Here is a 103,063-nt window from a genome sequence, read left to right on the forward strand (position 1 = left end):
CCACTAAAAACATATTCCTTAATTTGATTGATTTTCATTACCATAAAAAAAAAAAATTATAGATAAGTTTGGGATTTGTTTTATTGCAATTAAGTTTATCAATCCAAATTCAAAGAATGATATGTTATGGATATTTCACAAATTTGAGGTAGGTCTGGATTTAAAAAAAAAGAAGGATACATTACACGTCACCCCTTGGTTTTTGAAAATACTCATTCGTCCCCCTCTACAATAACGGTGTTAGTCTGTTGTTAGTTATTGGTGTGAAAGGATTATTTTACCCTTCTACTAAAACATGAGAATTAAATTTACAATACTACCCTTCAAAATCTATGTTTGGGTGTCAAGGGTAGTTTAGGGTTTTAAATTTATTTAACTGGCTGATATCATCACTTAACAACATAAAACTAACGGTAGGGACTAATTTGTTATATTGGGGTCTAATACAGGGGGTGATTTGAGTATTTCCAAAAATCAGGGGGTGATTTGAGTTTCGTTTGAAAACCAGGGGTGACGTGTAATTTACCCAAAAAAAATTTAATCAATCAGCCCTCGGTAATTTTGCCTTCTCTGGTTGGTTGCCTAATTGACTGATTATTGATATCTAGGGAAGGGTAAATATTTCCTTTTGGGCCTAGCAAGGACATGCTGACCCTACGATCCTAAATATCTGCCATGTGGCAAGTTATTTGCTGTTCAAATGTTGTAAATGTGTTATCAATAACACCATTTACCAATCTATTAAGATTCAAACTAAATGCATTTTTTTGTGTCCACTGTCCACATATAAGACATAATGTGTTGTGCTTCTTGCCTTCATTTACAATCCATTATTGGAGACTCCAAGCACCCCCTACCACCCCCAAAACAATCATATTATACACTCATATGAGATAATGAACCTAAAAAAGGGGGTGAATTAAGTATAATGAAAAATTAAATTATTTTGATTTGAAAGGGATAGTCACACAAATAATAGAGAGAGAGAGAGAGAGAGAGAGAGAGAGAGAGAAATATGATATACAATGATTTAAAGTATTTCGACTTTTGGCCTACTGATAGGGACATCAGTCCCATTCCTAAATACTTTCGAAGAGTTTACCAACGAAGACTGCGCAGACATCTTTAGCTTGGATCAGGCTCACTTTAGTTGGATGTAGATTTCTTTTGTAATGGATTGTGGTGCTGATCTGGAGGAGTACTTTTGCTAGCCTAAGTTATTTTAATCTTTTATTGTAATTTGGGTCATATGTAATTTTGGTTCAGTTTTTGGTTCAATTTATGATTTTTTTATAATGTTGGTCCATGCCCAAGCCCACTTGGACCAGTTCTTTAAGTTCTTTGAGTTAAAAACTATTGGGCTTTTGTAATTTTGATCTAGGCCCAGGCCCACTTGGACCGGCCCTTTAAGTTGTTTGAGTAAAAAACTAGTGGACTTCTTGGAATTTGTGCTCCATTAGTTTTAGGAAACAGTTCAGTTGTTGGGTGTGTTTCCCTATGTGTTGGTCTTCCCAAGGGTGGTCAATAATTTTCTATTGTTTTGTTTCTTTATTTAAGCTATGTACAGGCCATTCAGCCAGGTTATGTTGAATGAAAATGAAAACTTTTTGGACTCTTGAGAGCTCCTCTTCTTTCTTGCGTTAAGCAACCTCTCCCCCCTTCATCTCTCTCTCAAGTGGATTAGCATCTTCTTCTTCTCTTCTTCTTTGTTCCGGCAGCACAACATGTAAGTGATTTCTAGTCTTCCCAAGGGCAGCACTTCTTCTTCCCCTCTTCTCCAGTCAGGCCTGGTCAGTTTTTTCTTTTTTTTTCTATTTATCACATCACCTACCCTACCCTATTCCCCTACCCGAATGCATGCTCATCACCACCCTTCCCCTTCCTGTCGTATTTACTAATCAAGAATCTAGAACCCTTTTATTTTCTGACCTGATATACACTTATATTGTTGTTAGCTTTGGTACATTTTTTTCATACTTCCTTATGTTTTATTCTCTATTGGAATGCATGCCTAGGACTAGTACAACATGAATTCTTTTTAGAGTATTGAAAGGTCTCTGCACATGATTTGAAAATTTATGTATTTTTTCCCTTCCCCATTTTACCTATCAAATGTTTGTGAAAATGATGCTATGATATTGTTCATTATTGCATAGACTTTTCAATGTTTTATTCATGTATATGAGTTTGTATATGCTACTGCTACCCATTTCTGTTACCTGCTGTCCTATGAGTTTTAACCCATTAATTTTCCTAAGTAGCAACTCATGCAGGGGCCCTAGTTTCTAGATATCCCCCTGCATCAACTTGGTATCAGAGCTTGTGTTTAAGCTACCTTAGGTTGTTGTTATATGTGGGAAATCTGTCCCACACATTGCTATAGTGTTGTCCTTAGATTCCAGCCTCTATTTGGACAAGCTTGAGTGCAACCATTCATTTCCTAAGTTGTTGACAACCCCAATCTAAGTGGTAGATCCCCTTGTATGTCCACCCGGAGTGGTAGAACATACCAAAAGATGACAGGCTCCAATAGCTCTACCATTACATATGGACAATTAGAAAGGATCTTCAAACAGAATGAAGAAACCTTAAGAGCTATCCAAGAAATTTTAGATCGACTTAATGTCATGGAAACATCCATGCAACAAGACCACACTGTTCAAGGTAACGAGCCTAGACAAGAGTTTCCCCATCAAGAACTTGAAGAGCATGATCGTAATACCGATGATCATGATAGATATGGGGATAACTTCTTAGGCAATGGGCGTGATCGGGGTAGAGGAAGAGGTTGAGGACCTTAGAGACATCATTTTCAAAGGAATCACCATCCAAATAAGGATGACGAATACTATGAGCCCCAAGAACAAAGATTTGATATTAGGAGAATGGTCAAGGTTGAAGCTCCTTCTCATGATGGACAAATTGATGCCAAAATCTTATTGGACTGGATTAGAAAAATGAATAGGTATTTTGATTTTTATCAAATGTCCGAAGAATGTCCGCTTCCGGTTTGCCAAAATCAAGCTCACAAGGGCAGCGCAAGACTTCTGGATAGAACTTGACTACCAAGAGTAGAACCAAAGAATTGAACCAGTGTCAACATGGGTCGAAATGCAAGAAAGACTCAAAAGGGAGTTCTTGCCTATGACTTATATACTTAAACTTCTACATGAGATGAACACCCATAGACAAGGAAAGTTGTATGTAACTTAGTACATAAGCAAATTCAATAAGCTGAAAATTAGGAGCCGTACTCGAGAGGATGTTGAACAGACCCTTTCCAAATTCCTTGCTGGACTCAATTTCGACATCCGAACTCGCATGGCAACCTACATGGTTCGAGAAGTTTATCAAGCTTTCAGAATTGCTCTAGAACTTGAGTCATTCATGAGGACTTTTCCTCAAAAGAAGAGTTTCCAAAGTGGGGAATCGAGTATCAAGAAGCCTTTTTAGGGCTCCGCGAATTTACCTAAGCCAACTGTCAATCCCCCTCGTCATCTTGAGAGCAACAAAGATAAGGGCATTTTGGGTACAATACCCAAAAAGAATGGTCTACAACAATGTTACAAGTGTCAGGGGTTTGACCATTTTGTCAAAGAGTGCCCCAACAAGAATCTTTATGTTGGGAACCAGGATCTTGAAGAGGAAGATCAGGATGAAGATCAAGATGATGAATTTGAGGATCACAATCCAAATGAGACCATCTCTGATGAAGAACTCGAGGAGGTCAATGTCTCCCGATTGGGTGTTGTTCGATGCATGGTTTCATAACCCAAGAACGACAATGATTGGCGGCAAACCAATATCTTCATTACTTACACCTGTCATCAAGGTAAGAATTATCGTGTCGCTATTGACAGTGGAAGTTGCATAAATGTGGTTGTTCAAAGTGTTGTGACCAGAATGGGACTCAAACCCGAGGCCCATCCAAAGCCATACAAAGTTACTTGGGTAGATCAGTCTACTATTCCTGTCACTCTTAGGTGTTCAGTCCCTTTGCATTTTACGGGATATGAGGAGAGAGTTTGGTGCGATGTCCTAGAGATGGACGTCACTCATATCATTCTAAGAAGACCCTGGTTGTATGATCGAGATGTCAGAAACTATGGGAGGTCTAACACCTATGTCTTCGAATTTAAAGGGAAAAAGATTAGACTGAAATCTAGTGCACCCAAGGAAGTGAAAGTCCCTAAACACAAGGGTAGTACCTCCAAACAAACTCCAAAGAAAACACTCAACATTCTAAATCAGTGACAGTTTGAGAGTGAGTGTAAAAAACTGGTGGTTATCTACGCTCTAGTTGCCAAGCCAACTAAAACTGAATCATCAAGCAAATTTATTGAGGCTCCTAGAGAGATGCAGCCCTTGTTAAAAGAATTTGAACAACTTTTCTCTGAGGAGCTACTAGATGAGTTACCACCAATGCGTGACATCCAACACGCAATCGATTTAGTTCCTGGCTCATCTTTGCCAAACTTACCCCATTATCGTATGAATCCCAAAGAACACATCGAGCTCAAACAATAAGTGGATGAGCTACTTCAAAAGGGATTCATCAGGGAAAGTCTGCCCGTGTGCAGTACCTGCCTTACTCACGCCTAAAAAAGATAGTATTTGGCGAATATGCATCGACAGTAGAGCCATCAATAAAATTACTGTCAAGTATAGGTTTCATATACCTAGACTTGATGACATGTTGGCTATAATGGCGGGGTCGTCCATCTTTTCAAAAATTGACCTCAAGAGTGGGTACCACCAAATTTGGGTTAGACCCGGGGATGAGTGAAAAACAACCTTCAAGACAAAGTATGGACTTTTTGAATGGTTAGTTATGCCCTTTGGCTTATCCAATGCACCGAGCAAGCACTTTCATGAGGATTATGAATCAAGTGCTTCAACTATTCATTAGCAAGTTCTTAGTGGTTTACTTTGATGACATTCTCATCTATAGTAACTCAACGTCTTCCCACTTGGATCAATTGCATCAAGTTTTTGAGATGCTACTGAAGACTAAACTTTATGTCAATCTCAAGAAATGCACCTCCATAAGTGATCAGGTTATCTTCTTGGGATTTGTTGTGTCAGCTCAAGGAGTAGTTGCTGATCCTGAGAAAGTTAGAGCGATTGTTGAATGACCCGAACCTACCAATATTCACGAGGTGCAAAGCTTTCACGGCCTAGTCACCTTCTACAGAAGGTTCATTTATCGTTTTAGTTCCATCATGTCTCCTGTTACAAATTGCATGAAAAGGAAGGAGTTCTAATGGACTAAAAACATTGCCAAGGCCTTTGTGGAGATAAAGAAATTGATTACGGAAGCTCCAGTCTTACGTCTCCTAGATTTCTCCAAAGTTTTTGAAGTCAATTGTGACGCATCTGGTGTCAGAATAGGTGGTGTCTTAGGACAAGGACTGTCACACCCCCATCCCAGACAAGGGATAAAATACATTATAAGGGGTGACTAGGACAACGCTTGTCATCCTATTAAGCTGCCAGGATCACTGACACAGTGTCCCAACGCACAGTCATAACTAATATTAAAACAATATAATATCGAGTGCGGAAAGGAAAATATTACATTCCAAATGATCGGTAGTTTTGCGGAAGCGTATAAAATCAATAATTACAAGATGATCAAAGCCTAGATGATAAATACGTAGTTAATCCATTTTTCATTACCATCTAATAATGATTAACAAGGGTATAATGTAAATGTTTTTACATGGGCCTACGCCTAAAAAAAAAAAAAAAAAGGGAACAAGTCCCTAGAGTTCTCACGGCCCGTAGGCGCAATTGTCACAAGGACACCGTTGCCATGTTCCTCTAACACGACTTCGGCTCCTCTACTGCATCATAATCTAAAAATTGTGTACACGAGGGGTTAGCTCTCCACCGAGCCGAGTGAGGGGATGGGGATGCACAAACACACAATTCACATAGTCCAATGATGCATGCATATGTTAAGTAAATTTTCCACCTAACATCACAACTAAGTCAATGGCATATGCTACGTGACAACCTCGGGAGACACTGTGGGTCACTTAACTTATCGCCACAATGAAACCTCAATTGTCACCGGACCTACGCCGATCGAAGCCTCCAAGACCACTCGGTGCGGACCCACGATAACCAATACTACCATGACGGCCTCTCCCACCTCCACGAGAATCCGGTGTGCGATTACCCAACACCTAAACCCCTGTTGGTAAGGGTCGTAGCATAAGGGTGTAAAATCCTAGCCACGACTACATGCAAGTCCTATCGCCCGAGAGGTAATCCGGCGCATCAACTTTTCATCCGGTTTAGTGCCCGGATACAAGACGGCACGCGCATACGATTCAACATGACATTCAACATAATTTCTTCATAAATATATATATTATCCAGGGGAGCCACTAGCACCCACCGACAAGAGACCCATCAAAGTAAAGCATCTCCAATTAACATCATAACATTCATATATAAAAGTATGCAATATGCGCAAGCATGCTTAATAATTTATAATGATGACATAATATACAATGCAATAATAATATCAAGCCCAAACAACCAAACCCACTCACTATTTGTGTTATGTCCCGATGTTATGAGTTGTCGCGCAATCAAGTAACACGTCACAAGATGAAAACTTTAAACCTAAATAAAGAGTGCAAACAGGATTAATTAAGTAAAGGGACGGATCCCCAAAAGGTCTCCCATTAATCATTTAAGTATAAGGTTTGAAGTGAAGTGGTTGCGTGTGTGGTTTCATGCCCAAATTTGCAACCACATGTAAATCCTAGGAAACCCGGGGCCCGTGACAGTTTTAGTCAAGGTCGAATGCGAGATGTGGTTTAAAACGAATCCAGTGTAAATCCTAGGAAACCAGGGGCCCGGATGCGTTTTAGTCAAGGTCGGATGCGGATGTGGTTTTTAAAATCGAATCAGAGTGTAAATCCGAGCTTCACAGGGGCCTTTTCGGGAGGTAATTTCGGGGTGGTTTCTTGCAGTCCGAAACCACATGTAAATCCTAGCTAACCAGGGGCTTAGGATAGTTTTAGTCAAGGTCGGATGCAGATGTGGTTTGTAAAATGAATCCGAGTGTAAAACCACATACCGCAGAATCGAAAATTAAAGGGTTTCTCACTAGGGATTCATTTTCCAAGGGGTTTAAAGGTAGGGAGGCTTCAAGAAAGCTTCCTCCTAGGTCCATTAGGATTCTAAGACCTCATTAGGTCCATGTAATCCCATGGATTTAAGAGAAAACAAAGAGAACCTAAATTAGGACATAATATGGTAGAAACCTTAAATTTCTTAAATGGAAAGAGATTACTTAGGCTTAGGGCTTGTAATGGAGTGAAATAACTCCACCATAGTCTAGGTTTAGAGGTTCCATCGATTCCTTAGGTTCCAAGAGAACCCTAGGTCGAATTTCTCCCATTTTCCAAACCCCAAAACCCAAAATAGAAGAAAAGAGATGGGATTGAATGGCTTACCCACCCCAAGGTAGAAGGCTCCATGTTGAGGCTCCAAGAAGTGATCTTCAAACCTCCAACCAAGATTCTCCACCCTTCTTCCTCCTTTTCTCCTTCCTTCTTTCTTCTTTCCTTCTTTCTTCTTTCTTCTCTTCTCCTTTCTTTCTCTCCTCTTTCTCTCTTCCACGATTTAGGCTAGATGGGAGAAGAAATGAAAATGAATCCTTCTCCCCCCCCTTTGTCTTATTTATAGAAAATGGGCTTGGGTCCTTTAAGTTAAATGGGTCAAATAGTTAAATGGGTGGATCCAAGATAAATGGGTCATTAGGCCAAATGGGTAGTTTAAGTTAAATGGGTCAAGAGGGCTTAATGGGTTGACCCATGGTCTTATTTAGGGTACAGGAATGGGTTAACCCATCTTTGGGTCAAATAGAGTTAAATGGGCCTGCCCACAACCTTAATTAGGGAAAAGCCCATTCTTAGATGGATTCATAAGAGATGGGTATAAGTCCCCAATGTACTTCCTAAAGGTCGTGGGACCCGAACTTAAATTATTCCCTTCTCTCATGAAATAGCTCGAGCGGTTCAAGCCCGGACCCGCACTTCGAGGTTACCAAGGGAAGAATAATTAATAAGACTTGAGGCTAGAACTTACTTTTCCATTGCCATGGTGAGTCAATGGTAAGCCCGTATCATGATCAATAATTTGTAATCGGGTTTGACCACCGTGAGAAAACTCACCAAGACGCGGGCGTGATAACCACACGCCACGGGAAGAAATAATAATTAATTATGATCCGGGGTGCGGGTATAACAAGGACACCCGGTTGCTTATTTCAGTGAAAAGCTATATGAGACCAAGCAACGTTATTCCACATATGAAAAAGAATTATATGCGGTTGTGCAATCTCTGCGATATTGATGACATTACTTATTACTGCAAGAGTTCGTATTGTTTTCAGATCATCAGGCCTTGAAATACTTAAGTGCCCAGAAAAAGCTCAATCAGAGGCACGCTAAGTGGATTGAATTTCTTCAAGAGTACACCTTTGTACTCAAACATTGACCTGGTGTTGAAAACACTACAACAGATGTTTTGAGCCTAGTCAATCTTTTGCTCAAGCACATGAGTGTTAGGCATAGGACTAATGTATTGCTCCAAACAATGAGCATTGAGGTAGTAGGATTTGAACGAGTCAAGGATCAATATCCAACTTGCCCTGATTTTAGTGAGGCTTTCACTTCTGTAGGTAAAGATCCTCCTATTAATCATTCAGATTTTCTATTAAAGGATGGGTTCCTGTTTAAAGGAAATAAGCTATGCATTCCCAGGACCTCACTTCGAGACTACTTGATTTGGGAATTGCATGCTGGAGGAGTTGTCAGCCATTTTGGTCGAGACAAGACCATTAACCTTATTGAAGATCGTTTCTTTTGGCTCGGCCTGAAAAAGGATGTCTCTCGAATTGTGGGTCAGTGTCACACATGTCAATCTGCTAAGCAACAAAAGAAGAACACAGGCTTATACACTCCCCTTCTTGTGCCACATATCCCATGGCAAGACCTTAGCATGGATTTCGTACTTGGTCTTCCCAAGACTTCAAGGGGCTATATGACTCTATCTTTGTAGTCGTGGATCGATTTTAAAAATGGCACATTTCATCCCATGTTTAAAAACCTCTGATGCATCCATTATGGCCAAACTCTTTTTCAACAAAGTCGTCAAATATCATAGTCTGCCTTTAACCATAGTGTCTGATAGGGATGTCAAATTTACAAGCCACTTTTGCCGAACCTTATGACGAATGATGGGTAGTAAGCTCCGTTTCTCCACTGCATTCCATCCCCAGACTGATGGTCAAATAGAAGTCATGAATAGGAGTCTCAAAAATCTGTTGCGTTGTTTGATTGTAGAGTATCTTACTAGTTGGAATAGAGTCCTCACCCAAGCAGAGTTTGCATTCAATAGTTCTAAAAACCGGACCACTGGTATGTCTCCTTTCAATGTCTGTCTAGGTTACCAACCCAGAGCACCCGTTGACGTTGTCCCAATCATGTTTTAGCTCTAGAACCTCCCCATCAGCCGAGTCTTTTGCACATCATATACATGATTTGCATGCAGGTATAAGGCAGCAGATAGCTTTGAGTAATGACCAATATAAGTCTAGAGCCGATGTGCATCGATGACCGCAGATATTTGAGGAAGGTAATATGGTGATGGTGAGAATCAAATCACAACGATTCACCAAAGGAAAAGCGACCAAATTACATGCTCGTAATGCCGGACCATTCAAAATTCTCAAAAGGGTGAGTGCAAATGCTTATGTCCTGGAATTACCTTCTGATATGGGAATCAGTAACATCTTCAATGTTGAAGATCTTGCCCCTTACCACAGCACCCCTACTGATGCTCCTTTCTACCCCGATGACTTTGAGGACTTTCCATTTATTGTTGATGACACTTTAGTCCCTACCCCTCCACTTCCACCCACCCTTTGCCTCCTGTGCCCGAAACTGTTAAAGGAACAGAAGAAGTTGAGGATATCCTTGATGAAAGGATTGTTTCTTCGCGTGACGGAGGAACCCGAGAGTTCTTAGTTAAGTGGCGTAATCACCCAAAGATTGATTGCACTTGGATTCCTATCGAGGAGTTTCGACAGCTAAAACCCGACATGCTTGAGTGCTACTTGAGTTTTTATTCACCGGATGTGAACTCTTCAAAGCTCGGGAGAGTTGATGGGGACATCAGTCCCATTCCAAAAGACTTTCGAAGAGTTTACCAATGAAGATTGCGCAGATATCTTCAGCTTGGATCAGGCTCACTTTGGTTGGATGGAGATTTCTTTTGTAATGGATTGTGGTGCTGATCTGGAGGAGTGCTTTTGCTGGCCTAAGTTATTTTAATCTTTTATTGTAATTTGGGTCATCTGTAATTTTGGTTCAATTTGGTTCAGTTTTTGGTTCAATTTGTGGTTCTTTTGTAATGTTGGTCCGGGCCCAAGCCCACTTGGACCAGTTCTTTAAGTTCTTTGAGTCAAAGACTATTGGGCTTTTTGTAATTTTGGTCCAGGCCCAGGCCCACTTGGACCAACCCTTTAAGTTGTTTGAGTCAAAGACTAGTTGACTTCTTGGAACTTGTGCTCCATTAGTTTTAGGAATCAACTCAGTTGTTGGGTGTGTTTCCCTATGTGTTGGTCTTCCCAAGGGGAGGTCAATAATTTTCTATTGTTTTGTTTCTCTATTTAAGTTGTGTACAGGCCATTCGGCCAAGTTATGTTGAATGAAAATGAAAATTTTTTGGACTCTTGAAAGCTCCTATTCTTTCTCGCGTGAAGCAGCCTCTCCCCCCCCCCCCCTTCATCTCTCTCTCTCAAGTGGATTAGCATCTTCTTCTTCTCTCCTCTGTTCCGGCAGCACAACAGGTAAGTGATTTATGTTCTTCCCCCCCCCCCCTTCTTCTTCCCCTCTTCTCCAGCCAAGCATGCTCAGTTTTTTCTTCTTTTTTTCTGTTTATCACATCACCTACCTACCCTATTCCCCTACCCGAATGCATGCTCATCACCACCCTTCCCCTTCCTGTCGTATTTACTAATAAAAAATCGGAAACTCTTTTATTTTCTGACCTGATATGCACTAATACTGCTGTTAGCTTTGGTGCATCTTCTTCATACTTCCTTATGTCTTATTCTCTATTAGAATGCATGCCTAGGACTAATACAGCATGAATTCTTTTAGAGTATTGAAAGGTCTCTACACTTGATTTGGTAATTTATGTATTGTTTTCCCTTCCCCATTTTGCCTATCAAATGTTTGTGAAAATGATGCTATGAGTTCTATTCTGTATTGTTCATTATTGCATAGACTTTTCAATGTTTTATTCATGCATATGAGTCTGTATATGCTGCTGCTACCTGTTTCTGTTACCTGTTGTTCTATGAGTTTTAACCCATTAGTTGTCCTAAGTAGCAACCCATGTAGGAGCCCTAGTTTCTATGTATCCCCCTGCATCACCTACATTCACTATTAAAAAAAAAAAAAAAAAAAAAAAACTAATCTTGTTCTTAGACTTTTCACTATCTAACCATCACTTTTCGATAATAATCTAACCTTTCACAAATGATTTTTCAAAAAAGATTTTTTTTTTTTAACCAGACTCAAAACCGAACCCTATGTTTACAAAAATCTATAGGGTAATCACCTAGCTGCAATAAGCGGGCGACCAGCACCATGTTGTTAGAAGGCCACTTATTTATGAGACACTAGGTAACTTGTAACAGTTAGAATCTCCTCAGGATCCAAAGCTTATCTCAACAAGTCGATGAAAAAGAAGTTGTAACCGTACTCTTTTTTTTCTCTTTATTATAACAATCTTTTTGTTTCATTTCAATGAAGATAAAATCCTGTTATTTCACATGTGTATTAGACAAGCATATACTTAAAGACAATCTTAGTCATTTATTTGTAGAAGGAAATAAGATAAATGTAGTACTCCAAAAGTGCCAGTTTTGGACTCATGAGCAGCTTTACTTAATTAGTTATATAATATGATCTGATGACACTGAAAACCCCAAAAAAGGAGAAGGTGAATGAGATTTTGGAGGTTCAGCCCATGGCATACTTCTGGGTCCAGCTGCGAGCCGTGAACTCATACTTGACTTTGTCAGACTTGCACATATGAGCAATCTCAGGAACCAGTGGGTCATCTGGGTTTGGGTCAGTGAGCAGAGAACATATGGAAAGCAAAACCTGCATGAGACCAAAACCCATCATCAGATGCCAAAGATCTGTCACCCCCCCCCAAAAAAAAAAAAAAAATTTGCAGAATCTCTCACTACATATGCAGTGAGAGAGCCTGAGCAGAGCACTCACTACCTTGGATATGGTGAGTGCAGGACTCCATTGTTCCTTGAGTATGTCCAAACAGATGTTTCCATTGCTGTTTATATTTGGATGGAAGACTTTGGTCCTAAACGCAACCTACCAAAGGTAGTTAGTTAATCAGTATTTTTATAAAGCTTCAAGAAACATATATAAGGTGAATTGAGAATGGAATGGATCAATCAGGTGCTCTGATTCTTACCTTAGGAGGCTTGAAAGGATAGTCAGGTGGGAAATGGATGGTCACAAGGAAAACACCTCCAGAGTAAGGACTGTCGTTTGGTCCAATGATGGTTGCCTGCCAATGGAACATATCATCCGCCACTGGACCTGAAAATTCAAACATTTATTAAGGAAAGAAGCAAAGAAAAAACCCAGAAGCAAATCCTAAAGAGTTCCAGCTTATCAATGGAACCCAGAAAGAATGTGTACTTGAGCACAATTAATCAAACACCTGCACTGCATGAAGTTGGTGGGTCTCTCTGCAAGTCCTTGAGCTCCTTAATAATTCTCTTGGATGCCATTCCAGCAATCTTTGGAGTCCAGAGTTCTTTCACTCAAAATCAAAGAAACCTGAGGAGGAAGAGGAGGATAGAAAGGAAGGGCGAAACCACATAAAAGATATACCCTTGAGAGAAGGGTCGATGGGGTTGAGTAATATAATGGATGATCTATGCATTGGAGGAAGAAGAGGAGAGGTGGGGATAAGGGAGTAATTGGCCCAGTGATGATTCTTTGTGGGCCTGAAGGAATGTGGACACACAGCATAAATTGATTCCCAGAGTGGAAAAGCAGCAGGTAAAGAATCACAAAAATAATGAAAGAGAAAAATATGGTTCTTTCAACACTTTTCAACGGAGGATGACAAACAACAAAACCCCTTTGCCATTCGTGTATGAGAGAGAGAGAGAGAGAGAGAGAGACCATATCTCTGTTTCATATTCTATTTTGGGTCCTTCTAAGATGTATAACTTGTTCACTATTTTCCACTTGGTTATACATAGGTTAGTCCACGTGATAGAAGATCCCACACACATTTCAATTGCGAAGTTTTAGACCAAAATAAACAAGGAATGTTGCTCAAACTCTGATTCAAATGAAAATAAATATAAAATACAAAATGACATCTTTTGTAATTCTAGTTATTCTCTATATTCATTTTTAAACTGAAATTGTTCCAATGAGATATTTTTTTGATCTTCTATCACATGGACTAACTCATGTACTATTATGTGATAAATAGTAAAACATTATACTTCACTAGGCATCGTGATGAAAAAGAAAATCCTTTCATTTTTATCACAAAAAGAGTGACCTCATTGAAAATAATAACCTCACTAGTTTTAGAGGATAGATCAAGTTCTCATACGAAAACCACTATCATACGTCTTTAGACGGCGCACAAATGAAATCCACCACGTCTCATTTTCTTATCTTACACCAATCACCGTTTTTTCCAATAAGAGACTCACATAATCACATGGGTGATCAGGAAGGAATGAGAATATTAGTATATATCAATATAGGTACGATGTTTGACAGCATGAAAAAATATCCCTACACCAAAGGTTGGTGTGGAAATTTTTTCCCTATTATTTTATGAAAAAAATTTTTCTGAACTGCTTGATGTAACAGACACCATGCTCCAGACCACGAAAACGGAATAAGACAGAAATTATTCAAAAGTTGGAAAGTCTCAACTGTCAAAATGGGAATCCAAAAACAAATATAAAACCTATGGTGCTGCCTAAAAAAGGCTAGAAAAATATATTCGTGCTTAGCACAAACAATTCCTACCCACAACATCCTTCCACGGGCCTCCGGCGAGAATCCGAGCAAGTGAGCAATATCATATGCAGGCAGGACCACATATTACTACTGCTACTACTACAAATAATACTGCTTCCACAATTTAAAAAAAAAAAGGCATAATAGAGTTTGTAACGAACGCATCAGAGATGACCTTAGAGTTTTACCAATTGGGAGAAGAACAGTATCATCTGCAGGACCACATACTACAAATACACATTGACATACTCATTATTAAAAAAAAAAAATTTGCAAATTGACAATAATTTCCTTTATCAAATGTTCTCAAATGTTCTCTTCTCTTGATGTTGTCATTCCTTGACGTGCTTATGATCTTCTTCTGATCTAATATCACAGGAACTTAACCTCCAGGGGTTAGCGCAGTTGGCTTGGAGGGGGCATAAGACTGCTTTAGGAAGCGAGGTCTCGTGATCAAACCTTTGCCGCTGCATAATTTCTTGGTACCACCCGCCTGAAGCTCACTAGGGCTCAGAAACTCCTGATTCGTGTGTTGAGCAAGGGTCATGTACTACGCAGGGAGGATTTAATCGGCCTAAAGTCGGATACCTATTTTGTCTCCAAAATATATATATCACAGGAACTGTATTATTCGTATCATAGACCTTCATCACCCATTCAACGACTTTGTGCATGATCCTGCACGGTGTGTGGGGGGAATTTGCCCAAAGGACATGCACAAGAGCTAATGGGAACACATGCGAAGGCATCAACACGACAAGTATTTTCACCTTTCACAGGGGCGGGGCTGTCATTTCACTCAGATCTGTGTTTGGCTATGGGTACTACAGCGCCCCCCACCCCCCCCCCCCCCCCCCCCCCGAAAACAATAAACAGTTATCCATTTGATAATATATTTTGAGAGAGGGAGAGACACCGCCTGTGTAATAAACTAGTAGGCAGCATCAATGGAGTATCATACAAGATAGACACAAAGGGTGCTAGTTTAAGACATACCGGCACTGTGCCCACCCTTTCACTTTAAAACACATTTTAATATAATTCATTTGATTTCACTTCTCTTCCATTTCTTTTTCTTGCAACAGATGGGGCCACACTATCTTTTTTTCATTCCTTTTAGGGTTTTATCAATCAATGATCAATGTGTTAACAGTATCAAGATCTCAAGAATCTCCAAGCTCCCTCCCCCCATTCCTCAGTAATTTGCATTTTGGGTGAGAGGTACACATTTAGTATTAACTATTGCTGCATCCAAATTAATGTCATCTATAAAGTAGGTTTTTTAACACACTAAAGCATACACACTGGTATTGACAAACATAGCCAACCTTTGGAAGCATATTCTTAAATAGGGATACAAAATATGAATATAATCATGTCCATGCAAAGAAACAGTGGTTCTTTTCAGAAGGGGTCTTCCTCCCATCTGGTTAATATATGAGAGACGAATCCTAAAATCTGGGAGAACAAAAAAAAAAGAGAAGAGCTACGCATGTTACTATGTAATGCTGAGTCATCCATCGGTTGCAGACCACAAAAGACCGAGAAAGCTAGATATAAACCACCTGATTCTGAATCAGAAATCTCTCCCTACAACTGTCAGTTGAAGACTATATATAATACACCAAAGGCCTGCAACTTCCTCGGGAGGCGGGGAAAGAGGAAAGGAACAACAGCATGGGAGAAAAGACTGCAGATCAAGAGGACTGGCTGGTAGGGGTTATCTTTTCTTTCACACCTAGTAGTCTTTCTTTGATTACAAAATGGAGCAGCTCTTCTGTGCCTTTCTCTTCTTTTTCTTCTGCTTGGGAGGCTGAAGTACCACCTTTATGGCCGCATCAAATACTGCCTTAACATTCTGCATTCATGAACAAGGTCTCACAAACGCATTAGTACACTAATAAAGTCGTTCCACAACTCTTCCAAGCCATAGCAAAACAAGAATCCATAACACCTGCTGGGTCTTTGAACTGCATTCTATGTAGGCAGGAGCACCAATTATCTTCTTCAGCTCTTCTCCCTGAAACATAAACAGAGAGCAAGAAGAGATTATCAATGTCGAACCTGTGAGGAAAGACAAGTTGAGAGACAAAATATGGAGCTGTGGAAGTCTCTCTACCTGAAGCGTAGTAATAGGCACTGCACCAGGATGGTCTACAAAAAACTGCTTATCATCCCGAAGATCTGAAAAACAGAAAAGGTGGGAGTCAAAAACACAAACAGTTTCTTTGGAAAGATTTAAAAATTACACCACAATATTACTCAAACAAGCAGAGCTATCACAACACAGTCGAAATCTGAAGACGTGAAACAGTAATAATTTTCTTCCAACGCCTATAAACATATGAAGCATGAGTTGGTAACGACAAACATGCATTGGCAATAATGGAGATTAAATATATACACGAGTACACAACACTATGTAGAAAGAGGATCACATAATGACCTCAGCAACGCGAGTATTAGCACTACCAATGTAATATTCTATGAATCATTAGCATCAATAGTATTTTTGTTTCCCTTTCCAAGACCCTTTTCCAATGAAATTCCACTGTTCACCTCACATAAAAAGTGAAACTCCCTCCACAATACCCTCCCCCCCCCCCCCCCAAGCCAAAAACACAAGATTGTGCAACACAATGTTTCAACCTATCAAATATAAAGCTGCGAAGTTGTTTTACAATGTTTCAACTTATCAAATATAAAGCTGCGAAGTTGATTTATTCTGGAAGAACAATTTACAACCATAGTTGTCATGGCGTCGCCATGGCGCCGCCATGGCGTCCGGCGTTGGGAGAGGGGGCATATCGAGCTACGCCATGGTGGATGTCAATATATCGCTCGATATGGCTTCCATGGCGACGCCATGGCGTCGCCATGGACGCCATACCACGATATGTTGGCATATCGGTCGATATTTGTACATATAAAAGTTAGATTAAAATTTTTTTTTTAAACCATTTAATAGCTTAGATGCTTTGCTCCAAATCACATACACTAAAGAAAGACTATTGCTATCAAGCTTCAGAAACAGGTTAGCCTATCATTTGATTTTTACTATTGCTTTCAATTATTTGATAGGTTAATCTATATTTTCAATTTTTCATACTTTCATATACACTAATGGATATTAGTTACACTTTCATGAATTAAACCATAGTGGCATAGTATATTAGTAGTAGTGTAGTACACTTTCATGTTGATTTTTGATGTTATAGGACATATATTATAGCATACTAAATGACATTAAAAATACAGAAAATAAAAAATTAAACATGGTCGACATGCTCGCATGGCGGCGACATGTCGATATATCGGCGTGACACCCTTCCACCGACTTGGATCGCCTGGACGCCGTGACAACTATGTTTACAACAGCCCAATAACTAAAATATCCTCTCTTTTTTTGAGAGAGGGGGGGGGGAGGGGGGATGTGGGTTGGTTGGTTTACTAGTGACTAAAAGGTTTATGGTGTCATAAATCCCACACCTTTATTCTCCTTGTGTACACTTGATATCAAAGAGAAAATAGTTCAATATCATAAGAACTTTCTCAACAAGTGAAAAACATTTCCTATAGAATAAAAGAAAAAGCAGCACCAACATTAAACCAATGTCTTAAAAAGCATGTATCTGTTTCATATCTGCACAAGTACTCAAGAGGTAGGCCAACCAATCTAAACATTATAATGTGAACTGATAAAAACTCTTGCACGGTTTAGAATTCAGAAAAAATTAAGCAGGTTTACTGTTTCCAGCAACTAAGAGACAGTCCTAATGAAAGACACCATGATGACTTCACGGAAACCGAAAAAAAATAGCTTTCCACTTTCAATGATGTTAATCCAGTATTATTGTATTAAATGCTTCAAAAGCCTGAAAAGAAAAATGAGTAGACTAAGAACTGGAGTGAACACAGACAGGCCAAGAAATATAGCCTCGGAAATGGTGCAAATATAGTTTAAATGGACATTCACTTTGAAGCATTTTATTTGGGTAACATGCAGTGAAATCAATAAAGGCACAACCGCATTGTTTAAAATCATTTATAATATTCACACTGAAAATCCTTTGTTTCGCATAATGTTGGCATGTTCACCAAAACCATGGCCAACATAAAGTATTAGCTCTGACTTCCCCTAGAAGCATCATGCTGCAGTGGTACCCAGTTGTGAGTAGCCACATTCGACCACACTACAAATGAATGGAGCTGCAAAGGAATTTTAACCCAAGAGAGTAGAACTAACTCTGCATCAGAGTGACCAATTAACTGAGATTCCAGAAACTAAGTGGAGATGTTAAAAACCTAAGAAATTTGATGATTACAAACTTGGCAGCGAAAGACAAAACATTAATAAAAATGGGAAAGAAATGACAATCGATGAGAGGCTTCGAAAAGGAGGCCCTTCAAAAGGAAGGGCAACCAAAACAGGTAAATAAAAGCATCAAGAGGCCAAAAATGGGTTGGGATACCGAAAAAGAAAGAAGCACTAGACATCTAGCAAGTATAGCCCCATTTAGGATGGTATGGCATAACAGGACTTGCTGAGACGATTAAAACCGATTAATTCCACAAGGCTTAGTTTTAACATATAGAAATCTAGCAGATTTAACCCAATCTAAAACTAGAACTTTGCATAACTAAGGTATGAACAAACAAATTTATCATAGGATGCTTGCTTACATGCTTTATGCAGAATACAATTACACTGAAATCAATTAGGAATGGAAAAGAACTTTTTTACAGTGAGTGACAGTTACCAGAGATTGAAACACAATTTCCCCAAAGATCAAATCTTGTATCCCTATACATCTCAACTAAATGAAAAAGGGGTCTGTTTTCCCTAATATGCCAATACAGCATTACCAAACCATACGTTGCCGAAAGCATGACTAAGAATTGGAAAGCCGACCAACAAAAAAAACTAACTTCAAGGGCAGATGTTTTGCAGTAATAAAACAAAAATAGATGAACCAGATTTACTTCTGAACAACCATAAATTAAATACCTCAAAATGGTAATATAAATATAGAAGATTCTTCTACTTACTAAAAACAAGGACAATCCATTTCGTGAAATTTGACTGTTGTCGGAATCATTCTATATTCATGTAACAAGCCGGTGTCAACAATAACACTTGATCCATTATAGATTTCTTCGTTTCGTTTTACCAAATATGTACAATTAATAGAATCTTTCAAGCACACCAACGATCCATTGTCATCCCTTTTTTGTAATAATCTCTAATGTAAACTGAATGTTCCATATTCATCCTTTTTTGAGAAAAAAGGAGAACAAACAAGCGGAGAACAAAGATACAAACATGGACTATTATAATATTGTAACTCAAAATTTTTAGAAGTGGTACATAATTTGGTGAAGAAATGGAGCTATATCTGAACCAAAATACTTGCAGCACTAGTAATTTTGATCTCATTAAAGGGAAAATCTGTTTGTAACCATAGTGGTAACAATTGATTGTTGTAATTATTTTTTCCTTTCCTCTTTTGCCCTTAATGGAGAGAATGCGGACTTACCTCTACGTGAAGGACCGAAGGATTGCCTAAAGTCCATTTCCATTTTGTCTTCTTCAACTCCGGCGACGGCGAAACTTGGACGGCGGCATGTACTTACTTTCTGAAATAGGTCTTCTAGTTAATACCTATATCCCAAAACTAGGGACCTATCCCTCTTAAGTAGTCTATGTGATAACCCTCCCATCAAGGTGATTATCAGTTAAACACTTTCTCAATCCCCACTACCTAATGCTGACGTGGCACGTAGACCACATCATCTTACATTCTCCCACTTGGCCTATGTTGCCACAATGCCACATGTCAAGTAAACAATATAAGCTGAACTGAATGTATGGCCACAAAGAACACTTCCTTCCATGTATCACGATAGATTGTCCTTCTCAAATTGAAATACAAGCATGCTATCAGGTTGTCTCTCATGCTCTTGGTTAAGGTAGTTTATCAGAAATTATGTGGTGTACCCTCAGTAGATATGCATATTTAAGTATTATGTGATAATACTACATCACTGAGTATAAAGGAAATTATTCGAGATTGTCGAGTAGCGATTGATCATATTTTAAATTGTTGCAATATGATGCGTATGATACTTAAGATCACATTTAAGAGATTGCGCAATCTATGGTTTGTGATACTTGAGATCATACTTAAGACATTGCAGTGTATAGTTTAAGATTCTGAATGAGGCCTCCTGCCATTTAGTTTTTGATGTCGTTACTCTTGTGTATATGGTGATATCACATTAAGCTCTGTAATGACTGATGCCCATAAGGTTGTAGGGCAATTTTGCTTGGACCTTGAATTAATCATTGTTTGATTCAATAAAGTTCCACTCACCACATTAGGGTTCGATTTGAGAAGGACAATCCATTGTGATACATGGAAGTTTTCCTTGTATTGACATGCACCGCCATGATTTGTGAATTGAAGTTTTCATTTAGAATGTTTTGATACTCCCACTTAAAATATATATGGCCATACATTCAGTTGAACTTATATTGTTTACTTGGCACGTGGCAACATAGGCCAAGTGGGAGAATGTAAGCTGATGTTGCCTTAGTGCCACGTTAGCATTAGGTAGTGGAGATTGGGAAAATGTCTAACTGATAACCACCTTGATGAGTTGATGGGAGGGGTTAACACGTAAACTACTTAAGAGGGATAGGTCCTCAGTTTTGGGTTATGGGTATTAACTCATCCATCAAAGTAGCCATTACGATATCCCAAAAACTAGAAGACCTATTTTTAGAAAATAAACACACGCCGCTGTCCAAGTTTCAGCATCGTCAGAGTCTCTCCCATTTTAATTGGAGATTATTTTGTAATTTTCTTTTCGTCCTCTTCCTCTTCAGTGTCAGCTCCCCTTTCCCCTCTCCTGTCCCCACGATTGCTAGGTCAATGGTTCGACTTTGGTTCCACCACAACATTCTTTTCTCTGGACGGACAATGTTACTTAGCCCCAAAACCACCAAACCCATATCGAAGACCCCTCTGAGCACGCTTTCAATTTCCAATCTCTCTGCTTCAATTCCTTTAGAGGACAAAATCTCATCAGCCTCATCTCCAATTCCTCCTCAAATAATTTTAGACGCGTCTGATCAGGAAATGTCGTCAGACTGGGTTGAATAGCGCTCCAATGGAAGGGCAGGCGGGGCAAGACATGAGCAGGAAACTCAAATGGCTTACTTCAATAATTTGTTTCTTTTACAGTAATGTTTTAGTTATCCCATTCATGTCAATAACTGGTGCTTTATCATGCGACGAAGGATGACTCCAACGATGCTGAAGAGTTGAATCCCACAAGGTTGAACCTTTCAAAAACTGAAATCCAATCCCAATCATCTTCTTTGGTGAAAAAAATCCCAAAGCATCTCAGATTTTTAAGGTGGTGCTGGTGGCGAGGGAAAGAGTTTAAGAAAGATGAAGAGCTGCAAGGGCCCATGGGAGCTGGAATATGAAGAGCTAAAAGAGATCTGCGATCTGGGCTTCACTCTGCAAAATCTTCCCCACCATTCTCTCTCTCTCATGTTACGAACAGACACCCTCCTCATGAAAAGCTAATCAGCATAAATATCTTAATAACGAAATGCTTATCCCAAAAATAAATCACAATCAAGAAATTCCTTAAATAGGGTAACACAAAATTGACCTCTGACCAGCTTTTCTAGTCTAAATAGGGAAATAATATTAGACTACATCCATTTATCTTTACTCCCCATTACATTTCTACAGTGAATAACATGGAACTTAGCTCTCCTAGACATTTTCCATAACACACCCTTGATGTTACACCTTGCACCCACAATGGCAAAGATGCAAGTATTTGTTATCATAAAATGACACAAGAAATAATGAAGTAAACTGAGATTATCCAAAATAATAAGACATGCAGGTACTTAGTTGGATAGGCACATGGTTCAAAATATGGATTGCTCAATATTCTTTGCTTTATTCACCCATTTTTATAGAACTTTCATGGATTTTAAAAAGCTCAACCACTACATGTCTATTGTCAACAAAAAAGATTTCAGTCATCAATGCCCAAAAATGATATGTAAAAATTGATAACCACCACCACCAGAAATAGCAAAACAATGAAAGGAATTGAACCAGATTGGAGGAATGTCTAACCAAGCTTTGTTCCAACAAGAATTATGGGAACCCCAGGTGCATAATGCCTCAGTTCAGGAATCCACTGAAAGGAGAGACCATAAACAATAATAAATTACCACGAGGCCATTGGTCTATATGTCAACAAAAAACATTAGTTGGTTTTTTAGGAGGCAACCATTTTTCTGCACGGAGAAAGAATCAATTCCTCACCTTCTTGGCAACATTTTCATAGCTAGCCTTGCTAATGAGAGAGAAAGCCAACAGGAATACATCAGCACCACGATAGCTTAAAGGTCTTAATCTATTGTAATCCTCCTGGCCTGTTCCACACATTAAAAAGGTAAGGCCCAACACTGAAAAGCGAAAACATCAAAACAGAACGGGGAAGAGAGAGTATTGACTTACCAGCAGTATCCCACAACCCTAGGTTGACAGTGTTCCCATCCACAACCACATTTGCACTGAAATTGTCAAAGACAGTTGGCACGTAATCCTGTTTTCCATTACAATACAAAAGAAAATAAGATTTCCCCACCATAACCATTCCACGTTATTTGATAGATTCTTAACCGAACATTTCAGAGAGGAGAGATCAAGACCTTATAACACAACGGTAATCCAAATCAAACACTAGAATTCAAGATTCGAAATTTGAAACATATATTCCAAATCGATTACTGAAAAGAGGAAATTTGAAGAAAAAGGAGGAAAGTTAAGAAACTAAAATTTAGATGGAGAAGAAATTGAAGCATGAAAATTCCTTCTCTACTTCAAAAAGGCAGAATGTATAACTCCGAAAAGGATACTGCGCCGAGGCATAAACAAATTCGAAAGATGTGATTTTTCTCTTTTTCAATACAAAACGACTTTTTTTCTTTTTCTTCACAAACAATTTTCGAAATCAAGCGATAAAAGATACTGGAACATGTATAAACGACAGCACCAATATAATGCTTCCCCCATTGCGCGACAATATTCCCAAAATTGCGAGGGAGAAATAAAACACAACCCTTAAAAATTGAGCATCTTTCTTCCGACGAGATGCATGAAATAGCTCGAAGAGAGAATGGAAAGGCCAAATTTCCTCAGAAACAGGGAAGAAAACAAATTCTATAAAAACTAAACTCAGAAATTGGAACTCACCGTGGGGAATGTGTTGCTGGTGTAGGAAATGAGCATACAAGTTTTACCAACGGCACCATCCCCGACCGTGACACACTTAATAAAACGAGACGCGCTCATTTCCGCCGGCGAAGCCTCAGATCTTCTCCCGACGACAACACAGCTACTCGAACGACGCTCAAATCTTCTTTCTCTCCTCTTTCACTCTCCTTTCAACTACACATCTGTCCATAAAGAGAACCCAACAGAAAACCCATTTCTCAAAAAGCCCCTATCAAATTTCCAAACCCTAATGCATAAAAAACGAACAACAAAAAAGGAAAACCAACAACAATCTCTTTCTATAATCAGATTAAAACCTAACCCTAACCCTAGAATGACAGCGTGTAGTCTCCAGTCGCAGAGAAAGAGATTAGCAGAGAGACAGACGCAGAGAATGTGGGTTGGACAGAAGACCCAATCACACACGCAGTGGCCATTGAGAGAGAGAGACAGAGGTACCTAGGAGCCGGGAATCAATGCTGTGGAAGCGTTCGCTGACCGAACCCACCTTCGCCAGCTATCAATCGGCTCTCTCTTACCCAAACCAAACTCCCCCCTCTCTCTCTCCCCCCTCTCTCTCTCTCTCTCTCCTCCTTCACCCACTTCTACCACTACAGGTCAGACAAGATTTGATCATAGCCAGATTAAAATACGGCAAAGTTAATATATATAGTGAAGTATCCAGAACCTTTATATTCATCGTTGCATGTCTGCCACGTGACAAGTGGAACTCATATCTACCTTGCGATTAGGATCAATCTTGAGGTCATAATGACCGTTCGATCATCCTCTTTGCTTTCGATCAACGAATGCCATCTATAGTGGGCCCTTGAGGAGAGTGGTTCTTGGAGGTGTGCGGTAGTGCGTATCACGCATTCACGCTTTCCACATTTATTCCTACCAATTGTTTTGAGAGAGAATAAAATTAGAAAGAGGGATGTGTTTGAAAACTGGAAATATTAATTAAAGAAACCAGAAATATATGGAAACACAGAAGAGGGATTTTGCTGTGCTGTAATTATACAAATATCCCTATGACGGCGGATTCTTCGTGGAGCCCCATGCGGAAGCCAACCCATAGTTTACAAACTTGGAATTTTTTACCAAAAAAATCAACTTCAAAAAAAAAAAACTTGGAATTGAAAACAAAGATCTCTTTCTATCGATTCTGAAATTTTGTTTGATTAAGAATTGCGGTTTTAATTAGGTTCAACTGTTCAAGGTTGGATTGCCAGAGTCAAAAGCACTCGATTGTGAATCTGAATTTCAAATTGATTTGTAATCTTATATTTTAAACTCTTTTTTTTAATTCCAAGCATCCTTCTAACCATTAGATTAGGATAACTCATTTAAGATCCTTAATTTAATTAAGAAAATTAAAAAAAAGATTAATTCAATTAAATCATTAATCAATTTATAAATGAAAAAAACTTTTACAAAGGTTCACAAATAAAACTGATTTAATTATGAGAAGAAGAGAGAGAGAGAGAGAAAGGCAGTAGTAGATAAGGTAATAAAACTGATTTAATTAGGGTCTTGTTATCATTCAAACAACTTCCACGGTCTTTACTGTTTAATAAATAAGATAGATAGTTAGTTATCTCTCTCTTTTTTGCTTAATTCAAGCTAGATAAAATTTGTGTTTCAATTGCTTCAATTACAATAACGTGATTAGCACTTGTGTATATATATATATATATATATTGAAGTGTTTACCGTGGTCAGCGGATCTCTTGACAAGAGAAAGTATATGAAACTCTTAACTCTAGAATGTACATGGAACTCTAACGCTACATGTGATAATGGGATTACGCATAAAAAAACAACTCTATGAATCCAAGTTAATCCAAAATACTATCACGGTTAGCTGAGAACGTTAGAGTCCTTATGATCCTTATCAAGGCTAAATCCTTAGTACACGTGCTTGGCTAACTTGAATCTTCTTTTTAACATCAATTCTTTAATGTTTTTGTATCAAAGGATTTGGCTCTCAATAACCCAGAATAAAGTCATTGAATTAAGACAGTTCTTTTGTTATCCCTTTCCACCGTTGATTAAGCAAAAGAGAGAGAGATAATTATCTATCTTATTTTAAAAAAAAACCATAAATAATCTCTATTCAGTGAAATGAAGTTCAAAAAAAAAATTAATAGAGAAACACTCCAATTATCATTACCAATGATTCTGTAATCATCAACGGACCGATGGGGATTGTTCACTTGGTAAAGTTGGCTAATAAAAAATTGGCCAAATGTTCTCTGTGTCAGAGCGCAGCACCCAGACACATGGGGGTGGGAGAAATGACCACCCCACCCCCTGAATGGTCAGCCCATGTGTCTGGGTGCAGTCTGCGCTGCTGAATGGAGAACATCAGACCTAAAAATTTAATTAACAGAGAAGGGAGGTATGATTATCTTTAAGTTTACAAGTACAAACTCTCCACGCAATCTTAGGCCTTTCACGAGCGGTTCTTCTCATCATGGCAACAACATGTTCCCGTCAATGTCAGCCACCACCACCACCTCTCACTAGGGTTTTCACAAAACCCTTGCTTTCCTTCACACACACTGGGAGGACAGTTTGAATGGTGGTTCTCTATCTTTTTGGAGAAGACAAGAGAGTAGTGTGTCATAAAGATTGATCGAGTGTCGTATTAAGAGATAAAATGATTTGGCTTTCCATATTGGAGCCATTCACCAGCCCAATTACTAAAATCATGCCTAATCTCATTATGGCATCATTTTAATATAGTTTGAAGTCAAAATTCAAAATCTTTTCAATCAATCTCTAAGCACATAATCTTCCTAAATCTTGTTATGAGATCACATTTCATATCAAGATTCCAATCCAAGGGATATCCTCCCAAAGATAATCGTCAACTTAATAATGTGCTACCATATGATGAATCCAAACCAGGAAGGGGTATGATCTCATTGGGATTCCACCTAGCATGCCACATGTCAGGTCAATACCACATTTCTAATGTGTTATTTACCAATACACTGCTAGGTAGCATGGTCGCATCGAAAGCAAGAACCAAAAGGGTTACAAAATAAAAATCCAACAAATGAGGATCTCCACAAGCACATGAAAATAATAGAACAAAAGTTGAGTTCATAATGTTACCTAAAACTCACTGAAGGTGAGTTCTTCCAAAGGAACGCAACATGCAGTGATGATCACCGTCGAATGTTTCTTTTTCAATGACCACAACACCAAGCTTGAAGGTGAAGATACTCTCTCTTCCACTTCTAGTGTTAAGTGCAATTAGGGTTTTGGCCTTAGCATTTTTAAATAAAGCTAATGGACCTTGCAGACATGGATTTAAGTTAACGCCTTAAACCATAATCCTTTTGTGAATGGACCCAAAACATATTGAAAATGCTTTTCAAAAGGTAATTATTTAGGATAATAATAATAATAATAATAACCTTTGGTAAACTCTTTATGAAATGAGTATCGAGCCCTAGAGTTTGACTAGTCACAATCAAATGACTCTCTCACGTGAATGTTCTCCCTAAATGGGCAATGGAAACCATATTGAGTGTCACTCTAATTCACAGTCATACCCTGTATGTCGAATGGACTAATATATAGCCAGTTATAGATACTGAATTTTGTCACGCTAGAGGATCCTCACAACAATGATGAACTGAATCCAACATTTCTCTCAAAGATCGTGTAGTGGAAAATGATCGTTTTGTCCATGGGATGACTTGGGTGCTCTAACCTTCTTTGAATTGGTCGAGACTTCTAGAATAGATTTTTTTTTTTTATCATTTTACAACCGAATCTAGATTTTGATACAAAGAAGACGTCGTTTGACCATTGTTTCATGTGAATACTGTTTTGTGTGTCCCTCGCTTTAAGTGCAGTTTTGACTATATTTCCAGAAGAATTTGCATCTGATCTCTACATCATTGTATAGTACTTGAGAAGGTCTTTTCCAACAGTATATAGCTCACGAAAATCCGATGGTCAGATCAAAAGTTATCACAGTCTAAAAATTGACCAATAAAAGTGTCAGAATCAAGGTTTTCTGGGCAGACCAGTGTTATCCAGTACAGTTATCTTCTCTCCCCCACCCCCAAAAAGAGTTATCCATTTATGGATCTTACACCCTTATCCAAATGGTGACTTCAAGGCTATGTTTGAGATGCATTCCAAGTCGATTTTGCATTCTGGGATGATGAAAATAGTTGTTTTTATCATCCGAGAATGTAAAATCGACCTAGAATACATACCAAACACAGTTAAAGAAAACCTTTCCCCTCTCTTTCAACACGTAGGTGGCTCGAGAGGTGATCCCCAAAGGTACATTTTCCCATTTGTACCCATAATGATCAAATTCTTATACTTGACACAGTCTATGCCTCTATGGACTCAATGGCCTTAGCTACATATCCTTGGTCTTTTCCATCACGTTACTTATCCTACATTCTGTTCTTATAATTGTTCAGGTGATACCAATTTACAAGATAAAATTATATTTTTTAGGAAAATGATCAAAAGCAATAATTTTTTTTTTTGATAAAAAAGAAATTTATTGATGAAGGAACAAAGTTCCAAAAGAGTCAGCATACAGTAAGGGGGTGATAGAAGGGGGAGGGGAAAACCAAAAGTTGGAATCTTGTGTAGTAGATGCAAAAGACGCAAGTGAATCCGCCATAGCATTTCCTTCCCTTAGGACATGGTTGAATCTGATGTCCTCAAACATGTGAAGCATATTGAAACAGTCATTCAAAATGGCAGCGATCCTCCAAGGAGTAGTGCTCGAAGATCTGCTCAGGAGTTGCACGATTAACAGGTTGTCGCTCTCAATGATAATTTACTTGAGGTAAAAGCAATCAATGAACTAGGTGTTTAAGGTCATGATTTCACAAATACCAAAGGTTACTTTCAATCTCTCTTTATCTGCTCCATTTCCTGTCTGGTCCATTTCCCCAATTTTCTCTAATAGGGGGGAGTGGACCCCACTTGGATAGTATATTCGGACAGGGGATAGGATGATCATTTCGATCCCCCATTAGAGGAACTTGAAGAAATGTACCGGACAAAGAAAATGGAACAGATAATGATCCGGGTCTCGACTGATACCCCTGGTTTTCATTAAAAAACAGTTTTTATTACTTTTGGGAGGAAGCCTTGAAATTTAGAGGGTATTACAACTACCATGATTAGTAAATTGTTGCATGATAGAATTTTGGACTTCCTTGAATTGAACCACAGAACCGGACCAGTTACAACTTCAATTTCATGTTCGACTATTGTGAGATGTGTTCATTATTGGGAGACTTGGGTCAGGTATCCAATAGTTTATACTTGAAGTACATACAAACAGGGTGTTTGGTCTAGTGGTATGATTCTTGCTTTGGGTGCAAGAGGTCGCGAGTTCGATTCTCGCAACACCCCATTTTTAAGCTTTCTCATATGAGAATATTTTTTAGAAGGGGGGAGGGGTAGTTTGGAGGAAAGCAAAAAATAAATCGTCCACTTAGGGGTGCAAGTTTGGCCCTAGCCGAGCCCGTCCTGAGCCCAAACAACACCATCTCAACCCAGGCCTTGAGGGCGGAGGTTTTGGAATTTCTGGCCCTAAGTTAGGGCCAGGATGGGTCTAACCAGGGTTGAGGCCTTAAGTTGAGCACGGCCCAACTTGGCCCTGTCTTCTTCATCCTTTCTTTCTTCTTATCCTTAATCTTTTTTTTTTTTCTTCTTATTCTTCTAGAGCCACCTTGATTCGAGATGTCAAAACACCAATCAGTTCAAAATTTTCTTCTTTTTTTCTTTCTTTCTTTCTTCTTCCTCCTCCTCCTCTCTATTTAGCCAACCCATGCATCTCCCTTCTCCCCATGGTCAGGGCCAATGGATCAGCATAGACCAACCCTGAGGGCAGATCAAGGTTGGATTTTTCTGGCCTGAATCAAGGCCAAGCCGGGCCTAGGCCCAGTTAAGGAGACTCAGGGTTGGACTAGGGTTTTAAAAGGCCTGACCCAACCTGACCCTATTGCAGCCCAAGTCCCACTTACATGCTTTACTACTAATTTTCTTTGAATCCGTATCAACTACCCACATGGGGACGGGTGGGGACAATCAGACCCCTTTATGTGGCATGGGTCCCACACCCTAGAGGTGGATCCCACATCCCCATGGAGGGTTCAAATCTGTCCCCACCCGTCCCCATGTGGGGACAATCTGACCCCTCCATGGGACATGGGTCCCACATCCCCATGGAGGGTTCAGATCTGTCCCCTCCCGTCCCCATGTGGATAGCAGATCTGAACTCATTTTCTCCCAGGATTTCTCAACTTCTGCAATGCTGTTTAGAGTATATGTCACGTGGAAAAATGGCATATTGACACATCACTAAGTTCAAGTTACCCGCTACCCGCCCGTTTCGTATCACACTCATAAGAGGGCGACCGAGTCAGCGAACGAAGCCAACGAATGCCTGGTTCAGAGTTCAGACCATCCTAATGAAACAAAGAGAGAGAGAGAGAGAGAGAGACAGAGAGGAGTGTGGAAAAGAAAATCAAGAGAAACAGAGCTGTAAGAAGAAATGAAAACCAAGAGCTTAAAACGGCACACACAACACAACACAACACAACAGAAGCAGCTTCCAACCTTTAATCCATTCGTTTAAAAAATATAAAAAGGGCTGTTATGGATTCTTAGAACAACTTGCTTTCTTCCTCATTCCAAGGAACAAGACCCTTTAAAATCTCTCAATCATCTTTGTTTTTAGGGATCCAATATCGATCACCATTGACGGGTTCTTCTTGACAAGAAAGACTTTACAATGTTGATACAAAGCAGGGTACTTATCCTTTTACTACTCTCCTTATTGGTTGTCTCAGCAGTCTCCCATGATAAGAAGAAGAAGTTCAAGGGAGTGACTTATGATGGAAGATCTTTGATCATCAATGGAAGGAGAGAGCTTATCTTTTCTGGTTCAGTCCACTACCCACGTCTTCCTCCGGAGGTAAAAGTGCAGCAATTCAATTGAAATTTTGTTTTTTTTTTTTATTTCTCAAACTTCATATTTATGTAAGTTTCTTTTTTTTGCTCAGATGTGGCCTCAAATCCTTAACATATCTAAGCATGGAGGGTTGAATGCAATCGATACTTACGTCTTTTGGAATGTTCATGAGCCTGAACAAGGCCAGGTAAGAGAGACAGAATCCAAAATTGTTTTCAATTTACTTGTTTGAGATATTGTTTTGGGTTGCTAGTTCCCAATTCTTGATTTCTGAATATTTTTCTCAAACTGCAGTACAGTTTTGAAGGCAAATATGATTTGGTGAAATTCATCAAATTGATTAAAGAGAACCATATGTATGCAATCCTCAGGATTGGACCCTTCATCCAGGCTGAATGGAACTTCGGGTACTGTTCGAAATCTCTGTTTTGATTTGCATTTTCGCGAGTTCTCCTTTGTAAACATAACATCTGTTTCAAATTCTTCATTAGTAAACTAAATTCCAATGCTTAATTGTGTAGAGGGTTTCCATATTGGTTGAAAGAGGTGAACAACATTACATTTCGAACTGTTAACCCACCATTCAAGGTGATTTACATTATTTCTTTCTTACACCATACATAGTAAAACACACCACAAGTCCCATCTAATCCAAAGCTTTTTTCTGGCCTTCAGCATCACATGAAAAAATTCACTGAGATGATTGTAAAGAAAATGAAGCATGCGAAGTTATTTGCCTCTCAAGGAGGTCCTATCATTCTGTCACAGGTTTGGGCCATACAAAACTACCTCTCTCCATAATTTTGATGATCATTCCTTCAGTTGCAATCTAATTTTTGGTCGCCACAGATCGAGAATGAATATAATACCATCCAACCAGCATTCAAAGAATCAGGTACTCAGTACATTCATTGGGCAGCAAAAATGGCTGTAAATCTCAAAACAGGAGTCCCATGGATGATGTGCAAACAAATGGATGCTCCTGATCCAGTGGTAAGTGTGTATGAAGTGAACCACCCAGCAATTGTGTCTGTAAAGATGAAAATTTTGAGAGTAATGAAGAACACAATAGATAAAATTTTAAAATTTAAACCAATAGAACAGTAGTTAAATTCTACTATTAGTTGAACTAAAGAAGTGTTACTGTATTTTGCAGATCAATTCATGCAATGGAAGAAACTGTGGAGATACTTTCCCAGGCCCAAATAAACACTACAAACCCTTTCTGTGGACTGAGAACTGGACTGCTCAGTAAGTATACTCTTAATTAATGGCATTAACTCATTAAAAGGGATTTACTGCCTCATGTTATTGTCAAAGACTATACATATAAGAGAATGGATAGAGCCTGTCATAGTGGTATATATCAAATCTAAAAACTTCCTCTACCCTAAAAAATACTTAAAATCTGCTGGAGTTCTATTATTTTTAAGCCTTTCATTTTTCCTGGTTATGTAAGATAGCAGTTTGAATGAACATCTTTGGTGATTGCAGGTACAGAGTATTTGGTGATCCACCATCTCAGAGGTCGGCAGAAGATCTTGCATACTCTGTTGCCCGTTTCTTCTCTAAGAATGGCTCTCTCGTAAACTATTATATGGTATGGATGTGATAATTTATTTTCCATGCAGAGAATTACTCTCGACAGGACTAACTTTATTTTTATGTCATAGTATTATGGAGGGACCAACTATGGTAGAACAGCTGCTGCATTTGTAACAACGCGTTACTATGATGAAGCCCCTCTTGATGAATATGGTGAGATATATGGATCATTGTGTTTTAATGGTTTAAATCCCAAGGTACTCCTCCCAATTTTCTCATTTCATACATTTCAATTTTGTCTTCAGGTTTGCAGAAGGATCCCAAATGGAGTCACCTCAGGGACTTGCATACTGCTTTAAAAATGTGCAAGAAGCCTTTGTTTGGTGGGGTTCCCTCTGTTCAAAATTTGGGTCTTGGACTAGAGGTAGGCAATTAAATAGAACAAAGTATGAGGGAAAAGAACTATTTCCAGTATTTTATCTTTATGAGGAATCTAATTACATCACATATATTGAAATATTAAAGGAGACTTGGATGTTCTGTAATGCAGGCCCGAGTTTATGAAAATCCAGGAACCAATGATTGTGCAGCTTTCTTGAGCAACAGTGACTTTAGGGTACCTGCAATTGCAAAATTCAGGGACAGGGACTATTACTTGCCTGCACATTCCATTAGTATACTCCCTGATTGCAAGACTCTGGTCTACAATACTCAAACGGTAATTCACCCTTCATCAGATTCCTTCTTACTGAAAAAAAAAACATGGTAAAGCATTTAATCAGAGAAAGCCAATCCATGACTTAAATGTGAATCTCATAAAGAAGTCTTTGAACCTGTTTAAGAGGAAGTATGGTGACCCTTTGTATCAATTTTAAAACAGATAGTTGCCCAGCACAATGAAAGAGGTTTCCGTGTATCGGAAGTAGCTAACACAAATCTCCACTGGCAAATGTCCCAAGAAAAGGTTCCTACAATTAGTGATGCATCTGTAAGATCGACGACCCCATTAGAACTCATGAACCAGACAAAGGATACCTCAGACTACCTCTGGTACACTACTAGGTAAGGCAAAATTTATCTTTGCTCAGATTGTTCATAAGATTTGTTTTCAGTTTTTTAAGTGAAAACTCATACTTGATGAGAAGTCAGAAAAGAAAAAAATACATGTTTTGTTTTGCTTAATTTTGACAATGTTGCAATGCTTATCACAGCATTGAATTGCGTAATCTTGACTTACCGAGGCGGATTGACATTGTCCCAGTCATCCAGATTGCAAATCTTGGCCATGCAATGCATGCATTTGTGAACGACGAATACATAGGTACCTGTCTTAATTTTATTTTGAATGACTGTAAGTAGTGCTTCTTCTTGGAAACAGCCTATCCTGCAAAGCAGGGGGTAAGACTCTGTACATTTGCCCCTCCCAGACCCTCGTGCACTGGGTAGCTCTTTTATGAGTAATGCTTCTTATGCAACCTTTCTCACAGTTTCAAGAGTGTTTGTTTTGGTTCTTCTAAGCTCACTCCAGGTATGGTTTCACTTTTCAGGATCTGGACATGGTAGCCACATAGAAAAGAGCTTCACCTTCAGAAAACCTGTGAAACTGAAGCCCGGAGTTAACCAAATATCACTATTGGGCATGACAGTTGGATTCCCTGTAAAGAATACAAGCATTCTACAACTGCTGCTTTTCCCTTCAATATTTACACTTTGACATTAATTTCTACTTTTAATTAAAGAGAAGAAACTGAAGACCTTTGCTCTTTATGAATGATTGAAGGATAGCGGAGTCTACTTGGAGCATAGGCTTGCCGGAGTTCTCAATGTATTCATCCAAGGTTTGAACTTGGGGACTATTGATCTAACACACAATGGATGGGGACATAAGGTAACCATGATCTTCCTATGCCGAGTCCCAATTGAATATTTACATATATAGAAGCCAATGATCTGTTAACAGCAACTGGTTAAGCATTGTTTCTGTGGCACAGGTTGGTGTAGAAGGAGAAAAACTCCATCTTTATACCCAAGGGGGATCACACAGGGTACAGTGGACTGAAGCCAAGGGCAGTGGAACTGCTCTAACATGGTACAAGGTACCGCGAGAAACAAAAATCTTTTTTTTTTTGCAAACCCATTTGATACTTGACTCTGTAGGAGAGCTGCAAAATGCGAAATTTTCTCAGTAATCTCAAAAAGACATCATTTTGTTATGGCAGACATACTTTGATGCTCCAGAAGGAGATGAACCTGTTGCTCTCAATCTAACAAGCATGTCAAAAGGCATGGCTTGGGTTAATGGTAAAAGCCTTGGGCGTTACTGGGTCTCCTACTTGTCCCCTATTGGGAAGCCTTCCCAGTCAGAGTGAGTATTTAGTCCTGCTGGTTTCCACATAATCTGTGTGTTTGTGTATGATATTGCCTAAGTTTTTACAAATCTAATATTTCCATCCATGGTTGCTGATTCAGGTACCACATTCCAAGAGCCTTCTTGAAGCCAACTGATAACCTTCTGGTTTTGTTTGAGGAAATTGGAGGAAACCCAGAGGAGGTTACAATCTTGACTGTTAACAGAGACACAGTGTGCAGCTACATCACCGAGCATCACCCACCACAAGTGAAATCATGGCTGGGACAGGATAGCGAGATACAGTCTGGGTTGGACATCATAAAACCACAGGCTAGCTTGAAGTGTCCCAACCATAAAGTGATTGTGGAAGTTGAGTTTGCAAGCTTTGGTGATCCTTTTGGAGCCTGTGGAGACTTCACCATTGGAACTTGCACAACAGTTGATACCAAGGAAATAGTAGAAGAGGTCTCTCTCTCTCTCTCTAGTTATTTATCTTTTTTTTTTTCATCTGTTTACTTGGGCACTAACTTGAATCTCTGCTGGATTGGAACAGTACTGCTTGGGAAAGACTGTTTGCACTATTCCGGTTGATTGGAAGAAGTTAACAACGAAGAATGAAGAGCCATGTCCAGGAATCGTAAAGACATTAGCTGTTCAAGTGCAGTGTGAACATAAAAAGAAGCATTAGAAAGAGGGAGTTTTGCATTTCCAAATCCAATTTGTTATTTTGATCCAAAAACAAAAATCCAATCTGTTATAGGTATTATAATCACAAGCATTAGAGGTTTCCATGTTCATGATCGAATTCTCTCTCTTCCTTCTTTCATTATTTCATTCTGCTGCCATGCTCCTCCGGCCGTGCGGGAGTTGGAGGATCGAGCCCAGCAAAAACAAGGGGGGGGGGGTTGGTCATTTCACAGGTGGGCTTACCTGTGAAATGACCTAAACACCCCTGTTTTTGCTGGGCTGGATCCTCCAGCTCCCGCCACGGCTGGAGGAAAGTCAGGTCCCAAGTAATGGAGTAAAATTGTCACATACATGTGGGTCTTTTGGTCCCAAAAAATTAAGAAAATTTTGTGAGGAGGGATAGGCACACCACCCGTTTGTGGTAACCGTGGTAACCTAGCGGGCGGAGGAATCATTTGAAAGGAGGAAAGAGAGACAGACACAAGGGGTGCTAGCTTATGTTACACCAGCGGTGTGCTCAATCTTTTCCCATTTTGTAATCTTCTCTGTTTGTTGTGGGCTTTTAGCTTTGGCAATATCTTTTATTTTTTTAATTCCTCGTTTGAAACTTATGGCAATATGGCATTAGGATATATTATGGTGGATTAAAAATTAAATTCCATATTTCAATGTATGGTTTTTTATCTTCCATTCCTTCTATCCGATCTCAAGTCGTTTGTTCAACTACTACTTTTTTTTATGGAAAACAAAATAGATAAAATTAACTAAAAAGGAAAGAAGATAAATCATCAGTTATAGTAGTTCTTGTTCTAGTTCACCTAGCTGAAATAACAAGATCATTAGCTACTACTGATCACAACACTTATATCCTTTTGTTAACGAGGACATTTTGGTACTTTCATTTGTTGCTGTCCGACTGTTTGTGTTACGTGCATGACATTATATATATGTGGCAGCATTATGTAGGGGAGTGTATATCATGGCAGTAGTAATGTAATGTGATGTAGTTTTTGTTATTGTAACTAGAATTAACTAGATGTGGTGGGGTCCAACCCCCTATTAGAGGGACTTAGGGAACTAGACCAGGCAGCAAATGGAGCAGATAATTTTCCCAATTACAATATGATTCAATCAAGAAACAAAAAATTAGTATTGATGCCGCCCAACCGACTCCAGACGGAAGTTGCACCCTAGCAAACGAGCTGAGAGAGCAAGAGCTGTAGTGTTGGGGTCTATTACGTGGACTAGAAGAGGGGGCTTTGGTCTGTCCCTGTTATAACTTGTTAGCATGTAGCTCAGAAAAAAGGAGGGCAACGGAAGGGGTTTGGATGTAGGACCCCTGTTTCATACATGTAACAGAGAAGAGGAGTGGGTTTGAATCCGGGTTATGGAAGTTCAGGCCTCTCACTATACTGCCAAGACGAGGATCTCGTGTCTATTGCAAAAAGAAGTTCAAGCTTTTGCTTTGTTTTAAATCCTCTTGCCCTTAAAGTTGCAACGACTTGAAACGCCAACAATGACTGATGTAGAGTTTCTTTGTCTGCAACGGAAGAGGGCATCTAGATTGTGCTCTGCAAACCAAAATAGGAGAACTGATGGAATCAGAAAAGGAAGGAGAGCTTGAATATCAATTTTGAGTCCTGGACTTGAGGGTTTCGTCTAGTTATTACATGAAATATGTTTTCTGGCACTGAAATGTGTTCTCTGGTGTTTGGAACGGTCTTTGGTCTGCCCAACATGCTCTACTACAACCTTTGGTTGCCAAAGTGCAACTAAGACTTCTTTCAGCAATGGGAGCGGTGACTTTTGCCACCCAACAACAAACCCATAAATTTCAGTAGGTTTTAATTGTAAACATTAGAGAAAACCTGAAGATGATGGGAACACATCCCTGGAAGATGATCACGCGTGTTGAGGCATGAACCCTCTTCTGCCCATGAACCTCATTTTTCTCTAATCCATACAGATCATCACACCTAGGGTGAGCATCAGCCATCAATCCCTCACAAGAGAGACGAGCCTCAGTAGAAACCCTAACATCCCCTTTGTAAAATGAAACCCTGATGATGATGAAATGGTCTCGACCACCAACTGCCCTGTGAATGCCTCCGACCTTTAGACGCCAAATATCAATATTCTACATTCTTAAGCATCTAGAAATTCCTTCGATTAGTATTTATTAAGAAACTGAGGATCTTTGCTTCATCTTATATTGGTTTACATTCTTCTCCTAACCCGAGTATTTTCTGCAAAAACATATACTTAAGGTGGGCTCTGTACAAGCAATTATGGAGAATAATGTTCATAAAAAATAAAAAAAAAAAAACTACGGAGTACAATGCAACAAAAAATAGAAATTGTACACAACACGAGGTAATTCAAAATGCAAACGATTTTGAAACAATATAGATTTCTTTTCCGTCACTGTAAGCCCATACATTTTTATGTAATAGAAGCAACTAATAGGGAAAGCGAATTTCAAGAGAAACAAAATAGTTCCACCTTATTTACAAGCACTAACAGCAGACAAAACTCTGCTATATTTCCTCTTCAAAGCTTCTTCTCTGTTGACCAAAGCTCAACCAGATTCATTTGATGGGTTCGGAAATCTAATTTATACTATTCAAGAATTGAGAATGAGATCCTGGGGATAGAAAGGGCAAAATATAAGAGCTCGAGCTGGTGGGTAACTCTATAAGAAGGATCAGAATTTACAAGGTCGAAGGAGAGATTAAAGTTAAAATGGGGAAAAAGGGCACAGAGCAGAGCCACCCGTCCTGAAACTCTACCGGAAGATGCAACCTTGCATGGCCTCCAAAAGGAAATAAAACTGACCTCAGCAACACTTAGGAAAGCACAATTGGAACGCATCATTGAACAGAACCGGATGCATCTTCTAACAACAAAACTAGCCGATGGATTGACCTATGCTATGACCCCAAAATCTGTTGTGATGGGATAGTATATAACTAATCAATCAACTGGTTAGTATCATCAGGACAAGTCGAAAGAACCTTGGCCTTCGCTGACGGCATATAGTAGTTTCTTGTACATAATTTCCTGTGTTTGAAAGAAAAAAGTGTCACTAACACAAATAAAAGAAAGAGCTTTACCAAAAAAATAAATAAAAGAAAGAAAGAGCAGGAAATATGATAACCAGACTTGAAAATGCAATCCTACTTGATGTCAGGACTGGGTACCTTGGTAGAATAGGGAGGAAGCTTGAGGTAATTAGCACATGTCATAACACTGGGAAGATCATCATCCACTGATTCAGAAGAACCAGTCCCGTTTAATGCTGTGTTCATGGTTGAAGAATGCTGTAGCAAATAGACAAAACGAAATTTAGCAGCAGGTTCTTCATCTCGACCAAACATCAGCTGATTAATAATCATATAACAAACCTTTCTCACGATGGTCAGCTTTGGATTCAGCACAGCCAGACCACCAGGTGGGAGCCTTGGAGCACCAGTTACAAACTGGCAGAACGCACGCTGCTGCTCAGGTGTAAATTCTCCCATGATCTCTAGCAACTAAAGACAACCCCCCACCCAAACAAAACAGAAAAAAAGAAAGAAAAGAAAACAAATTAAACAAGGTAGCAGGGAACGAAGCAGTCTAAAATTTATTCTCAGTTAGAAAGAGGCATACATTAACAATTGCAGGGCTCCTGGAAGTGTATCCATGATCGAATTTTATATGGTCAACCAGCGTCTCAGCCTGCAACAAAAGGGAAGTTGCTTAAAATCTGTAATGGAAAACAGTACTAGTGACAATGATCAGTATAAAAGAAACAAAGAAGAAACAGCAGATTACCTCCCATAATTCTCTACGCCCGCAGAGCAAGTAGTCTAGCTCACTAGGAGAAAATATTTGCAAAGATGAGATGTGGAAGACCTGATTGTGACAGCACAAGAATAAATTTAATTTATTATGCATAGCGACATGCAGAAGCCAGAAGCCAAACAAGAGAAAGGCCCCCGGGGGTGTTCGAAGGGGAAGAGGGCAAGAAGTCCAGAAACATTACAATGTATTGTCAGAAATAATAAGAATGCCACCAGACAGAATAGAAATGGAACCTCATGCAAGGTTAAAGTATCGGTATGGGGTATCATATCAGAAGAATGATTTAAGACATATCATACTGTATTGGAAAATGAAAGATACACTAAAGACATAGAAATGGTCAAGAAACATATGAAAAAACTTAGGATATATGCAAAATACACAGTTTTGAAACATAAAACCCTAAAAATAAGTAATATGTAAAATACATCACGTATGAAAAGGAGAACAGAGTACTATAAGACAAGTGCATTCAATTGATTATATATAAAGGATGAGGTTTCCTACACGTACTAATATAATACCATTTTTTTAGGTATTGTATCGGTACCTAAGAGACAATACGTATCGGTTAGTATCACCAGATACAGAAGGATACTTAAAACCTTGACCTCAAGAGTCAAGACTGCATAAAAATAAGAAACAAATGGGATCCACACTTTACTATGGAAATAGAGACCCAACGGTATAACATATCAAGGACATCAACACTCGGAAACCAAAGACAGATGAACTGCAGGAAAATTGAGGGAACTGGCAACAAGCCTACATATTACCAGTCCACACACACACACACAGCCAGGGGGATCTTTATCCTCTCAAGTGTGGAGCACTGCCCAGTGCATCTCACTTGTGCGTCCGACGGTGCACTGGGCAGTGCACCTTTAAAGTCCATCCCCTCAGTCTCATAGCCACCGTTTGATGCTCAAGTGTGGTACGCTGGGCAGTGCACCGCACTTGAGAGGATAAAAATTCCCTGGGGGGGGGGGGGGGGGAAGAGAGAGAGAAAGAGAGAGTATTCTGCCTGGTTGAACCCTGCTCTGAATGCTTCCTTTTGCCTCATAATTCCTGTCTTCACAGTCGCATTAACGACCAAAGAAATATATTCCTCCAAGTTATTAATATTCACCTACATTGTCATTAACAAAACTTCAGGTACGTGCTCAGAAAATGATATCAGAGAAGAAAAACAAACAAATAGCATGCTGAAGCTAAAGAGGTAGACTACAAACAGACTATACCATTTCATTTTCTGCTCCAGGTTTTAAAACATAATCAGGATAGGCAGGAAGAGTGAAATCCAGGCAGAGATCTTCAATAGGAGCACCATGGAAGAGTAACTCAGCAATTGCATTTTGATGATTACCACCCATTGCCTCCAGATACCGCTTCCGGGAAACAAGGGCTTGTAATTCTTGCAGGATCTTTCCAAATTCAGCATCAAATGAAAGAATGTCATGCAAATCAAGCTCCTGCAGCAGATTAAGAAGTTAACTACCCATCTACAATGTACAAATTAAATAGGTTGAATTTCCAAAGGAATTACATAGTATTTTGACCCACCGTTAATCAAGAAAAAGTGAAAATCCAAGCAATTAAAACTTACTTGACCAAGAACAAGCTTATAAAAGGCCGTCGACAGTGGAAGATCCAAAAGCCGGCCATCTTGAAGAGCTTTTGCCATCACTCGTCCAACAAGCCGGAAATATTCGATCACTTTCGAAAACTGGCTACCATTAGAAGCTTCTGCATTTGATGGCCATGGCCGAGGGAACAATCCAAGAGGAGCTTGGACTAAATCTCTGCCTTCTACAGTAGAGTCTAGCCCAAGTTTCTTCATGTCTGAAGTCTCTTCAGTTTTACTGGTTTTCTGGCTGTCTCCATCGACTTCCATTGTGTGTTTTCCTGACAATGAATTTGACCTCCACATGCCCAGACTAGCCTTTTGCAGGTCATGACTCAAAAGGGTATAAAACTCTAGGGTAGGACCCAATCCCGTGCCAACCTCACCAAAATACTCTACTTCTAGAACAGCCTTTTGACTGGAATACATCTCCATAACTTTAGCTGCGGAATCCAAAATACGGTTTCTGGAGACACGGACCTTTTGACGCTGTAATCTCCCAACACGGACCTCCCTTTCATTTGTTGAGCCATGACTATCTGCACCCTGTTGCTGCTGCAGGCGGTGCAATGCCCGAGACAATCCAAAAGCAGTTGAATAGAAGTACTGCCTCCTTGTCTCAAAAGGAAACAAGAATGGGCATGCTTTTGTTAGCTGGTAACACCATGAAGGAAGACTGCCACTACATAATGCAAGGGCATCCTGGATCTGCCGAGCCAATTTTGGAGTGAGCTTGCTATTGATAAATTCTTCAGATGGTACCTTGCCACCAGTTGTATTAAGCTCATCTAGACTTGAAATCTTCCCCACTGAGAAGTCATCTGAAACTGCCATGACTCGCAAACGAGGTGCTAACTGATTCAGACCCTCCAACACACGCAACAATGCCAAAATGTTATAGGTAGAGTTGGTTTTCTCAAGATCACATGGAAGCTCTCCTTGCAAGATGGTATCAAGAAGGGAGGTTTGATGCCCCGAAGTATCAGAGTTAGAGTTGGAAGCTGAACCAACTTTGGAAGATTTTGATGTAGTGGAAGTGGAACCTCCTGTTGAAGTCCTATCAATTTGGCTGTCTGCCTTCTGGTATGTGATGGTATAAATATCATTCCACAGCTTGCTTCCATCATTAGGAAGAAAATCAGCACCAGTATACCTTTCATCATCATCCTCATTGAGCACAAGCTGGCGTTGGATTGCCTGATATATAGTCAAGTGCCTATTAAGTTGCTTTCCACCCGCTGTAAATGTTAACTTGGCTGGATCATTCAAACCACCCGCTAGAGAAAATCCCCGGCGATCTCGGCCACCCCTGATACCCCTACCACTAGCTGAAGCAAGCCCAGCCATGGCAGCTGCAGCAAATGACATTCCACCCTTCGAACCAAACGCGCTTCCACTTCTAAAATCAGCAGAGTCTATGCCTCGGACGGTTGTAGCTCTATTGCTTGAACCAGAGGAAGGATTAGTCTGGCTATCACTTGTTGTAGGGGCAGCATTACCATCTTCAGCTGAATCTCCCAATTTCACATCATGGACCTTGTCAGGCATGCAAGCGGGAAGAGAATCATCTCTCAGCACCTGATAATGAGTTGGGAATCCATCAGAACAATATAATACACACCAAACTACACACACAAAACAGTGGAAGGTTATGACAAAACGGGCTTGAAATTATGTTAATACAGGACTTCTACATATGGCAGATGGGTGGCAGCCCACACTTACTCCACGTCCCACATTACTCCACTTCCAAGTAGGACATGGAGCAAATATACAAGCATTGTACCACAATATTCAAAAAGAACCAAAGCTGTAAATGCCTTCCGGAACTTTGAAGTGCATTCATTCCTCAATGTCAGCTAATGCAGCATTCTCCGCATATTTTGTACCTTAACATTCCTCCCTTAGATAATTTATGCTTAAACAATTAGACGAGAAAAAACAACTTCATGCAGCCTAAAGATGCAAAAATTGCAGGGAAAAACTTGTATGTATGCCATTAAATATCTACATTGCACAAATACACCACAAAATTTTTACAGAGTGCAGGTGGCAAGAATTGAATAGAGTGGAGGCCTGCTGTTGGTATTCTCTTATTTCTCCCAATTACCCACTGCTAGCAGAACATTAAGCACCACTGTTTTGTCCAGCAGCTATCATAAGCTCAAGTTAGATCGCACATGGAAAATTGTAGTAACAAGACATTTTCTTGGAATGCAAAATTGTAAATTAAGTGTTGCTCCTTGATTTCCAGAGGCATAGTTCAGGAGTACTTCCACTTCAGATCACAATAAATCATTACACAAAAGATCAACAGTAAGGCAGCATACCTCTTCATGGTCATCATATTCATCCTCTGAGATATCATCCTCTTCAATCACCAATGCATCATCAATCTCAACTGGAGAGATATCCAACTCCTCTTCCTACATAACAAAAACATATACAAACGTATTCCATCCAGAGCCACAATAAATGCAATTGTGTATAAATTAAAAAGAGCAAAGGTCATGAATAGTGACAAGATAAAAGGAATAGAGAATACAATTAATTTGAATAATATAAATGTGCAAAGATGGTAGTTGCACATTAATTATTTTCATAACTCAAGTACATCTATAATTATTATTTTTCCATAAAATCATCTTTCACATTATGCAAATTGAATTTATAAAAAGAACACCGAAAATTTCTACAATTCCCCCCCCCTCCCAACACACACACACACAATATCACAGGCTAGGAAGCAATAACTCAATAAGCACCAGGGATACTCATGTTAACCAAAGTGGAAAGATTTGAAAAGGAACATAGTTGTCAAAGCTTTGCGTAGGTGACAAGGCATTTTTCAGTGGCCAATACACGTGCTGTCGTCTTCAACAACAACAACAAACTCAGCCTTATCCCAATTTAATGGGGCCGGCTGCATGGATCAAACAAAACAAAGTAGGGAAAACTGAGGTCAAAACAAAAAAGGGGAACAAAGCGATGGAGAAAAGCGGGATGGGAAATGAGATGAAAAATGGAAAATGGAAAATGAAAGATGGAAAATAAAAAGAAAAATGAAGGATGAAATATGAAAGTAAGAGGAAAGAGGCACAGCCCAGAAAGTCAGGAGAATTAAAAGCTCCAGACACAGATAACAAGACTTGAATAATGATTAATGAATTATAGGCTTTAATTCCATCCATTGTAGCTGATCATGAATATTTCATATCGTTGTTTTCAGTTTTCTCCCACACCTCAGCAATCTCTATTCATACCAATAGATATTTAGTGCAGAGAAATAGGAAAATAGGAAAATACTAAGTCGAAAAGACCAAGAACATAAACCACTTCAGGAAAAGAAGTGATAATATCTGCCTGAAAGGGCAACAACCAGATTCATATTTCCATGATGAGGAGCTAATCTCAATGGAACGCATTAAGACTGAATGTATAGAGAAATTTTCCCCTGAATACTAATGCTTTAAAGCAACCTCAACCAGATGAATCAAGCCGAGTAACAGAGTAAAGTATGAATGAAATTAAGCCAGACCCCAAACATGCCACAAAGAAACCAACCTCAACCATCTTATACAGGAAGCATATGCTGGTTGCTTACTCAACCCTTTATTCAACAGAATTCAGCAAACTTTCTGTTGCCTCTTCTAAATTTATCCTGATAGAGATCCAAAAACGTGTATTCATGTTAACCAAATCAAGCGTATAAATTGTGAACATTAACTCCATGCATCAGCCACCATGCGGTTCCATAGAATTAGACAACCAAGATTGTCCAGCACGGCATTCCTTTCTAGAAGGGAAGGTCATTAGTCCCTCTTTAAGAGGATACAGTAATATTCTTGTGCTACAAGGAGCTAATTAATAGCCAAGTGTCTCATGTTGATTAGACTTCTTTGGAGAGAGTTATGGGGTTATTTAAAGGTAGGAGATTACCTGTCCCTTGATTGGTTTATTCATGATGAAGCATATAACACTATAACAGAGGCCAGGACATGAGGAAAAATGTTATAGTTTCCTGGAGAAAGGCCGTACTCAATTCGAATCACTATTATGGAGGGGGAATTAGTGTTGCAATCAATGCTGCAAGGAAGAAAATAGCAGATAACTGCAATAGATTTCAACTCAGGAAGTACAGATGTGTTGCACCTGCACTAGGAAATTATAGCTATCAACTAATAGCATTTTCATTTCTACACGAACACAAAATATTTTGTAACATCGAGGGTCGATAAATGTTGATACTATTCACGACTAAAAATTATACAGACACATTAGTTATCTTAGTGATCTGTGGAGGAATTTCACCATAACCACCAAGATATGAGAGCAGATTCAGGAAAGTAGCCTAAGGACTGTTAGGGCTGCAAGTGAAACCCATTTACCTGCCTTACCCAATCCTAATTTGAAGGGTAAGGTTAGGTGTAGTACATATATCATAAATATGAATTATTTAGCCCAGCACACATATAAGGCCTAGTCCAAGCTCAGACTATCTATTAGGCATGGATGTGCACGTAGGCCTTTGAATTTTCCAGTATGGAAGGGTGATTTGATTCAGATTGAATGAGTTAGAAGAGCCAAGGGTAGGCCTAAAATGACTCTATGAGAAGTGGTGACGAAAGACTTGCATAGTTTAGGACTAGTAACAACTAACAAGTATGGCTTTGAATAGAGCTGATTAGAGAAGGATCCATGTAACCGACCCCATTTAGTTGGGACTTGGGATAAGGCTGAGAAGAGTTGAGTTGAGTTGAGCTGTTGAATTGTGGTTGTTTATTAAGATTTATCAAGTAATAATGTAGAATTCTGTATATATTGATAAATAATGTGATATTTTGTATATATTGGTAAATGATGTAGTATGCTGTATATATTAGTAATTAATCATAATGTGTTATGAGAAAGGGAGAAGTCTGATTTGAATATAGGTTCAATTATACTGCACAGTACATCAATAGACAACTGGATGATGCAAGTAGGCAAATGGTTTTTTTTTTTTTTTAAAATGAGAGAAGGTACGGAAATGTTATATACTGTACAGCATCTGTTTGCTTCCATTTCCCATAGATCTCTCAATCCCCTCAACATCCAATTGTCAATAGAAAAATGGATGTTATAAGTAGGAAAATGATTTTTTTTTAAATGAGAAGTTAAGGAAATGATATACTGCACAATATCTGTTTGTTTCTATTTCCCATAGTTCTCTCAATCCCCTGAACATGGATGAATTCAAGCAATAAAAGCAACAAACCTCAGAGCTAGAGTCCCCTCCATGCGTTGGTTTCATTTGTGCATCTTTTTCTGAAGCTGCTCTTCTACGAGAAGCATTTCTTGTCTGAGGTCCTCTTGTCTCATCTAGAGCTGATTTAAGAACAGCTTTACCCTTCCCTTTTGAAGAAATTGCAGTTCCCTCTTGTTGAGCATCCTTTCTAGCGGCCCCTCCTATGGTAACTGATGATCTAGATCTAGTTGAATGACGACGTGTGGAAGAAGCAGGGCCAGAGGTGGACGGAGATGTAGCACCAGTCCCAGTGGGTGTATTCCCAGGCTCAGAGTTTCCCGAGGAAGGTGAAGGCTTCTGACCAGATTCACCCCGCTGAACTCTTGGCCAAAGAAATTCTTCAACTGCTGCTAAACTTGCCAAAGGATCAATAAGTACAACATTAGAAGAATAATCACGAAGAGATTTTTCTCCCTGAGCTCTGCATAGGCGCAGCTTAAAGGGTTGAGACAATGCACTGAGTCCAGAGGAAAGACGTGAACTTCCAGTGGATGACCTAGATGAATGGCTCAGAACAACTGGAAACCGCTCTAAGGAGGATAAAGCATTTTGCAATTTCTGAACCAAGACACTCATAGGAGCTCCACTCTCATCATTAACAACAGCCTGACCAGCAGGGAGGGCAACCGCAATGAATGACTTAAATCTCCTAAGTGCTTGTTGCCGAAGCTTCTGTAGGTTAGCTTCGGACACTCTCTCCTTGGAAAATGTTCCACAAGAAAAGTAATTCAGCAGAGCTGCAACAACCCCACTACCAATGAACTCAAATGTGGATACACCATCTCCTTTGTTCAGTTCAGCCAGCATCTCAGATATCACTCCAATAAAGTAGTCTTCAGTGTTAGCAGAAAGATCAGGCAGACGAGACCCAGAAGCTTTTGTTTTTCCCTTAGCTTTGGTTTTCTGATCATCAACACCAGCATTCAACTTCATGCAAAGATTCTTCAAACGAAGAAGATCATCAGTCACTCCAACTTCAGCTGCTTCAGGGTCTGCACAAAAATATTTATCCTTAAAAGCTTTTGCACATGCACTGACAGCCATGCGAAGGCTAGAATTAACAGTTGGAATTTCTACTGAAGTAGGGGGAGAGCCGACACTTCCAGGTACAACGCTTTTTGACTCTTCCAAAGAATTTCCATCTGGATTTGAGCTGCCGCTGCGTCGTCGATAACGCCTAGAGCGTGATGATGTACCAGGTGTGGAGTCATTATCCTTATCAACTGAAGATGCTTGGGCAGCAACTGAAGTTGATGAATCAGTTATTATAAGTGTGTCTACAGCATGTACCACCCCTTCTCTAACAAACATCTTTGAGAAAGTTCCAGGGAGTTTATCCATAAGAATCTCCGCTATCTGGAGGGCAGGAATCAAGACTTGCGGATCTTTCCAAGCTAAAACACCAGCTAAGAAACTGGGAGATTTGAAACATAAGATTTCCAAGAATTAGTTAAAATGGGTTTGCACATAAATATCATTCAAACAGAATAATAATAATCTAATTCATCATCATCTTCAAGAATCAAATACCTTGATATATTAGTTACACTCAGTAAAGACTGAATCATATCTGCTGTACTGAAATACATCAATTTCCCAATAACTGAAAGACATTTGTGGCGAACTGTACCATTGACACTGGATCCATATATCTGCTTCACATGATAAAAATTGGACCTCCGTTACTTCATCAATTGGAGTAAGTGGATACTAGCCAACTGAATTAAAAACACTAACCTGTATTAAAACAGGAAGAAGATCCATTCCAAATTGCTGTAGAAGCTCAGGTTGATCTTGCAATAGCTTTTCACGAGGAGAAACCTCAGGAACAGTTCCATTTGTGTCTTCCTGTTTCCCAGAACTGCTGGCAGGAGACTTCTTTCCAATGGATCCTTTCACTAGAAAACTAGAGCAGGTCGGAAGGGAAATTGTCCCTTGTGGCAGTGGCGGGAGAAGCTCATCCGCAAGGCTGACGATCTCAAAAATCTATTGACCAATCAAAGTAAAAAAATTTCAAATCATATGATAGAAAGATAAAAGGTTTATAACACTAAATTAAACCATAAACACCTTTTTACGCTACAATTTTTCACTTTGAATATCCTATCACACAGAAATAAGTGCATAAAGCTAAAACAAGGCATCCATGCCAAGAACACACCACAAGATCACAACTGTATTCTAACCAAGAAAGTGTAACATAGTTGTGCCAGCTAGGCACTGCGTAGCCAACAGGGTAGTCTTCAAAAGCAACACATCAGCTCACCATAAGCTGAGGCTGCTGCAACCCATGGAAGATTAAGAAGATTCACGCAGCAGCAGATGCCACCACCAGTGGAGGAGGAGAGGCAAGAGATTGCAGTAGTAGCAGCAGCCGGCACCACAGGAAAAAGGAGGAGAAGAAGAGGCAGCTACAACCGCAGCAGGAGGAGAAGAAGAAAGGGCTGGGGAAGAGGAGGAAGGACAAATATCTCTTCTGGGCTATCCGTCTTCCATTTTATCTTCCAGCATTCTCTCCACCATCCACTATGAGGAGCAGGAAGAAGACATTCCATCTCCATTCCTCAGAGAGAAGTCCCAAATTGGGCTTACACTTGTACAAGTGAGAGGAAAGAACATTTTTATGTTAAAAAATAAGTTATTTATATTTAAAATTGAAGGGAGGAGAGTTAGCCCCTCTATATATTTCAAAATAAAAGAAAGTCCATTAATTCCGAGTATAGACCCCTCTTGATAAGAGCACCGCTTAGATAGATATGGTGCCCCACCTAAGTAACAAGATGCAATGGCACCAGGCCAGTGCCTTGTTGGCCATGAGGCCCATGACATATATATGGATTGTACCTCACCTAACCATGTTTCTGAGGTTGAGGGGCAAAACCTTCTAAGGACCTCAATACCATAAAGTAAGGAACACAATCTGTATCACCTACATTGGACCCTAACAAGTGTAAGCAAAATGCCCCCCTTCTCACTCTTAATAAACTTCTCCACAACTTTCATATGTGTTGGTGTGTATGAGTATAGTGTTATTTTTTTATTTTATTTTTTTTGGGTGGGGGATTTTGAGAGAATATCTATACTTGTACATATGGGCTTATGCTTAGTTGTGCACAAATTTGAAATTCCTAATATAAAGGTGCAGAAAATAAAAATATTCATGGGTCGAAAACAACCCATCCACATTTTGTAGGTACAATGCTCTCTCTGGTCCAGAAGTCCCAACAGTAGTAAGAGTGAATATTGTCATTCCCTAGTTGAACAAATAATCATAACAGGGGTAAGAGTGAATATTGCCAAATCCATTTCCCGCGTGGCAGTATAAAGCTTCACGATATGGTTGAAAGTTTGAAACTTGAAAGGTCAACTTTGACAACTTCAGTTAACAGCTGGAAGCAAAAGGTAAACAGCAAAATACAAGGAGAGCCATATGGTTCAGATGACCCCAAACTTAGAACATGACGCCCAGCCATGCAATACCCATCAGCGCATTCATGCATGTGGCTCAAAATGGTGGACCAGGCATTTTAAACATATTTTACCCATTAAGCCATTAACAGTAAAGCAATTTCCAAAGAAACTTAGATAGCAAAGTCCACTTTTAATAGTGGAGAACAAGAACCGAGATTTCAGTTTCTACCTTGGTCGAAACCTTGGTCGAAACCGAAATTCGACTGAAACTCTGCATGTTTCGGCTGGCCATTTCATTTGACCATATCGCTGGTCAAATGGACATATTTTGGCCTGAAACTTCATGGAAACACTAATTAAGCATTTCTAAAAGTATTTAAACCTTTAGATTGTAACAAAATCACACCCAAAATGGTAGTTTGGATTCGTACCCTAGGTTGATAGTGTATGCAGTACCCTGTTGCGTACTTTCTCAAATATAGCCTATTCTACATATAATTTACTAATTTAGTATTATAACACAAAATTCAATGAAAACAACTGAAATATCCATTAGTAACAAAGAAAAACCATTAAATATTACACAATGTCAAATTGTAACAAGGAAAGTGTACAAGTGTACAACCAACGTTAAAAGAGTTCCAAAAGGATCAGAACATTTGGAGAAAAAAGGGTATATACCTCTAAGTTTGAATCTTACTCAAATCTTGCTTAAATGCAACAAAACAAATCTGGGGTTTTTTAAGTTTTCCCCGACTAATAGGCAAAACCACTCGAAACACACAAAATGGGTCAAAACTTCAACCCATTCCGATTGAAACAGTGTTTTTATGTGTTTTGTACCAAAACCAAAATGCTGAAATTTCGGTCCAAACCCTGCACTCCTACTGAGTTGCACCAAGTTTCGTTTTGACCTTCATATAAAACAAAATATATCGTGAAATTTTTTGAACTATGGAGAATGCAAACTTGTTTCATGTATTTTGGGAAGTGAACTTTATTCCCATAATAGTTAATAGATTTTTAATGGAAATTCATAAATAATATTAGAATTGAATTGAGAAAATGAAAACTAATGAGGACTCCCCAATATTACTTTGCTATTGTAGGTAAATGAGTTCAAACAGAGCCAAACTACGTTATATTCTATAAATAAAATAGAAAAAACAAATAAGCTACAACTTACAAGATGTCAACTTTTAGTTTTAAGCTTGGAAGCATTGACGACATCTTCAGAAACAGGCAGAATTATAAAACATCTAATGTTCACTGGCACATGTACGATAAGCAAAAGGCATCAACAACCACACACACACAAAAAAAACAACCCTGTACCATATGGATTGCAATTCTAGTCTTTCCTTCTAAACAAGTGATCAACAGCATAAAGGTACATGGTCTAAATTATACCGATAAGATTTATCACTCTCTTAAATAAGTAGAAAAAGTGAAATGGCATACCTGCTCTGGCGGTCTAGTTAACGCAGGTGAAACAGAAATGCTCGCAACTAAGCCAGAACCTGAAAGAATATCTTTTAATACACCACTGATCCCAAGGAGGAGGAGTGTTTTTGCCCCCAAAAGGGATCCACTTGCACATGTTGAAAGAAGCCGAATTAAACCCTGCAAGTGCATGAAGCAGAAATTCACAACCTGGGACTCCAGAAACTATACAAATTCAATTCTAAAAACATTCAATTGCAAATACCGTGTAAGTAGGTGTGCTTAAGGATGCCTGACCACCCCCAGAATTGCCGATGGAAATAAGGGAGGCAGCCTGTGCAACCAATCCATGATTACAGAGTTGATCTAACTTCTCAGGAGAAGATGCAAATGCCTCAGCAATTCGAGTCAAGCAAACAGAAGCATGCTCCAAAACCTGCAAATAAAATACAAACTCATGTAAGGAAGAAAAACTAAGACCAATTAGGAAGAAAGGATGGCTAGAATGGCAAAACTTGAAAGTGTTTGTACCTTTGAATCATGATACTGAAGAAGGTTAGTGAGCAGAGGAACAGCTTCCATCACATAGTCAGATGCATCTGAAGGGAGTTTCTTACACATATTGGCAGCAGTGGACAACGCAAGTCGCTGAAGCATGACATTAAAATAAATATGGCAATTGATCAGGCTCCAAGAGACAACAAACCAAATTTCTGTCTCAATACACAAAACCAGCTAGACGAGAAGTTCTACTGAACAATTTACCTGGACTCCAGTGGAGAAGAAGTCAAGAAATGACAACACAGCCATAAGTGCACCAGCTCGCAAACAGGCCGTTGGATGTTCTTGAGAAATCTTCTTAAGAGCTTGCAGAGACTGCATGTGTAATAATGTAGTAAGATAAGATATGAATCCTGGCTTAGTAGACTAATATTCCGTAGGAATAACAGTCATAGACAAATTATGCTTGTCAATTACATGACAAGGAACTGAAAAACTAGCTGCGTTAATCATGTATAATATAAAAAACCGAGTTTTCTGTTAGAACTGAAACGCCATGATATTGCTCTTACTTTCAACTTTGTCCCCTTTATTATTAGGCCAGTTTTCTAGATGAGTCTTGTATTGAATAATTAATGTTCAGAGAGAGAAACAAGTGAGAGTAAGAGGGAATGTCAAATTCACCTGTTCTGCCAAGTCCATGTACTCGATGGTGAGCAGCCGTGCACAGAAGCACGAAACTGCACCATAGTGAACGACAGCAGCACAGGACGAGGGAAGCACATCACATAGATGGGTGAGTGCCCTGGCAGCGAGCAGCATGATATCAGCATTGTCCTCATTATTAAGCAGTCCCACGAGCACGGGCACAAACGAGTCAACTGAAAATGTGCTAAGTGATTCCTCGGTTCCAATAGAGAGCAACTCACAGAGCTGTGTTAGGGCCTCCACCTGACGCCCTTCTTCCCCATCCGATCGCAACCCAGCTAATATCTTCTTCAGTCGCCCACTCTGGTGAGAGGAGGAGGCCGCTGCCACTGCGGAAGATGGCAGTAGATCGTCCAGACCAGCACCGAGTTTCCGGAGCAGCCCTTGGAGGGCACTGCTTGCGGATGTCAGGTTCTGATGCAGAATTCCTACCCCGCCCTCGCTGTCAATGTCATCATCAACCCCGCCACCGCCACCGCCACCACCGTCAATACTCAACCCTAAGCTCCTTTCGGCTTCTCTCTCTCTATCCCTCTCCCTAACCCTAATTTCGGCCTCCTTCTCTTTACCCTTATCAGAAGAGTCCTTCTCCCTCTCCAAAACCTGATTTTTTCCACGCCGACCTCCAGATTCACGGCGGGCAGCAGAGCCAGATGATTCAGTGGTGGAATCCATGGGAGTAACCGCTACAACTGATTCTTGAGAACGTGAATTCTGGCGGGAACGAGTAGATATTGTCGAAACAGAGGGAACAGATGATGAGGATGCAGAAACACGGGCTCTCTTACTCGAACGGGTAGTGGGTTGAGATGAAGGGGCTGCTGAGGAGGCCTCCGCCCGCTTACGACTCCGCGTTTCCATACAAAACTCCTTCAAAACGGAGAAGCACCTCGCCGGCAACGGCGATCAATCTTTATCCGATCCACAGAATTCATGCATGTCTTGATTACCAATTTCAATCCCTTTCAATGAAAGAATGAATAAAAACCCAAGCTTTATCGAATCAGACCAATCATACCTCAACCAACCCCCCCCCCCCCCTAACGAAACAAAAAACGAAAACCCTTGAAACCCTAAAATCCACTAGAAATCAATCACCGTTCTTACAATCAGAAATTTCGGTAACATAGTCACAGGCAATCAACCAGAATTATTTTAGCAACTATATAGAGAGTATTGATAAGGCTTAAGCTTTCTTGTCGATTCGAATTATCTTGAGAGTAATATTAAACGTCCCTTATTACCAAAATAAAATAAAAAGTCCCTGAAGGAGTTTCCAGATTGCTTTGGGAAACCCTATATAAATCGAACAGATTCTCTCCCTCTTTCTCTCGGTCTCTCCCTCAGTCCCAAGCTTCCATGGCGGTGAAGCCTTCTCTCTTTTTGCCCGTCTTCAACGGCATAAGCATCTTGGTGCCATTTTATACATCATCATCGTCATCGTGGATTTCCACATCATCATTATAATCATTTATTTTTTGTACCCAAAAAAAAAAATTTATCATATATTTTTAAGAAAAAAGAAACGCTATTTGGTCGCGTGACTCCTATGTAGAATTACAGCCCAGTCCTCCTAATACCAAAAAAAACCCCATCCGTATTAATGTTCCTATACACATTTTCATTGGTCCCCGCATTGATGCAGGGGTTACACGACCAAGCAGCGATCTCTTGTCCTTTCATTGGTCCCCGCACTGGTCACGTAGTGCTTGCATTAGCACGGTGCCAATTAGAGCACATGCAAGGGCATCAACATAGATTTTTTATTTCATGGGAGGCTAACGGTACTTTCATGTGCTCTTATATCCGGGCACATCAGCCACGCAACCAATTAACCTTCTTTATTATTATTATTATTATCATTATTATTATTATTAGGGACATCTATCTAGATGAGATTTTTAATTTCACAAGGGGTGAGATGGTAATTTCTTGTGTTCCTATGCCTATGTGCAAGAAGCCAAGAACCACGTGATCAAGGAATGTTCTTTTTCCCTATTATTATTAGGGAAAGAGATCGCTGCCTGGGCCTCTAGAGCCTGCACCAGCACATTGACCAATGGGAGTGCCCACGCAAGCATCTCCTTTAGTGGGATTTCCGTCTTTCCATGGGGGCAGCATGGTACTTTTACGCGCTTTTGTGTCTAGGTGCATGAGCCACGTGGGCCACATGACCCAGGTACCGTTTTTTTCCCCTTATTATCATTAGGGTAAAAGAACCCTAAAAGGTAGCATGCCCCCTACGCCCAGGCACAAAGGGGCACGAAATGATCGCCTCGCCCCCATGAAAGACAGAAATCCCGTTTGTGTTGATTCTTTCGTGCACACTCCCATTGCCCTCCACACTGGCGCACGGGCGACACTATCTTTCAGGAAACCCCCTCCCTTATTATTATTCATGCGCGGGATATCACCCTCATTTCTTCCCCACTTCTACAGGTCTTGCAGAGGTTAGAGATGTCCCTAACCACGCTTAGAGATACAGAGCTTCAGGAATTGGGAAATCTAGCAACACAAAAGTGTCTTGAACATCTACTTCTATTTGAAGGCATATGGCATATGTTGGAGGACATTGCTTCATGCATACCTTTGAGTCAGCTACCACTTCAAGGTCATGTTTCTTTTGTGCATCGACAACGCAGGGGCCAATGAGAGTGCATGCAGGGGCATCAGCATCGATGGGATTTATAATTTCAGGAAGGGTAGGATGGTAAATTTGTATGCTCCTGCATTTAGGTACAAGAACCACTTGACCAGGCAATGTTCTTTTTCCCTTAATATTATTATTGGAAAAAGAAGGCTTCTAGGCTGTGTGGCGCCTACGCCTAAAACAGGAAGGGTTAAATGACTGCCCTGCCCCCCATGAAATGAAAAATCCCACACTAGATGGATGCCCCCACATGCAGTCTTATTGGCTCCCACACTGGTGTAGGGGCCACATACCTTGGCTGTGATCCCCCTCCCTATTATTATTATTATTAAGATAATCTTCCGTAGCACGATGCAAATGAGATCATCTTGAATCTGAAAGTTTAAGGAAAAGAGCATAGATTTATTATTGAAGATTAGAAACTCAAGTACTTAAGAGAGATGATAAGTACAGCAAATTTGAAGAAGAAGTTACTTTCTTGAGAGCACAGTTGTTAGAGTTGGAGGAGTCCGGCTTTCTCCATTTGGCAGTAGAGAAGAGAGACTCAGTAGCTGAAGCACTTGGAACCCAACTCAGCAAGCAGAGTGAGATTTGCAGCTAGCAAGATGATGAGGTCACAACCTTGAGGTTACAAATGTCAGACATGAGTCAAGAGTTGTGGTGTGTTCGGGAGTTTGGAGAAATTTGCAAAAAACTTGCGGTCGAGATCACAGTCTTACAAGCACAACTATCGGAGATGAGCCAATCATGCACCCTACTTGTGGTAGAGGAGACATGCAAACATACACCAGACTCTTGGTTGCCAGAGACCATCCACCATTAGCTCTAATTCTGTTACAGAGCAGGGTGAGCCATCAAGGAGGGCAACTGATACATTTGAGAGTAGACCACAAGAACAAGTTCAACAGAAGCTGACATAGGAAAGGAAAAAGGCAGCCAAGGAAAGAAAAATAAAAATGCTGCTACATAAAATACAGCTGGAAGACAACAAAAGCAAAGAGAGATGAGACCTCCAGCACACCAGGCACAGTTTAGAGGCAATGCCAAGTAGAGACATGTTAGAGAGAGAGAGAGAGAGGATAAAAGTAGTGGACAACAAGGCAGAGTTTGTAGTAATGGAAGATACTGTACGGCTCATTATCAGAGACCAGTTGAGCACGGTAAGTTCAGTAGGTTCATCCACTAGAGGCCTACACAAATGGTTCACAGCACTTGTCACAGTTTATCATCCATTGAGCACAAGCAATACCCAGTGACTCACTCTTGTTTTCATAGATATTTCTATAGGTGCAATGTGTATAGGCACAGAAGTTTTGAGTGCAAGTTCAATGTGGGTCTAAGGAGTTTTGGAAATAAAAGCTACTACTCACCTCTTATTGAGCATTCTGTGAAATGCTTTAAATGCCATAGAATTGTATTTCCATCTAGCCACCCCTAGTTAGATTCTAGGTTTAGGAAATAAGAAGGGAGAAGAAAGAAGTTGGAGGAGGAAGAAGATAGCAAGAGGAGAGAGGAGAGAGAAGAGAGAAGAGAATATTAGGTTGTAATCGATTGTGTTGGAGAGGCTTGTCCATATACCATATATTCATTCAATCATAACTAATAAAGAATTACATCCACCTCCCTAGGGAGGTAAAAGGGAAATAAAGAAGAAAAACAGAATTACATAATAAGGCAACTAGTAATAGAACTAGTCCCAAAACTAGCCCTATTTCATGACTTCTAACACTCCCCCTCAAGCTGGAGAATATATATCATGCATTCCCAGGTTGCTTAGGAAAGAGCTAAACTGAGGAGAGCCAAGAGCTTTGGTGAAGATATCTGCCAGCTGATCACCAGTCTTCACAAAAGGAGTACAAATACAGCCAGAGTCTATCTTCTCCTTAATGAGATGCCTATCAACCTCAATGTGCTTAATCCGATCATGTTGAACGGGGTTATGAGCGATATTAATGGCAGTCTTGTTGTCACAATACAGTCTTATGGGTCCTTCAGTGTCAAATCCCAGTTCCTGAACTAGTCTTTTCAGCCAGATGAGCTCACACACTCCATGTGCCATAGCTCTAAATTCTACCTCGGCACTAGATCTGGCCACAACATGCTGTTTCTTACTCCTCCATGTAACTAAGTTACCTCCCACAAAGGTACAATAGCCGGAGGTAGATCTCCTGTCTGTAATGGAACCAGCCCAATCGGCATCTATGAAACCTTCCACTCTCAAGTGGTTGTACCTTGCATACAACAATCCTTTCCCTAGAGAGGACTTCAAATACCTCAGAATGCGATACACAACATCCAAATGGCCACTCTTGGGAGCATGCATGAATTGACTGACAACTCCCACTGCATAAGAGATATCTGGCCGAGTCATAGACAGATAGATAAGCTTTCCCACTAGCCTTTGATACTTTCCCGCATCAACAAGAGAAGGACCACAGTCCTCTCCTAGTTTGTGATTCCGCTCAATAGGAGAGTTTGCTGGTTTGGAACCTAACATCCATGTCTCTGTCAACAGATCAAGAATAAACATCCTCTAACATATGTTGATTCCTTTCTTGGTCCTTGATACTTCTATTCCTACGAAGTACTTCAAGGGACCCAGATCTTTAATCTCAAATTGCTGTGCCAAGTTGCTCTTCAATCTACCTATCTCAGCTGTATCATCTCCTGTGACCACAATATCATCAACATAGATAATGAGGGCTATGATAGTACCATTACTCCGCTTGGTAAAGAGAATATGATCAGCTTGGCTCTGGGAGTATCCATTATTCAGAATAGCCTGTCGAAAGCACTCAAACTATGCCTTTAGTGACTGTTTGAGATCATATAGGGCTTTCTTAAGGAGGCACACTTTCCCTTTAGCTGAAGGCATCTTGAAGCTTGGTGGAGTGTGCATGTACACTTCCTCTTCCAAGTCACCATGAAGGAAGGCATTCTTCACATCCAACTAATATAAAGGCCAATCTTTATTGGTAGCCAAGGATAAAAGAACTCTTATCGAGTTATGCTTGGCCACATGGGCAAATGTCTCCTGGCAGTTAATTCTATAAACTTGACTGTACCCCTTGACCACCAACTTTGCTTTGTATCTTTTAATACTGCCATCAGATTTATACTTAATTGTATAGACCCATCTGCATCTAACTGGGACACGTCCCTTGGGGAGGTCAACAAGTTGCCAAGTACCATTCTTCTCAAGTGCCATCATCTCCTCAGACATGGCTTATCTCCACTTTGGGTCAGACATAACATCAATGACATTATTGGGAATGAAAGCAGTAGAGAGAGCAGTAATAAAGGCAAAGGCCTGTAGGAGAAATTGTATCATAGGAAACAAACTGGGATATAAGATTAGTACAAGTTCTTTTTTCTTTCCTAATAGCAATAGGAAGGTCCAAATCAGATGGAGGAGAAGAAATGTCACCTGATTGAGGAAGATGAATCTCAGGATGTGGATCTGGATCTGAAGAGGACTCTTGGTAGATCATCTTTCTTATATTATGCAAGCTTTCACCTTTTTTGTATGTAAGGTGGTAATCCTTATCTACCTTCTCTTTACCAGAACCACTTCCAACAACCAAATCTGTATTCCCACCTGGTTGATCATCAACCTCAACCACATCTACAGTCCTATGTTTCCCAATGCAAGCATAAAAGGGGATGTAGGTAGAGGAGAAAGAAAGAAATCATCAGTAGCCTGTTCATTCCCACAATTCTCCCCCTGAAGAAGATGCTGAGAAGGGACAAAGAAAGGGATAGACTCAAGAAAGATAACATCCTTGGAAATGATACATCAGCGGGAAGAAGGATGATAACACTTATACCCCTTGGTAGTAGAAGAGTACCCAAGGAAGAAATACTTTAGAGCTTTGGGGTCAAGTTTAGTGCGAGCAGCTTTGTTAACATGCATATAACAAACACAGCCAAAGACTCTAGGTGGAAGAGAAAAAGCAGAGGCCTTGGGAGATAAGATGTCCAAGGGAGATTTGAAATTAACAAGCTTGGTAGGCATACGATTGGGGAGGCAGTAAGAAGAGCTGCGGACCAGAAGGTCTTGGGGACATGCATGCCAAACAATAGCCTACGGGTGACCTCCAGTAGATGGTGATTTTTCCTCTGAGCAACCCCATTCTGTTGGGGCGTGTCAACACACGCCAGCTGATGGATAATGTCATGAGTAGTAAAGAAGGTTTGAAGGCCACCAAACATGTACTCTCCCCCTTTATCAGATCGCACAATTTTGATGCGGGTCTCAAATTGAGTAAGGATCATTTGATAAAAATTCTGAAAGGCATCACAAACATCACTCTTATGCTTCAAAAGTACAACCCATGTAGTACGGAAAAAATCATCAACAAAGGACACAAAGTAACGAAGGCCAAACAAAGAAGTAGTAGGGGAAGGACCCCAAACATCAATATGCACAATATGAAAATGAGCAACAGTTCTATTACCATGATAAGGATATGAAGACCGACAATGTTTGGCAAATATACATGGTTCACATTGAAAAAATATGAGAAGAGACAATAAATAAAAATAAGTGAGGCAATTGTTTCCTCATTACTACAAAAGATGGATGGCCAAGACGACAATGTCATAACATAACAAAATCCACAGAACTACTATCATTTCGACCACACACATAGGAATGAGCTGTGGGCAAAAATAGATAAAAAAAGTAGAGGCCTTGCTCTTCACGTCCACTACCAATAATCATCTTCGTCACCAAATCCTGAAAAAGACAGTGAGAAGGAAAAAAAGTGACACAACAGTTGAAAGATTTAGTCAAATGACTCACATATAAAAGATTCACTGTAAGGTTAGGGACATGAAGAACAGAAGAGAGGGAAATAGATGATGTCATAGGGATATTACCCTTACCAGATATGGAGGAAAGGGAGCCATCAGCTACCCTAACCTTGTCCTTACCAAAGCAAATGGTATAGGAATCATAATAATGAGACGTACCAGTCATGTGGTCCGTAGCACCCGAGTCAATGACCCAAGACTGGGCAGCAATGGAAGCTGAGGTGGAGACCTGCAAAGCTGGGGATGATGAGGATCCAGCCATATAAGATGTAGAAGATGTGCTCAACTGTGACACAACCCTGCAAACCACTGCATCCATAAAGGTGGAGTCATCCTATGGGGCATCAGCATCAGTCGTTGCTGCGGAATGAGCTCGAGCTCCCCCTCTATGGCCACCACGACCACACATACCAGGAGGATGAACATGGAGAGACCAACACCTATCCTTGGTGTGTCCAGTGCGTCCACAATGATCACATTTAAATCTATCTCGCCCAACTCCACTGGCACCAACTGTCTCCACAGTACTAGCTTCCTCACGGTTAGGCCCTGGGCCTTTACCACCTCCACGGGTGTCTCAAACAGAACTAGAATTGAGGGCAGACCTCTCAGATGATGCTGGTGGTGGTGCCATAGTAAGTCGCCGGGTCTCTTCACTCTGTAAGTAACTACAGACTTCACTAAGAGAGGGAAGGGGAGACCGACCTAACAGCTGGAGTCTAACTAGCTCATAGTCAAAGTTCAGACCACCAAGCAAAGAGAAGACACGCTCTTTTTCAAGAGTCAGATACACCTTGGCTTCATCCTCTGGGTTGGTCAAATGAAGGTCTCTATAGTGATCATACTCTTCCACAAGATTAAGGAACGCACTGTAGTACTCAGAAATAGTACTGTCACCCTGTTTCAATGAGTGGATTCTTTGATGGAGCTGATAGACCTTGACAGTGTCACCTACTCTGTCAAAGGCCACAGAGACACTATCCTAAATAGCTTTGACAGTTTCCTTTCTTATAAACCTTCTCCCGATCTCGGGTTTCATGGAGAAGAACAACCATGTCATAACTGTAGAATTTTCAGTCTCCCATTTATCAAAAGTAGGTGAACTAGCTGTGGGAGCCTTGATAGAACCTGTGATGTATCAAAGTTTTTCCTTACTCCTAAGGGAAAGTCTCACAAAATGTGACCAATCTAGGTAATTAGTACCATAAAGCTTCACAAGAGAAATCTGTTGATGAGTACTCTCATAAGCCAACTGAGGGACAACAGTGGGTGGCTGTGAATCAGTAGTACCAAGCACAGATGTATCCGAATCATTCATGATGGATATCAACAATAAACAAGATCACTAAAGGCAAGTGGGGAGTACACACTCAACCCAAACAAGCAAGAAGTCCAATAAGCAGCCTAGGATAGCACACTGCCGAAGAAGTCCTAGCAGCAAATTTCTAAGAGGACTTAAATCAAGCACTTCTAGTACATAACAATAGCAGTCCAGCAGACAGTCCCTAAGAAGAGGCCTCACAAAGGCTTGCAAGGTGTAGTAATAACTTCAAACAAGTAAAAAAGCCGCACAAATGCTATACATACACATCCCTCAACCAAGGGAGCATCAAACTACAGCTCGAAGCAAAAAAAAAGGAGTAACCACTCTTGGGTTTACCTAGTAGAACAGAGGATCCCACACAAGGAGCACAACTGCTCATATAGCTTATTCAATCAGCAAGGGAGATCATATCCACTCTCATAAGTGTCCTTGGGCGATACAAATGGGCCAAACCAAGACACAAAAAGAATCCGAGAATGGTAGCAGTTGCAACCTGAAACTGAGACTGGTGGAACTTAAAGCAACAGCTGTGGGAGATCCAAATCTCCAAAGAAGCTTCAAAAGGTCTCAAGTAGATCCTTCAATCACCAAAAGAGGCTAGAATGAGCCTATTCTATATTCTTTAAGTAAAATTGTATACAGAAATCTCCTCTTTGGAATCCTTAGACACAAAGGATTTCAAAGAGAAGAGAAAGAATGAAAACAGGGACTGAACACGACTCTCATGAGCTTGCTCTGATACCAAGTTAGATTCTAGGTTTAGGAAATAAGAAGGGAGAAGAAAGAAGTTGGAGGAGGAAGAAGATAGCAAGAGGAGAGAGAAGAGAGAACAGAATATTAGGCTGTAATCGATTGTGTTGGAGAGGCTTCTCCATACACCATATATTCATTCAATCATAACTAATAGAGAATTATATCTATCTCCCTAGGGAGGTAAAAGGGAAATAAAGAAGAAAAACAGAATTACATAATAAGGCAACTAGTAATAGAACTAGTTCCTAAACTACCCCTATTACATGACTTCTAACACCCATAGGAGAGACAAAGTCGGTATCCTTATGGGACTAGAAGTTTCAACAATTAATACCATCAAGAGAGGAGTCAGCCTTGTAGAATCATACAGTCAAGAAAGGGTTATCTAAAAGGCAAGTTTAAGGACAATAAAAAAAGTAGCCCAAGAAGAAGTCACAGCCCACACAGAGAAGTCTCAGGTTGCATTGTGTAGTGTGTGGAGAGAAAAAGACAATACCTAAGGCACAAGTACTAGTTGAGATGTTCAGACAAAAGTCCAAGACATTAGTGAATAGAATCTGAAGAGAAAAGAGCAGATGAAGGGAAGATGTTAGTTCATTGATAGTACAGGCAGACTTCAGTAAAGTTAGTACATCAGTTGGTAGAGCAACAAAGAGTCTACGTCGTGTTTGCTTGGACAGAGGCAAAGGAAGTAGCAGTTTGGGGTCAGACACAATAAGAGAGCTTTTAAGAGAAAGATACAGAAAATGCACAAGCAAAAGCCTAAGGCAGTTAAATAGAAAAAGTAGAGAGAGAAAGCCACAATAGACCAGGCAGCATCTGTCACTGCCCTTTCATTACCTAAGTTGGGTATGGGAGTGGCCCCCCCCAGGAGATGGATACAAGTGAGTTTCCTTGGTTGTGACAATTTTTTAGTCACATTTATGTTGGTGTTCTTTTTTCTTGTAAAAATAAAAAGGGAAAAGGTTGGGCACACCACCAGGGTGCCCAGCATGTGTCATCCTCTCTCCTCCCCCTTTGGAAAAGACCCCCCTTTTCCTCCTGTGTCCAGCTTTGTGATTGGTGTATGCCGTTAACTTACTGAAAATTAGCAGCATACCCAGTCCTCTCCCAAATAAAAATATGGTGGTAACAATTGGTCCTCATTCTCTTCTCTTGACACCCCCATAAAAAAAATAACAAAACAGTTCAGTCATGAGAAAGGAAAGGGTATACAAAGGGAATTATCAGTAAAAAAGAAAAAAACACTTGTAATATTTTCCAAGCTATCTCCTTTGGATGGCCTTGAATGTAATTCTAAAAAATGTGATAGAAATGCAATCTAATTCTAGAAGCTGATAAGATATTCATGTGTTGCTATTAGAAGTATGGAGGACAAATTTTCATCTGCCTCCAGCTCATGCTACACAACCCTAAAAATGGTTTATAAACAAAAAATTAAAAATAAAATTTCACGAGACCTCAGAGAGGGATTTGAAACCTCTACATGGTTACAATAACAAGTACGAAATATGAACAATGCAGCCCATATATCTCACCCCATGTCTTTGTATCAATGGCACTGTCAATATTGCCTAAGCCAACCCCTACTCTATGGCCCTACCCAAATTCATACAAATCTTCAAGGCTTCTCATTGGGCAAAGTGGTTCCACAAATCGAAAATCACAATTTTATATTAAGCAAAACATGGAATCATTTCCAGCCTCATCAACACCATCATTGACTCATTTGGCAAGTTTCAGCCTAGAAGCATTACATATGCGGCATAATCAACCGGCCAGATCTGCTCAAGATCTGGATGGCTAAGAAAAAAGACTTCATACATTCTGGGCCACATGATTGAGTTTGTCATCAAAATTTGGTAGATGGCTAAAATGAATGTTGGAATTAGAGTGCATTGATCTCTGAGAAAAAGAAAAGTACACAACAAAGTGCTGATCTTTTACCATCCACTCTTAGCTAAGTATATGCTGGTGGGAAAAATGTTGTAAAGAGAGAGTAATAATCTCACAGAAGAACAAAATTAAGCAACAAAGTACTGTACTGTTAATAAGCATTCTCACTAAACATGTAGCACCAGAATAAATGTTTGTAAGGAAGAATTGACTTGTTTAAGTAGTACAGGGAAGAATGTCTTTATGATGTATGTGTTCAATCGAAATTCATATCATGAAAAAGAAAACTCACAAAATCAGATATTAAAAGTGTCTTATATTCTTATTCTCAGTAGGTAAGTGACCTTTCATATATGCAGTATTTGACTAAAAGAGAAACGCCAACCCACTAGATGATGGTTGGGAGGGAGGGGAATTTTCTCATCGTTTTGATTTGATGTTTCGAAGTAGGCAATTCATTAACTTACATAGGTGCAAGATGTATCTTGGTAATAAAGTAACATATACCCAGTAGCTATCTTCAAATTGGACATATGTGGAAGAAGGTGAGAGTAAATTTTTTTTTTTCATTTCTTATTTGCATTATGCTAGACCCATCACAGCCTCAAATCTTTATTTTCTTCATTTCTCTGTTATAAACTACCAATCAACCAAGATCTTCAGCTCTGGTTTCTTGTTGAAGATTAATTAGTTGCCTATACATACTACTTGGTCTACCAATGAGCTCCTCATGACTTCCAGACTCAACCACCCTCCCATGTTGAAGCACAGCAATACTGTCTGCATCACGGATAGTCGATAACCTGTGTGCCACCACAACTGTAGTCCGACCATTCATTAAATTATCAAGAGCCTCTTGAACAAGCCTCTCTGAGGCCGTATCCAACGCACTAGTGGCCTCATCCAAAAGGAGAATTGCAGGATCTTTTAATATTGCTCTTGCAATTGCCACTCTCTGTTTCTGTCCTCCTGATAGCTGTATTCCACGCTGCCCCACCTGGGTCTGGTACCCATCAGGCATTCTACTTATGAACCCATGTGCATTTGCTGCTCTGGCTGCCTTCATTATGTCGATTTCAGATGCATCATCCTTTCCATACCTAATGTTCTCATAGATTGTAGTAGAGAACAATGCTGGCTCCTGTTGAACTAAACCTATCTTTAGCCTGAATGATCTCAAGTTTAGATTCCTAATATCACGCCCATCTATTAGAATTGCCCCTGAACTGGGGTCATAGAACCTCAATATAAGTGCAATCACAGAGCTCTTCCCTGATCCACTTTGTCCCACAATTGCAAGACTGCTCCCTGTAAGCACTTGTAAATTCAAGTTCTCAAAGATGACAACATCAGGCCTTGTGGGGTACCTGAAGCTAACATTCCTGAATTCTATGTGTCCATTGATTTGCATTACCACTTCTGATGCTGGGTTGTTAGGGTCTATGGCTGTTCTTCTTTCCAGAATACCAAAGACCGACCCAAGCGCCTGCGATCCCTTTACAATGTCAGGTGTAAGGGCAAGTGTCTCTGCCACCGCCAAAGCAGTGACTATCAACACCATAAAGGACTTGATGATATCTCCAAAATTTGAATCTCTGTGCTTGATGAGAATCGATGCATACCAAAGGCCGAGTGCATATGAACAGAATGCAAAGAATTGTGACACACCATAACCCATGCCGGAGATATGCCCACGTAAAAGGGCTTGCTTGTTTGGTTGGTGTAGTTCATGGGCGAAGCGGGCTAAGATCCGGTCCTCAGCACCAAGCGCAGCCACAGTACGGATGTTGGTGATTGCTTCACTGGCCACAGCAGATGCTTTGGAGTATGCATGCGCATAATTGCCTCCAAATCCCTTTAGAAATAGTTGCTGAAGATGCCACCAAAAAAAGAAGGATCATAAAATGTAAGCATCGTTGTGATGACATGGCTTTACACAAGCTGCACATGCAGTTTGAAACCCACAATTTGATGGTCCCTTGTAGACATATTATAGACCACACCAATACAAAATAAAAAATGATCATAGTTGTCAATCTGGGTGTTTGAGACCTACCTCAGCTATGGAGGCTCCAATTAGTAAAGGGAAGGTAGCGATGATAACAGATGCCATCCGCCAACTGAACACAAATGCAATAGTAAATGCTGTCACAGTGAGTGCCACATTCTGGATGATGGTTGAGAGGCGGTCAGCAAGTGCACCTCTTACTAAAGTCGCATCTGCTGCCAAATTTGAGGCCAGGGAACCAGTGCTGTTTTCGTCCAAATCAAACCAGCCAATCTCATTTGTAAGGATAGCTGTTCAAACAAAAAAAAAAAAAAAAGTGAGTCTGAAAGCAATTAACAACGTTCAGAATATTGAAGCAGTCAAAGGTTAAGTGGTTTGAAAATCTCTTGGAAACTGTTATATGATCTTTTCCGTTTTTGAATACTGTGTTACCTGGAGACTTCATACTCAGTGCCATATCTTAAATGATAATTGTATTACCAATAAAAATTTCATGTTGAGTATTTAAAACTGCTACGTTCTTTCCATATTACAGTAACATAGCTTAATTTATCTGAAAATATTCTTGTGAGTTATATGGTTCTCATATTTCAGGAATTTCAATGACTTTTTCCCTTTCAATAAATTTGTTTCTGCCTGTGCATCTGTAAGAGAGGAACTTAATTTCTTTTAACTTTCCCATAAATTTTTAGGGTTCTCAAGAAATGGCTAGACTCAATCAAAATTCCACATGAATAATTGCAACCCTTCTTTCCTTGCTCTTTTCTGCAGCAGCAACAACCATTGTACCTGCCTTTCAGATTTAATATTAGCTTTCCTACAGATTAATTCTTGCTAAGTAAGAGCCGAAACTCATTGGAATTAAAACACACACACAAAAAGAAAAAAAGAACTCGTTTGAGTCACCCAGGCAACCTATTGGAGTGAAGCATTCATAACAGTGAAAGTAAATTCTTTTTGTCTGATCTCTCAAAGTAAATGAAGTAAATACTCATTTTTTTTTTGGTAGAAGAAGTTAATACTCATAACAATCAAAGTTTGTAGGAGCAGTGAAGCACCTGTAAACATTAAGAGCCGAACCCGAGAAGTTAACTGCTCTCCCATCAAAGTATAGTAGTAGTGTTGCAGCAGATATATAGGAACTGTAAGAGCAGCTACTCCAACAAATGCGAGAGCAACTTGCTGGACCTCATGCTTGATTTGTAAGTCATCATGAGAATAAAATGCACCCAATACATGTGTGACTCCAAGAGCAAACAGAGGAGCTTCCATGCCGGCCAGAATGGCACCCACTGAACCCAGTATTGCAAATGGCCACTCAGGAGCATTCAATCTAACTAGTTTCCAAAGTGACGGTGTTGTGACAAGGATAGGTTGGCCTGAGGGTTCTTTTTCTGTATTTAGATCACCTCTGTCAATTGATTTAATGTTTTGATCATGATTCTGAAGGGTGGGAACTTCTAAATATGTTGAAGTTTTGGGAGGTTTAATAGAACTTTCCTGGTTTGGATATTTGACGCTTTCTGACATCTGCAGGCTCACAAGATTGGCATACTCTCCATCTCCACCCTTCGACATCAATTCTAAATGTGAACCACTTTCAACAACCTGTCCATTCTTCATGACAATAATTGTATTAACATCTCGAATCGTGGACAATCTATGTGCAACAATAATTGTTGTGCGATCTGACATAATCCTATCAAGTGCCTGTTGTACAATGAACTCCGATTCTGAATCAAGAGCACTTGTAGCTTCATCCAGAAGTAGAATCTTTGGGTTTCTCACTACTGCTCTTGCAATGGCGATTCTTTGTTTCTGTCCACCAGATAGCTGAATTCCCCCCTCTCCCACCTTAAATCAGCAAAAAGAACTATAAATCCTGAGAAAGTGGATTGAATGCTTATGCTAATAAAGTTAATTCCAAAAGACAAATTCTTGGTGAGAACCTAAAACCAATTGTGTCATGGTATAGTCAGCCAATAGACATTCAGAGCATGTGCCACTGATTCAGAATATATATATGATATGATATCATAGCAATTAGACCAACCTGATGATCTTGGCAACCAAAATTAGTCACCTGATTGACGAAGGTAACTGATAAAAGAATTTAATTCATAAGCAACTTAAGATGATAAATTTTCATAATTACTATATGTATATATGATATCATAGCAATTAGACCAACCTGATGATCATGGCACCCAAAATTAGTCACCTGATTGATGAAGGTAACTGGTAAAAGCATTTCTATTCATAAGCAACTTAAGATGATCAAATTTTCACAATCACATGGCTCTAGAATCGAGATGTATCATCTCCTAAGGTGTATTGGCAGAGAACAGATGAATGAACTATTTAGTATTAGTCCGAAAATCATATACCAACCTGCGTCTGATAACCATCAGGTAGTTCCTGTATAAAAGAATGGGCATTTGCGGCCTTGGCAGCTTCTATGATCTGCTCCATGTTTGCATCTTCTCTACCATATAGAATGTTCCCACCTATTGTTGTTGCAAATAGTGCTGGTTCCTGGCTAACCAGTCCCATCTGTTTCCGCAGCCACTTTAGTTGGAGACTCTTCAGGTCATGCCCATCCAGCAATATTTTCCCTATATAATATTGGTCTCGTAGTCATGCACGTGTTCTTTTGATTCTAGTAGTTGATTCTATGTTGGAAGTTGAAAAAAAACGACATTTAGATACCTGACGTGGGTTCATAGAATCGTTCTATCATTGATATAATGGTGCTCTTTCCTGACCCACTTTGACCAACTATTGCGAATGTCTTCCCAGCACTAAAGGAAAAGCTCAGAGCTTCAAAGACCATATTTGGTCGTGAAGGGTAGGCAAATGAGACCTCACAGAAATCAATTTGCCCGGATATTTCTGATAAAATTATTCCATCATCGAAACCTTTAGAAGAACTAATATCTCTTTTAATCATACTCATTATATTGCTTGCAGCGGCCCGTCCTTTTGCAATAGCACCAAGGTTTGGAGCAGCCTGGCCTAGAGCACTACAAAGCACAAGCAGCATCTGGTTAATGGGTGAAATTCTTAACAAATTATAAAACATGAAATTAATTGTTCCATTTTCTTAAGAGTGGGCTTACAATCCACTGAAGATAACATTGATAATTGTTGTAAATGCTTTACCACCATTGGTATCTCGGTGCCGGACGAGGATGCTAGCATACCAGAGAAGTAATGCCCAAGCACAAAATAACAGGCCATATGTAAAACCAACGCCAAATCCTTTTGCAATTCCACTCTTGTTCCCCAATTTGAGAGCATTGCTAAGTGAACTGGAGTATGTTTCGATTGCTTTATCCTCCCCCACAAATGAGTACACAGTACGGATCTGTGAAATTACCTGATAAATGCAAAAAGGAATTAATGTCATTTTGTTGTAAGTGCTAACAAGGTTGGGAGACCAACTAGTATCATTCAGCTTCAATCAAAATAGCAATTTGAACTCCATTGAGCAACAAAAGTGGTTTGCAGAGGTTAAAATGTATATACAAACCTATTAAATTTTGTTGTTGTGACATAATTTGGACATACTCACATATACACCTCGTCACTAAGCCTAGATAAATTCTCACCTTAGTATGGGTTATCATGAAGAAGCTGTTTGTTCTTAGGGCATGATGCATACAGGGTAGTCGGAAGTATAATGTTGATAGATATTCTTTGTTCTTTGCACACAGAGTAGTAGGTTGAATGTTCCTCTTTATCAGGTGGACCTGAATGAGGGTATACCTACTAATTGTATATTTTTTTTATCTCAGTATGGCTATGGAGGTAGTAGCACTCAAGAAAAATACTTGAAAACCCCTAAAAGCTGATTGCCAAGATACAGTAGCAAATATAAATCTTTAGAGAAGAAATGAGGAACTACCTCTTCTGCAATCTTCCCTGCTTTAGCATAAGCTTCCTCACTCTTTTTTGAAATGGTAGACATAATTATTGTATATGCTCCACCTGCGACTGCTATCAAGGGAACGACAGCAAGGGTAAGAAGAGAAATCTGCCAAACTGATGTAAACCCTACGACAAATCCAACAACAAATTGGGCGACGTAGCGCAAGCTATGGCATATCTGCAGCATTTAAATGGAAAGAGAATGCCCAATTTAGTCCGCTATTCAGGAGTCAATAATGTTACAAAACAGAACAAACAGTCTGATTCATTCAGGTACCTTATCACCTATTGCATCCTGCACCAGTATTACATCACTTGAGATACGGTAAAGGATATTTGCATCCCTAGCTTCTGTGTCAAAAAAGTTAATATCTCGTCTCAAGACTGATTGAAGATACTTCAATCTCAGACGGGCTGTCTGTCTCTCCCCAGTTTGCATCCAAAATGCGACTCCTTAGATACATAAATCAAGGATATTAGTTCTCAACTAACAGAGCCTGATGAAACTCCCATACCCCCAACAAGAATTTTTTTTTTTTCTTTTCAAAATTAAGAGTTAGTTAGGACATACCCATCCATGCCGAAACCAGGACTACAAATCCTAAATAAACCAACTGCAGAGCGTGCTGAAAGAAAAGGAGAAGAAGAATAATGAACATAACTATTGAGAAAACCATATTAACCAAATATTCAAATTGAACAGATATAGAGTCGAAATCATAAGACTTATATCATGAAGAATCAGTCTCAGAGTTCTCTGTTAGATCACCCTTGGATGGTGCGGGAAAAAAGGTTAGAGAAAAAAAAGTACAGCAGCCCAATTGAAATCTGGTACAAGAGGAAAGGTGAAGTTGGAGAGAGAACTGAATAAATGAGAGAGTGAGAGAATTGGTTACTTGTACCTGCGAAACCTCAGAAGAGAATCTATGAGGATTTACTGTAAGGGAGCCCAAAGAGTGGATGAGACGACCGAAGAGAACAAAGAAGATAGGAAGTGCAGCACCATGGATACATGCTCCAACACTTCCGAAGAACATCAACAAATAGTCGGTGGTATCTGCGAGAGCGAAGAGACCCAAGAATGAAACTTTCGGTTTGGTTTCAGAGCTCAGTTTTGGGTCTGAATTCTCCTGCGGCTTCTCGTAGGGAGACCTCATTGAGAAGAGCTCTACTTCCTCCATTGCAACACTGAAGGTTGTTAGAGTTACAGAGAGAGAGAAAGAAGAGGAAGCCCAGGTAGAAGTGGAAGGAAAAGGAGAGTGTGCACATGAAAGGTCGGACTTCTTTTGTGGAGCAGAGCAGAGCAATGTTGATGGGCTGGCTGTCTCTTCCCGCCAATTAATGAAACGTTATCGTCCGCCAACTAACTCTCCGGCTTTTTAAAATTTCTTATATTTTTCCCTTAAAATAATAGTTTTAGACAGGAGGAAATGGAGATGGTCAGACAAGATTTGTTTTTTGGTAACGATCAGACAAGATTACACTCGCTCTAATTAGGTCACAAGCCTATCACTATGTGTGTAAATTGATAGTTCTGTCAAGGGTTCAACCCATCTCGGAGTAATAGTAATACTGAGGGACTTTTTTCTACAGAGTCCAAGCCAGGTTTTGACTCTTGAGTAGAGTCAAAAAAAATCAAGGCCAGATGTTCTCTGTGCCCCGGACGTAGGCTGCACCCAGACACATGGGGAGTAGATAAAATGACCATCCTACCCCCCGAATGGCAGGCCCATGTGTCTGGGCGCAGGCTGTGTTGCGGCATAGAAAACATCAGCCCATAAAAATACATGAAACTTGGTCAAGAGTCATATAGACTTACCTAGGTTTAAGAAATGAGTAAACCATATTCGAGTCAATTTGAAATGTATATTACCATCAAAAGAAAAAAATTTGAAATGTATATAATTTTTTGGATTTTATGAATCAAAATTTTGATGTACATAATGTAAATATTTGTCACTAGTATATAAACGTTACTTGGAATGTTATCTAAAGTCTTATTTGACTCAAACGATTAATGACCTACTTTCGTCATTTTTTATTTTAGTTTATTCTACACAACTCTTGACCAAGTTTTCCAAAATTTTGATTCAGACTCAAAGACTCACCCCAATCAAAACCCAGTTTTCCAAATTGTGGAACATCTTTTTTCCTTCATTTTTAAATACTTATTATTCCAATAAAATACCAAACGAAGTACTAAAAGATCAATTTTAATCGAGTGGATAGGGTGCCCGAACCCCTTACAGGTCCATAACCTAATCCGATTTGATCTCTTTGTAGGACCAGTTTGAAAATGAAATTAACTATATTTTATGGGTCCTGAATCCTAACCCGAGTGATGACTTATTAAAGGAAAAAATTTGGCTGCAACCCGGTTTACAGCCATGCTCCTGCTGCCCTCAATCGTAGGCACAAACTTGGAATAATCTCTTTCCCTTTTGGGTTCACAAATACCCTCTTAGGTTTTAGTATTTTCCATAATACCCTTCTGGATTCTAAATAGGCGCCTACAATTGGGGCAGCAGGAACATAGTTGTAACCTGGGCAGCAGCTAATTTTTGTCCCTTGTTAACTTCGAAGGCACCAATACAAAATGGGGAAAATAGTTTTGACATTTGAGTTAGGACAAAGTTTAGTTTTTCATCACCTATAAAGACGGCTCAGCCATCATCCTAGGGTTCACAAACCCCTCCTAGGATTTTTGTATGTTTCAAAATACCCTCCGGATACCCATTCCCGCCCCTCGTCTCGATAAATGGTGGAGGGAAACTCAGTCCTTTGAGTTGTCTAATGATGCATTCTTGTTAGTATACAGTAACACCAAAATAAATTTACATACTGTGATCTCTCCTTTTTTCTTGAAGCACTTTTGGCTGAGAAAGTACAAGAACAGCAATGCAGTCCGTGGTCACTATTCCAGAGGAAAAATTGCCATGAACCCACGTAGAAGATGGGAGGGAATAAGAGCCTCGGTAACTCTGGATTGGAGATAGAGACACTTCATAAATGCTTAATGCTATGCAATGGTTAAGGCAAGAGAATATAGGATTTGGGACTACACAGATGGGCATCCCATCCCTGTCTGTCTGTTTCGCTTCTTGTCATTATAGTCTTGCACAGACAGTACTGAGGGTGGCTTAAAGAGATAGAAAGCAATAACCGGTTGCAAGGGGAAGGCCACACCTACAGCCACAGGCCCACAGGGTTGAGCATAAAACCTAATTTTTTAGGGAAACTAACATAGGAAAACAAAAGGTGAGGCTCATAATGAGCCCTTCTCTATTCCACTCTATTAATTGGCCAGTTGTAACCACTCACCAAAGCGGTGATGGTTGATTCATTTATTGGTTTGGAATACTAGCAACAACCTATGGTGTTTTAAAGCTCCAAATCTCCAACTCCTAATCACTCAATTCCACTCTTAAGTATGCAACTAACATGGATCACCAAACAGTGAGGCTGAAGGAAAAGCAGAAAAGTAAATGTGGTCCCTTCACTATAGAGATGCCCAACAACGGATCTCGGAGATGGGAGGTGTCTGAGTTCATGCTGGTTCTACTCAAGGACACCATCACCTGCACCTGACTCTCCAACATCGCCGTCATCATCATTTGACCGGAAAACAATGGGCTTTGTATGCCGGCTGGCATCTGGGAAAGTGGGGATTAGACAGATTGTCAATCGTCATGATGGATAATCACATGGCTTAAATCTGATTTATATTGAAGGAGTTATGTACCGATAAAACTTAATTTGGTGTGCACGAATGTTGTCAAAATCACTCTGGATGAAAATATTTTTTGGAGATTAAAACAAATGAATATTTTACCACACTTTTGGTTTTTACCAATTTTTTACCATATTAAGATTTATGGAATTTTTAGATTTGAGAAAAACCCTAGCATTAGAAAGTTGAAAATTGCACCTACTGACGAGAATCCAGTTTTTGTTCTTGAACTGGGGGTTGAACTTTTTTTCTTTTGAAATTTGATTTTTTTAACTATTTTTATTGAATTCAAATAAGGGATATGTGCTTATTTATGAATAACATCTTAAGTAAATGTTTACAAATACAAAAACATTTACTTAAATGATGTTAGACATAACAAAGTGTTTGCCCTGGTTTCTGGCATAAATACATGTTTGTCCTAGTTTTGAGTCAAGTTTCTCCCAGTTTCGATGGGTAAAAGTGTCAAAACTACTGAAATATAATCAAAACCAGTCGAAACCATCGAAACCTGGTCGAATCCAGGGATTTTATAAAGTCCCCCTTCAACTCGTCTCGAAAACCTACGAAATCGAGTTAACTCGGTGGTATTGATAGGTTTTGGTCGAATTTATCTCCCATGTTTGGTGCAATGGTAAAGTTGTTCCATTGTGACCAAGTGGTCATAAGTTCAAGTCTCAGCCTCTCCGCGAAACAATGATAAGATTGTGCACATTATGACCCTCCCCAGACCCGCATTAATGGGAGCCTCGCGCATTGGATACACCTTTTTGAAGAGGGTTCCCTTCAACGTGTGTCTGGATACTACCATTTTGTGAATATAATGCATTGAACTTTCTATTTAGAAATGTTTGAAGAATATATATGGTTGAAAAGACTAGGAAAAAAAATTCAAATACATGGGGGAGATTGGATCCTCAGGAGAGAGAAGGAAAAAAAAAAAGGTTAGTCATTCAAACCCTAACCTAGTTCCAGTAGATTGCCAAATAGCACCTGAAACCCTGCTTTTTCAAGAAAACCATCACTACTCAGCTCCACCAACTAAACAGTGAGACGAACCAGATTTATCTCAGAAGTACATCTTTACCCATTGTAACAACTCCCAACAAACCAGATTTATCTCAAAAGTACATCTTTACCCATTGTATCAACTCCCAACAAATTAAGCTCTGGTTTCTTGAAACTAACCACTGAGACCAAGATGCTATGTTCCATTGGATTTGGGTCCTCTGTAGCGTGACATGGTAGGTGGCGCATCATTTGACGATCGCAATGTTTGGGCATGCAAGCCAACACACAGACGGGGTGTTGGGCTGCGTGCCAAGCACTGTGAACCGTTAGATGCGTGCTACACACCATGTCGCGCTACAAGAAGAGCCCAACGCATGTTCCATTCAAGAACATCTAGAGCTTATAATAATCACTTTCACCGTCTATAGGTAAACCTACCATCCCGATTGAGCTCTCAATCTCTATATATCCAATAGAAAGCCAAGTTGAGTAAGATTTCGTGTCACACCAAACTAAAGTAATTTTCTATAAGAAAAATGAATCGGAAGGTTAAGAATTTCTGGTCACCTGTCGGGATGGCCTTGACCTCCTTTTCTCATGCGCACCAACACACTTTATGGCCCAGGCTTCCATACCGATCCAGCCTTCATCATAGGCTAGCATAGCAGACAATAACTCGAAATCCAAGAAGGGGGAGGGGAATGCTAAATCTGAAGCAAACCGTTAGGCTAGTTCCCGTAGAGCGCTTACTCTCCTAATAATCAAAGGCTTCCAACTCAAGCATTTGACAAAATTAACGGTTGAAAGCAAAGGATTTCGGTGGCCTCCTTATAAATCCAAAAAGTTATAAGAAAGAAAGTCGTCAAGCTAGCAACGCTACAAGTAAGCCTAAAGCTAGTAGTTGTTCAGCCATTCAACTAGCAACGCTTTGAGAAAGCACGCGAGGCTCTGGATGAGTGTAGTTGTTCAGTAGATGTCATCTGATATCTGCATTCATGAGCAATGAAATATATATTTCAATATATTTCATTGTTTCATTGCAGCATGTTTTGGATTAAAGTGAAATGAATTCTTAAAAAAAAATTATCTTGATTGTTTAAGTAGATATTATGAAATATGGTAAGTAAACTTTCAACAGTTATGCTGCTGCAGCACTCTCTGTTTGTGTGTTTGCAGCTGTTAGTCATCGTATGTATTCGAATTGTCATAGAAGGAGAAAGGACATGGAAGGAGAGTTGAAATAGCGTCTCTTATGGAGATAAATTTTGAGAAATCCATTTCTTGGTTATATTCACTATTTAACTAATAATTGGGGATTATGCAGCCATATGGTTACACTGATTCTACATTGGTTGATATGTAGAAGAGATTACTAAAACAACACCTTTTCAAATCATAAAAGTAAATTAATAGTGAAACAGAGAAAGGACTTGAAAGATAAAAAATAAAAAAAAAAGAAGATGATGCACATATTATATCCATCTGTCCAGACAAAAAAGTGAACATGAATGGAGATGATCTATCTCTATTATTCTCTGCCATAATTAATGTAAAGACTTGCAAAATGCATGTAGAGTTTCACCTAGGGCCTTTCTGTCGTAGTCCCCAGTGAAACCAGAGTTAACAAGAGGACCTTTTCAGGAAGCAGTTGGGAGCTGTGTTGAGTCCATCACCAACCTTATTAACCAACAATCCTGGAAGAATACAAAAGAATTAATTGTCAGATAACAAAAAAAACAGGGTTGAGCTTCTAGGCTGGAATTCTGTCTGCATATGTATATCTTACCACCATGTTAGATTTGAACATCTCCACACTCAATAATTTCAGGTTGGCCAGCGATGAAACCAAAGACAGATAAAAGACCACCAACGACACATTGCATAACCAAATCCAATTGAGTCTGGATACATTACTCGATCTCATAGATAAATATAAAATTCTGTGGAAAGCCGTATTCAATGAATCCATACTAGCTGAGTTTCTCAAGCTAAGGTATAAGGTAAATTAACTTCTCCCTACTGCAACATAAAACATTAGTCATCTAAATCCTTCCGAAAAACACCATTAAACAAAAAAGGAAATAAAGTTCATGATCAATTGTTAAAAATTAAAATCAGGTTGCTGTAGCTGCATCACTAGTTGTAAGTAATACGTGCCAAATCTGACTTGTTTCACTCCATGTGCTGCTGATAGTTACCTCAACTCCATAATGACTCTTCTCAAGTCTGCTTCAGTGGCTGAGCCTGCATGCTTGCCGCATTAGTAGAAAGATAAGGAACCAATAAGAAGGCACTCCACCTATATTTATTAGTACTAGTGTCATCAAAACTTCCATCAATTATAATCCCATACGTTCCCTGTGCCCTCAACAATGAACTATTCCACTGAGGGTGTTGATTAGTGTTATTACCTGTCTCAATAACCATTTGAAGGTTTTCCTGCGCAGGGCCCCTGGCCACATATAGTTTCTCCATATCAATGGGATATGTAATAGAAATTACTAAGCAAAACATTCTCAAAAATGGAAAAGCAACAATGGGCAAAGCAGAGCCAAAAGAAGAATGAACAATAACTTAGAGATACATTCATTACTTGTATCTGATAATGCCTTGTATTACATACAAATCAGCAGGTATTTACTGTAAAATCTTGAAGACAAACTACACTAGTGCAAAAATTCAAAAATTCTGTCATGGCTTCTGCCAATGGTTTTGTTGAAGGCCAAGGGTAGGAGCCATCCCAATTAAATGCTGGGAAATAGCAACCTGCATAACAAAGACTTGAAGCACAAAATACACATGCTTGGGGATGATCTCTGTTGTGGATGATCTCAAGACTTGCAAAATGCACGCAGAGTGTCATCTAGGGCCGTTCTATCATAATCTCCAGTAAAAGTGCAGTTACCCAAAGGACCTTTCAGGAGGATAAGTCTAAGTAGTCCATCGGCGACTTTCTTATCAACCTACAGTGCCAAAAGAATAGAAAAGCAATAGGGATCAGATCCAAACAAGTTTCAGCATCAAGGCAGGAAAATTTGCCCATGTATATATTACCGCCATGTAAGATTTGAACATCTCCATAGTCATAACTTCAGGTGGGGCAGTGGGTAGATTCGCCTGTTGCAAAATATTGTAGACACGCTTCATGAGTGATTCATCAATCCAGCCAAGGCGATACGACATGTCCACAGCCATGACCTGCAAATAGCCAAAGAATTGCTTTCTTCAATATGTCTCACAAAGAATTGAGATTTAAGTTAAAAAGCCGTGAGATTGAGTGCAGTACCGTGCCAGCTGCAACAGCTTCTCCGTGGAGCCACTGGCCATAGCCAAAACCAGTTTCTATTGCCTGAAGAAAAGCATTCAATAAAATAAGAAAAATCTAAGCAGAAAAGGCCATTGTTGGCAAGAATGAAACTGTCATTCAATCAATCAATATGGTCTATACGGCGGCTCAAAGCCAATTTTGTGCCCCATGAGAGTGACAAGCAGGCCATGCTTATAGAATAACTAGCTCGCACAGCTATCTTAGCATGCTGCATTCCTCTTATTATGAATAGAAGCACAGTTATTTCTGGGGAGAACAACTAACCACGGGCATCTGATCTTTTGAGGCAACGGTTATGACTAGTACCGGTGTATGAAATTCAATAACCACCATAAGATACTAAAAAAGCAAATAAAAGTGGCTTATAGATCTGGAAGACATATTAGTTGAGAATACACCACGAAACAGAACAAGTGACCATCACTTTCCCAAACACAATAGCAAGGAATGTTTCTCTAAGGGACCTGCCCCTTTTTAGGCGGGGAGAGAGGGAAGAGTTTGACACTGAGGGCTACGAAAGAACCAATTAGTCCAGAACTAGTCCCACAGTCTACGTTAAGTCCAACTAAAATTTCCCTTAGACCAACAGAAATGACCTACATAATTGTATCTTCCGCATAAAGATTTGCATAAAGCAAGTTTGTGGCATCAATGCAATTTTCAAGTAAGACATATCTTCCGTCTCTTCTGACCCCATGTTATGGAAGAACCTCTCTTTTAACAGATGCCTTAGGTATTTTGAATCTCCTTTGAGGTCATAAATTCATTTTGGAAGTGTAGATGATTATGTGACCCAATAACCTCCCTTTATCAAGTTTACAAAGGACCATATGAATTCTATCAACTCAACCCAACTCAAAACTAAATGAGGTTGACTACATGGATCCTTTTCTCCAATCAAATATATTCAAACCCATACTAGTTACTAACCCCAAGCTATGCATGTCTTTACTCACCACTTCTCCTCAAGTCATTTTAGGCCTACCCCTAGCTCTTTTAGTTCCTTCAATCTGAATCAAATCACACCTCCGTACTGGAGCATTCACAGGCCTCCATTGCACATGTCCATGCCACCTCAAGTATCTTTCTCACGGCTTATCATGTATCGGAGCTACTCCTAAATTATCTCCAAGAACCTTAATTTTGTATTTAATTATTATAATAGAAAGACAAAAGCAAGGAAATATTACTTACAAGCTAAGGATTCTGTAAAGTTTTTTTTTAAAAACCATCAAATCTACTGACTTCTTTGCGAGCGAAAATAAAGTAAGGAACAAAAGGAATAGAATTACTAATTAAAGCATAAAACTCACATGGCCAAATGTATGACCCAAGTTCAACGTTGCTCTCACTCCACCTTCTTTCTCATCCAAGGCCACAACTTCAGCCTTGTTTTCACAAGATCGCTTGATAGCATAAGCCAGTGCACTTGGGTCCCTGCAATAAATCAGTAATACTATTGTGAATAAGGGTAGCGTATGAAGGAAACCCATAATTTACCAAGATAACTTGTCAAAGTAAAAAAACGGGAGGGGGGGGTTCTGAAGTCAATTAGGATTTGAAAGGTGAGGGAAACAGTGTCCACCTAAATGCTTCTGGTTAAGGCTTTTGTCCATACTCAAACCACACATGTTTCATCGAGTCTAAACCACTTTGGTCATAAGTCAACATAAGTAATTATAATAGATATCCTGCGGTGATTTCATTGTGAAGCCAGACAATTTTGAAAGAGATACATGTATTCTTGGGTTGACACTTTGACCATGGGACAACCATAAAATAATTTTCCATGAAAAATATATAATTTAGAAACATGGATAAAGGACACACAATTCCAATCCAACCTGTAGAAGTAAAAGAGATTAAATTTCTTCCATTAACAAATTCTTCTACTTTTGATGTTTATGGCAGAAGCATTATTAACATATGTAAGAATCTATTAATATTTTCTTCCTATTATAAAATGCTTTTGAGCCTTGCTAGTATAACAATTTTCTCTAGACAGTAATACGGTTTCAGTTACTAAGTCATGAAGAAAAGGCTTGTTATATAACACTATGAATGTTATCAATCATGCATACTACATGAACCAGATTGAAGTCCTTAATTCTGTAGATTGAACAGCCAATGTTATTTATTATTTTGTATTACTCATATTTTAAATTATTTTTAAGTAAGATTAGGCAAGTATCAGTGAGTCTAATACCTTGCTAATAATGCCTGCATATTCTTCTCTTGCCATTCAAAAAACTCTGCATCCCTAATAAGCCCATATTTAACAACTTCAGCAAGACCTGAAGCTAATTCCCTTTCAGGTAACGTGTTTAATGTGTTTATATCTACAAGCACACACTGAGGCTGGTAGAAAGCACCAATCAAGTTCTTCCCCAGCCGATGGTTTATTCCAGTTTTGCCACCCACTGAAGAATCTACCTGTAGAAAGGCATTTCAAACATCAACCAGATAGACATTGCTTGATGAAAAGAGAAAGGAAGAGAGGACCTCTGGCTGACCTGCGCCATTACAGTGGTTGGAATCTGAATGAAGTTTACACCACGTAGAAAAGCAGCAGCAGCAAAACCACACATATCACCAATCACGCCGCCTCCAAGGGCTACAAATGTACAGCGTCGATCCAATCGCGACTCAATGGCCTTGTCGAAGATCTTCATGAGAGTGTCCTAGAGACAATACAAAAAGTAGACAAATTAATAAAGATTTCTCCTAGAACAAAAGAATTACCATGATCGAAGTCTTTAAAAACCTACCATGTCCTTATACTTCTCACCATCTGGTAAAATCACGCTCTCGACAGAAAGTTTCGAGTTTCCAGAAGTTAAAGCATTAATAACTTTATCAAGGTACAATGGTGCAATTGTAGTGTTGGTGACCACAAGAACTTTCTTCCCATGAACATGCCTGAGAAAATAACAACATTATATTGAACCCAACGACTGTGAATACATAAGGAAACCCATTTCATTGTTTAATGAAAATTTGGCATAACGCATTGATTTCGATATCTGGGTATACTTTTTTGACCTAGAAAAGACTAAACGGAACAAAAATAAATAGGGAATCTTGAGATAAAAATTACAATTGAAATCCGCAATTGATACAGACTTGCAGACCTCGGTTGCAAGACGAAACCATAAGAAGCATCAATTAAAAAAGACACGATCTCATATCAAGTGAATTTAGTTAGAAATGAAAAATAAGATATAGGGAAAAGGAAAAATAATGGAATTACCGCTGAAGAAGATCGGGTTCATCAAGAAGTCCGGTTCCAATATATATGGGATAGCTTCGATCCCCCAAATCGACATCAACAATTGTCGAAACCTTAGAGCTGGTTTTAGGCGGCGACTGCTCCATTACCTCAACCGGAGTCGCTGTAGCCGACACAGTGGAACGAATTCTATCGCATTTCAAGACAGGATCGACGATTCGATTAGACCCCAACAAACCAGAGGAGTGTAATGAAGGCCTGAGAGAAGTCACAGTGCGATGCCAGCACCGGAGAAACAGATGGGATGTATCCGATGGGGAAAGACAGGGGTAAGTACAAGGTTTAAGAGAGAAGCGAAGGGTTGGAAGAGTTGCAGAAGAAGCCATAAAGTAGAATTTGAGGGCAGAGAGAGAGAGAGAGGGAGAGGGAGAGGGAGAGGGAGAGGAGGGTCTATGAGACACTCTCCGACTTACTCTCTTTTTTCTGGTGAACGGTGGTGAAGAGCAATACCGGAGGCAGACATGGATTGCGGAGAAATAATAGAGAAAAGGGTTGGTGGGAAAGAGGGGTAGGTGAGAATGAGATTAACGACGTGAAGTCCGCGGGCTGTGTAGTTCAAGAATCCTGGTGGACTTTACTGTTACTCTGTTGCACTTGTTAAACGCTGGTGTTTAACAATAATTAAATAGTGTTTTAAGAGCATCTTTGTCCAAATGGAATCTGGATGTCTGAATGAAGGATTGGGCTCCTCTCCTTGGAAGGGATCGTCCAATGAGTGCCTAATGTGGCATCCAAAGGTTTGGTTGTGCTGCACATATCCTGATGTGCATCCAATCAGCCATCAGGATGTGTGCGACACAGCCCATCCTTTGGATGTTTCATTGGACACTCATTGGGCAATTCCCTCCAAAGAGAGGAGCCGATTCCTGAATGAAGGATTGGTTGAAAATGATCTGGAATTTTGGTTTGGCCAGAGCCCTCAGGGAGCCAAACCATTCCTTAGTATCCTTGGTGATAGAAGCTACCCATCCATCTCAATCAAATTTCCTCTTAAAAACAACATGGAGATGACTTAAAATTAAATGACAGAGTTTTCCTACACCCATGTTTAAGGGAGACCGAGGTGTTTGGATGGTACAAAAAGGATATGGTGCAAAAAATAAGAGCATTTCGTAAGTAGGGGGCGGACATTTATAGTCAATGTTACCATTGTTTTCCTTCACGTAACGTGAAAGAAATTTTATCCAAAATTGAATATTGCTGCGATTTTTTCTGCCATATGGTAGGTTAATTCAGACCATATTTCACTACTAGGTTGTGAACACCCTCGCCTATTCATGTATCAATCTACAATGAATAAAATGCCATTAATGGTGATGATTTTTGGACTATTGAAAAATATTAGAAATTGCTATTGGATTCATTTCAAGGCTGATATGGTATTTCGTTAGGAGCAGGGCAAGGTTCTTAAACACATCTTTTTATAATCAATATAACTAGTAGATCATTTTGTCGCCATGTCCTAGGATTGAATCTTAACTTCACCTTAGAAGGTTTGATTGGGCCGTTAGGGGTTATGGGCTGGGAAAAGTTATGACAAAGCAAATTAAAGGCTTTTATGGAATTACTGATGAAGTAGATAGCTAGTTTTTTTTTATTATAGTAGCTCATAGTAGGGGGTATGATCATGTTCAATGGAGGCCTAGGGACTCCCAATAAGGAGGAGTGATATGATCTCGATTGAAAGAGCTAAGAGGGGTACGGGTAGGCCTAAAATGACCATAGGACAAGTTGTGAGGAAGGTCTAGGCCTTGTACCAAGTATGACCTTGGATAGAGCCTATTGGAGGGCAAGGATCCACACAGCAAATAAGCAGACCCCATTTAACTGAGATTTCTTTAACTTTCTAGGTTGTGCCTCTTTCTTCTTTCATTTATCTTTTATTTTTTATCTTCTATCTTTCATTCTTCACTTTACCATTTATTTTCTACCTCTCTTGTTTGTCAATTTTCCATTTTTCATTGCACATTTCATTTTCCATCTCCACATTCCCCCTTATTTTTATTATTAGATCTCAGTTTTCCATACTTTGTTTTGTTTGGATCCATGTAGTCGACCCCATTAAGTTGGGATAAGACTGAGGTTGTTGTTGTTGTTAATGTAGCTCTTAGTAGAGGGTGTGAGTTTGACCGAATCAACTCGAACTCACCTGAAGCTCTGCTTGAGAATTCTACGGACTGGGTTGAGCTTTTGAGCCCACCGGCTAGTTAGGGTTATGATTATTGAATTATTTTATTTTTGGAAAGTAGTTTTCTGTCCGGGAGTGTGGCCTACACCAGCACTCCCATGTGTCTATCTCTCTCCTCTTTAAAACAAGAGGACAAAGGTGTCTTTTCAAATGGAGAGGAGAGAGATAGACTCATGGGAGTTCTGGTGTAGACCACACTCTCGGATAGAGTTCTTTTTCCCTTTATTTTTATAGTATAACCTTAGCCATAGGATTGTAAGAGATGGTTGAGATTATTGAACTATTTCTTAAGCGTGTTGGGGTAGGGTTTTTTCTCTTGGTGATCGATTTCTTTTTATTTTTAATGAAGTTTTTACTTCTCCAAACTTGGAAGAGTTCAACCATTGGAACCTTGAATAATTCTATATTGAAGTTATACAAACCAACATCGTCACTTTTGAGACTAATGAGGTGAGTCGGAGATCCATTTCCAACAGTTTTGGGCCGCATCACCTTATTGGGGATGTTCGACACGTGGCAGCTCGGACATCCAATGGTCAGAGCTCAACATAGTCAATGAGTTCAGACCGTTAGATGTCTGAGCTGCCACATGTCAAACATACACACTAGCACTGTCGCACTACCGAGCTATGGGGAATTGGAGAGGATAATTTTCCATTTTAGAGTGGCATCTATCACACAGGCTCAAATGACAAATCATACTAGGAGAAGATGAGGAAGAAGATGGAAAAGGTTGGCAGGGCTATGACAAAGTTTTTCTCATTCAATAGATTAGCATTTTATGATGCTAAGGGTCACCAGCTTCAAAACCTATTGGAAGGATGTGTTTTCGCTATTCCTTTGTTATGTGGGAACACATAGAGTAAAAACACCTATCGCAATGCTGGTTCATTTTTGTGTCTTGCGAAACAAATCGGGCATATGAACCAAAGATGAAATATAAACAAGAAACAGAAACAAAAGTGTTCATTTGTTTTGAGAACACACTTTGAAAGAAAAAAAAAATGCAGTTTTCCTCTACTGCCGAGCTGCCCAGCAGGACCGTGCTGCCTAGACACGGCGCTGCGTGCAATGACCGCCTTACCCCCACTTGGGCAAGGCATTTGGACAAGGGTAAGGCGGACATTGCACGCAACACTGTGTCTGCACAACACAGTCCTGCCAGGCAGCTAGGCAATAGAGGATCCAAATTGCCCCTACAGCCTCATCTTTGCATCTCTCCCATCTCTCTCTCTCCGATCTCTCTGCAACTCCCACACCCTCTACAAGTCCACATCCCCACCCTCACCTCTCCCACCCTTCAACTCCCACACTCCGCCCCATCCTATGCAACCCCCCCCCCCACCATACCCACCCCCAGCCTCACTCTCTGCAACTCCCACCCCTATATATGCTCATCTCTCTCTCATCACAAGAAGAAAGAGAAAAGAACACACAAGTAAAATATTTAATATGATCCACCAGATCTGGTTTTGTTGAAGAAAGGGATTCTAGCCAATTGAAAGGATCTTTTGATCAATCCAATGATCGTTTTGATTCTATTAATAATGAGGATTCATAATCATTTGATAACCAGAGTCATTCATTGATAAATTATCATTATAAGTCAGACTCAATATAATTTGATCTATCCTTTTTTCTATCGTTAAGGTGGAGAATAGCACGAAGAATTATATTTCTTAATCATCAATCAAAACAAAGAATCAATTCATTTGATGAGTTAATTAGCAACCCATTGAACCAAATCCCCACTGTCTCTAGGTCTCAAACGAATATTAGGGAGCTTACTCCAAACCTCAATAAAAAAAAAATTAGAATCACTTGGGCTTGGAATCCAAACACCATCCCTATCTGAACCAGCATCGATCACACCTAATTTTCTCACCATATTTAGTAATTAGCACACCATCAGGGTATCAATTATCAAGCCATATGTATCTGTTAGAACCATCATCTATAGCTGACTCTGATACAATTAGACACAAGATACCTATATTTAAGAATTTTCCACTAAACCCGATTAGCTTCCATGGAACAAAATATAATCCAAATGGAGTCAGATTCAAGATACCTATATTTAAGAATTTTTCCTCTAAACCAAAGAAGCTGCATTATTAATCACTACTACAGAACAAGTAGAAAAAACATTAAAGGCCAAACCCTTGGGTAGATTGACCCATTCTTGACCCAAAGGTTTGAAACTCCTCCTAAGATTGTCTAACAATAACAACACACAAAAAAAAGAAAAGACACCCACCAAACCCTACCAAAACACTTCCTTTGTGCACCTCTTCTTAAAACCAAGGTAGCACATTCTCCTTCCCCAAGTCCAAATTAAACTATAAAGCACTGCTTCATCAAACAACAATCCTTGATTTCAGATTTATTTACAAAAAAGTCCCTATCAAAGTATCATCCATCCACATTCACGTCAGTCGCAAAAGTCGCCGGAGATCATCAGTCGCACCAGCGTCGATCCCTCCGGCTTCGGCATTACAGCTAAGTTTAGGCCTGAGAGAGAACTTAGGTAAGGGCAAGCTACTCGGCGGAGGAGATAAATAGAAAAGTACAGATCGTGATAACTTCTCATTATTATTAGTATCCTCAAAACCAACGTATGGTTTCATAACCCTAGAAAAGACTTCTTCCTTCGGAAGATCACCAGGTTTCTTCCCCAACCGTTCCTTCGATACCGATCTCGAATCCTTCTTCTTTCGAGTATTACCTGAAGAAGCCTTGGGCTTCTGCTTCGGCTTCGGCTTCTTTGTTGTAAGATCTTGGTTTCTAACTTCACTTGTCTTCCACCCTCTGGGGAGTGGAAGCAGAGGTGGTTTTGGTTTTGGACACAATAAGAGACCTCTACCGTCGAGGTTTAAGAATAGGTTTTCAGGTAAGAAGTTTTCTGAAGGTGGTTTAGGGTTTCGTTGGATTTGTTTGTAAGGGGAGATGGTTTGATCTGGAGAGTAAGGTAAGGCAAAAACCTCCATATTATTATCTCTCTTGAAAACTTTGGAAGTTTTTAAGATCTGAAATCGATCACCGGTGCCGGTGATGAACTTAAATAACCCATAAAGAGAAAAAGGATATATGAACTGAAAGACTAGAGATAAGGCTCTAATATCTTCTTCTTCTTCTTCTGGTCGAAATCTCGTTTTATAGAGGAGCTCCAACGGCTCGGGATTTTTTTTTTGAAAAAATTAGTTACGGGGGAATTTTTTTTTAAATTTAATTTATAAGTTCTCCTAATTTGCCGACCACTTAGAAGACCGAGAATTCCGAGGACCATTTACTGTTGGGCGGCTACCGCCGATGTGATTTTAATCGTCGGATGGAGATATTAATGGAATCTTAACCATACACGTTTCTGTCAAGTGGGCCCCACACCAAAAGCGTTGGTTTCCTGACGTCTTCTACGTGGAGGGTAATGACATCAAATAGTAATTTTATTATATTTATTCGAATTTTAAAGTTGTGTAATGGAAAAGCCATGCAGTTTCGAAAGATTATTATATAGCTTACGTGGAATTAGGAATGTAAATGGATATTCGTAAATTTGAATTCGGTTTGTAGCCGTATCTGTCTAAAAATATTTGGGAAAAAATTTATGTGATCCAAATAAATATTCAATTAATAATAAAAAATTAAATAACAAATGATCTTGAGGGTTTTTGAAGATTCAATAAATTTTAAAGAATGAGAATTATGAAACTACGACTATTAAGAGACATGGATTGAGAGTGAATCAGATTTGCCGAGGGAGGTAGGTTTGAGTTCCACAAGTTAAGGATGTAAACGGATAGTCAAAATGAGAATCATGAGACTATGACAACTAAGAGACATGGATTGAGAGTAAATTGTACTTGTCGAGGGAGGAAGGTTTGATTTACACAAGTTAGGGATGTAAACGAATAGTCAAAAATCCGAATTCAATTCACATCTGTATACGTTTAGGGATATCCGTATTCTGTCATGAAATATCTGGATCCGATCACATCTCATTCGTATCTGATCTGTTTACATCTCTATGTAGAAGTCTATTATAATTGAATTTCGGGTTGCATCTTTCGGAGCTTCCGGGTTGTATCCGTTCCATTTTGAACCAGAGACTGAATCATTTGACCAAATGGTATGGATTATACTGGGCTAAGGACTAGAGTCGATACTAAAAATTTAGTGGTGGAAGAAGATTGAAAATAAAATAGGAAAAATTGTCTAGGTCTATGAGATAAGAAAAATTAATTACAAAACAAGTAGGTTTGATTTTTTTTTATACATATTTGTTCTTGTAAATTTACTTATTTTGTAATTCTTTCTCTTATCTTCTAGATCAAAGAAAGAAGGAGAAATCTGTACACACACACACCAATTTCCCCCACTACAATTTGTATATAGGGGTATCTATATGCTTAGAGAGACAAGATTTAATATATTGTTCTTTCTTTACCATGGGTGAAAGAAAACTCGATTAAAATAAATATAGGCAACAGATTTTGTGCATATCTATATATGTACACAATCATATCTTAAAACATTAGATGGAGAAAGTGGATGTGTAATAATACTTCTATCCCAAACACCATCCACCGGTTGAAGACACAACCTTATACGTACACACACAACCATGCATAAAAACTGGGTCCATAAATTTACACGAGAATGAAAATGAAAAATTAAAGGTTGAATCCATGGGTACCTGGGTAGCAGGTCAGTAGGGTATTCGAGTGTCATATTTTTATTCGAAAAGAAAAATGATGATGGAAACTAGAGAGTCATGTTTCATGTCTATGGTTAAATTAATTGTTAAAGAATTTATATTATCTAAACTCCAATCAAACAACATCATATATATGTCATCATACTTCGAATTCTGCATGAATGAGGTTAGATCTATATATTTCCTTTCTATTGTCAATTTTATTATTATTATAAGGTGAATTATTATTGTCGTAAAAATTAGTTATTTTCTAAATGTCATAAAATATTTATTCCACCACATGGATAAATGATATATCCATTCAGATAGTTGAATAGAGCAAACATGGCCAAGATTAACCACGTGTTAAATATTGAAGTCTAATTCATTCAAATACCCACTTTTGTATTACCATTCATTCCGTCTATATCAATGCATATGTACTATTACTTCAGATATTACTAATTACTAAACATTCTTCCAACTTTGAGTAGGAATGGACAATTTATATATTATAAAAAGAGGGAAAGGGATTCATGCACGGTGCACACATGGGGAAAGAACCATTCATCAAATAAGGGGGAGGGGATTGGCCATTTCGACTCCCCATTGTTCTCATCCAACGTTTTGTGGCAAATCGTGCATAGTGCATGACTGAACACAAAACTTTTGATCATAAAAAAATTTTAGTATAAATAACTGAAATTTACCTTGTGATTTTTGAAAACATCAACTTTCTGAAGGCGATCAACATAGATCCGAGGAAGCGTGATAGGATCGATTCTATTAATGGAGAATGCTATTAAATTATCTAGAACAATAGAAGAATCGATCGTTACCTAGAGTCTCACAAATGCAAGACCTCCAACCAATGATAATCCTTTCTCAATCGTTCCACGCACTACACAAAGTTTGGCATTCCCACACGATCAAGCCAACTCCAACACAAAGGTTCTCAAAACCCAAGCTTTCTCCAAGATCAAACACCAAGAGAAGCAGAGGAAGAGAGAACGGTTCTAGGGAGGTGAGTGCTCCACCGATTTTCCAAGGATGAGAGCGTGTTTATTGAATTTTGGCAATCTCATGAATATATGTGATTTGCCCTCTCACTCCCAAATTGATTGCACACATGGGCAAGGAATATTGAGTTTCCTATTGGGACTCAATCATCAATCCATCCAATCTTTTCCACAAAGGAAAGATCCCTATTGCTAGAGGGATCCAATATTAGGTCCAATATCCAATATTGACCCAACATCTTTTCTTTTCTAACACTTTCATTGTTACATGGATAACTAATTAATTACAGATTAAACATAAGTGGTCAAGGTGTTATGATCTCTCTTTGACAACTTTGATAAATCAAAGAATGTTGCACACTTGCACATCATTAGTTACAAAGATAGTATTATGATCTCTCTCCTTAAAAAACAGAAAAATTGGCTATCCATCAACTGTGGGTTGGTGGCCTTCTCCAAAAAGAGAGCAAAATGGCTATCCATCAATTGAGGGTTGGTGGCCTTCCCCAAAAGATCTCTCTCTCCCTCAATAATAGTTGTAAGTGTCTCAAAACAAAAAACCGTTAAATCGTTTAATAAATTATTCGATTTTAATTTTAAAAGTGAGAACATTTAGTTAAACAGTATCAATCAAATCGAATTGTTTAAACCGATGATAAGTCGTTTAAATCGAAACAAATATTAATAATATGTAATTTTTTTGGTAATAATTAATAATATGTAACGACAATAATTAACTATTAGTGGTAATTATAAATATGTAATAGTAAAAATAACAATTATTTAAAGAAAACTTATGAGAATTCAATTCATACATCCGTTTTAATAAAAATTAAAAGACTGTAATGGGAAATAGCCAAGACCATTGGGTAGCAATTAAAACTTATGAGAAATTTTTTTTTTTTTTTTTGATAGGTGTAGGAAAGATGCAAAAGAGAAGGCTTGAACCCAAGACCATTGGGTAGCAATTGGTCTTTATGGACCAAAAACTACCAAGAACACTAAGCACTTGTTTATATTTTATCTCAACTTTTCCATCCAACAAAACTCCACCAACATATAGGTCGATGTTCCATCTTTCCAACACTCACACCACACCTTCCCTTCTAAACAGGCGAGCCTCGTGAGTCTTGAGAGTTACAGATCACTATACAAACACTAGCTTTGTGTGATCGTTAGTCGTTACCTTAAAGCTTGATAAAAGCTCCTGTGGTTAAAAGGATAGATAATGGTCTTGCACATCATATATAATAGTCCAAATACTTTTCACTACCATATTTTTCTTTCTAGAATTAGCTTTTGTCCTCCAAAAGCTAAAAGCATTTCCGTTTCTTCCTTTCATTTTCTTTTCCCTATAAATTATTTTCCACCATCTTATTCGTTGTCCTTAAAAAGTCTAAGGAGCATTCCTTTTCTAAAATGTTGTCACGAAACAGTCTTTTTCATTTTTCCATAAAATATTAAATAGAAAATAAATCCAACTTTTTTTCCCATGAGTTGGTTGCACCGACTCCTTTGATTGAAGTCCACGTCCACATTTTTTCCCCCATACAATTAGCAACGAATCATGAGGATCTCCTTTCTAAAATGAAATCAGCTTACGTATAGAGAGAGTAGAGACGCAACCATCTTTAATTTCTTCCAAGAAAAACAGTAATCAAGTCAATCGATTGCACACCAAATGAATTTCCAATTTTAAAAATGTCACACCTTAAATTCCTACAACCTTGTTTATAAAAAATAAAAAAAAAATTCCTACAACTAAAGTACAACTTGTTGCGTCCCCTCATTGAGATGGACGGAAAGTTAAAGGGTGAAGCAGGGTATAGATGAAAGCAAAAAAATAGGTGTCGACACCTAACATGTACGTGCAGGTGAATATATGTGTGGAGAATCTATTCTCTTTCATCCCTGCCATAAAATAGAAAAATGAGAAAATTTGTCAAAAATAGCCTACCTTAAAAATCTTCTCATAAAGCCTAAATCTCTACCACATGGTGGATTGGCCGAGGCTCAAATTTTGCTAATGGGTAGATTTCAAGGTCTCTTACCTATATATACATTAAATTTCAACTAAAGTACAACTTGTTGCGTCCCCTCATTGAGATGGACAGAAAGTTAAAGGGTGAAGAAGGGTATAGATGAAAGCAAAAAAATAGGTGTCGATACCTAACATGTACGTGCAGGTGAATACCTATATATACATTAAATTTCAACTAAAGTACAACTTGTTGCGTCCCCTCATTGAGATGGACGGAAAGTTAAAGGGTGAAGAAGGGTATAGATGAAAGCAAAAAAATAGGTGTCGACACCTAACATGTGCGTGCAGGTGAATATATGTGTGGAGGATCTATTCTCTTTCATCCCTGCCATAAAATAGAAAAACGAGAAAATTTGTCAAAAATAGCCTGTCTTAAAAATCTTCTCATAAAGCCTAAATCTCTACCACATGGTGGATTGGCCAAGGCTCAAATTTTGCTAATGGGTAGACTTCAAGGTCTCTTACCTATATATACATTAAATTTCAACTAAAATACAACTTGTTGCGTCCCCTCATTGAGATGGACAGAATGTTAAAGGGTGAAAAAGGGTATAGATGAAAGCAAAAAAATAGGTGTCGACACCTAACATGTACGTGCAGGTGAATATATGTGTGGAGGATCTATTCTCTTTCATCCCTACCATAAAATAGAAAAACAAGAAAATTTGTCAAAAATAGCCTGTCTTAAAAATCTTCTCATAAAGCCTAAATCTCTACCACATGGTGGATTGGCCGAGGCTCAAATTTTGCTAATGGGTAGACTTCAAGGTCTCTTACCTATATATACATTGAATTTCAACCCAAACGTAGTATGTTATGTAGTAAAATAAAACTTTGAAAGTCTAAAAATTTATGAGGGTGCATAGATATACATGCACGATTGACAATACAAGGATACATGAACATACATGGGTGTGACTTTGATTGGATTAGAGTATGAAATTTGGAATGTGGTCAATCCATACAAAGAAAAGACCAGTGGCCGGAAGCAGTGGTCACCTCTCCTCATTCGGCAACATTGATTCCTCCAATCCTCCGACGGAACCCTAACGGGATCCTCTGGTTTCAACGATCCCTCCACTTCCGACATTATCCTCCTCTACTTCGAATCATCTCCGTTCGACGAAGATCCTGAAACCCTCTCCTCATCTGCGAGTTCTATCAATTATGTCGATCAAGGAGATGTCCAACTCCATCTTCACTCGAATGTCCTTTGCATATCCAAATACTTTGCAGCACTCCTCTCCGATCGATAGCAGAGAAACTCTGACTTAGGGGAGGATTCGAATAACTCCCATAGGATTTACTTTCTCAATCTCAAGGTTTCCTCGACAATTGGGTCCTTCAACAACCATTTAACGGTCCTTCAGCTACTTTACACCACTAATTTCTCCACCACGGTTGACAGTGCCTCTACTGCACTTTCAATCCTACTCGTTGCCCTTGAGCTCCTCTTCGAACATTGTGTAAAAGCTTGTGTTTGGTTCTTGGAGGCTGTGCCGTGGAGTGAAGAGGAAGAAAAGAAGGTTTTTGCTTCTGTTCCCCTCCTCAAGCAGGAGGAAATCTGACTGCAGATTCAACATGGAATGTCCTACATCTTGATTGTTTCTTATATAAGTAAGGGGGGATTTGCCGCAGGTGGAGGAAGAGGGAGGGTGCACGTCATCGGTGATCCATGATGGGGGAGGAGGGAGTTTGCCGCAGGTGATGGTAGCCTCCCTCTGAGTTGTAGGTCTCCAACGGGTTGCAAAGGGAAGAAAATATTTTGAGAGACTTTCTTATGTACTAGTCAACATGATTTGCACGTGTTCACCATATATGACTAAGAGCACCTTATTCACAAGGTCAAATCACAATGCAAGAGTTTGAGGATGAGTGAAACTTTGTTACACATTAACCCTATATGCTCTCCATGAATAATGGCATGTTCTAGGACAGGGGGACTTCTAATCTCAACCCCCTCCCTACCCTCACCCCCCCCCCCCCAAAAAAAAAAAGATAGTGGCACACTGTCTCAAATGAAAACAGAATTTTCCTCGACACATTATTGACACTAACCAAAAGTTATAATTCTATATATCCTACAGAAAACAGCTAACATCACAAAATTGGCATCATCAACACATCTTTATAATCCTTCAGGTCACTCCTAAAAACTCAACCTAATTAGAATTTTCTTCTTCTTTGAGCCATAATGTGGAAGGGACTGTCCATAGGCCTGAGTTCTTGGGTTTTACTAATTCAACTGTTCTCATCCAGACTGTTCTGACTTCTGAATCGATTAGATTGCCACAGAATCTACACTTGATGGATAATCAGATAACTTTTCTTTCAAAAGTCTAATTCTTTACCCTGTTGACTCGTCAACATGATGGACTGATTGGAAGGTCAAGTTTGAGGCATGATATCCTCGTGGAAAACTCCTATTAAATCTCGACATATAAATATTAAATTTGTTCATGTAATACATACTCTCATGCATGATTGTCAAGGCATTGCCTTAGAGCCAAGGCGGTTTTCTAGGTCCTAAGCGACTGGCCACCAAGTTGTCTAGGCACTGAGGTCCAAAAAACCATGGAGAACGGGAGGGAAAAGAAGGAAGAGAAGGTAAGAAAAGGGGCAGAAGATGGAGAATAAAAAAAATGGGAAGAGAAAGCAATAGTAGCTTCTACTACCACCGGATAAGCGGAAGCGGAAGCGGTAGCGGCAGCCAAACCGCCACAGCCACCAAGAAAAGAAGAAGAAGAGAGAGGAAGGAGGGAGGTATGTACCTGGAACAAGCACTGCAACCAGCACCTCACTGTCATCGACATTAAAGAGGAAGAAGACAATCTTTGAGTTTCATTTGTTAAACTGTAACTTTGAAGAATATATTTCTATATTTATTATGTTATATATTGTTACTCATATTTACAAATAAAAGAAATAAAACTTTCATTTTACATATAAGCCCCCTCCCAAAAAAAATTATATCTTAAAAGACAGAAATCTCATATTTTATATCAAAAAACCCCCTTGGTATATGCACACCTGCCTGGACACCATCTAGGTTCTCCTCAGCACCATTACAACTGCGCTCCCAAGGTTATCCTGTCATGAATTTGTTCTATTTACAAGTCAAACATGAGATTCGCCTAACATAGAGATCAAACATCCTCAACCTATGCGAAAATCCCATTTAAATTCTCAAGACAACATCAGTGAATATTTTCCTTCTTGTTGAGCAATCATTATTTGTTTAAACATGACCTGCCCACCAAAGTCCATGCCCTTAAATATGGCATGACACTTGCAAGAACTCAAGAATTCAAGTGTGATAAGATATAAAGATGATGTGGAAAGGAAGCATTAGTAGAAGGGATCCAGAGAAGAACATGATAATAAAAACATGTCTACTGATGAACGAACCAAAAGTTTTAAACAAATCGATAATTATGGCAGGTATTCTTCAAAATATGCACTACTGAGGTTTAAAAAAAAAGATATAGATAAACAGGATTACAAATACTCTGGATAAGAAACTGTATACCTTCTTTATTCCAATCATATTTAGTCTATCATCATTGCCAATAGAAATGACAGCATCCACAACCATAGAAGCAAAAAACTCCTTTTCTCCACCAATAAGCTTTGAGGAGAGTGTTGTAGCAGCACATTTGGCCAATAAGCTTTTCTTTTCTTCCAGGCTTTTCCCCTCTATACTTACTGCGAGTTCTTTTATCTTGCTAATAGCCTGACAAAAAAATAAAAAGCTCAGGATGGAGATAATTTTGCATCACTACAACATCGAAAGGCTAAACTCCAGAAAATATACAAGAGAGCTTGCAGTTCGATAACTCCGTATAAGATTCTGAGGGTGTACTCCATCCTCAATGAAAGGCTTGGCCTCTTTCAAAAACTCCCCAGCAAAAAGTACCACAGTGGTGGTTCCATCACCAACCTGCACACAACAAAAAGGGTAAAAACTCTAGAGGGTACTGAAAATAAGATCCAAAAAATCGAAAAAGGGAGTCAATGTGTGCATCTCCCCACCAATGGAAGGAATTAACTGTAAATAAAACCAACACATACAAGAGAAATAGATGCCGATGATCCATTGCATCTACGAGCACCTTGCGTGCAGAAATCATTTCATACAATGAACCTACAAATCCACAACTTGCCCAGGCATTTCTAAAAATGGTTACTGTTGATTTATGGGCCAGAATACTGTGGGGGTATTCTGGACATTTTTCCATGTTATTTGGTTGTTTTATGTGTGTGGTTTAGTCCCACATCGCCAATGTACAGATGTTATTATTTTCTATGAGTTATAAATATATGGCTTGGGGTCTGCCTTAGACATCCAAGCATCGAGTTCTAAATCTGGTCCTCTTAACATGGTATCAGAGCTGGATTAGAACTCAGATTGCAATCCACGATCTCCTTCCCTCTCTAATTCTCGATCTTTCTCCCTTTCTCTTCTCTTTTCTTCTCTTCTTCTCTTCTTCCCTTTGTTTCGTTTTGTTCTTCTCTGTCCCATAGGGCAGCACTGATGAGGTGATCAATTGATCCAGCTGCTGCCCTCCTTTACCTCATCCCATGATATGAAGATTTGATCGATTGGGTGCTGCTCTCTCTTTGCTGCGAATATTGAAGACTTCAGCCTTCGTTGGACAGAAACCCTCTATACAACAAGGGATTTGTTCACTATATTGGAGCTCCAGACTTGCAGCAATTTATTATTCCAGCACCTGCAGCCTCTCAAGGTCGATATTTTTCCAGATTTCAGGGATTTTTTCAAAATCCTGACAATAGTCGACATTGGGGTTTTATATATCAGTTGATTCTGATTTTTTAAGGAGTGATTCTCCTCTGTCCTATACTGATTCGACTGCAATTTCAGCCTCAATCCACTCACTGGTTGGGCATCTTCTCCTCTTATCGATTTCAGCACTTTCAGGGTTTCCTCTGTCTGGTATTGCTGATTTTTGGAGATATTTATTCCTTCATTATTGGAAGGCTTTCATCAATGTTGCAGCCCTTATCGTGGAGGTTTTCTTGGGTTTTCTTCACAAACAGCCCTTATCTGCGATTTGGAATTCTTCACTGTTGTCATGGGTGACTCTGTGGATTCTACTGCTACTTCGATGGGTGATGGAAACAGCAAATCAGATTACCTTACATTTTCCCCTAATCCAATCAAGTTGGATGGCACAAATTACCTGCTTTGGTCCAGGTCTGCCTCCTTTGCCATTGCTGGCCGTGGCCTTACTGGTCATATTATGGGGACTACTGCTATGCCGATTGAGGTTGGAGCTGCAAGGGACAAATGGCTTGCCAACAATGGAGTTCTTATGTCCTACTTGATCGGTTCTATGACTACAGAGTTGCAAAAATATTTTCTTCTCCTTGACACAGCTTCGGAAATTTGGGCTGCTTGCAAGGAGACTTATGGACAGCTGGGCAATGATGCCCAAGTGTATGAAATCAGGAAGAAGGTCGTTCACACTACTCAGGAAGAGATGACAGTCTCCAAGTATTATGCTACCTTGCGCAGCCTTTGGCAACAACTGGACCATTTTTCTGACTTTCACCCGAGTACAGCTGCTGATATTGCCTCTTATAAGAAGCATGTGGATAAGATTAGGGTCTACGATTTTCTGGCTGGCTTAAATGTGGAGTACGATCAGATTCGTGTTCAAGTGTTGGGCCATACGCCTTTTCCCACACTTGAACAATCTTATGCTTTGGTGTCCTATGAGGAGAACCGTCGGGCTGCCATGTTGCATCCTCCTGTTACTGACAGATCAGCTCTCAAGGCTGCTGCCCCTGCTATTCCTGCACCTATTAGCACTGCTTCTCTTGGTGATTCTACCACAGGGACTGTTGTTTGTGAGCACTGTCACAAACCCTATCCCACCAAGGAGAAGTGCTGGAAACTTCATGGGAAACCGGCTAACTTTGAAGGAAAAAGGGCTGCCAAGACAAAGACAAAGCAAAAAACCAAGGCTCATCAGTCTGAAAGTATTACTGCGGCCCCTGCTACTGACACGGGTCTATCCCAGGATGATCTACAGGCACTCCTACGTATGCTCAAGACTTTCGCTGCTGTTGCTGCCTCTACTACATCAGCTCCTGCCAATTCTTCTGCTCCTTCAGGTTCACACTTTGCCTGGTCAGGTATTGCATTTGGGGGTCATTGTGCTTCTGTAGCTTCCCATCCTTGGATCATTGATTCTGGAGCTACAGATCAGATGACCGGTACTTCTAGCTTGTTTCACAGATATTCCCCCACTTCTGGGAAGGACAAGGTCAAAGTGGTTGATGGTTCCCTTTCTGCCATTTCTGGAAAAGGAATCATCAACTGCACTTCTTCTCTTCCCTAGTCCTCTGTTTTACACATTCCTAACTTTACTACTAGCCTTCTTTCTATTAGTAGTATTACTCGTGATCTTAACTGCAAAGTCACCTTCTTTCCTTCTCATTGTGTGTTTCAAGATCTGGAGTCTGGGAAGACGATTGGATTGGGTAAAGTGCACGATGGGCTGTACCTGCTTGATGACGGTCGCTTCTCTCCACCACCATTACATTCTCCACCACACCACAACTCCATGGTCTCTTCTGAACTCTACCAGTGGCACTCTAGGTTAGGTCACCCCCATTAGGGATTTTAGCTCATTTATTTCCTAGTTTGGTCACCCTTCGTACTAAGGATGACTTTTTTTGTGAGGCTTGTGTTCTGGCCAAACAGACACGTTCAAATTATCCTATTTCAAACAAAAGGAGTTCTTTTTGTTTTAATTTGGTGCATTCTGATGTTTGGGACCCTAGTCGTAAACCTTCTATTTCTGGCCATCGTTGGTATGTCTCTTTCATTGATTGTCATTCTCGGCATACCTGGGTGTATCTTTTAAACACAAAAAATCAAGTTTTTTCATGTTTTCAGCATTTTCATAAAATGATACAAACTCAGTTCCAGGCTACTCTCAAACTCTTGAGAAGTGATAATGGAACCCAGTATACAGTGTCCCAATTTCAAAAATATTTGGCCGACCATGGCATACTTCATCAAACTAGTTGTGTTGATATCCCTACCCAAAATGGTGTGGCAGAAAGGAAGAATCGCCACTAGTTAGAGATGGCCAGGGCTTTGATGTTTGTGAGGAATGTCCCATCTCAATATTGGGGGGATGTGATACTCACTGCGGCCTATCTCATCAATCGGCTGCCTTCTCGAGTTCTTAATTCCCGTAGCCCTTCTGATGTTTTAGTGGGACATTCCTCCTTTATTGTGCCCCCCAAGGTATTTGGTTGTGTGTGTTATGCTCGGGATACTAGATCTCCTGGCAAGCTTGAACCTCGGGGCCTTCGTTGTATTTTCTTGGGTTATTCTCCGACCCAGAAAGGTTACAAGTGTTACCATCCCCCTTCCCGCCGTACCATGGTTAGTATGGATGTTATTTTCCATTAGTCCCTTTCTTACTATTCTTCGCCACCTCTTCAGGGGGAGAGTTCTAGTGAAGATGTGCCTTTTGAGATTCCTCTACCAATGGTTCCTCAGGCTGCTATCCAGCCTACTTTACCGCCACCCCCAGCTGCTGCCCAGCCTACTTTACCGCCACCCCCAGCTGCTGCCCAGCCTACTTTGGATGCCCAACTTCCTCTGGCTGTTCCTCCCTCACCTGATGGGAATCCTGTACAGGGGGAGACCATAGAAAATGGTGTTGTTAATGTTCCTATCCAGGGGGAGCTGACTCCAGTCCAGAGGACTATTGGTACATTTCAGAAGAGAATCGACGACAACTCCAACATCATTACCTATACAAGGGGCAGATCCAACAGAGGGCAGTTGCGACCCACTGTAGCACCAATACCCATCCAATTGCCGGCTCCAGACCCGGATCTTTCATCTCCTAGTAATCTCTCTCCTTCTGACCTAACTATTGCTCATCGCAAAGGTACTAGGACTTGCACTTTACATCCCATCTCTCGCTTTGTTTCATATAATTCTCTTTCTCCTTCTTTCCGTGCTTTTGTATCCTCTCTTTCTTCTGTCTCTATTCCTAAAAATTGGCAGGAAGCATATACAGATGGAAAGTGGAAGGCTGCAATGTTGGAAGAAATGAGAGCACGACACAAAAATAACACGTGGGATCTTGTGACTCTTCCTCCAGGGAAAAAACCAGTGGGATGTAAATGGGTCTTCGTGGTCAAATAGATGGCTGATGGTTCAGTGGATCGGCATAAGGCACGTATGGTTGCAAAGGGCTTCACTCAGACTTATGGAGTTGACTATCAGGAGACCTTTGCACCAGTGGCAAAGCTCAACACTGTCAGGGTGTTGTTATCTTGTGCTGCAAATCTTGGGTGGGATCTTCAGCAGCTAGATGTGAAGAATGCCTTCCTCCATGGGGAGCTTGAGGAGGAGGTATATATGGACATTCCACCAGGCTTCTCTAATGACAGGACTAGAGGCAGAGTTTGCAAGTTGAAACGTGCTCTCTACGGGTTGAAGCAGTCACCTAGGGCTTGGTTCGGCAGGTTTCATAAGGCTATGATTACAGCAGGTTATAAGCAGAGCAATGTTGATCACACCTTGTTCATCAGACGAGTTGGTGACAAGGTTACTCTTCTCATAGTCTATGTGGATGATATCGTGGTGACTGGTAATGATGATGCTACTATCCGGGATTTAAAGCTTCTCCTTGGCCGTGAGTTTGAGGTCAAAGATCTAGGTTCTCTAAATTTTAGGGATAGAAGCTGCCCGCTCTTCAAAGGGCATCTTTCTTTCTCAAAGAAAGTATGTCCTTGATCTATTGACTGAGACAGGGCTGCTCGGCTATCATCCCTCGGATACTCCTATGGATGCTACTGCAAAACTTAGGGAGAAAGAGGGTGAACCTGTTGACAAAGGTGGTTATCAGCGGTTAGTGGGCAAACTAATCTACCTTTCCCACACCAGACCTGACATCGCGGTTGTTGTAAGTATGGTGAGCCAGTTCATGCATGATCCCTATTCCTCTCATATGGATGCAGTCCGTCGTATTTTGAGGTATTTGAAGTCTGCTCCAGGAAAGGGAATTCTCTTATCTCCCAATGGTCACCTCAAGATTGAAGCTTATACTAATGCCGACTGGGCTGGTTCTTCTGACAGAAAGTCCATCTCTGGCTATTGCTCCTTTGTGGGTGGGAACTTTGTTACATGGCGCAACAAAAAGCAGAATGTTGTGGCAAGGTCCAGTGCTTAAGCCGAGTTTCGTGCAATGGCCCAAGGCATTTGTGAACTTCTTTGCGTAGAGGATTATTGCAGGATATTGGTGTTGCTGTCCATCTTCCAATGATGCTTTATTGGTCACAATAAAGCGGCTATTAGCATTGCTCATAACCCTGTTCAGCATGATCGCACTATACATGTGGAGGTTGATAGACATTTCATTAAGGATAAGCTTGAAGCTAGCCTCATTTGTGTTCCCTTTGTCAAGACTACCGATCAACTGGCTGATATATTCACTAAGGGGCTGAATTGCAAGCTATTTCATCCTATACTGGTCAAGTTGGGCATGCATGATATATATGCACCAACTTGAGGGGGAGTGTTGATTTATGGGCCAGAATACCGTGGGGGTATTCTGGACATTTTTCCTTGTTATTTTGTTGTTTTATGTGTGTGGTTTAGTCCCACATTGCCAATGTACAGATGTTATTATTTTCTCTGAGTTATAAATATATGGCTTGGGTCTGCCTTAGACATCCAAGCATCGAGTTCTAAATCTGGTCCTCTTAACAGTTACTACTGAGAGAATATGTGAGAGGATCAACCACCTGACCAAACTAATTGATCGGTTTTATTAAGGACCTTGAAGTGTTTAAAACACTATTCAAGTTGAATATACCCACTTGAAGATGTTTACAAATCATTTCTTTAAGAACTTTCCAAAATTATTTGACGCAATGAAGATACAAGATATATCTTTGATTTTGCATTTATTACAATGGTTACCAATAAAAGAATGTAAGAGGATCAATCATCTAGCATAAATAACCTAAAAACTTTTACAAGGGCCTTGAAGGAGTTTAGGAAGTCACTTCAAAGTCTAGTCATGCCTTTGTCATATTTAACAATTCAAATGAGCCAGATGAGGATGAAACATGTGACCCAACTAATTTCAACAAGGGTTCTTGGAGAGGTGTTTAGAACATCATTCAAGTCCTACAGGCCAAATTTAACCAAATGCAACATGATTGAGAGTTCAAACCAGCTAGATTTTATGACGATGAAGAACGAGCTAGTTCTACAAAGAAATACAGTCAACGCTGCCTTTATCATATTTATCAATTTACAATGATCAAAAAGAGGACGAATCATGCGACCAGATTAATTTTCAACCATAATCGGCTCTTGGAGTTGTTTAGAACATCATTTAAGTGCTAAATACCAAACTTAATCAAATGCAGAATCCTAGAGAGTTTTGACCAGCTGCATTTCTGGTTCATGATGGTGGAATATTGGAACCCTAATCCTAATTAGGGTTTTAGGCTCAAATTGCTAATAGCTAATAGAGGACAGATTAGGGTTGAGGACAGGGACTGGAGATGGTTAATGCAAACAGACAGCAAGTAAGAAGCTGGTCAAAAACACAGGAAAAATTGGGAGGATTTAGTGAGAACAGGTGGTGTAGGACTAGGACAATCACGTCAATGGCTTATTTTACTATGAATAGCCCTTGGGTGGGGTTCTATATGCCTAGGACCTTTGGTCCAATGGGATTTCATTGTAATTGGCCACATTAATGGGCCTAGAATAAGGATAAGAGTTGGGAATAATGGATTTACTAGTTAGTGAAGTTAGAGTCAGAGTCCTAGTGTCTAAGTTTGAATCATTTTTTAAGTCCTATAGTTTTTAGGAAATCTGTTTGGATTTACTATTTAATTTATGCTATGGTTTTAGAATCCTAGTGTTAGAAGCAGTGTCAAATACACATCTGATTCTACCATTCCAAGAGTAGTTTGAATTCCAAACCATTTTAGGAGTATTAGAGGGCCAGTTTATGAATTCTATATGTAGATGTACAGGCCCATGGCCTCACCTAAGATTTCATGCATAATATTATTGAAGTTTTCTTCACGATTTGGCTGGGTGGATTGATGCTGTGTTTGGATTGATTTCCAGCAATACTATGGTGAATTTCTTAGTGGAAGAGTGGATTCTCTGGTGGAGCCTTATTCTACCTCTTCTAATACAGTAATATCTAATTCTTCTAGTGCACTTTTTTAGGTTAGTTTTCTACTTTTTTTCTGAAACAAGTGGTACTCCTATTTTTAGCCCAAGTTCTGGTTGCATTATACTTAAGATATCTCACTGCATACGGCTCAGATTTGTCTCAATGTTCGCATACTAGGTTCTGATAATCTGTTCCTTGGGTTTCTGATTAGAGATGTAATTGGGCGGCTGGAAGGCCCGGCTCAGCCTAGCCTGCTGTTATACACTTCAGGCTCAGGCCAAGAAAAGGCCCAGACCTAGCTTCGCCCACTTTCACACCTTCGGCCAGGCTCAGTCTGGCTCAGTATTTACGAACAATTAAGAAAGCAAGTCCTACTTCACATGTCCAGGTAGCAAAATGCCAGTAATCTTGTCATTCCCATAAGAATAAGTAACTCCATCACAAGATGAAGAACTAATTTTAATGATAAGTATAATTAAAAAATTCAAATATGTAAATAATACCAATTGTAATCAAAATCGGCACCATTACTCAAAGACATTGAGCTGCTACTAGTTTTCATCACTAACCACCAAGAGTAATTTATTCCCATCCTTAATTATAATCCCACCAAACACAGAAAACCACATCTAAACAAAATGGAGGGGAACGCACCTAAAGCTAAAGTCTGAACATAGTAGGCCATTTGTTATATAGATGAGACCTGAAATTTGACACATGGCTAATCTAAGGGGATTGCTTCCCATCCAATTGTCTTTTGGACTAGTGGAGACTTCATGACTCAAATGTGGACTATCATGAAAACCAAAAAAAGCAATATAAAAATGGACCCAATCCCTAAACGGGTAATTGAAGTCATTAAAAAGTGAAAATAAAGTTTCATGAAATTACAACTGCCTAGCGCAGTTGGTAGAACTGTAGAAGTGTGGACTGTGGAGAGTAAAAAAAGCCCATCCTACCAGGAGGCCTTGGGTTTTCTCATCTTCACTTCAAATTTGGATATGAAACTTGACCGGTGAGATGTGTGTGGACCGAGTGGCGTACAATGTACCAGATTAGCAAGAAACTATCATGTTGTGTCACACCAATGATCCATATTTCCAATCACTACTTTTTTTCTTATCTTTTGTTTTTGTTGTTACCAATGACATCTTATGTTTTGAGATTATAAATTACTTATTTATTGTTATCACTTTGTTGGTGGAATTAATAACATCTTGTATTCTAAGATCAATTTTAGTGAGTTTATGTTTTCCATATACTGATCTTAACCTTAAAAGTAGCGGGTTAGAAATATTTTTTTTTTTTTTTTTTTTTTTTTGGGGGGGTGGGGGTGGGGGTAGTAGACCCCCAATAAGTTTAAATATAAGTT

The 103,063-nt window shown here is 39.6% G+C and overlaps 6 protein-coding genes and 1 non-coding gene across 7 annotated transcripts; 2 read left to right on the forward strand and 5 right to left on the reverse strand.

Annotated features, from left to right (window-relative positions):
- Positions 1-11,980: 11,980 nt before the first annotated feature.
- Positions 11,981-33,702, reverse strand: LOC122661527 (ubiquitin-conjugating enzyme E2 28-like). The gene is made up of 6 exons (XM_043856944.1): positions 33,695-33,702; positions 24,139-24,142; positions 12,787-12,891; positions 12,535-12,662; positions 12,327-12,431; positions 11,981-12,200 (listed from the first exon to the last, which is right to left on the reverse strand). The coding sequence occupies exons 2-6, from the start codon at positions 24,140-24,142 to the stop codon at positions 12,057-12,059; spliced, it is 486 nt and encodes a 161-aa protein (XP_043712879.1). The 5' UTR covers positions 33,695-33,702; the 3' UTR covers positions 11,981-12,056.
- Positions 15,441-24,018, reverse strand: LOC122661526 (rac-like GTP-binding protein 5). The gene is made up of 8 exons (XM_043856943.1): positions 23,894-24,018; positions 23,414-23,616; positions 22,676-22,763; positions 22,481-22,590; positions 22,289-22,352; positions 16,240-16,304; positions 16,075-16,140; positions 15,441-15,978 (listed from the first exon to the last, which is right to left on the reverse strand). Exons 2-8 carry the CDS (start codon positions 23,510-23,512, stop codon positions 15,877-15,879), a joined length of 594 nt encoding a protein of 197 aa, XP_043712878.1. The 5' UTR covers positions 23,513-23,616; positions 23,894-24,018; the 3' UTR covers positions 15,441-15,876.
- Positions 28,775-28,846, forward strand: TRNAP-UGG. The gene has a single exon. It is a non-coding gene; the product is annotated as a tRNA-Pro (tRNA).
- LOC122662836 (beta-galactosidase 13-like) lies at positions 30,230-34,993 on the forward strand. Its single transcript, XM_043858544.1, has 19 exons — positions 30,230-30,413; positions 30,502-30,597; positions 30,705-30,817; positions 30,932-30,998; positions 31,086-31,178; positions 31,260-31,403; positions 31,567-31,661; positions 31,905-32,010; positions 32,084-32,168; positions 32,261-32,379; positions 32,506-32,673; positions 32,836-33,017; positions 33,167-33,276; positions 33,503-33,612; positions 33,736-33,843; positions 33,947-34,051; positions 34,175-34,320; positions 34,425-34,770; positions 34,859-34,993. Exons 1-19 carry the CDS (start codon positions 30,231-30,233, stop codon positions 34,991-34,993), a joined length of 2,511 nt encoding a protein of 836 aa, XP_043714479.1. The 5' UTR covers position 30,230.
- Positions 34,994-37,385: 2,392 nt separating this feature from the next.
- Positions 37,386-53,045, reverse strand: LOC122661523 (E3 ubiquitin-protein ligase UPL3-like). Its single transcript, XM_043856939.1, has 17 exons — positions 51,789-53,045; positions 51,369-51,479; positions 51,135-51,251; positions 50,869-51,039; positions 50,622-50,783; positions 47,487-47,735; positions 47,280-47,401; positions 45,720-47,163; positions 42,793-42,888; positions 40,445-42,040; positions 40,080-40,310; positions 39,863-39,967; positions 38,809-38,889; positions 38,644-38,712; positions 38,397-38,525; positions 38,193-38,312; positions 37,386-38,052 (listed from the first exon to the last, which is right to left on the reverse strand). The coding sequence occupies exons 1-17, from the start codon at positions 52,671-52,673 to the stop codon at positions 37,987-37,989; spliced, it is 5,754 nt and encodes a 1,917-aa protein (XP_043712874.1). The 5' UTR covers positions 52,674-53,045; the 3' UTR covers positions 37,386-37,986.
- Positions 53,046-63,658: 10,613 nt separating this feature from the next.
- Positions 63,659-70,432, reverse strand: LOC122661524 (ABC transporter B family member 13-like). Its single transcript, XM_043856941.1, has 10 exons — positions 70,091-70,432; positions 69,760-69,814; positions 69,466-69,641; positions 69,166-69,366; positions 68,378-68,637; positions 67,968-68,281; positions 67,650-67,873; positions 66,317-67,112; positions 65,307-65,548; positions 63,659-65,120 (listed from the first exon to the last, which is right to left on the reverse strand). Exons 1-10 carry the CDS (start codon positions 70,367-70,369, stop codon positions 63,897-63,899), a joined length of 3,771 nt encoding a protein of 1,256 aa, XP_043712876.1. The 5' UTR covers positions 70,370-70,432; the 3' UTR covers positions 63,659-63,896.
- Positions 70,433-76,495: 6,063 nt separating this feature from the next.
- Positions 76,496-81,007, reverse strand: LOC122661525 (3-dehydroquinate synthase, chloroplastic-like). Its single transcript, XM_043856942.1, has 8 exons — positions 80,508-81,007; positions 80,026-80,176; positions 79,771-79,938; positions 79,464-79,690; positions 78,571-78,694; positions 77,216-77,278; positions 76,984-77,127; positions 76,496-76,892 (listed from the first exon to the last, which is right to left on the reverse strand). The coding sequence occupies exons 1-8, from the start codon at positions 80,870-80,872 to the stop codon at positions 76,761-76,763; spliced, it is 1,374 nt and encodes a 457-aa protein (XP_043712877.1). The 5' UTR covers positions 80,873-81,007; the 3' UTR covers positions 76,496-76,760.
- Positions 81,008-103,063: the final 22,056 nt, after the last annotated feature.

Source organism: Telopea speciosissima, chromosome 5, assembly GCF_018873765.1.
Source record: "Telopea speciosissima isolate NSW1024214 ecotype Mountain lineage chromosome 5, Tspe_v1, whole genome shotgun sequence".
NCBI classification, from domain to species: domain Eukaryota; kingdom Viridiplantae; phylum Streptophyta; class Magnoliopsida; order Proteales; family Proteaceae; genus Telopea; species Telopea speciosissima.

Bases quoted from the DNA above. Each gene is read 5' to 3' on its own strand.
- LOC122661526 (XM_043856943.1), bottom strand. From the start codon at position 23,512: ATGAGCGCGTCTCGTTTTATTAAGTGTGTCACGGTCGGGGATGGTGCC. The intron at 22,353-22,480 runs GTGAGGAATTGA...CTCTCCTTTCAG, and splicing joins ATGAAAATGTTGCCAAGAAG to TGGATTCCTGAACTGAGGCA. The intron at 16,141-16,239 runs GTAGAGAGACTT...TTTATGTTTCAG, and splicing joins TGCCTATTACTACGCTTCAG to GGAGAAGAGCTGAAGAAGAT.
- LOC122661527 (XM_043856944.1), bottom strand. The intron at 12,663-12,786 runs GTGTTTGATTAA...TTGAATTTTCAG, and splicing joins ACCAACTTCATGCAGTGCAG to GTCCAGTGGCGGATGATATG. The intron at 12,201-12,326 runs GTAGTGAGTGCT...GGTCTCATGCAG, and splicing joins CTGCACTCACCATATCCAAG to GTTTTGCTTTCCATATGTTC.
- LOC122662836 (XM_043858544.1), top strand. From the start codon at position 30,231: ATGTTGATACAAAGCAGGGTACTTATCCTTTTACTACTCTCCTTATTG. The intron at 30,598-30,704 runs GTAAGAGAGACA...CTCAAACTGCAG, and splicing joins ATGAGCCTGAACAAGGCCAG to TACAGTTTTGAAGGCAAATA. The intron at 33,613-33,735 runs GTAAAGAATACA...GAATGATTGAAG, and splicing joins GCATGACAGTTGGATTCCCT to GATAGCGGAGTCTACTTGGA.
- LOC122661523 (XM_043856939.1), bottom strand. From the start codon at position 52,673: ATGGAAACGCGGAGTCGTAAGCGGGCGGAGGCCTCCTCAGCAGCCCCT. The intron at 51,040-51,134 runs GTACAAACACTT...TTTTATTTGCAG, and splicing joins TTCAGTATCATGATTCAAAG to GTTTTGGAGCATGCTTCTGT. The intron at 38,053-38,192 runs GTACCCAGTCCT...TTTCAAACACAG, and splicing joins TTCCTCCCTATTCTACCAAG to GAAATTATGTACAAGAAACT.
- LOC122661524 (XM_043856941.1), bottom strand. From the start codon at position 70,369: ATGGAGGAAGTAGAGCTCTTCTCAATGAGGTCTCCCTACGAGAAGCCG. The intron at 68,638-69,165 runs GTAGTTCCTCAT...TGCATTTATCAG, and splicing joins CAGGGAAGATTGCAGAAGAG to GTAATTTCACAGATCCGTAC. The intron at 67,874-67,967 runs GTATCTAAATGT...AATATTATATAG, and splicing joins ATTCTATGAACCCACGTCAG to GGAAAATATTGCTGGATGGG.
- LOC122661525 (XM_043856942.1), bottom strand. From the start codon at position 80,872: ATGGCTTCTTCTGCAACTCTTCCAACCCTTCGCTTCTCTCTTAAACCT. The intron at 78,695-79,463 runs GTATTAGACTCA...GATTTATTGCAG, and splicing joins ATGCAGGCATTATTAGCAAG to GGACCCAAGTGCACTGGCTT. The intron at 77,279-78,570 runs GTGAGTTTTATG...GCTTTTCTTCAG, and splicing joins TGGGTCATACATTTGGCCAT to GCAATAGAAACTGGTTTTGG.